The sequence below is a fragment of the Cibotium barometz genome, chromosome 15 (genome assembly GCF_041138505.1).
Source record: "Cibotium barometz isolate CiBa-2024 chromosome 15, ASM4113850v1, whole genome shotgun sequence".
NCBI lineage: Eukaryota > Viridiplantae > Streptophyta > Polypodiopsida > Cyatheales > Cibotiaceae > Cibotium > Cibotium barometz.
The window spans coordinates 1,092,679-1,236,857 of NC_141060.1; the positions used below are offsets into that span (position 1 = coordinate 1,092,679).

Genomic DNA, 144,179 nt, shown 5'->3' on the forward strand with positions numbered 1-144,179 from the left:
CACATCCATTCACATCCCATATCATTCATGTATATCCCGATTCCCATGACATCACATCTCATCACATCTATTCACATCACATCCCATCACATCTATTCACATCACATCACATCTATTCACATTACATCCCATCACATCTATTCACATCACGTCCCATCCATCCATTCATTCACATCTATCTGATTCACTTGTCATCACATCTCATCACATTTATTCACATCACATCTCATCACATCTATTCACATCACATCCCATCACATCTATTCACATCACATTCCATCACATCTATTCTGGCGTAAGACAGTCCTTTAGGGAAACAGGGTTTCTCTGCAAGTTTTCAGTTTGATTTTCTTTTGAATACAAGAAGTATTTCTTGAATCAATATTCCCAAAACTTCTTGGATCGAAATTCTGAATTTCATACCCGAATTCCCCGAATTCTATAACCTTGATCCACAGATCAATTTGAAGGGTCTCAAACTTAGTTTCAGATTTGGCGGAGTTTTGAGAGTATTTTTCTAAACTGGTCACACCTTCTTTCCTCGAAGGGGGCGAGAGAGAGGAGGTGAGAGCTGGCAAGGGAGATTAGTGAGGGGGCAAGAGAGAGGGCAGAACATGTGTGCATGATGGGAGAGAGAGAGAGAGAGAGAGAGAGAGAGAGAGAGAGAGAGAGAGAGAGAGAGAGAAAGTCAACGCTGACACAGGGAGAAGACACGGGCATGGCCAATAATGAAGGAGGAGACAAGGTGGAGACAACATGCATGGTGGGGGAGAAAATGATGAGAGGGAAGTCAAGGCAATCCAGAGGCCATCCAAAGGCTACCCAATGCACGTAGCATGGAGTGCTAATTGCACCTCCCCTTATGTGTGTGTGTGTGTGTGTGTGTGTGTGTGTGTGTAAGGGATGCTTCTCACGTAAGCAAAATTTGAGATTTTACATCATGTGAAAAGAAATTATGAAATAAAATATTTTTGGATTTAAAATAATAAAATTTTATACTTTTGAAGTAAGATAAAATGTGTAAGTAGAGTGAACACATGGGAAAACTGTCTGAGTTGAGTAAAAACTTTGAAAAATTTAACATTGAGATAAGAGCACTAATTTTTACCCTAAATGCTAATGTTCACATTGCCCTGAGAAATTATAAATGGAATATGGAGCACTTGTGCATCTGTGCACATATGCCCATGTTTGAAAGTATCTAGACCCCAACAGAATTTATAAAATCTGAGTCCATATTTAAATTTGGAGTATGAGGTTTACTTTAGGGCTATGTGCATGGTCAAAACTTAAGAGTCTATCACCATAAAAAAATTAATTGGTTAAAAGGATTTAATGTGTATAGACCATAAAATTAATTAAAAAAATTAATTGGTTAAAAGAATTTAATGTGTATACACCATAAATTTAATAAAATAGTTTAAAGATAAATGGTTAGAGCCCAAAAACCATTGCTTATTGGAAAGAAAGTGGATTTTAGGAGTGTGGTAAGTAGAAAATGGTTCGTAGATTTGCTTACATGGTACTACTGATGGTATTTGGATAGCCTTTTGTGAATCAAGATTTTGAGTGGTTACGTGGAATTTTTTCCCTATTAGGGATGCAACTTGGGAAAAAGATGAGGATCTAGCCAAATACTATCCCCATTTCATGAGACGAGGACATCTCAATGCTTAAGTGGGGGAGAATGTAGGACCCCTCTTGCCAGTATAATATTAAATAAAAGACTTTTGGCTTAAAAATGATAAAATTGTATATTTTTTAAGGTAAAATGTGTAAATAGAGTGAACACATGGGAAATTTGTTTGAGTTGAGTAAAAATCTTGTAAAAAATAACATTGAGATAAGAGCATTAATTTTGACCCTAAATGCTAAGGTTCACATGCCCTGAGAAATTACAAATGGAATATGGGACCGCTTATACATATGTGCACATGTGCCCTCCTAAAGAGAATGTGGGGAAGAGGGAGAGCTTGAGTTCCTTGCAAGAAAACACACATATATAAGAGAAAGCAAGACACAAAAGAGAGATAGATGGCTGATTTTTCTTCTATCATCTTCTCTTATCTACAACCAAGTCACATAAAGAGATAAGAGTATATACTATAAGGAAAAGTACTCTTCTACTCTAATAAAGGTCGGTCCATAGTGTGAACCTGACTACATGAGTTGGCACTATAACTATGCCATAACTCTAGTACTCGAAAGTGGCTATCACATAGCCTATTGTCCACTGGCAACATATCAACCATAATCTCGCCGACCGTGACATAAGTACAGATGCTATCACCTAGGTGGGTCATCAATGTCCGGAGCACTAGTTGAGCTCGATATCTCAACACTCCCCCTCGAGCTCAACTCCACACAATGTACTCCAAGTAAGCTCCTAAATCTATGGAACTTCTCTGTACTAAGTGCCTTCATGAAGATGTCAGCCACCTGATCCTGTGTGTTGACATAAACATTACGTGCTCGAGAACCTTCTCTCTCACAAAGTGATGATGCACCTAAATGTTCTTTGTCTTAGCATGTTATATTGGGTTATTGGCCAGTTGTATACTACTCATATTGTCACAATAAATGATAACTTTCCTCACCTATATCACCAAGTAGCTTTTTGAAACCAAGCTGCCATAGTAGCATCCCCATACTCTATCTCTACTCAATAAGGCTGTTGGAATTAAGATTGTAGAAAAGCACACAAAGCTTGGAGAGAAGAAGAAGCAAGAATGCACACAACACACCGTGTATTAGATTGTGTCAATGTACAAAGATTAGTTAGCCCTAGAATGATAGGCGTATATACAATCCAGAGGAAAAAACCTTCTAAAGAGGGAAAAAGTGCCCCGGCGGTCCTAAGTGTGTTCACACATATCACTGCCTATATATATGGCAACAAATCTCCCCTGGGAGTGATGGTGTGAACGAGAGCTGGCACTCATGTATAGGGAAGTGCCATGCCCGAAGTAGATCAGTCCACAAAGGGGAGCAAGTCCAAAGCTTTGTGGAAAGCTTCGAGCTTCTCACGAGGAAGCACCTTTGTAAAAAGATCGGCGAGGTTGTCCTGTGTTGGCACATAGGCCAAGCTGATCTCTCCTGCTGAGAGTCTCTCCCTGACATAGTGATAATGCACCTCAATGTGTTTTGTGCGAGCATGAAAAATTGGGTTTCTCGCAATTGCCAATGCACTCTGACTGTCAGTGTAGATAGAGGTGGCAGCCTTTTGTCCAACACCCAAGTCAGCCACCATAAGCCGTCTGAGCCACACACACTCAACCGTATAGCTGTGAAAGCTACCCTGTACTCATCTTCACAACTAGAAGTGGCCATAGTAGGTTGCTTCTTACTCAACCAAGATATGCATGAGCTACCGAGCATGAAACAAAAACCACTTATGGACACTCTTGTGTCATAGCAACCAGCCCAATCTGAGTCCGAAAAAGCATGTAAATCTAGCGGCAACGATCCCCCCTTGGGATAAAACAACCCAAGACGTATGGTGCCACTCAAGTAGTGAAAGATGCATTTAACTGCCTTCCAATGCTGAGACCCTGGGCTATGCATAAACCTGCTCACCTGTGAGACTGTAAATTGAATGTCCGGCCTCGTAATGTATACATAAATGAGGCAACCAACAGTTGTCTGATAGAAAGTGACATCAAAGTGATCTCCAGCATCATGAAGACTCAACTTCAAACCTGTCTCCATTGGAGTAGCAATAGGCTTGCAGTCTTCAAGGCCAAATCTCCGCAACAATGTCTCAATATACTTTGTCTGACACAAAGCAATACCTCCATCACACTGCTTAAATTGTATCCCCAAATAATAATGCAAATGCCCCAAATCTGACATCTCAAAAGAGGCATTGAAATCAGCCTTAAAATGAGCAATATGACTTTATTTGGTCCTGTGAGCAGCATGTCATCGACATAGAGAGCAATGATTAGATGTACATCATCCACATGTTTAACATACAAAGTGCTTTCTGTTGGACTATTCTGAAAACCATGTGTAGCCAAAAATGCATGTATCTTTTCATACCAAACTCGTGGAGCTTGCTTTAAACCATACAAAGCCTTTTTCAACCTGCACACTTTGTTTTCCCGCCCTCTTTGAACAAAACCACGAGGCTGTGATACATACACCTCCTCATGCAAATCTCCATTCAAGAACGCAGTCTTTATGTCCAACGGATGTACATTCCAACCATTATGAGCTGCCAATGCACAAATGCTACGAATGGTAGTCATACGACAAGTGGGAGCAAAGGTCTCATCAAAATCAATGCCCTTTTCTTGAGCATAACCCTTTGCAACAAGTCTAGCCTTATAGCGATTAACACTACCATCTAGCTTTCGTTTCAACTTAAAAACCCACTTACATCCAATGACCTTTTTACCAATAGGCAAATCACACAAAGACCATGTACCATTCTTCATTATAGCATCATATTCACTTTGCATTGCAGTCAACCAATTTTTTAATTTTTGTGCCTCATCAAATGAAAGAGGTTCTTCCTCTTCACACATACTAGACACAGCCAAAGCAAAACAATCTGATGCATAAGAGGCATGCTGAAAACCTGAATGAGTACAACTAGAAATAAGTGCATCAATTTTACTATCACGCAAGGTTTGCACCAGCCATTTAGGCATACCTCTAGCCTGCTCATTTTCAGCCCTATCCTCATAAATTACATCCTATAAATTTGCATCAGAAATAGGCTGATCTATGATGTCATTTGAAATCTGCATAGGCTGAATATTTACCTCATTAGGACTTACATTTGAATTCCCACCTGTAAACAGAGGCAACAGCGTATCAAATACATCCCGTGAGCTTACACCTATCTCTTTGGTACATGATAACAAAGGTTGCACAACATCTTCCACAAAAACAACATCTCGACTAATCAAGATACGCTTTGACTGTGGATGATACAATCTGTAACCCTTGCTCTCAGCACTGTAACCAATAAAAATACATTTGACAGTCTTATCATCCAATTTTCTACGTTGTTGCATAGGCATTAAAGCATAGGCCAAGCAACCAAAGACACGTAAGTGACCAATAGAAGGCTTCCTGCCATGCCAAGCTTCGTATGGAGTAACAGACTACAAGGCCTTAGTGGGACACCTGTTGAGTACATATACAGCACACATGACAGCCTCAAGCCAAAACGCATGTGGCAAAGCTTGGCTCTTGACCATACATCGTGCCATCTCCATAAGTGACCTATTTTTCCTCTCAGCAACACCATTTTGCTGAGGGGTATACGGCACTGTACATTGGTGTTTTATCCCACGACTAGCCAGAAATGCATCAAACTCTTTAGACATGTACTCCCCCCCTCGATCAGAATGGAGGGTGCCCACAGTACAATTAGATACATTTTCAACCATAAGCAAAACTGTTTGAAGCACAAAAACACTTCGGACTTTGCCTTCAGTGGATATACCCATGCATGCCTTGAGTAATCATTAATGAAAGTCATGAAGTACAATTGTTTGCATAGGCCCACATACATCACTATGTGGGCCTATGCAAATGACGGAGTTTGCATAGGCCCACATACATCACTATGTACAAGTTGTAATTTGCGAGTGGCCCACACAAAACCATCCTTTGGAAACGTAGAATGCTGCATTTTGTCCAAAATACAGCCTTCACAAACATGTTTCAATGGTGCCTCAAGAGTGGGCGCAATGAAGCAACCATATCAAATTTCTATAAACGTAGCCCTGCATACAAACCAGCTAGAATATCCCAAGCCTGTTTTGCTGTTTTAGCTGAACGAATATGTGGAGTAATATTACGTTTGACAGAAAATGCAATCAAGGCATGAGCCTGCGCATCTTTACCATCCCAATGAGCTTGTTCAGCAGTGGGTAAAACAACAGCACCAGTATAGCTACTAGAACCTGTAACATCCTCCAACAGATCCTACATCCACAGAACCTGGACGTACATCCATACCCTGCACAATGTTCCACACTCCTTTTGAAACCAAAACATGCTGTATCATGTATGCCCAAAGTGGGTAGTTGTTGTCTCCATCTAGTTTGTCATCAGCACACACAACATGCGAAATACATCATTGCTGTTATCAGCCATGGCCACTGACTGAAATTGATGCAAAAGCTACTTGTGATGAAGCAAAGACTGAACAGAAAATAACTTGTGCTATGTAGCACGGTCCACAATAGAATACGTATGCTTGTTTTTTGCAGAAAACTGCACTATCGAAATTTTTGCACAAAATGATGAAAACACTTGTGCAGAACTTGCAATGCAAAAACGGAGCCTAAAACGACCTTAGATGCAATTTCTGAGAACGTGAGTCGGAGGGTGGTAACGGCGTAGCCCTGGGAGCCGATGCCTGCTCTGATACCAATTGTTGGAATTAGGGCTGTAGAAAAGCACACAAAGCTTGGAGAAGAAGAAGCAAGAATGCACACAACACACCGTGTATTAGATTGTGTCAATGTTCAAAGATTAGTTAGCCCTAGAATGATAGGCATATATACAAGCCGGGGGAAAAAAACCTCCTAAAGAAGGAAAAAGTGCCCCGGCGGTGGTCCTAAGTGTGTTCACACACATCACTGCCTATATATATAGCAACAAAGGCAACTGTTGGCTCTTTCTTGGTTTCTCCCAAAAGAAAACATAAAGCCGCTAGTAGATCTCATGTCTATGACACTACCAACCCAATCAGCATATCTATGTACCCATGCATTGTATCTCTATGCTAGTCCATAATCAACTATGAAATTTATGTACCGAAGAATCTCTAGCCCACATCCAAGTGTGGCTTCCTAGGGGTTGTGTAAACTAGTACTCACAAGTCCAATAGCATAGCTCAAATCTGGCCTAGTAATGGTCATACAGATCAAGCTACCCCACTATGCACCTGTACATAGTGGGGTCCTCCAAAAGATCTCCTGTATTTGTGAAAAGCTTTGTGTTCTACTCCAATGGCACTAAAATAGGCTTACAAATTATCATTCTATACTTGGACAACCTGTCCAAGCCATGATACCTCTGTAACAATAAAATGCCACAAGATGATCTCACCACCTCTATAATGTGGCTCACCCAAATCCTTTATCTAAAACTTCTACTTCAAAAGCCTCCTAACATCATGTATGTCAGCATCACTATTACTAGTGGTAATCAAGAAATAATGTAGCGCACCCAAATCCTTTATCTGAAACTTTTGCTTCAAAAGCCTCCTGACATCATGTATGTTAGCATCACTATTACTAGTGATAATCAAGTCACCACCTCTATACTCAAGAAATAATGTAGTCCTCTACGGCATCCATATCCCTCCCATGAGTCCGCTATCTGAAACTTTTGCTTCAAAGACCTCTTAACATCATGTATGTCAAGCATCACTATTACTAGTGATAATCAAGTCATCCACATAAATGACTAAAAGCATGAGCCTACTAACATCATGTATGTGAGCATCACTACCACTATAGTGACAATCAAGTCATCCACATAAATGAATAATAGCATGATCCCTCTATCTGTCTTTTTCACCCAAATCCTTTATCTTAAACTTTTGCTTCAAAATCCTCCTAACATCATGTATCTCAACATCACTATCACTAGTGATAATAATACTAACATACTAGTGGATGACTTGATTATCACTATCACTAGTGATAATTCAATTATCCACATAAATGACTAATAGCATGATCCCTCTATCTATCTTTTTCACATAAAGTGAAAAATCTCCATTGGATATCAAAAATCGGATGGTAACAAGATACTCCCCAATCTTGTTTGACCATGTTGTAGGTGCTTGCTTCAAGCTATACAAGGCTTTACATAACTTGTACACAAAATCTGGGTGTGCATCACTCTCATAACTTGGTGGCTATATCATATATTCTTTTTCTTGTAGATCACCATGCAAGAAAATATTCTTTACATTCATCTGATGTAAATACCAACCCCACAACCATAGCAATGATAGCTCTCACGGTTGCCAACTAGTCTGAATGTCTGCACATAGTCAATGCCATAGGATTATGCATAAGCCTTGGACCAATCTTGCCTTATACCTTCTCACGAATCCATCCAAGTTATACTTGACCTTATACACCCACTTATATCCAATTGCCTTCTTTTTCTTAGGTGAAGGCACTAACTGCCATATTGCTTTTATATCTAATACTACCATCTCTTCATTCATGGCATCTTTCCATTCTTTATTTCCAAGTGCCTACTCAAAACTCCAACTCATGTATTGCTTTAACCATGTAAACATAATGATGGGCTATATATCCATCATATCTTAGCTTATTAACAAGGTTTCTAACCTTCGTAGACCTGCGTACACCTAGATCACTGGATAAGTATCCTCAAACCAACCCTAGTTCTTCTCAACACCAAGAGTAAACCACACTCACGAAATGCCAAGCTTCTCATCAAGGCCTTGCTTGGAGCCACTAGATTCACCATCCACATATAACTGACCTACTAACAGATTAGACACAAAATGTTGATCTATCTCTTCTTTCCATGTACATGATACATGTGTACCTACATCTTTCCTGAACCTCTTTGACCATGGACTAACATTGGATAAACTATTTTAGAGGACTCTCCAATTCCACTAATTATTACTCTACGTGTGGGGCATAATCATTACTTCTTACATCTGCATCTTTTATTACCTTCATTGGTGCATACCAACTACTCATCTCATCATTACTTCTTACATTTGTGTCTTTTGTTACCTTCACTAGTTTATATAAACTACTCATCTCATCAAAGACAACATCTCTGCTTACTCGCATATATCACGAGTGGTAGGGTTATAATATCTATAACCTTTCTACTCCAAAGCATAACTAATGAAGATGTGCTATTCTACCTTTAGATCCAACTTTGTTCCCACTTTTTTAGGGACATGCACATATGCAATATATCCAAACACTTTCAAATGAAACACATCTCGTTTTATGCATGTAAACATTTATTCAGGCATCATACCATGAACACTTGCAGGTGGGGTTCCTATTTATATTGTAAATAGCAGTTTGCTGCTTCTTCTGCCCAAAAATAATCTAACATATTCTTTTTAGACATCAAGTCATGTACCACTTATGTAATGTGACTATTTTTTCTTTCTACAATACCATTATATTTTGGGGAGCGTACCTATATTTGAATTGTCTCTTGATTTCTTGCTTTCTTAAGAAATCACTGAACTTATTGGAGAAATACTCTCCCCCACCATCTAATCTTGGGCATTTTATTTGTATTTGTCTACTAAGGCTTTAAATTTTTGAAAGTGAACAAACACCTCACTTTTCTCCTCCGTGAAATACACACTTTTCTAGTATGATCACATCAATAAATGTAACATAATTCTTGTAACTTGTAATTGTCGCAGTCTTGGTTGGTCCCCATATATCTAAATGTATAACATCCCATGGCCTTGCACTAACATGATTTTCATGTGGGAAAGTATGTTTAGCCTACTTACCTAGCTGATATGCTTCACATACTTTATGTATATACTATCAATATTAAACTTTGATAAATTTTATATGCACATTATGTGTACATATACTAGGAGGCTAACCCACATTAGGCTTGTGAGCATAGGAGCATGGAAACAAGCTCTAGTGGAGCATGGGTTAGGACTAAACTTAAGGGTTAAGGTTAGGGTCAGGCATCCAAGGGTCACACATGGGAAATGGAGAGTCAAGAGTCACTTGAGGGCCCTCCTATATAATAGAGACATGGGGCACACTCAAGGGAGGCTTAGAGGCTTAGGCTATGGTCTCTTGTGTAGAGGATCATATCTACTCATCTACCATTTCACACTATAACTACATGCTATTGGATTGGAGTTATACCTCTTGATGGTATGGGACATCAAGGTAAAGGTATGATGTATTTCATTATATTTCATGTGTGCATCCCTTCGGCTAGGGGTGGTCAGGTGGATGAGTTTATGCATGTTTATGCATAACAATTATCTAGAGAGATCTTAGGGTTTTAACAGTGGTATCAGAGCAATCTCTAGTTAATTTTTGTTATTTTTTCTTTCTTATTGTATTTTTGGCATTTTTTGAAGTAAATTTTAATATTTACTAAATAAAAATTATTATTTTATTGATTTGTGTTGATGATTTTCATGTGGATTGTCGATATGGCAATTGGAACGCATGTTACTACTATTCAATGGACGAGTCGACATTGTGGGAGAATTCTGTGAGTTTAATGCTTTTTTTTATGGTTTAAAATAAGCATTAATGGAAATTTTTATAAAAAGACCACATATTTTATTGTAGATATTTTTGGTAGAATGATTCCCTAAATTTTTAAAATTTTTAGAAATTTTTCCTAATTTTTTAGAAATGTTTTGAGCATTTTTATGGTTAAAAATATTTTTAAATACATTTTTGCGGGTTTTTCTGCGGATATGCGATCAAATTTCTATCGATTTTTTGCTGAAATGCAGTAGAAGGCAGCATGTTGATGCATTGAATGCTTTCTCGTGTGCGTGGGACCCTCTTCGTCTCTCAATTTTGAATTTTCCTTCTATTTTCCTCTCACATGTATAAACACCTCTTAAAAAAGAATATTTCTTAATTAATGTTAATCATAATTAACTCCTAACTATGATTAACAAGATTAATTGAAATTTACACTCTTTGATTAACAGAGAGAGAAGAGATGGGGTGGAGAGAGAGGAGATTATTTGGAGAAGAAGGAGAGAGGAGAGTGGACAGGGAGACCTCCTCTCTCTCTCCCCTCCCCTAAAATTATTTTTCAAACAAAGCTTATTAAGCTTGTTTTTTTTGTTTATTTTTTAAAAATGAGTTTTTTTATTTAAAAAAAGTTCTTGAAATTTTTTCAAAAATAAAGCTTGGAAAAAAGGCTTAAAAATAGAGGAAATTTGAATTTTGAGAAAAAAAAATCTCTGGAAATTTCTGGAATTTTTTCTGTTAAAAACTTTTGGCTTTTCATCTTCCGGGAAACCTTTTGGCTTTCCATTTTCACGAAACCTTTTGGCTTTCTGAATTCTAGAAAATCTTTTAACCTTTTGGATTCTGGAAACTTTTGACCTTTCACATTTTGATTTTTTTTGTCTTTTCATTTTCCCGAAACTTTTGGCTTTCCATATTCCGGGAAAACCATTAGGATTCTGAAATTTTTTTACCGTTCGTATTCTAAATGCGTTCGGGGTAAATTAAAATTTTTTAAAAATTCTTAAAAATTAGTGAAAAATTAGACAAAGGTTATTTTAAATTTTTGAAAAATGTGGGGTTAGTGTTTGGCATGTGGTGTGTCCATTCGGGCGCCCGTGACCATTCAAATTCCTTTAAGATATATATTTTTTGACCCAGAAAATTAGAAAATCCATTAAAATTATAAATTTTCATTGGATTTGAGAATTGTCAGGTGGAATTGGAAATTTCGTGAATGATGGGATTCTCAAGAAAAATTAGGAATTTTCTAGACTTTTGTCATTGTTTAGCCATTCTTTTTGGACATGTTCCATACTTTTGATGGCTAGATCCTGCGTTCAAAGTGTGTCTCACCTTTGATACTTTTTCATGATAATTTATTTTGCACTTATTTAAGTATGATCTATGCTTAATTTCTTAATCCTAAGACAAATTCTATCATGGGTTAGTTGATATGTTTGTTTTGGTAGATTTTATTGGATGTTTTCCAAGTTTTATATAGACTCATCAGGTTTTGCCTAGATCACTTGTGTCTAGGGGTTTTTTATTGAGTGCTACACACGTGTTTCACTTGCTTACTTTGGAGTTTTGTTTGAACGACACTACGTTCATATACTCCAGATTGATGAGTTGGCCACCAAATTTAATGCTTCTTTTGGCATGATTAAGGACCATTAGATGGTATGCATTGATTTTTATGATCAACTATGGTTTTTATGGATTTGAGAAGCTTCTATGCTTTTATCCATGGTTTTATAAGGATCTTTTGATCTTTTGGATAATTTCATGTGCTTTGAGGGTATCATTTGCCGCCGTCATTTTTTGCACATAATTTTAGAGTATATTGCTTGTACTCTTGTACATATTCCAACTTGGATACCTAGTTTCTTATGTATCTAGGTGAGTTATTTTTATACCCTAACTTTATTGAGTTTATTGGGTGGTTATCATTAGAAAGGCACCAATAATTCAAAATTATTTTCTAATGATGTACTCGGAAGGAGTTATTCCTTAATGTAGTCTCAGGTATACAGAGACAGATTTTAGTATATAAAAGTCTGGGATAAGGCCATCTTATTCCTTTTATACAGGATTTTATTCATATTTTCCTAGACGGCATTCTAGGGAGTTTCAAATTGTTAAGGTATGTATGGGTGGTATCATGGTGGTATGGGACGCAGTGATCCCTCACATATATTATCTTATGGGATAATTTGGGCTCAAGATTGTTGCTTTGCTTACATCACTTAGCATTTGACCTCAACATTCAAAGACAATCTCATTTTCTAAATTCACTAGAAGTTATTATGTGGGCATTTTTAAATAAACTTCTTTTATTTATAGCCTGCATGTATTGATGAGTGTAATCTCGTCAGTATTTTCACTTGTTGAAATATCTTTCTTTAGAGTTCAACGAGTTTAACTTGTTGTGTTCGGATTAAGAAAATTTAGATTTTTCCTTTGTTGGCATTTCTTTCTCTAGTTTTGTACTTTAGGTGATTTATACAATCAACCTAATGGTTTACGGATGGGCATATGTGACTCATCGAGACGCTGATGATTCTCTATGTTAATATGAGTAACTCGGGACGTCGATTATTTCATGTGCAGATGTGGGTACGTCGGGGCGCCGATGAATTCTTGGTTTTTCTGCTATTATAATGCCATATTTTCCTACTTTATTCCGAATAGTTTACAAAACGAGGAAATTACTTTGAGTGTGAATTCCTCTGATCATCCGTAGTCTGATGGGCAAACAGAGCGTATGAATTAGTTGTAGGGGATATGCTTCATGCATATGTCTCTGGAAAAGCGTCAAATTGGGAGAAGTATCTTCCAATGATGGAATTTGCCTATACCAGTTCTAAACATACGGCTATTGGTTTTAGTACGTGCATACTTATGCATGGGTATCAACCCAGGGCACCTATTAATGTCGGTCTTAAGGGCATCGAGCTTGATGCATCGAGGGATTTCTTGCATGATATGCAGGAAATGCTGACTGAAGCTCAGGATTCTATCAGGAGTACTCATGATAGGGCACGGTTCTATGCTGATAGAGGACGCTCAATTTGGTCTTTTGAACCAGGAGCATTGGTTTATTTAAAAGTTCCTAAAGATTTTCAGACTTTGTCAAAAGGAAAATGCTCAAATTTATCTCCTAGATATTGTGGTCCATTTCGATTTATACATCGGATTGGCACGGTTTTTGCGTATGAACTAAAACTACCTCCAATTATTAGAGTTTATCCAATCTTTCATATATCGATAGATTGAAAGGGAAATTGGGAGGTGAGGATAACACAGTTACTACTCAAGAACTCGTTGAAGTCAAAGAATTATCCTATGTTTCACATGAACCTAATAAAGTACTTGAATTTAGGGAAAGGAAACTTTGTAGTTGACTAATCCCTGAGGTTAAAATTAGGTGGAAAGATAGGGAAATAGAGGATTCGACTTGGGAGTTGGTTGATATTGTTCAGTGTAGTTCTCCTTCTTTTCATTGCAAGAGTGCAATGTTTTGAGAGAGGGGAAGTATGTTATATGCACATTATGTGTACATATACTAGGAGGCTAACCACATTAGGCTTGTGAGCATGGGAGCATGGAAACAATCTCTAGTGGAGTATGGGTTAGGACTAACTTAAGGGTTAAGGTTTGGGTCAAGCATCCAAGGGTCACACATGGGAAATGGAGAGTCAAGAGTCATTTGAGGGCCCTCCTATATAATAGGGGCATGGGGCACACTCATCAGGGAGGCTTGGAGGCTGAGGCTATAGTCTCTTGTGTAGAGGATCATATCTACTCACCTACCATTTCACACTATAGCTACATGCTATTGGATTGGAGTTATACCTCTTGATGGTATGGGACATCAAGGTAAAGGTATGATGTATTTCATTATATTTCATGTGTGCATCCCTTGGGCTCGGGGGTGGTCGGGTGGATGAGTTTATGCCGCCTAAGTTAAGCTTATTTTCTATTATCCTCTAAAAACCCTCTACAAATTGAAGAGATTGGAGCTTCTCTCTCTCTTCAATCTTCCTTGGAGACTCCAACAACAAGAAATGATATAAAAAATTCACTTTTTTGTTTTATATATGTATAAGGAAAGTTTTTTTGATGGAAAAACTCAAAAAAATAAAAATTTTAAAAAATCAAATTTTGGGTCCCCCTTATGGGCGTGGTGATACAACTTGCATTCTATTTTTGGTATAAAATATTAGAATGCACCTTGAAATCATAAGATATCATAGAAGCTAGAAAGCTATGACAAGATTGATGAGGTAGTTATGACTAAGAAATGATATAAAAAATTCACTTTTTGGGTTTATATATGTATAAGGAAAGTTTTTTTGATGGAAAAACTCAAAAATTGAAAATTTTAAAAAAGTCAATTTTTGGGCCCTCCTTATGGTGGTGGCTGAAAAGTGAAACCTTGGGAGTGGTGATGCAACTTGTATCTAAAAGTAATGGGTTAAAATATTCCAAAACTATAGACTATAAAAGTACTAAAAGCTAGTGAGAGAGTGGATAAAATGTAGATGGTAGGACTTAAAAAGTCTATAAAAAATAGGGGAATCATTTGCTTTGTCTCCCACTATGGGGTCAAAATTAGCATTTTTAATCAAAAGATTACTAAAAATTAGGATTTCTTACAGGGCCCATTTCATAGTCCAAAATGGTGCAACCTTTTCCAAGTAAATGGGGTCCAAGTAAAGGATAAGTGTGGTCTAAGGATGTAACCCACCTTGAGCACACTAAAAAGAGGGATGTGATGGTTAATTTTGCTCATGAGAAAGATGAGAAAAATGTATTGAAGGCTATTGAAGGATTTCATGTCATTTTTTGCACCTATCTTTTCTCAAAAGAAACCTATGAAGTGCACCCTTTGATGTAAGAAGGAGAACATTTCACGTAGTTTCCTCTCTCTAGCAACCTCTACAGGTTTGGCAGAGTTCTCCATCTAGACTCAATCTAATTCTCACTAGCTTTAAATAATTGCATTCACAAGAGAAACTTGTTCATGTCCACAAACTATATAAAAAGGGATCAAATGTGGGAGTGGTATTTGGTGGAGGGACAAGCAAAGCCTATTCTTCCCAAAGGTGGTTCCTAAATTTACAAAACTAAAATGTAAATTTAGATTGGACCACATGGATGTGAATCTGATCTACAATAAGATGGCATTGTGGGGGACTAGGAAAACATCCCAAAGGAGGTTCTTCTCTTGAAGGTCAAACTAAAATTTAAATTTAGGTTGGACCACATGAATGTGAATCTAATCTAGAGCAAGATGGCATTATGGGACTAGGAAAACATCCCACTTGCTCTCAGAACCACGAGCACTTTCAAATCAAAGCTCTCCCTAAAAAATGAGAGAAAATTTCTACCTACTCCCTAAATTCCATATCAAGGCCCTACTATGCACTACATCTCTATGATACCTCTTTGCCAATAATATACAACCTCGGGGTGGAGATGATATTCCCTAAGGATGCATGGGGTGCCTTGGTTAAACTATACAGCACAAGTACCAAGGATGCATGGGGTACCTTGGTTAAGCTATATAGCACAAGTACTAAGGCAAAAAAGATGCAATTAAAGCAAGAGATGCATAATTTGTAGAGGAATAATATGAGTATTAGCAATTACTCCTTGAAAGTTAAAGGGATTTACAAATGCCCTTGACTCTATTGGAGCTCATGTTGATGACGACATCAGGCAAATTAAATGTACTTGGCAAAGAGTATGATCACTCCTTAAAAGGCACAGGCCTTTAAGTTGTGCATGAGAGAGCTAACAAAGTGATGTATTATCTATTTGTTAGCATGTCAGATGATATGATTGGTCATATATAAGATGCACGACACCTAAGGATACATGGGATACCTTGGTTAAGGTGTATAGCACAAGTACCAAGGTAAGAAAGATGAAGTTAAAGAAAGACGTACATAATGTGTAGAGGAATAAGATGAGGATCAGTATTACTTATTGAAAGTTAAAGGGCTTGGAGCTCTTGCTAATGATGATGACTTGGTGGTCACATTGAATGGTCGTAGCCAAGAGCATGATCAATTTTGGATATCTAATCAAACTCAAGAAAACTTCCCAAACTATAGCCCTTCTTATCACTGTGGAGATGAATGTCTGGATTAAACCAACTTCTAGAAGAAAGCATAAGCAAGCCTTCTACACGGACATGGGTAGAGGTAGAGGTAGATCATCATCTAGAGGCCGAGGTGTAGACTATTTTGGAAACATAAATCATGGAGGATCAATAGTAGGAATCTAATGTACAAATAGGAGGAAGAGGCCACTCTAGAGATAGAGGGACACTAAAAGGAGATCAGCCTAATACTATTGTATATATCGATGATTTATATTTAGTTTTGTTTACCCAAAACTACCTACTACAATGGGCGTCAATATCATTATCGCGATGAGTATGGACCCCATTGATAGTTTTGTTTTCCCAAAACGACCCACCACGGTGTTGGTATTAGCATTAGTATTATTGTCGAGTACAGACTCATTGATATAATCTTTGGGTAGTTTTGTTTTCCCAAAACTACCCACCACGGTGTCGGTATTAGCATCAGTATCATTGTCAGGTACAAACCCATCGGTATAATCGTTGAAACACCCATCAGACACTAATGTTTTTACTAACTTAAATATCAACACTAGCTCTGATCAGAATGTCAGTATAAAAACATCAGGCACATTGATGTTTTTACCAACATAAATATCAACCCTTATACCAACCTAAATAAATGTGGACATGCTTTTGGTTTTAATTCTCTTCTTCATCATTTCGTGTTAAAATAAGATCATCCACATAAAGCATCAAAATTATAATATTACTTCCTTCTATCTTTACAAAGAGTGAAGGATCCGCATAGCTGTTATTGTTAAAGCCAATATTTGTCTAATAATTTAAGAATATATCAAATCATGCTTGTGATCTTTGCTGTAATACATATAAATCTTTCTTTAACTTTCACACATGATGGGTTTCTCCATGTAAACCTCTTCCTTCAAGTAACCATTGAGAAAGGCATTCTTCACATCCATTTGATGAAATGAATTCTTCATGTCCCTTGATGAAAGTCATTCTTCACATCCCTTGGTTTTATCCTAAATAAATGGTGGTTCTCATTGTTTCCATATTTGGAATAGGTGACAAAGTTCCTTCATAGTCTACTCCATAAGTTTATGCATATCCTTTGGAAACAGTCTTGTCTTAAACATGTTTACACTTCCATTTGAGTTATATTTGATCTTATAAACCCATTTACATCCACCAATGACCTTCATGTCATCTTTGTATGGTGTGATATCCCAAGTTTGGTTTTCTTGAAGAGCATTAATCTCTTCATCCATACCCACTTTTTCCACTCATAGCTTTGTATAGAATCCTTAAACATTTTTGGTTCTTCCAATTCTATCACAGTGGGGTTAGTAAGCATAATGTTTGACCATTAGAGAGTCATAAGTCAACCTAACCTTGTAGGCCTTCAAGGTTAAATTTCTTCAACATCTTCACTCCCTTGATTGATTTAGGGAATCACTTCTTGAGTACCACTAGTATAGGGTTCGCTCTAGTGATGGTTTGAGGACCTCCTTTCCATGGAGACATCTTCTCTTCTTTTGCTTCTTTGTGTAAAGGTTGAACATTACTTGGCTCATATCTGATGATGATCTCTTCATACTTGTCATACCATCCATGCATCTCATCATCAAAGACAACATCTCTACTAACATACATCTTCTTGTTTGTAGGATCATAGCATTTATAGACACCCTTTTGTAAATGAGTTCCAATGAACACAAGTCTCAAAGCTTTTGGCTCAAGCTTTATTCATATCTTATTTGGCACATGTGGATAACATAAGCATCCAAAGATCTTCAAGTTTTCCACATTAGGAAAAACAATTTCCTAACTACATGCCTCTACCCAATAGTATTCTTGCATGTTTTTTCTCATATAGCATGACTCTTACCATCTCTACAATGTGCCAATTCTTCCTTCTGCCGCTCCATTCCTTTATGGCATGTATCTTGGAGTTGATTGCCTTTTGATACCTTGTTGCTTTAATTATTTGTCAAATTCCCATGACACATACTCTCCTCTACTATTACTTCTCAAGATTTTGATCTTGAGACCACTTTGCATTTCTACTTCTACTTTGAACTATTAAAACTTATCAAAATCTTCACTTTTAGCTTTCAAAAAATATATCCAAACCTTCCTTCAATAGTCATCGATGAAGGAAATGTGTGTTGGAACCCCATAGATCAGTGTGTATAAGCTCCAAATGCTTTTGATGAATATATCCTTCTTTGTTGAAATGCTTTCTTGATGACTTTAAACTGAACAATGATTGTCCTTGAGAATTGGCAAACCCCTTACCAAACCTTTGTAAGCTATCTCCTTCAATTGATAGATACTTATATTACCAATTCTTTTGTGAAGCTTAACCTCTGAATAGATGAGCTTCTCGTATATGCACATGCTTATAATGTAGGCATCACATCTAAAATAAGAATCCTTTCAACTTTTTCACCTCTGAATAGATGAGCTTCTCGTATATGCACATGCTTATAATGTAGGCATCACATCTAAAATAAGAATCCTTTCAACTTTTTCACCTCTTTCTAGAACCTTGAGTGTGTAATAGTCTTGCACAACACACACATCTGGATTCATTTGTTACTTGCATATTCTACTCAATAATCTATCCAACTAACACTAGTTCTTCATAGGAACATTTATTAAATCTTGAACTCTTCCTTTGGGATATAGTCCCAATGTAGGATGTGGTGTATGATCTCTAGTGGGATACACTCGTCTTCTTAGTGACTTATTGTTTTTACGCAAGTAAGTCTTCTCTTCGAGTCATGAGATTTGTACATGTAGAATCTATGTATCATTTGTCTTTTTCCAAAGACTACACTGGCTGATGATGCATAGCAAAAACAAGTTATGTTTTTCTTCTTCTTTTCTCTCCTTCTGTTGTTTGAGGCATAATTCCCTTGGTTCAAAGTGTCATTTCTAATGTCTCCTTGCTTCAAATAGTAATCTTGAGCCGAATGTCCCATCTTGTCATAATAGTTGCAAGCATCTTCGTTTTTTTCTCTTTCGCTATTATAGCCTCCTCGCCTTCCACCTTGTCCTCTTTGAGTGTAACTTTTACTCCCCTTATCTTTGTGGAGTCCTTATGGTTGTTGGCCTCTTTTTAAGTTGCCACATTTTTGGCCTTGGAGTCCTTATGGTTGTTGGTCTCTTTTGAAGTTGCCACATTTTTTGCCTTGGAGTCCTCATGCTTTTCCTCTTCCTATGTCTTTTCCATCACGTGTATATAGAGTGCTTTCATCGCTCCAATCTGCATTTGATGAGCTTCCCCAAGTATTTGTTCTTTAAGAATCATATTTACCACAAGTTCCTCAAAGTTTGGCAAACCTATCTCAAGATAAAATAAAGGTTTTGAAGATCTTGAAGTCTCTTCCAAGGCCTCTAACACATATCTTCTACCATCTCTTCACCTTTAACTGGCTCACCAATCATGGCTAATTAATCACATATGCCTCTAATCTTTGCAACATGGTTAAACACTACCAAGTTCTTCTCAATCAAATGTAACTCTCCTCTGATCTTTGCAACATGGTTAAACACTACCAAGTTCTTCTCAATCAAATGTAACTCTCCTCTGATTTGTATCTTTTGCAAGACTTTAACACACTTTCAAACAATCTTGAGAGTGTCTCCCAATAGCCAATTCACAATGTTCGATATGTGAAATTATTGTTTGACTCACTATCGTAAGTAAATCTTCTTCTCCTTCAATTTCCACGCTTTAATATATATTTCATACTATCTACGCAAACTCTATTGAGTCTTATAAACTTCATCATCTCTTTTTTCGGCTTTTCTCCTACCACCTTCCAATAGTTTTAGAGGCATGTTTGGCATTGCATCAACTCCAATGAGTATTCCCCATAGATCATTGAAGGAATATTTTTATTTTAAAACTCCAAGCCTGATAGTTGTTCTTTTCAAGCTTTTCAATGGTGTTAATGTGTGCGTCTGCCATGATGATGAGGATAAAGTGCCGATGTAGAAGAGGTAAACAAAGTGAAAGGTTAAAGAAGAAGCTTATAGGGTAGGTGAGAGGAGTGGATCAAGGATTGATTCCTGAAAAAGCAACAAGACTTCCACAAACAAAACAAATCACTTTGTTTTGATTTTCTCCTTCTCTGTCCTTTTTTGCGAAATCACCTTTTGAGTAGCTTTTTACTTAATCCCTTGAAGTGCTCTTTTTACTTCTAACTTTTTAATGGTTGTTAAAGGTTATGAAGCCTCTTGAAGTTTCTAGAATATAAAAATACACTTTAACCACACCACCATGTGTCTAACAAAATTGCCCAAACCCAAGGTGTGTAACCACTACACACCTTGGGTTTTGTTGTTTGTAGCCACTACACACAACAAAAGCACGAGTAGCACAGCAAGCTCGAACAAACCCACGCCTATAAGCAAGAGTCTCCAAGCACTTCCACTAGCCAAGCAACCATCTCACATGTTGGGAGAGCCTATACCCAAGATCTTAAACCTCTCTTCTCCTAGTATTCTCCCTTTTCCATCAACAACCATCTCACATGTTGGGAGAGCCTATACCCAAGATCTTAAACCTCTCTTCTCCTAGTATTCTCCCTTTTCCATCAACAACAATGTTGAGGCTGATGATAATGACGACAACACCTTAGTGCTACTCTGATGATTTTTGCTTGTACGCTGGCCGCTTTATCAACGAGAGATGACAACTTGTTGCTTGACATTACTTTGCATTAAATAAAGATTACTAGCTCTAAGGATTTATAAGCCTTGATACAAATCTTTACAAAAAATCTTTGAAACTTCTTAAAGCTTTTCATAAAATGATGCAAGCCTTTTTCACACCTCGTATGATGGTGATTTTTCATGGCTTTCCTTGAGCTCTAATAACACTATTAAAAGTAAAGATGAAGACTAAATCTTGACTTGTTTATTATGCTTGGCTCAATTTCTTTATATACATGTTTACAAAAAATGTAATTATTTTTCTCGAAAAATCTAAAGCATGCTTTCCTATTTTTATTATTGCTATTAAAGAATAACTAGTTGAGGGCTTTTTTCTATGCTCTACACTACTTGAGCTTATTTTCCTTAATATCTACTCTGGATATAGTAGTAGGGACACCTACTAGGTTTGCTTGGCTTAAATCTTGACTTGTTTGTTATGCTTGGCTCAATTGCTTGTTTATTATGCTTGGCTCAATTGCCTTATATACATGTTTACAAAAAACCAAATTACCTTTCTCAAAAAATATAAAGCAAGCTTTTTTATTTTTAGCTGAGGACTTGTTTCTATGCTCTACACTACTTAATAGCTGAGGACTTGTTTCTATGCTCTACACTACTTAATCTTGTTTTAGCTTTTTTATTTTTAGCTGAGGACTTGTTTCTATGCTCTACACTACTTAATCTTGTTTTATTTAACATCTACTCTAGATATAGCAGCAGCAGGGACATCTACTAGGTTTGTTTCTTGTTGTGCATGATGCTCAGACTCCAAGTAACAGATAACAATAGGGACATCTATGAGGTTTTCTTGTGAGCCTACAATTAAGTTTGTAAAGTTTGATGTTTGTTCTGCACAGAGTAGCCATTATGTTCCCCACCTGAGAGGCCCAATGTGTCAATGTGTAACTTGAATCATATAGAGAAGAATGATGGGGAGTGGGTGAGGAACTTGAGGTCCTTTTGCAAGCTTTCTTCTTCACACACATAAGAATAGATAAGCATGAGAGAGATGGATGACTAAATTGTACACTATCTTCTTCGCTTCTTTACAACCATAACATAAAGATAAGAGTACATACTATAAGAGAAAGTAATTTACTACTAAAGTATACAAGGTCCATAATGTGAACCCAACTATATAAGATGGCACTATAACTATGCCATAACTCTAGTAAACCCTGTAAACCACAACTGGTGGCATATCAACCATAATCGCACACCAACCACATAAATGGCACGTGTAGAGATGTCATCTAAGTGTATCATCCATACCTACACTATTTAAGCAATATCTCAACACTCCTCCTGAAGGCGAAGTTCATACCTTGCACTCCAAGTAAGCTTATAAACCTATGAAGCTTCTCTGTACTACCCAATGCCTTCATGATGATGAAGCTTCTCTATACCCAATGCCTTCATGATGAAGCTTCTCTGTACCCAATGCCTTCATGATGAAGATGTCACCCACATGATCCTCTGTGCTACCATAAACTAAATCCACATCACCTACTAGAAGCCTATTTAGAACCTTCTCCCTCACCACAAATGATAATGCACCTCAATGTCCTTTATCCTAGTATGATATATTGGGTTGTTAGGCCAATTGTATGTTGCACATCTTATCAAAATAATAAATGATAAATGCCCTATCCCCACGAGCTCACCCATATTTTGCAAGTAGCTTGTGCAACCAAGCTACTTCATATGTTGTCCATATAGTAGTGCTTATATTAAGCCTCTATACTTATTGTCAAAGCAATTGTCGACCTTTTCTTGATGCTTCTAGCTCTACGAATAGTAGCACTCCCAAAGGAGAACACCAAGCTACATTGCTTCTGTGTACCCATGTACCTATACCTATATCCCAACCTCATGAAAAATCCATAATGTATTGTGGACTTTATGTACCTGAGTATCAAATAGCTGCATCTAAATGTAGCTTCCTCAAGGCCCACATAAAATGACACACCAATTCAACCGACTAGCTGAAGTCTAACCTGGTGATAGTCATGTAACTCAAACTGCACCTATTATGCACCTTAGGGTCCTCTAAGAGATCACCTATATTTGTAAACGCCCTTGTGTTATTCTGCTTTAAAATGGCATTGAGATTGGCTTAAACCCTTTCATCCCATGCTTGGATAGCATGTCCAAATCACTTTTCCTTAGCAAAATCCAAATGTGATCTAATCACCTCTATACACAAAGGAAGAATCATAGTGTTAACCCAATTCTAGGGTTAACAAGATCTGCCACCATTTTCTTACATCAAGGAGTCACGATAGATACACCAAAGGGTCATACATTAAAGATATAAAGCAATAGTGTCCAAAGCTACAACTTGGACGGGCACCTGTAATGGTGTGACGGAGTATTTACCAGATGAATCCATTAGAGACTTTATCCTACGGATAGAACTCTTGGACTCACAATGTGAGTCATGGGAAAAATTAAACGATATTCAATTGAAGAGATGTTTCATGATGGGCTTAAAGAATAACATCTTACACAACTTGATCATTGTATCCAATCCAGAAACATTCGATCAATGTTGTACGAAGCAATACGTTTAGATGACAACATGCTGGAAGATGATCATGCTATATGAGGTGTTCCTCATCTAAACCAAGTGAAGCAATGGTAGAAGAAAGATTGATCTCAAAATTGACATTCCCCGAATTCTATGCAACTTTGCTTAAAACCTTTCAATCGATATCTCTAAGAGAGGTTGAAATCCTTCAAAACCAAACATCCTTAATGCCTCAATAAGTGAGGAACGAAATGCCTTCTGTTGAGTGCAATCACTACGACCATCCCAATCCTCATTGTGCATACAAGGCACCTATTTTTTTATACTACATATATTGTAAAACCTTTGATCTCATGATACCAAAAAGTGTCCCGCTTCTTCATCCACAATTGACTCAAAACCTCCATCTCCCGTGCACCAAACAAAAACAGTCAAAAGGGTGGAAACTGCTCAGTTAATGTAACACTTTAGTGTTTCTATTATTGTGGACCTAACAAGGTGGCGAACTGTACAATTTGGAATACTTCCATGCCCATAGTAACTGACACTTTTTGACCCATGTGTGAACGATGTGGCATTGACCACATGTTCCAAGATTTCCTAAGACGAGTTGCTTCAATGCAACTTGTCTCACAAAATACAACTCTTAACATCTTAAGTGTACAAAACGGGCAATTGTCCACGGTACCCTTGAATGTGCTTACATGCTTACAAGCCAAGATATGAGAAACGATAAAAAAGAATGTAAAATACAATACCTCAACATGGGTAGAAGAACATGCTTTAAAACAGAACCCAAAAGAAAAAGTAAAACCTTTTAAACCCAAGAAAAACAAGGGACAATAAACTATTGAAAGATGCTAAAGCATCCACCTCAAAGGCCACCACACAAACCACAAAACCCATATGTGTGACACAAGATCCAAAAGCCCAAAAGAAAATTCGATCTCATCGCATGGGCAAACATAATGAAAAAACTAACGATCCAAAGAAAGTCAAAAGATAAAACAAGTTCTAGTACGTCACTTAGTGAGGACGAAACAAGTTCTGATTCATCACTCAGTGCACCTCATAGGTCAATCAAAAAACTAGAATCCACCCAACCACCCCAAATTAATAATAATGATCACATGACATATGTGGATCACAAAAAGCAAGCTCATGAGAGCATGCTTAGCTTTGTTGAATGTCTTACAGGATCACCGGTGTGATTGAGCCTCATAATGCCAATCCTAAAAAAAATAACCAAAATACAAAGCCCAGAGGAGTACTACTTTCCCTTTTACGAGGAAGACATACTTTGAGAAGAGTCATTTGAGACAAATTGCACGAATTATACACTTGAGAAAGCACGTGAGAAATTTGATAATTTCCTTACAAAATTAAAGTAGGCTCTCAAAACCTCATTTGGAGGAATGCTCTACTCTCATGCTAAAGCCAGCATCACATCAGCACTTGTACCTTTAAGGACTTAACATGAGTTATACCAAGACATAAAGAATTCCATATAACAAGAGTGAGGATTTACAAGTTTCCAAATAGACCTCATTAAGAATTATCAGAGGGCCAAGTGTGCCAGTGTACACATTGTCTTGAAAAACCTGAGAGCTAAACAGATGACAAAAGTGAATGGGAATATGAAACAAAAACAGGATCTAAAGCTGAAACAAAAACTAAAACATCCATGGTTCCTCTTGAAGATTCTATCATGATATGGTTGGATTTTCCTACAGGTAATGATGTTAAGCACAAACGCACATTGATTAGCCCTCGAGCTAGTCATAATATCATGACAATAGACACTTGGGTGTCATTGGGACAACCCAAACTCATCCCTATGGTGATACGGAATTTACATTCCATATTACCATAGATTCCCTTAAGTATGATGTCGTCTTTGGTGGAACTTGGGTAGGTGAATCGTTGTATTCAATAGATGAATCCATGCAAAGAGTCACCTTCAACACTCTTGCAGGAAATGTACAATTGCTATTACGGGAGGAAGAGACCTTGAAGGAGCTAGAACTTCCAACATATCTTACTGAAAAGATCCCTAGGATTCTGGTTAGATTGGAAATTTCAAATAAAATCACTACGGCTCAAGCACAACTTTATCCAACATGAGAACACAATGTCATGACCCTCAAGCTATGGGAATTGTTAGGTCAACCAACACTCACGGTACATCCTAAAAGAATTCACTGTACACAAGACTTGAACATGCCATGTTTGGGGTACTTTGAACATATAATGTATATTGAAACTAACCCCCTTACTTGTAAGTTTTTTGTGGTTGAGTATATGTTGAAAGGAGATTTTATCTTGGGGCATAAATGGACTATTGCTGCCCAAGCACCACTTTGCTTTGCTACTAGCGATAGAGTCATCATGATGTTCAATGATAAAAAGTTGACAATCCATATTGCAAGGAAGAGGATCCAACTTTAATGGATTTCTATCATGCTGAATGCAAAAGGTTACAAGCCTCTTCCACAGAAACCCCTCTACGCAATGACCATCTGCGTCAACAACCGACTTCGTTAGAGTATCTACTCCTTCAACTCCATCCTCACCAACGAAGTTAGATGCCAATACCTCGCAATCAACAACCATTCCTAAAGAAGTTCCCCCCATGCAACCATCTATCTCTACCAAGGAACTCAAAGGAAAAGCCCTGGAGCCTATGCATCTTCATTGACAAACCTCACCAAAGGAGACAACCATATGCTTGAAGGCCTCGTCATCGACAGCCACTCCACAAGAGACTCTATTTCAATCCAACGAGTCCGCTTTAGGCCGGTAGTAAGTTTCCCAATTCGATCTGCTCGGATGAAGAAATATCTCGGCCCACGACTCCAGAAATCTCTACCCCATTCTCTTTCAATACGAGAGAAATGAGGGAGGGACATCTTCTCTAGTATTTGCACCATGGTGTGTGCAACCTCCCTCCTTTAAAGGAGAAGGTTCAAAGGTTGAGAAGGATGCTGAAGTCTGGATTGAAGCAATGGACAACTATTTCTCTGCTGCCGGTATTGGAGTAGCAAATCAGTCTATTCTATGCTTGCACAGTTTTGCCTCATCGAAGATGCTAAACTCTGGTGGAAACAGTGGTGCCGTGACAAGGAAGTCATCGAGCATTCTCAAACGTGGGAAGACATCAAGCAGGCAGTAAAGGAAAGATATCTTTGCACCAAAGCCTCACCATCAATAACTTCCAGGAACATCTTTGGATGGGGGGGCCAGGTAAAATCCTGGTCATTGTTGGTACAACCCATCACTTGGAATTTTTCTTCAAATTACAAACCTCTCCAAATGACACTACTATCTTCACAAATCAATGATCTTCAATCCTTTGTGAATATATATATATTAGCCTCGTAAGTCAACATAATTCTTTCAATCGTCAACAACAAGTGGCTACTTCAACAACACACGGAGCAGTTCAATAAGAGTCTATATGACTCAATTCTTGTACTTCATGTATATCTTCTTCATAAGAGCACTTAAACATACATAAAAACATAAAAAGCACATGGGCAGAAGAAAGCAGGAACAGGTCCTATACTCAACAGCATTTGACAAGAATCCTGCCACATAAAGGGACATCATCGAAGGCCAATTTCTTCAAATGATGAATGTCGCTTCAATGAATCAAATGAGGAACTGAGAATCACCATCTCATTTTGATGATTAAGTCTACGTTCCTCCGGATCCTTCCCTCTCTTCTCTCCCATTATTAACATGTTTTAGCATCCCCACTAACACAAATTACATGTAACCTTGCTTATGATTGCCAAAAACAAAGTGACCAAAAAAACAGGGGCTCACACAAATATAAAAATGCAATCATTCGCAAAAAACCCCACCCCATTATTAGGAATTCCCAATAAACCACTAACATTTTCATTCACTAATAACTAGCTTTTCTTATTCCTTTCGAAGGGACAAAGACCATTGAGTGTCAATCAACATCAAAGCCATCGACAAAGCTTGTCCATTCTCCTCACACAAAGGTTTTCAACGCGATCACAAGGATGTGATCGCCATCAGGAAGGGGGGGGATGTTAACACAAGTCTAGGGTTAACAAGATCTACCACCATTATCTTACATCAAGAAGTCATGATAGATACACGAAAGGGTCATACATTCAAGATATGAAGCAATAGTGTCCAAAGTTACAACTTTTTGGCGGGTGCCCATAATGGTGTGACGGAGTATTTATGGGTGATTCCCACTTCAAGATCGTGTGGTAGTAAGTTACTATGAAGTCCTAAGTGATGTACTTCATGGATATATTATGGGAGTAGTCATTGTAATAGCATTAGGCCTCTTATGAGCCTAAAATGCCTGGCCCGGCCACCACAGTTTAAGTGAGTGTGAACACTTATGGCCATGTATATAAGTGAATCTCTCTCGTAATACAACATACTCTCCCATTGTGCAATTGAGTCTTGCTCGTGCTAATCCTCTTGCTAATCTCTCTTCCTAATGCATGCCAGTGAGTGTGTGTGAGTGAAGTGAGGTGAGAGGAGGGATGAGTACCCGTAGTGCAACGCGACGGTGTGAGTGAAGTGAGGTGAGAGGAGGGACGAGTACCCGTAGTGCAACGCGACGGTGTGACAACGCTCGTCGTCGGGAGGCATGGTGGAATTGCTTCTCAAGGAGTTGTGGAGCTTGGAGACCTCAAGGTTACGAGCTCGGCCATTGGAAAGATCCTCACGATAGTTGTGGTTCACGAGCTAATCTCTTTTTGGATGTGTTTCAATGAGGGTTAGGGTGATCCATAACACGTAGCTCACCCAAATCTTTCATTTTAGACTTCTTCATCTTCACCTCATGAATGTCATCACTATCACTTGTGATAATCAAATCATCAACATAGATGGCCACTAGCACAGTCCCCCTCTCAATCTTTCTCACATAAAGCCATAAATTAGCATTGGTTGGATATTTGAAATCCAATAGGGACACTCCTCTATCTTGTCTACCATGCTTTAGGTGCCTGCTTCAAGCCATACAAGGCTTTGTGCAACCTATAAACAAAATATGGGTATGCATGATCCTCTTATCATGATGGTTGTGCACCATGTAAACTTTCTCTTATAAGTCACCATGTAAACTTTCTCTTATAAGTCACCAAACTTTCTCTTGTAAGTCACCGTGTAAACTTCCTCTTATAAGTCACCATGTAAACTTTCTCTTATAAGTCACCAAACTTTCTCTTGTAAGTCACCATGTAAACTTCCTCTTATAAGTCACCATGTGAAACATTAGGAAATTTTGTAGGTCATTTCTAGGGCCTTGTAAGAAATTCACAAACTCGTATTTTCTCTCTCTAGATTTTTTTAAAAGATACCCTCATTAAATGTGTACTTGATAAGAAACTATCGTAAGTTATTAAAAAATGGATCTGACAAGATATTGAAATATGTGCACTAGCTACAAGTCACTCTCAACTTTTTGGGTTTGCAAAAGCACTTACGTCATCATATGGCACCTTTTCCAAAAATTTGATGCTACTCTCCTAATAGTCTACACTTACTAGCAGTTTGGTGTAGAATTTGGTGCTTTTGATATCACCATTGCATCCAGAGCAGCCAAAAACCCCCCAAAAGGACTTTTGAATCACTTAAATTCGGACACCTGGATGGAGGCCTCTATGCACGCCAAATTGCACAAGCCTCTTCTTCCCTTATTTTGGTCATTTCTGCCTCTCCAGGTGTCCGAATTTAAGTGATTCAAAAGTCCTTTTGGGGGTTTTTGGCCGCTCTAGATGCAATGGTGATGTCAAAAGCACCAAAAATGTTGGGCTATATACCCATCATATCTCAACATGCCCACTGGATATATAACTCTAGTAGACCTCTATTGTACACTTGGATCTCATTGCCAAGTGTTCTTAACACTAATTTGGCTCTTTATACATGAGGTGTAACAACAAGATCCCAAACTCCACACATGAAGGCTCTACTCTGAGCCACATCAACAAAGGAATGGCCTACTAAAATATCAAGCATTATAAAAGACTAATCCATGCTTTCTTTTTCCTTACGTAACACATGTGAACTTCCTAAATTTTTAGCACCCAGTAGTACCACCACATTATGTATCAAAATGCCTAACATATTCTGCCTCAAGTGCCTAACCAAGATCTCACAATAGACCATTTTCTAAAGGACTCTCTTGGCCGCCTAAGTTCTCAACATTTAGGGAACCCATCTCTGATGATTCTTTTCTTTGGCCTCTATAGAATCATTCACTAGCATATGCCAGCTACTCATCTCATTAAACACAACATTCATGTTGACTCACATCTCACGTGTAGTGGGACTATAGAACATGAGAAGTCATAAGCTCAATTCATATTCATAAAAATCAAACGCTTTTTTGATATGGAAAATCAAGATATCAATAAAAAGTACATATGATTTGAGTTGATAAAGATATCAATAAAAAGTACAGATGATTTGAGTTGATAAAGGGATTTCTGAGGATATGGGGAAGCCTTATATTAGATTAAAAATGAACTAAAATGAAATTATTTTGGAGTGAAAATATGGCTCTTTCATGGCCATGAAATACGTTTTTCATGAGAGAAAATATGACCTAGACTGACACATGTCATGAGCCTCTATGACTCATCCACCCCATACTTGGCACTCATATGTTATATTAAAAACCACTTTTCTTCTCTTTTTTACCTATCTTTTTTTTGAAAACTTGTTGTTTCTTCTTACTCTCCATCACCCCTCACCAATGCTTACTTCATCACTTGTTGCATGCACCAGATTTTCTTAACCACAGTAAGGTAGGGGTTCCATGCAAGGTCCTATGTGTTTAACTCTCCCTTCAACCATGCTAACATAAAGCCCAACAAACCTAACATCTTGTCTTTTTCTCACAAAACTAAAGGGGAAACCCTAAAATATAATTGCCTGATAAAACCCTTCAAATCTCTTCTTGCCATTCTTATACCCAGTAGGCATGTTTCAAACATCCTACAAATATAATCTCTATGCAAACATGTGCTGACTTTTCCATGCTGAAGTGACCAACTCCAAAAAGAGGAAAAGTGTCCCAAACTAACCAATAGTGACGCCCCAAAGCATAAATCTATGGTTCTTATCACTTAATTTTTTATGTGAAAATCTCATATTTTCACACCAACTTATCCTAGTCCAAATCTACCAAAAAAGACTTGTAACTTCTCTTACACCCCAAATAACATCATTTATAAACATATAAACTAACATTTCTTAACCATGATTTTTTCCCAAAAATCACATGTGAAAAACTAATCTAGTTTTTCACACCCTTCTAAACTTTAACTTTGCATTTGTTATTAAATGCATCATTTTAATACCCTACATCCATCCTTGAATTAAATTAACATTATTTTTTTGATTAATAACTACCATTTATTTGGTGTGAATATCTCTGGATATTTGTGATCATGAAAAACCAAACTAGTTTTTTTCACACCTACAACAACCCTAGTTCCTGAAAGCTTCAAGTAGCACTAACTTACTAACAATCTTTTAAAAAAAAATACAAGCCCTACTAGCAGCAGCTGACATAATTGATGTCTACTATTACAAGATTGCTCCTCCAACAAAAGAAGCGAAGGATTCAGATTATGCATCTTCTGACCCAGACACTTGGGCACAATCGAGTGCTACCGCCACCAAGAAGAAGGAAAAAAAGAAGGTGTCCCAAGCCCAAAAACTTACACACCTCCAGCGATACCTGTCGTAGTAGAGACCATCCTCAGTACAGAGGTAACAATGGAAAAAGAGAAAGGCGCTTTTACCAGTACCACTCTCTCTTACGAATGTTTACTTTTCCTCGAAACACCAAAGGTCAGAGGAGAAACTACTAGTAGCAATTGGCCACCTAGATTAATATGTAAAATAGCTCCCAAAGGTGATCAATGCGTCCCCCTGTATGCTGAATTCATCAAGTCTTATAATCAGAGGATGAAGATGGGAGAAGTGACACTGACAGCAAATGGGAAGAGTGATGATCTGTGAGGATGATATCAGAGAGAGGCCATGCAGCTACCCCCAACTACTCACACTCATGGAATTGGAAAGAAGGACTACCCTTTGATACCATGCTCAAGGACACCATCTTCAACAACAATGGGGTGGAGTACACCAATATACAGAACAAAGCAGATGAGCTGATAGGAAGGGTCGTGTCCATGATCATGCAAGTCAAGCCAATGGTGTGGGATAGGTACAATAGGATTGATTTACACAAGCTTCAGAAAATCCATATGAACTTGAAGGATGATTGGGCCTATTACCTCCACAAAGATCTTCATACATATCTCAACCAGCACCAAAACAAATTGGTAAATCCCCTATCTTCTAACAAAGGTACTACACCATATCACAGGTGGTGCCACTACCCTTGGAATCCACATAAGAAGGTCACTTTCTCATAACCAAAACCAAGGAAGTTATGGCAGGACTGGATGCAAAGCAAAAAAGGCAACGCCAAGGAAATTTTGGAAGGAATGGATGCAAAGAAGAAAAAGGCAACAAGGATGAAATCAACCCAAGTAAAGCCAATCCCAAGAGAAATTCACACTAGCTAAGAGGATACAAGGGAAGACCCAATAGAGCCTTCCTCTCCAATCATTGTTCTTTGGAATTGAATTTACAATGGTGATAGAGTTTATCTCTTTCTTCACAAAGCAGCCCACGTCTTCTATTGGCCTTTCATAGTGTATACGATAGTAGAAACCAACTCTAGCAGTATTTGTTGAGGAGACTCCAATAGAAATACAAGAACAGTCATCATAGCCCTAGAGTAAGAAGAAGAGAAACAAGTACCTCCCCCACCCCAAGATTCCTTTGTGGAATTACAAGTACCAGAGAAAGAAGAGAAGGTGTCAAAGGAAGAAAACAAGAAAGAAAACAAGAAGTAGGGAAACATTGGCCTATCTAGGAAGCACAAGAGAACTAAAGATGAAGAGCAACATTGCCAACAAAAATGCAAACGAGATTTCCATTGAAAGATTTTACATTACAGATATCTTTCCCACAAAGTTTCAGTACCATACAGTTTATATCTCCATGCTAAGCAGAGCAAAGTTTACTTGGACATATATGTAAGCTTTAGAACACTATTTGGGAAACAAGTATAGAGATAGAAGTTTATACACAATATAGTTATAGGAGGATAAGGAAAGTGAGAAGCTAGTGGCAGATTACCACATGCTAACAAGTTACATCCTTGCTCACAACCAAACACTCCCCACACACAGAGACTAGCATCTGAGGAAGATCTCCCAGAAAGCCAAGTTCTAGCAACTGCAAAAGGACTTCAAGGCAAGCAAAAGCCTCGTAGTAGAGGAAAGAATCTCGGAGTTTCACAAAGACGAAGAGGTTAAAAAGCAAAGGATTGACTATCTTGACAAGGAAAGGGAAGAGCTAAATAAGTTGCATGCACACGCCATCCAATGCATAACTAAAGGAGAGCAACAATAGATTGCCATGACTATTGAAAGACACCAGCAAGTGTGGTAGTCTACTTAACCACTTATCTCTAAGGCTCTAGGATAACATTATAAACCAAGGAGGAGGCGCTCAAAACACAAGTACAAATCGCTCAAAGCCATAGCTAAATATAACAAACTTCTATAGACACATGGAAGAAGCCATTATAGTGCTCATGACCGAGAAGGATCAATGGATAACTCAACTTGAACAGAAATTAAGCTAACAAATTCAAACACAGCCAATAGCGCCTAATGAACAATTAAATAACCTCGTGGAATGAGCCTCATAGTTTTCTTCACTCTATTGGTGGTTCCCCATGTCCCTCCTCAAACCTTCACATTTTTTTGCCACACTACCACTCTTGTTCTTATAGTATCATATTAGCATTAATGAGGATGTTACACGGGGTGACCTTGCATCGTTAATATAGTAAAACTCTAAGAGGGATGTCGATCCCACTATAATTATGACTATATTCCATAATGATATATATCTTACCAATTACATAGGCATGAATACATATGTTGTGCATCCTATTGTTCTTAATATATCAAGACATGGTGTAGAGTACTAATAGCTCTACACTTTTGGATGATAGGGAAGAGCTATTAGATCTCTATATGTCCCCTAACCTTCCCTCCATCCTTGCTAACTTTGAAAACCTTTCTAACTCTTTTACATGGTTCCAGGCCCAGGGGTTAAAGAGAATACGAGGGAGAGGGAGAGCTTGAGTTCCTTACAAGAAAACACACACACACACAAGAGAGTGCAAGACACAAGAGAGAGATGGATGCCTGAATTTTCTTCTATCTTCTTCTCTTCTCTACAACCATATAACTAAAAGACAAGAGTACATACACATAAAGGGAAAGTAATCTCCTACAACAACATACAATGGTCGGTCTATAGTGTGAACCTGACTATATGAGCTAGCGTTATAACTATGTCATAACTCTAGTACTCCAAAGTGATTGTCACACAGCCTGTCATCCACTGGTGGTATATCAACCATAATCTCACCAACCATATAATGGCATAAGTGAGGAAGCTATCACCCAAGCAGGTCCGCCACCATAGCACTAGTTAAGCTCAATATCTCAACACTCCCCCTCAAGCTCAACTCCACACACCGTGACTCCAAGTAAGCTCCTAAACCTATGGAGCTTCTATGTGCCCAATGCTTTCTTGAAGATGTCAGCCATCTGATCCTCTGTGCTGACATATACCCAATCTACATCACTTGCTAGAATCTTCTCCCTTACAAAGTGATAGTGCATCTCAATGTGCTTCGTTCTAGCATGGTATACTGGGTTACTAGTGGCCAACTGTATGCTACTCATGTTGTTACAATAAATGACAACTGCCCTATCCTCACAAGCTCACCCATATCACTAAGTATCTTCTGAAACCAAGCTATCTCATAAGCTCGCATAGCAGCACCCCTGTACTCTGCCTCTGTACTCGGCAAGGAAGTTGTTGGCTACTCTTACTGCTCCAACTCATAGCAACACTCTCAAATGAGAACATAAAACCACTGGTAGATCTCCTGTTTGCAACACTACCAACCCAATCAGCATCTGTGTACCCGTGTAGCTGTATTTTTATACCAGCCTCATAGAAAAGACCATAATCAATTGTGGACCTTATGTACCTGAGAATCCATCTAGCCTCATCCTAATGTGGCTTCGTAGGGGCCTGCATAAACCGATTCGCAAGCCTAACATCATAGCTCAAGTCTAGCCTAGTAATGGTCATGTAGATCAAGCTACCCGCTATACGCATATACGTAGTGGGGTCCTCCAAAATCTCACATGTATCTATGGAAAGCTTTGTGTTATGCTCCAATGGCACTGAAATAGGCTTACATCCTATCATACCATACTTGGATAACATGTCCAAGCCGCCATATTGTCTTTGTAGCAATAACAAAATGCCATGAGATGACCTCACCATCTCTATGCCCAAGAAATACTACAGCTCACCCAAATCCTTCATCTCAAACTTCTGCTTCAAAAGCCTCCTGACATCATGTATATTAACATCACTATCACCAGTGATAATTGTTAAAACCCTAAGATCTCTCTAGATAATTGTTATGCATAAACATGCATAAATCAGGCATAAACTCAACCACCCAACCACCCCCGAGCCCAAGGGATGCACACATGAATAATGAATGAAATACATCATACCTCTACCTTGATGTCCCATACCATCAAGAGGTATAACACAATCCAATAGCATGTAGCTATAGTGTGAAATGGTAGGTGAGTAGATATGGACCTCTACACAAGAGACCATAGCATAAGCCTCCAAGCCCTCACGTTTCCAAGCCCCCTTGAGTGTGCCCCATGCCCCTATTATATAGGAGGGCCCTCAAGTGACTCTTGACTTTCCATTCCTCATGTGTGACCCTTGGATGCCTTACCCTAACCTTAATCCTTAAGGTTAGTCCTAACCCATGCTCCACTAGAGCTTGTTCCCATGCTCCCATGCTCACAAGCCTAATGTGGGTTAGCCTCCTAGTATATGCACACATAATGTGTATATAACATAGCACACATAATGTACATATAACATACTTCCCCTCTCTCAAAACATTGCACTCTTGCAATGAAAAAGAAGAAGAACTGCGCTGAACAATCTCAACTGACTCCCAAGTTGAATTCTTAATTTCCCTATCTTTCCACGTTATTTTAACCTCAGGGATTAGTCAACTACAAAGTTTCCTTTCCCTGAATTCAAGTACCTTATCAGGTTCTTGTGGAACATAGGATACTTCATCGACTTCAACGAGTTCTTGAGGAGTAACTATGTCATCCTCACCTCCCAGTTTCCCTTTCAATATATCGATATGAAAGACTGGATGAACTCTAACAATTGGAGATAGTTTTAGTTCATACGCAACCGTGCCAATCCGATATATAACTCGAAATGGACCACAATATCTAGGAGATAAATTCGAGCATTTTCCCATTGACAAAGTCTGAAAATCTTTAGGAACATTAAAATAAACCAACGCTCTTGGTTCAAAAGACCGAGATGAGCGTTCTCTATCAGCATAAAACCGTGCCCTATCATGAGCACTCCTGATAGAATCCCGAGCTTCGATCAGAATTTCCTGCATATCTCGCAAGAAATCCCTCGATGCATCAAGCTCGATGTCCTTAAGACTGACATCAATAGGTGCCCTGAGTTGATACCCATACATAAGTATGCACGGACTAAAATAATAGCCGTAAATTTAGAACTGTTATAGGCAAATTCCATCATTGGAAGATATTTCCCAATATGATGATTTTCTAGAGACATGCACGAAGCATATCCTCTACAATCTGATTCATACACTCTGTTTGCCCATCAGACTATTGCGGATGATCAGAGCAATTCACATTCAAAGTAACTCTCTCATTGTAAAACATTCAGAATAAAGTAGGAAAACATGGCATTATAACAGCAGAAACCAGGGATTCATCGGCGCCCCGACATACCCACATCTGCATATGGAATAATCAACGTCTCGAGTTACCCATATCAACATAGAGAGTCATCAACGTCTCGATGAGTCACATATGTCCATCCGTAAACCTATCAGGTTGATTGTGTAAATCACCTAAAGTACGGAACTAGAGAAAGAAATGCCAACAAAGGAAGAATCCAAATTTCCTTATCCGAATACAACAAGATAAACTTGTTTGAACTCTAAAGAAAGAGATTTCAACAAGTGAAAATGCCGATGAGATTACCCTCATCAAAACATGCAGGCTATAGATAAAAGATGTTTATCTAGAGAATGCCCACAGTATAACTTCTAGTGAATTTAGAAAATAAGATTGTCTTTGAATGTTGAGGTCAACATGCTAAGTGATGTAAGCAAAGCAACAATCTTGAGCCCAAATTATCCCATAAGATAATATATGTGAGGGATCCCTAGCGTCCCATACCACCATGATACCACCCATACATACCTTAACAATTTGAAACTCCCTAGTATGCCGTCTAGGAAAATATGAATAAAATCCTGTATCAAAGGAATAAGATGGCCTTATCCAGACTTTCACATACTAAATCCTTATGAGTACATCATTAGAAAAGAAATTGAATTATTGGCGCCTTTCTAATGATAACTATCCAAAACACAATAAAGTTAGGTAGAAAAATAACTCACCTAGATATGTAGGTAACTAGGTATCTGAGTTGAAATATGCACAAGAGTACAAGAAATATACTCCAAAAATATGTGCAAAAAACGAAGGCAAATGCTACCTTCAAAGCACATGTAATTATTCAAAAGATCAAAAGATCCTTATAAAAGCATGGATAAAAGCATAGAAGCTCCTTAAATCCATAAAAACCATAGTTGATCATAAAAATCAATGCATACCATCTAATGGACATAAATCATGCCAAAAGAAGCATTAAAATTGATGGGCCAACTCATCATCAATCCAGAGTATATGAACGTTGTGTTGTTCAAATAAAACTCCAAAGTAAGAAAGTGAAACACATGTGTGTAGCACTCAATAAAAAACCCCTAGACACAAGTGATCTAGGCAGAACCTGATGAGTCCATATAAAACTTGGAAAATATCCAATAGAAGTCCACCAAAATAAACCGATCAACTAACCCATGATAGAGGCTTAAGAAATTAAGCACAAGCCACACTTAAATAAGTGCCAAATAAATTATCATGGAAAAGTGTCAAAGGTGAAACACACTTTGAACGAAAATTATAGCCATTAAAAGAAATTAAGGAACATGTCCAAAAAGAATAGCTAAAAAATGGTAAAAAATCATGAATACATCGTTTAGAATTAATCCAAACATAAATATCCATTAATACGAGATATAATCGTATTAATAATATGCGAATAACACGCATCTATCTAATGTCAGTACGAGAAAACGTACTTCAACATTAAATAACCCTCAAAAATATTAAATTCTCGAGAAAAAGAATTTATCATGATTTTTTTCTAATTTTCCCTAATTTATAGGGCCTCAAAATATAATAATTTTGAATTCCACCAAACCTATCTCATGGCATTCCAAACCTATATTTTTCCAGAAAATTTTTAGCAATTTAATTTGCCAAAATACCATTGATATTTTAAAATATCAATTTTTAAGATTTCTAAAAATAATTTCAGAATATTCCTAATTTTTCCCGAGAATCCCATCGTTCACGAAATTTCCAATTCCGCCCGACAATTCTCAAATCCAATGAAAATTTTTAATTTTAATGGATTTTTCTAATTTTTTGGTTCAAAAAAAATATTTTTAAAGGAATTTGAATGGTCACGGGTGCCCGAATGGACACACCACATGCCAAACACCAACCCCACATTTACCCGAAATTTAAAATAACCTTTGTCTAATTTTCCACTAATTTTCAGGAATTTTTTGAAATTTTTAATCAACCCCGAACGCATTTAGAATACGAACGGTCAAAAAATTTCGGAATTCCAACGGTTTTCCCGGAATACGGAAAGCCAAAAGTTTTGGGAAAATGAAAAGACAAAAAAAATCGGAATGTGAAAGGTCAAAGGTTTCCGGAATACGGAAGGTCAAAAGTTTTTCCGGAATTCGGAAAGCCAAAAGGTTTCGGGAAAACGGAAAGCCAAAGGTTTTCCGGAAGATGAAAAGCCAATATTTTTCAATAAGAAATTTTCAGGATTTTTTCTGAGATTTTTTACTCAAATCCAGTAATTTTCAGAAACTTCCAGGCTTTTTCCCAAGCTTTTTCCTTGAAATAAATTCAAAAGCCTTTTTTTTTAAATAAAAAAAACTCATTTTTTTTAAAAAAATGAATATATGTTTTATTAAGGCTTTTAATTAAAACCCTAAGATCTCTCTAGATAATTGTTATGCATAAAACATGCATAAAGCAGGCATAAACTCAACCACCCAACCACCCCCGAGCCCAAGGGATGCACACATGAATAAAGAATGAAATACATCATACCTCTACCTTGATGTCCCATACCATCAAGAGGTATAATACAAACCAATAGCATGTAGCTATAGTGTGAATGGTAGGTGAGAAGATATGGACCTCTACACAAGAGACCATAGCATGAGCCTCCAAGCCATCAAGCTCCAAGCTCCAAAGCCCACCAAGCTCCCAAGCTCCACCAAGCTCCCTTGAGTGTGCCCCATGCCCCTATTATATAGGAGGGCCCTCAAGTGACTCTTGACTTTCCATTCCTCATGTGTGACCCTTGGATGCCTTACCCTAACCTTAATCCTTAAGGTTAGTCCTAACCCATGCTCCACTAGAGCTTGTTCCCATGCTCCCATGCTCACAAGCCTAATGTGGGTTAGCCTCCTAGTATATGCACACATAATGTGTATATAACATAGCACACATAATGTACATATAACATACTGTTAAAACCCTAAGATCTCTCTAGATAATTGTTATGCATAAAACATGCATAAAGCAGGCATAAACTCAACCACCCAACCACCCCCGAGCCCAAGGGATGCACACATGAATAATGAATGAAATACATCATACCTCTACCTTGATGTCCCATACCATCAAGAGGTATAATACAAACCAATAGCATGTAGCTATAGTGTGAATGGTAGGTGAGAAGATATGGACCTCTACACAAGAGACCATAGCATGAGCCTCCAAGCCATCAAGCTCCAAGCTCCAAAGCCCACCAAGCTCCCAAGCTCCACCAAGCTCCCTTGAGTGTGCCCCATGCCCCTATTATATAGGAGGGCCCTCAAGTGACTCTTGACTTTCCATTCCTCATGTGTGACCCTTGGATGCCTTACCCTAACCTTAATCCTTAAGGTTAGTCCTAACCCATGCTCCACTAGAGCTTGTTCCCATGCTCCCATGCTCACAAGCCTAATGTGGGTTAGCCTCCTAGTATATGCACACATAATGTGTATATAACATAGCACACATAATGTACATATAACAATAATCAAGTCATCCACATAGATAACTAATAGCATAATCCCTCTATCTATCGTCTTTTTCACATAAAGTGAAAAATCTACATTGGATATCTGAAATCCAATGGTAACAAGATACTCCCCAATCTTGTTTGACCATGCTCTAGGTGCCAGCTTCAAGTCATACAAGGCTTTACGTAACCTGCACACAAAATCCAGGTGTGCATCACTCTCATAACATGGTGGCTACATAATGTATACTTCTTCTTGCAAGTCACCATGCAAGAAGGCATTCTTTACACCCATCTGATGTAAAGATAAACCCTTTGCTCCAGCCATAGCAATGACAACACACAGTTGCCATTCTTGCAACCAGATTGAATGTCCCCTCATAGTCAATGCCATAAGTCTCCACATAGCCCTTGGCAACCAATCTTTCCTTATACCTGCTCACTAAACCGTCAGTGTTATTCTTGACTTTATACACCCACTTACATCCAATTGCCTTCTTTTCCTTGGGCAAAGGCACTAACTCCCATGTTGCATTTGCGTCCAATGCTACCATCTCCTCATTCATGGAATCTTCCCATTTCTTATTTCCAAGTGCCTGCTCAAAACAAGTGGGATCCAACTCATGTATTACTTAACCATGTAAGCATAATGATGGGCTATATATCCATCATATCTTAACCTATCATCAACAATAGGATACCTAATCCTTGTAGACCTGCATACACCTGGATCACTACCAAGTGTCCTCAAAACAACCCTGGTTCTCCTTACACCAAAAGAAACAATAGACAAAATGCCAAGCTCCTCATCAAGCTTTGCTCAAAGCCACTAGAATCACCATCCACGTACGAGTGGCCTACTCACAGATCAGGCACAAAAGGTTGATCTACCTTTTCCTTCCCTTTATGTGATACGTGTATACCTACATATGTCATCAACCTGCCTAACCATGGACTAACATTCGATCCAACACTAGAGGACTCTCCAGGTCTACTAAGCACCTATGATTGCTGCTCTACATGTGGTGCAACATCAGCACTGCTTACATCTGCATCTTTTGTTCCCTTCATTGTTGCTCGTGCATACTAGCTACTCATCTCGTTAAAGACAACATCTCTGCTTACTCGCATCTCACAAGTGGTAGGGTTATAACATCTATAACCTTCCTTCTTCATAGCGTAACCAGTAAAGATGTATTTTTTCCCTTTGGATCCAACTTTGTTCTTACTTCATCAGAACATGCACATATGCAATACACCCAAACACTTTCAAGTGAGACACATCCCGTCTTATGCCTGTAAACTTATGTTCAAGTGTCATACCATGAATTACTGGTGAGTGTCCTAATCATAATGTACACACAACAGCAGTTTCTATTGCTTTTGCCCAAAAATAATGTAGCATATTCTTTTCAGCCCACATTAAGGCACGTGCCGCTTTTGCAATGTGCCTATTTTTTCTTTATAGCACCATTTTGTTTTGCGGAGTGTACCTACATGTAAACTATCTCTTGATTTCCTGATTTCTCAGGAAATCGTTGAACTCATTGGAGAAATATTCTCCCGTACCATATGATCTCAAGCATATTACTTGCATGCCTTTTTCCTTATATCGAACCAAGGCTTCAAATCTCTAAAAGTGAGCAAACGCCTCACTTTTCTCCTTCATGAATTAAACCTACACTTTCTAGTATGGTCATCAATGAATGTAAAATAATCCTTGCAACTTGCAATTGTTGCAGTCTTAGTCGATCCCTCTACATCTGAATGTATAACATCTAATGGCCTTGCACTGACATCCTTTTCATGTGGGAAAGAATGTTTGGCCTGCTTACCAAGCTGGCATGCTTCACATACTTTATGCATACCATCAATCTTAAACTTTGGCAAACCTGCAATAATATTTTGGGCCTGCATAGACTTCAGCCACTATATATTCACATGACCAATGCTCTTGTGCCATATGTCAATATCTACAATGACACCCGTTCCATGCACAAACATGGATGCCTTTACCTCATACATCTTCACATCCAAAGTAAACATCTTGTCATTTATGTTACCCTTTGTAACTAAGCGTTTGTAACTAAGCGACACATTTTTTGAAGTCTTCCGCAAAACATCCTTGAGGATTAAACCTCACTTGTAGACCTTGCTCAACCATCTGTCCAATAGAAACCAGGTTCTTTATAATATTTGGAACATGAATTACATCTGCCAAATACTTCATTTTGCCATCCTGCATAGACAATGGCACTTTACCAACATGCGCAATAATGGGATGCACAGTATCATCACCTGTTTCTACATAACTTATTTTTTCATTTTCTGCATGTCTTTAAACCACTCACCACCATGACTAGTCATGTGGTTAGAGGCACCAGAATCCACAAACCATATATCTTGAGATCATGACACGTCTCCTATTGCAGAACTGAGCATGTGCTGCATCACAAAAAGTTTGTCACTTCTTTCATCAGCACTCTTTTTACTAGATGATGCATAGTTGCCTTACTGCAACTTTCCACTTTTAATGTTATTCTACTTTTTATAGCAGTCTTTTTCCATGTTCCCTCGTTTGCCACAATAGTAGCACTCTATGCTATTTGCACTCTAATTTCTTTACCAACCACCTTGGCCTCTTTGGCTCCCCCTGCCTCTAGACTTGCCTCTTCCACCTATGTATGATCGCTGTTGCTGCTTTTGCGAATCATTGGATTGTTGTTGTCAAGAATCCTGGTTTCCTTGTCAGCCCCACCACCTTGGCCTCGACCACGACCTCTACTTATGCCTCTACCTGAATTAGAGTAGAAGGCTTGTTCTGATGTGTTCTTGCTTTGTGAAGAGACGAGTCCTCACCTAGAGACTTTCTTCGATGATCAGCATAAACACCAAGTCCCGAAAGTTGGAAGTTCTCTCTAACTGCAATGGAGGTCTTGAATGGCTTGTACTCTTTCCCAAGCCCATTCAAACAGGCACTCACCAAATCATCATCTTCCACCGACACATTGATAGACCCAAGGGATTCAACAATTCCCTTAATCTTTAAAACATACTCATTGATAGACATGCTTTTGTTTCCATAGTTTGCAACTCTTATTTTAGCTCAAGCCTACAAAGACAGATCCTTAATCGAAGATTTGTTGCTCTCGAAGCTATCGAGGAGGGGGTGTTATACCTAAACAAGAAGGGGAAGAGATGATGGTGCTCTTACCCATGTACCACTTCCTTTCTTGCTTGTTCTTACCTCTTACTTGTCTCCTTAGCTCTCACACAAACTGGAGCTCTGATGCCATCAAGAGAATGCGAAGGAGAGGGATAGCTTGAGTTCCTTGCAAGTAAACACACACACACACACACAAGAGATTGCAAGACACAAGAGAGAGAGAGATGGATGAATTCTCTTCTATCTTCTTCTCTTCTCTACAACCAAATATAAGAGTACATACATAAAGGGAAAGTACTCTCCTACAGTAACACCTGTCGAAGATGTCACATGCAGTGTTACCTCGAGCGTATGGTTGGGACCATAATAAGATAAGAGTTGAAAGGTCCCACGATATAATGGTCAATCTATAGTGTGAACCCAACTATTTGATTTGGCGCTATAACTATACCCTAACTCTAGTAGTACTCCAAAGTGGCTGTCACACAACCTGTCATCCACTGGCAGCATATCAACCATAATCTCACCAACCATGCCAATGGCATAAGTGCGGAAGCTATCACCTCGGCGGGTCATCAATGTCCACCGTAGCACTAGTTGAGCTCGATATCTCAACAGGGGTGATTAGGGGCCTACGATACCTTCTCTTCATGAAAGTATGTTATAACACCCATATAAAACTTTGTCAAAATATTTATAAACCTCTAGAATATATTTTGATATGTTAGTGGTATATGACTTTTCCCTGGAACTCATTAAACTCACATTAAATATCCCATTTTTGTTTTTCAAGAGCAACAATTAGAACTTAATACATTTATAAATATAACCAAATTCCTCCTCCCCCAAAGTCTGATGATGACAAAGAGGGGGAAGGTGTATCTATACACATGTCCTCTACATAGGTCTCTATCTTATAAACTCCTTCTTCCATCCCATGGGAAAACCCTTGGAAAACCATCTAGCCTACTTACACTTAGAGACAAACTAATATAGAATCTTCTTCTTTGTAACCTGACTTTCCCAACTGACACTCTACCTACGAAGGAGCCACCGGACCCAAAGCTTATAAGCAATGCGCTACACAGAGGTAAATCCTCAATCTGTCCAATTTTCGACTAACCATCCCACCTGATGATGTGTTATTGCAAGTGTCACATATAGATTTTGAAGATTTAAGCAGAGTTAGCAACCTAATGCTCTAGCCTAAGTTGTTCTTCAGAGTGCTCATGTAGGTGACTCCATTCAATCCAACAACACAACTATATCTTGAATCTTACAATACCACTCCCCGTCGTAGCTTGCCACATGCTCCCTATCCAATAAGAGCACCCATGCTAGAATGGGAAGAGTTAATGCCAATGGCATGGAAGGGTACTGTATGGGAAAATGTGGCAATCTGCACCAAGCTCGCCAACCCACAATTTACAAGAATTGCTCAAGTTAGTATACTATTTTGCTTGTCATTCCAAACTGCTCCTTATGCTTCTTCCACTAATTTGGCAACATGGCTTCGGCGGACACACCCTCGTTCCATCTTATTCACGGGTGTTTCCTTTATACTTGGCACTTCTCAAATCTCCTCATTAGCCGTTGACCCTTTAGTTGGCCTTTTAGACTGTGTCCCACCAGAACAACCTATAGTGGACTTTCCTCCACGTGTAAAGGCTTAATATATGCACCATATTTATTGTTTGAACCTGAGCTAAAGTAAACTCCTCTACTTGCTTTTGTTGAGATTTAGTGATGCCTTGTGACACTTAACTTTCTTTTTTCCAATGTCCTTACAATAATAACATTGAAAAGATCCTCCGGTCACACCTCCAGGAGGCCAACCCCATCCATAGGGACGATACGACAACCCCTAATCACTAGATTCATGGGAGTACTAGCATCATTGGCTAGGCTTTCTCCAGAGATCGTTTTGTGAGCGTTGAACTCAACCATTATATATAACGACAAGCCGCAGTGGTATTAGTAGTGGTTTGGTGAACTGCAGAGTAGGGGGGTAAGCTTACATTCCTCCTTGTAGTAACCTTGATTTGAGCACTTCGTACACCAGACATCTGGCCAAACTCTAGATTCAATTTCTCTTGCGATTCCCCCAATGAACTTTGTTTTAATGTTGTGATCTTCAACTTTCTTATCCGCCTTCTAACTTTTCGTCTCTTACGACTATGGTTCTTTGAGTCTAAATTCGAATCCAAATCCTAGTCCTCATCCAAAGTGTCTCCCAATTCCTAGACAAAATCCAAGGAATCACAACGTTCTTACTTTTTCTTCCCCTTCTTAAACGTCTTCCCTGTCAAACTACGTTAAGACTCATCAAAACCACTATCCGTCAAGTCCACATACCTCCTTCACGGCCTGCAATGGATCAAATTGCTGTCCTTAGTTCACTAGCAAGAAGGAGGATCTTGATACAGGTGGGGCAAGTATATAATAATGGCATGCAGCCCAATATTCTTTTTGATGGACATGCCACTAATTAGTTGGTATGCTCAATATGGTCCTAATAATTTTTTGACTTATGGATGCTTGTGGGATGCTTTTCTTCATGACTTCTGGAAGGACAAAACGTCTATCTGATATTAGCACCAGGTCCAGCGAGGAGAGGAGGTCGAAAACCAACAAATTCTATGCTGCTCCGAACCCCTACGCCTGCTGACTATCAGCATCCGCCCTCAAATGTAATCGACCAAACGACATGTGGACAAGTGAAGAAACCTCAAAATGTAAAAATATATGCATCAACACGCAAGAGAGATACACAATTACCATCTATCTATCTATTATATCTTAACCATATTCAACCAAGGCACAAGGAGAGGAGACAAAAAAGAAATCTTGGATTTCTTAAAAATAAGAGGAAATCTCTTCAATTGACTTTTTGTATTCCGATTGACCCTTTGTATTTCTGCTTCCATTCTTGCGTTTCGCTTCTTAATGTCTTTTACATACCGTAGCAACCCGCAGGTTGAGTATTAGTGAGAAACAACACGAGAACGTAGGCTAACACATGAAAAACCTAACAAGCAATAAAAAATTTGAAACTTAGTAGGTAATGGGAGGGCATTGACCATGCTAACAAAAACACTAGGATCATAGCATAATAATAGAGCAATCGAATGTAGTAAGATCACCAAAAGTGTTTGTGGATATTCCAGCACAAAGATTATGGATTATACAACAATGGTTAAGTCCACAAAATAAATAGGCAACTAAAGGGTTTGAAAGACATCACCACACAGAGTTTTAGAATTGCATGACTCCTGAGAATCATTTCTGAATCATGAATGCTTGCATTCATTCATAGGATTCTTTTACTGATCCATCAAGTATAGGTTGACAGATGAGTTTCAGGCTAACTCTACTAGGTTGCTTTCTTTTTCTTTGTCTCATTGACTTTGGTTTGGGCTGATACGTGGTATTTTAGCAACCAGTATTTGGCAAAGGAGTTAAAGTGAATTTATGTTATTGAAACTTCTTTTAACACCCATCTTTGAATAGTGAAAGTGATTCAATGTTGTTGAAACTTCTATCTTTGAATAGTGAAGACTTTAGGTGCTTGTTGTTCAAGTTTTTGCTTTTGTCAACAAGGTTTGGTACAAAGTTTTGGTTGGGGGTGGTTTTTGACTTGTCAAAGCTCGAGGATTTTTCAAGTTTAGGGATTATGAGCTTTGACATGGAAGCTTGGGTAGCTGCTAAGTAATAGGTTTTGTCATCCATCAAAGGCATAGTTATGGTGCCTACAGGAAGTTGCAAGGTAGCACTCGTCCACTCTCTTCCTAGCAAGATATATTCTTGCATTGTGCCTACAAAAATCACACAAAATTTGCAAGTGAGGGATTTAGAATTTTAGTATTCAAAACATCCGATGCTCATCATTTTTCGGCCATCCACAACATTAACACATGCAATTGTAGGTGTCAAAGGTGAATCCATGTTTCCCATGAAATAAGATTATGGTTGGCACCCTTGTGCACAATTTCCAACCAAGTTGCAATATGTTCTCTTTATGGAAATCGTAGCTCAAGGCAAGTTGGTTTGATAAGTGGTGGTGTGTCAACATCCTCCATGAGACTAGTCATGTTCATAGAAGAAAACTTCAATTCATCTAGCCTTTCAAAGCATGATCCAAGCTTTTGTGAAAGTGTGTCCATCGTGGCTAGAACGTGCATCCAATTCTTTTGAGCCGTCAAGCTCAAGAAAAGATGCATATTGTGATGCTTCTAGTTTTCCATGCAAGAGCTTCTTATAAGATTCACAAATGTTAACTGTTGTGGATCGAGCAGTTGTTTTTTTTATTCTTTGGCAAGAATACATCTTGCCAAACTGGGTGAGTTTTTCAACTCTACGAACCACTTTCAAGGTTTCCTCTCTTTTTCTAAGGTACATATAATCAATATCCCAACCATGCACCAACCTTGCCTCCCTCATGTAGAGGCATCCAAGGATCATGTTATAAGTTCCCTACCACTATAAATCCATGAAGTTTTCTCCCATTGGATTTAGAGCCTATGGAGACTCAAAACTTTTGAAGGCAAGAAGTCTGAGAGTTTGGCAACATCTTTGGGCTAATACTCGTATTCACTTTGTGTTGCACTAGTTACTACTCCATCAAGATGGGCACTTTGCCAAGGGAGCTACAAGATCATTGCCTATTTCTTGAGAAAGTGGAGTGTCTTACAACGGGATCATTGCCTATTTCTTGAGAAAGTGGAGTGTCTTACAACGGTCCATAGCATTTATCAAAGCTGTTCACCTTTTTCTTACAACTTTTCTACCCACACCTCCATTTTAGGTTCCTTTCTTCTGGGCTTAAAAGAAGGTTTAGCTCATGTGCTCATTCAAGTAGGGGTTTTGGTTCAAGCTTTAGTTTTTTGTGATCGTACTTGCTCCAAGACAAGTTCTAGCTATGATTAGCATTGATGGACCAATTCTTGAGCCTCCTTAACTCAAGAATTTTCCAATACAAGGTTGGGGAACTCTTTCCGACATTTTTGTGACTAATGTGGACTTCGCACAATCTTTCACTCAAGGAAGGGGAAAAGATGGAAGAGTTGTCTTCCTCGGATCTCCTGTGGATGTTGATTTCATCGTCATGTTTGCTCACTTGTTTAGCTTTGCATTTTTATAAGTCTTTTATTTTGGTGTTGAAGCTTCAATTGCCATTCCTCAAACAATTCCACATGAGAAATATTATTAACTCATAGGCATAGCAATCCAATGCCAAAAATCATACGATGTCACTAAGAAACTTGCCACGAAAAAAACACATTTCTTTAAGAACAGAAAAAAACTTTGAGCAATTCACCATTCTACAAAATCTTGTTCATGTAGAAAGAGCAAAACAATCCCCCATAATTGAGATTGGCATGACAAACTTTCCTAAACATATATACACCCATGCTATCACGTGATTAGGAAACTTGGTCCTCATGTGAGGTCATGATTAAGAGACTGAGTATGAGATAACTTATTTCTCATTTGTGGTCATTCTAGTTTACACTTTCTTTCTTTACATCCAACTTTCTTGCATCTATGTAGGATATCGCAAACAGCAGCTATCCAGATCTCATTAAAGAACAAAATAGACACTTTCTTGGTAATCCTTCTCCGTCTAAAAACTATGGACAGCAGTTGGCCTCTTTATAGAACCCTGGAGAGAGGGATGCATATGACAGATTGATACAATTAGGATTATAAACCTTACAAAACTCAGGACAGAGGGATGCATATGATACATTGCTACAATTAGGATTATAAATCTTACAAAACTCCGGAGTCCCATCACTTGACTCTCTACCTACTCTTTTCATAACTCCTGCCTTTCCACTCTCTTAAGTAATCCACAAACAATCCTGTGCCCGCCAAGCATCCTTGAATCAATTAATCATGTAAATCCTTAGTGTCATCTACTTTTTGAAGATTTAACTTACTATCACAGAGACCAACACAACTCAGTCTTATAAGAAAGTGGACCAACAAATACCCAGCCCCTGCCACCACCTCTGGACAAAATTTACAATCAAATTTAGTTTCTAGTACGTTGGACACCTGTGCAATAAAGTCCAGTCTTACTGCAACTTTCACAAAGGCATTTGAACACTTAGCGTCTGTCAAAACAAATATTCATCCCTATTTCCTCTGAGCTCATGGATGCCATGGGCGAACTTGCACTCATCTCCCCAATAGCAGCCTCTTTCCCAAAATTTACAGAGCCGGGTCTTATAGTAAGGGTTATTTCTGGGCGGTGATGTACTATTTATAAACCTTGCATTCAACTCATTGAAGTCCTCAGAATCCTCATAATCAGCTTCAAAGTCGTCCGAAAATTCTTCTTCTGAGCCATCCAACTCATCCTCATCAGACTCAGATAGAGGTTCGTCAAGTAAAAAGTCTTCATCCCACAGTCGGCATCTGCAAGATTGCCTCTTGTTCTTCCACGGTTCACCACACAAATAGCAAAACTCATAACCACACCTGCAAGAGAATCATTTAGCAGAATGGTCCACGAAATCAGTGCATTTTTTTGATGTCCAACTCCTAAACAGAATCATGTACTCCAAGAAAATAAATTTAGACAGCTTACCGGCAGGTCATGTGAAAACAGCCCTCGGCAAGCTCTATCATGCGACGGCACTTCTTACAGCGCTGCCAATTTTTATGTTCTGCCAGCTGATAAAGCTTCACATCCTGTGCATCCCGCAAACTCGGGGGGAGCTGCTGGTACTGTTGACAAGACATTGAGACGTGCCAAGGAACGCGGCACTCCACACAAAACATTCGAAGGCATTCCATACATCTGGTAGCTGTAACTGAAGATAAAGATGATGTGCTTGCTCCTTGATTACTGGCATCTATATCCTTTCTATTCATAAGAGCAGAACAATTCGGGAAAGGGCAGTACACTCGTTCAGACTCAGGCATGTTCACCTCTATCAAGCGCTTATTTAGCAAGTCAAACCATTTCTGAGAAAGAATAGACTGGCATTGGGCAAGGCTCAAAGTCTGACTGCAGCCAACTTGTGGACATCGAACTGGAACTTGACCTGCCTGCACTTTAACCTCTGCATGCTGAACAATGCAAGAGAGGCAAAAACCATGAGAGCATGCAGAAACACTGCACATCTCGACTTGGCTCTTCCCTTCCAAACAGATGGTACAGACTTCCTTAACCTCGGGTGTTTCAGTGGTTTCCTCTTTGTCTAATGCTGACTGGGAATTAAGAGCTTCTCTTGCTAGTCTTACAGCATGGTTGTTTTCACTTCGAGGGACCAAGTTTGCATGAAATTGCTGAAATTTGCGTGCAAGCTCCATTACTTGTGTACAAAGCCCTTGCAATCTAGGAGAACGCACCTTCCATCTTCTCGTTACCTTATCACATGAGATAAAAGTCAGCATTGTGCTCTCAAATCAAACTATATGCACAAGGCCCATATCACAAAAGGGGGCCTTAGTTTCTGGAAACTCTATTCACTAGACCCCATAAACGTTTTTGCATGAGCAAGCACATGGCTTTTGTTTACCAATGCGAAAATTCTCCCTGTTGAACTTAACATCTAGCGTACTCATGATTGCAGTGGAAAGGTCTTAATACAAGTATTACTCTCGTCGTCAATGTTTAGTACCTTGCACAAGACAATATAGAGATTCAACAGAGAACCAATGGAGAACCAATGGAGATAGAACTCATGTAACCCCAGTGTGTCAATGTGTGGTGCTAGTCTCACACACTCAACACTATGAGTGTGTGTGTGTGTGTCTATGTGTGTGACTAGGAGCCACAATCACAATCACACACTATGAACAAACTCACAATCTCACACACTATGAGTGTGTGTGTGTGTCTATGTGTGTGTGACCAGGACCCACAAACACACACACACACACATACATAGACACTCATACTTAGTGTGCGTGAGTGTGTGTGTGTGTTTTTGTGGGTCCTAGTCACACACATAGACACGCACACACCATACAGTGTGTGTTGTGAGTGTGTTTTTGTGGGTGTCCTAGTCACACACACACACACACACACACACACACACTCAGTGTGTGTGTGATTGTGAGTGTGTGTTTTTGTGGGTGTCCTAGTTACACAGACACTCACACACTCATACTAAGTGTATGTGTGAATGTGAGTGTAACTCGAAGACTTTAATACCCTCCCATGGGTGCTAGTCACACTCATACTTAGTGTATGTGTGAATGTGAGTGTAACTCGAAGACTTTAATACCCTCCCATGGGTGCTAGTCACACTCATACTTAGTGTATGTGTGAATGTGAGTGTCACTTGAAGACTTTAATACCCTCCCATCAATACCCTCCCATTGAGGGGAGTGTGTCCATGGGAGCATTGAGGGGAGGGTGCAGGTTGAGGGGAAGTGTCGATGTCAATGAGAGAGGGGTGTGTCAATGGGAGGGTTGAGAGAGGGGCAGTGTTGATGGGAGGGTTGAGAGGGGGGGAAGTTAATAAGATGATAAGAGGATTGCCCATGATCAGGAAAACTTTAATTCCACATACTATGGAGCATGTAGGGGTATCCATGGGAGGGTTGAGGGGGAGTGTGTCATGTGCACAATGTGTATCTAGCGTGTGCTACACGCACACAAGACTAGCTTCGAGCAAGGTTGTTAGAGGTGTCAGAGGCGTTTGGTACGAGGCGGGTATGGTACGCGCCTCGAAAGACTCGTATTTTTTAGAGACGTTAAGAGGCGTGTTAGAGGCGTCTGTTTTATATATATATATATATATATATATATATAGTGATAGATAGATATAATATATATAGTGAAAGTTGAGAGAGAGAGAGAGAGAGAGAGAGAGAGACTAGAGTGTGTATGTATGAGCCTTGAGGGAGGGAGAGAGAGGGTGTGTATGAGAGGGAGAGAGAGTGTGTGTGTGTGTGTGTGAGAAAGAAAGCTGTATTAAACGTCTACAAAAGGCCAAAATGACCTATGAGACGAAAATAGTCCATCATCATCATCTGGATACATCATCATCATCATCTGGATACATCATCAAGATTCAAGGGTACAACGTAAAATGAAATGAACTGAAATGAACCGGTAGAGTATAGAGAGAGCTCCAAAAGTGGGTATAAAAAACATCATCATCCTAGTGTGTTTGAAGTTTGAAGTTTGAACTTTGGGTCTTAAGAAAGGCTTAAGGGAGGGAGGGAGAGAATGAGAGAGAGAGAGTGTGTGTGTGAGAGGGGCTGCCTTGGGCCCTTAAAGCCCCCGTCTAAAAACTCAAACCAGCAAAAAATAAAAAAAATAAAATTTTTTTGTGGACGCCTCGATCAAGCAGTCGTATGCCTCGATCGCCTCTAACCGTTAGAGGCGCGCCTCGTAACAACTATGGCTTCGAGGTTTGGGGAAGCTTGGAGCTAGGCAAGCTGATTGGCGAGCTGGGCTAGGGATAGACTAACGGGCAGGCACCCAAGTATGGACGGGCGGGCGCCCAAGTGTGGACGCCCAGTGACCGGCCAAGAGCCTATAAAAGGGTGGCCAAGGTTAGTCAATAGTTCATAGAGTCTCGCGTGTCTTTGTGAGAGCTCTATGGTCAAGAGCCTGGATCTAATGCAAACGTGCACCTGCTTTTTGCAAGCGAGGCCGGCAACTGTCTCGAGGCCCGCGAGGATAGCTTCATGGCGGTATGGGACGTCACGAGGTAGAGATTGGTCGGTACGTCCATCTAGTTTAGCTCAGCTCGTGGCTCGGTGGGGATAGCCAAGACTTGTGGGCTTGCCCACGGCTGTCAAGGTTGGGAGGTGAGTCAAGCCTGCACCCCCTTCACGTTTGCTTGGTTTGTTTGCACGTTTCGAGCCTTGTACCAAGAGCGTTCTACAAGGTGATCCTTTGGGGTTTTGACACGGGTATCAGAGCAAGCCTCGAGAACAAGTAAGTCGGTAGGTAGAGAGAAAGAGGTCAAAGAAAGGTATGAGTTCGAGAAGATTGCTGTTTTTCTGTACATATTGCTGTTTTTTTCAGATTTCAGCATGTTATATTCGCGTTGTTGGAACCCATGTTGGGGGTTTTGGTCTTGTAAAGGGTCAATTAGTTGCTTGAGAAGAGCTTTTTTATTGACAAGGAGTAAAGCATGAGCTGTCGGCTGTATGAACCAGTCGACAGTGTGAACAGCAAGAGAAAGAGAGAAAGAAAGAAAGATATATTAACGTCTACGAGAGGCCAAAGTCGGCCTATGAGACAGAAAATAATACAACTGTGTTCTTCCGGTCATCGGAAGAAAAGGAAAAGAAAGAAAAGAAAAAGTGTGCATGTGTCTGGATACAACTGTGAATCATCATGGATCGGTGGAGCCCATATACAAACAATATAAAGGGGGGTGGGGATGTGGATGGAGAGGGAAGCAATTCTGTAGCAAAGCGAACAGCCGGGTGGTGCCTGCGCAGCAAGGCGATCAACTGGGCGTTATTTTTTTGCTGATAGTAGGTGACAGTGGCCATCTTCCCTTCAAGTGACGGGTGGTGACCAGTCGAGCGGAGCTTTTCCCCTTTTCGCGTGCTGTTTACAGGTGTCGACCAGCCCGCTTTCATCGTTTTTAGCCCATGTTGAGACACGCTCCTTTTCGTTTTTTTTAAAGAACTTCACAAAACAAAGCAAAAAAAAAAAACAATCGTAGCAAAGCAAACAAAAAAGCTACATTTTGTTACGTTATGTTTTGTTTTTCTTTAAAAGAAACAAAAACGAAGACAGTGTTTTTTAAAAAAATATATAATGACTGTGTGTAGCCTATGTGTTTTTTTTTTTTTGTGTTTTTTTTTCCCAAGCTTGTGTGTGGCTTTTATAAAAGCCCTCAAGCATGGTTTTTTTTTTTTTACACAAAAGCAACACAAAAAACATGCTTTTTGAGAAGGCCTATAAAATATGCCTCAAGTGGGCTTCTTACCACACTCCTCCTCATACTCTCTAGCACTCTTCCTTGTTTAAAGCCAATCTTTTCTCTCATCTTGCCCTCTTCAAGATGTCAACCCAAGAATCAGAGATGGAACCCATTCCTGAACGTCAAGAAGTGCCGGCTACGGAAGCCACTGATGGTGATCTTTTCGACGATTTTGTTTCAAAATCTGTTTTCAAGAGTTTAAAGTTGCTTTCGAAGCTTCTTTCTCGGAACGTCAAGCACAAGTCGCCACACTGATGCAGGCTTTACAAAACTCCCATCTCTTTATTGACCACTACCCTATCTACTCTTTCGGGTATAGATACCTTGGCATCTGCTTTAGGGCCCAACATTACTCCGAAACAGTTTGGGGACGAGCAAAAGCAGCGTACCAAGGAGATAGTGGACACATGGCTACCTAAGTGGCAGGTCCATTTCCAGTTTCATCCATATGACGATGGAAAAAGATTCAATTAGCAGCAGGTTTCCTCTCAGGCAAAGCTTTGCTTTGGTGAAAAGAACTCAAACCTAAACCTACAACCTGGGCACTGTCACTATTTGGGCATTCTCTGCGCTTCAGGCCTATGGACGAGTTCTGTAGGATGGACTGGCATCTTATGGTTGGGGACTTATGTCTACACCGAGAGCCAGTAGGCTGGATATATGGGTTGGGATTGTGTATCTGCGCCCAAATCCAGAGTGTGGTACCACGGACTACAAGCTAAATGAATAGGGAGACTGTTCAATGCATCCTTGCATAACATGTTTGCAAGTTAAAAAATCCTGTCTTTGCATGAACTATTTGATTGCATGCAAGATTTGTTTGTGTAGTTCACATGTAGGGGACGCCCTCTTGTGAACCGTGCGAGTGAAACTGTATTCTGACCTCGTTTGTGGGCTGTAGACAGGTGGTAAGTACACCACTTTACTCTTTTATGAGTTAAAGCAATGTATTCTTTGTTTTGCAGGTCCACACTTTAATAAGTGTGTCCGCCCAAGTTATAAGTGAGATTGGGCGTCCACACTTCATTAAAGCTTGGGCGGACAAACTATAAGTAAGAATAGACTAGAATTCCCTTCCGGTCGGCTAGGCGAGTGTCCAGGCACCCTTCCCACTAAATTTGTGTGGAAAAGGGATGGTTATGGACTGGGTGGCAGTATGAGGACCTGCCACCATGCTATTACTCTTTTTGAAAATTACCTCTCTCTACACTCTCTCTCTAGAAATAGGCGCCCCCCTTCAAGAGAGCCTATTTTTGTTATTCTCTCTAACTTTTTGCTTGGTGAGAGTGCTGATTTTCATTCCCTCTTGCTCCTAGCTCCAATGGAAAGCTTGAAGATTCTTCCTTTCACAGTTAAGCCTCCAGTTGCTCACCTTTTCACTCTATCTCTCTCTTCTAAATGAATATGGAGTCTCCTAACCATTCTACCGCCCCCAAATTCTGCTGAAACTCTAATTTTCAGAAACCCTAATTCTGCAGAAACCCTAATTTCAGAAACCCTAATTCTGGAGGAAACCATACCAAGCTGTGCCCCTTACTCATAGGCATCTAAAGAGCCCAAAATGCCCAATTTTGGACTCATATAACCTGCTTAAAACCCTAAAAATCAGAAACCCTAATTTCAGCCGGAAGTGGAAAACGGTCACATTCAAGCTGTAGTTCGTCCGCACGGAGGTGGAGCTCGACATTGATCGTACAATACTTGGTAAGAGCATTTTGCAAGCAATTTTCAATTTGAGATTCGAATGCTTTGTCAATATGGTCTCCTATGTCTCGGTCCTGGCACACACATGTGTATGTGTATGGATGCCAGTGGAGCATAGCTGCGTTTGACAAGCTTCAAGGAATCAAGGAACGAAGCTACTCTCAAGTGAAGCTATGGATTCCATCGTCTACGACAAATTTGTTTGCAATGCTGTTTTCATGATCATGGATGCACTTGAACAGTTTGGCATGTGAATGCCCGTGAGGCTTGTAACAGTTTTCCTTGATAATAAAACCTATTACAAGGGGGGTCGGCCCTTTCCGGCCCTAGTGCAGTGTGCAAAAATAAAATTCAGCTTCTTACTCTATTGTGTTGCGCCATTTAAAATTGTTTAATTATGTTAATAGCTTAAGTGTTTGCCAAGATTGTGCTCAACCCCGACCGGGGGAATCTCATTGGTATCAGAGCCTAGGATCTTCCTCCTTTCTGTGTGGAAGGCGGTCCTAATCTAGCTTACACTAGCTGTTAGCATTCTTAAGCATTATGGCGAGCCAAACAGGTACTTCACGGGATGTAAATCCAAGGAAGAGTACATATGTGAAGCCAAGAGGAGACAATGTGCATGATGATACTCAAATGCATGAACAATACACTGCTGAAAATGTTTTTCTTGGGTCACAGGATGGTATTGCACATGCCGGACAGTCATCTTATGTTAGAAGGGAAGGAAATGCAACTCATGTATATATGGGACAGCCATCCCGTGGTAAGGAGAAGGCTATACAGAGTGATGCACATGATGCTATGCAGGCTGAAATTGCAGACCTCAAAAGGCAATTATGTATGATGCAAAAACAACTCAAGGATATGCATGAAGACTCACAGTCAAGGCATGTATCTCGTGTGTCAAAGCATTCTCCTTTTGTGAATGATGCATTGGAAAATGTTGCCATGGAATTGGGGGTTCAACCAAGAGATATGGCTGTCTCTTACCTCATGGGACAAGGTGATGTAGTTACTCGAAAGGAAGGAGGGCTTAGGTTTAAAAAGCCTCCTCTTATGAATCAACATGCAGCTGAAACATCAAAGCTTAAATCTATTGTGCGACAGGAAAGAGAAGAGGCGTCTGCTACCTCTCATCATGCCTCTACCACACATGTTTCTCCTCCCCACAGGTCATCTATTAAAGCTCATGAAAGTCTTCTCAAGGAACCGACTCATAAATCAGCCCCTCCTCATGATGGAATTGAGCGATATGTTCCTACTAATGAAGCAAATAAGCAACCAATCGAGAGAGATGAAGAGGAAACGCATCAACATAAGAAGAAGAAGACTAAAGAGTTTACTGCAGGTGACAAAACAGTTAAGTTTGAGTATTTTCATGGAGAATATGATTCTACCAAAGCTCTATCTTTTATCTCCCAATTTGAAATTGCTTTTCATGAGGGAGAATTTTCAGAATCATCAAAACTCAGACATGTGGGCATGTACATGAAAGGCACTGCTGCTCATTGGTGGTTGGCCGAGAAGCTTTCCGGCAACACCATTTCTACATGGGCTGAATTCAAACAAAAGTTTTCTGATCAATTTTTGCCTCCAAATTTTACTCAGGATATATGCAGGAAGTGGGACAGGTTGGAGCAAAAAGAAGGGCAGTCCATTACCTCTTACGTCTCCAAATTTTGGGAGGTATTAATGGAAGTGTTACCCTTCATGACCGTTACTGAAGAAGAAAAGAAGAGGAAATTTGAGTCAGGATTGCAACCCATCTTCCAAAGAGGACTACAAATCTATCCAAACCAAACTCTTCGTCAACTCATAAACTCGGTCTTGGCTTCCGAAGAGCTTAATGTCAAATGGGTGCAATCTAGAATTGACCAAAGCTTGGACAAGGGTAAGGAGAAAGCTGGTTTTAATGTGCAAAAGGGTGGACAACCCTTTAGAAGAGATTTCAAAGCCATGCACAAAGCTGAAAATTCAGATTTGAAGGATGTAAAGCCCCCTCAAAGAGCTGAAAATGCAAAAGAAAAGAAACCGTGGCAGAAAAAGGGTGTTTATGGCTTGACTCCTCAACAAAGGGTACAATACATTCGTGAAGGCAAATGCTTTAGATGTGGTAGTAAAGATCACATCTCTCCACAATGCCCTAACAAGAATAAGAAGCCAGAAGAGCCTAAAGTGCATGTCAACATGGTATATGATGTACAGGGCAACACGGGACATGCAAACATGCATAGAATGGTATGCAAAGCATGGGGACAACTAAAAGACCAGCCAGCTTTATTCATGTTTGATGACTGCTCCACTGACAACTTCATCTCCACTGATATGGCTGCTGCCTTGGGGATTGAAGTAGGTGACATGGGACCCGAAATTCATGCATGTTCAGCTTTTCTGGAAAAAGATGTGAAGGTTACACCCCTTATTGGAAAGCTGCGAATGCATATCCAAGGATACCTCGACCACGAGAACTTTCTCGTTGCCCCTCTTAGTGGATGTGATGTATTACTGGGAAAACCTTGGCATGCACGCCTTGAGCCTACCAAGAATTACAAGACCAACAAAATCACTTTTATGTATAAAGGTAGAGAGCATCATTTAGATGCAGGTGTGTCGGGTGATACTATCCCCGTTGTATCTCATATACAAATCAATAAAGCAATGAAAAAGAGTGTTTCTTCGTACTTGGTTTTTGTACGTGATAATGTGGAACACAGTAATGTACATGTGGACACTCTTACTAAAGAGAGGCTCAAATTTTTAAGCGAATTCGGGGATTGTTTTGCTGACTCTTTACCTAATGTAATGCCTCCTTCACGGCCAGAAGATCACCGCATTGAATTAGTTCCAGGGAATTCACCTCCAAATAGGCCAGCATATCGTGTTAGTGCTTGCCAACAAGAAGAGATTATGAAACAAGTGGGTGAACTACTTGAGAAAGGCTTGGTGCGGCCTAGTTCTTCGCCATTTTGTTCACCCGTTCTTCTTGTACAAAAGAAAGACGGTTCATTCCGTATGTGTGTGGATTACAGGGCATTAAATAAGATTACCATCAAGAATCGGTTTCCCATACCGAGGATTGATGATATCTTGGACAAGCTGGATGGATCATCTTGTTTTAGTCGCATTGATCTTAAAAGCGGCTATCATCAAGTGCGAGTGATGCCACAGGATGTACATAAGACAGCATTTCGCACTTCTTTTGGTCTCTATGAGTATTTGGTTATGCCATTCGGTCTTACAAATGCCCCGGCTACTTTCAATCGCATGATGGACCGAATTTTCAGAAATCATAGAACTTTTACAGGTGTGTTCTTTGATGACATTCTTGTATTCTCCAAGAATGAGGAGGATCACAAAAAGCACTTAAGAGTGGTCTTTGAAGAACTAAGGCAGCATAAGCTTATGATCAACGCCAAAAAGAGTGAATTTTTCCTTTCAGAGATTCACTACTTGGGACACACAGTATCAAAGGATGGTGTACGAATGGATCCTGCAAAGATCCAAACCATCAAAGATTGGCCAGAACTTAAATCTATTCATGAAGTCCGAAGCTTTCTTGGTCTATGTTCATATTACAGGAGATTTATCTTTCACTTTGCAATGATTGCTTCGCCATTGCATGAACTCACCAAGAAACGTCCTATGTTTAAATGGACAGAGGTTGAGATTAATGCTTTCAATAAGCTCAAAAATGCCATTATCACAGGGCCAGTCTTAATCATTCCAGACTTGCAAAAGCCATTTGTGGTAGAATGTGATGCTTGTGGCAATTGCATTGGAGCCGTCTTAAATCAAGAAGGACATGCCATTGCATTTGAAAGCAGGAGATTGCAAAATGCTGAACTTACTCTTGATGTTTATCAGAAGGAATTATTGGCCGTCATTCATGCTCTCACAGTATGGAAACATTACTTATTGGGAGCTGAATTTGTTGTCAAAACTGATCACCAAAGTTTGCGGTACTTTCTTACGCAAACTAAACTCTCTGAGAAACAAATGAGAATGGCCAATTTTCTCTCAATGTTTCATTTTCAGATTTTGCATACTCCTGGCAAGAAAAATGTGGTAGCAGATGCATTGTCCAGAAAACCATATGTGGCTGCAATTTCGGTTGCTTCTCATCAAGACTTGTCTACTATGCGAGAAATGTACCATTTGGATGCTGATTTTTCAGATTTATGGGCTGATTTAATGACTGGTTATACACATGCTTCTTATGTGGTCAAAGATGGTTATATCATGAAGGATAACTGCTTATGTGTGGTTTCAAACATGAGACAAAAAGTTTTGGATGAATGTCATGCACCACCTTATGCAGGGCATAGAGGGATACTCCCTACTACTCAAATGATTGAGAGATACTTCTTTTGGCCAGGTATGAGGAAAGATATAGAAGCCTATGTACGTGCATGTGTCACCTGCCAAAAGGTAAAATTTGATAGGCAAAAGACTCCTGGTTTGCTTCAGCCTTTGCCTATTCCGGACCAGCCATGGGAAAGCATTGCAATGGATTTTATTATGGATTTGCCCCGCACCCCAAATGGCAATGATGCAATATGGACAATTGTGGACAGGTTTAGTAAACAAGCACATTTTCTACCTGTCAAAAAGACCATAAAACCAGAACATATGGTCAAAATTTTTGTGTCACAGGTATTTAAACACCATGGTATGCCCAAATCAATTGTGGGAGACAGGGATCCCCGAACAACAAGCCTCTTTTGGAGAGCTCTTTTTGATAACATGGGCACAAAGCTGAATTTTTCTTCAGCTTATCATCCTCAAACGGATGGACAAAGTGAAGCTGCAAATTCAGCTGTGTTGGATTTGCTTAAATGCTATGTGACAGATCAGAAATCTTCTTGGGAAAAGTATCTACCGCTTGTAGAATTTGCATACAATAATACGGTACATGCTTCTACAGGCAAGGCCCCATTTGAGATCATTTATGGCAAAGTGGTATTGCCACCTATCTTACGCACAAAAGATGAGATATTTGCTGCTGATGACTTTGTCAGGGACCTTGATATTGCCTTTTCACAAGTTCGGACAGCCATTGCACGCTCTCAAGCAAAGCATAAGAAAGCTGCCGACAAGCATAGAAGGCAATTGGACATTAAAGAGAATGACTTGGTATTGCTAAAATTTGAGAAAGCTAGACTCAGGAAGAGGTCTGGCAAGGAGAGAGCATGCCCAAAACTCTCTACCAGGTATTATGGACCCTTCAAGGTGATCAAGAAGATCAATGATGTGGCTTTTCGACTTGCTTTACCGGATCATTGGAAGATTCATAATGCATTCCATGTGAGCCTCTTGCGCAAATATGTGGGACCGGAACCTTTGGAACCGGTTATGGAAGATCCACCAGAGGTGGAAGAGCTGGAAGAGGTATTGCAGCCAGAGCAAATTGTGTTTCATAAGGAGCGAAAGTTTGCAGGTGGCAAACTCCAGAGGCGCTACCTTGTGAAATTCAAGAACTATTCTCCTATGGATGCAAAATGGATGGATGAAACATACTTCCAGGAGTATCCGCAGCTCCTCCAAGCATATTTGCAAGCATTTCAGTTGCGGTCAACTGTTTAGAAGCAGGGGAGGATGTCACTATTTGGGCATTCTCTGCGCTTCAGGCCTATGGACGAGTTCTGTAGGATGGACTGGCATCTTATGGTTGGGGACTTATGTCTACACCGAGAGCCAGTAGGCTGGATATATGGGTTGGGATTGTGTATCTGCGCCCAAATCCAGAGTGTGGTGCCACGGACTACAAGCTAAATGAATAGGGAGACTGTTCAATGCATCCTTGCATAACATGTTTGCAAGTTAAAAAATCCTGTCTTTGCATGAACTATTTGATTGCATGCAAGATTTGTTTGTGTAGTTCACATGTAGGGGACGCCCTCTTGTGAACCGTGCGAGTGAAACTGTATTCTGACCTCGTTTCTGGGCTGTAGACAGGTGGTAAGTACACCACTTTACTCTTTTATGAGTTAAAGCAATGTATTCTTTGTTTTGCAGGTCCACACTTTAATAAGTGTGTCCGCCCAAGTTATAAGTGAGATTGGGCGTCCACACTTCATTAAAGCTTGGGCGGACAAACTATAAGTAAGAATAGACTAGAATTCCCTTCCGGTCGGCTAGGCGAGTGTCCAGGCACCCTTCCCACTAAATTTGTGTGGAAAAGGGATGGTTATGGACTGGGTGGCAGTATGAGGACCTGCCACCATGCTATTACTCATTTTGAAAATTACCTCTCTCTACACTCTCTCTCTAGAAATAGGCGCCCCCCTTCAAGAGAGCCTATTTTTGTTATTCTCTCTAACTTTTTGCTTGGTGAGAGTGCTGATTTTCATTCCCTCTTGCTCCTAGCTCCAATGGAAAGCTTGAAGATTCTTCCTTTCACAGTTAAGCCTCCAGTTGCTCACCTTTTCACTCTATCTCTCTCTTCTAAATGAATATGGAGTCTCCTAACCATTCTACCGCCCCCAAATTCTGCTGAAACTCTAATTTTCAGAAACCCTAATTCTGCAGAAACCCTAATTTCAGAAACCCTAATTCTGGAGGAAACCATACCAAGCTGTGCCCCTTACTCATAGGCATCTAAAGAGCCCAAAATGCCCAATTTTGGACTCATATAACCTGCTTAAAACCCTAAAAATCAGAAACCCTAATTTCAGCCGGAAGTGGAAAACGGTCACATTCAAGCTGTAGTTCGTCCGCACGGAGGTGGAGCTCGACATTGATCGTACAATACTTGGTAAGAGCATTTTGCAAGCAATTTTCAATTTGAGATTCGAATGCTTTGTCAATATGGTCTCCTATGTCTCGGTCCTGGCACACACATGTGTATGTGTATGGATGCCAGTGGAGCATAGCTGCGTTTGACAAGCTTCAAGGAATCAAGGAACGAAGCTACTCTCAAGTGAAGCTATGGATTCCATCGTCTACGACAAATTTGTTTGCAATGCTGTTTTCATGATCATGGATGCACTTGAACAGTTTGGCATGTGAATGCCCGTGAGGCTTGTAACAGTTTTCCTTGATAATAAAACCTATTACAAGGGGGGTCGGCCCTTTCCGGCCCTAGTGCAGTGTGCAAAAATAAAATTCAGCTTCTTACTCTATTGTGTTGCGCCATTTAAAATTGTTTAATTATGTTAATAGCTTAAGTGTTTGCCAAGATTGTGCTCAACCCCGACCGGGGGAATCTCAGGCACAATTTGAAAAAGTCTTCAAAAAAGAATTCCTCAAGAAGGAGGATGACTACGATATCATTGCTTAGTTTGCTAGTTTGACCATGACCTCGCAAAACCTCACTTACGAGGTCTACCTCCAAAAATTTCGAGACTTGCAGATGAAAGCTACGAAGATGGATTCTACTACTCTTTTGGGTTTCTTCGTAGCCGGTTTATCCGACTCGTACCGTTTACAAGTTAAAAACAACAAATGCAAAACTTTGGACGAGGCCATTCATTCCACTCGTATCTATGATGATACAATGGTCTCTTCCAAATCTAAACCCGTGACCGAGTAGGGGAACAAGCACAAAAGGAAGTTCTCTGCACCGATGGCTAGCACGACAGAAGGAAAGTCTTCGGACCAACCTTCGAAGAATTCTACTTCGACACCAGCAAAGAAAAACCGTCTTCTCAAGGCTTTGAAGCTCAAGGAGGAGGGACGTCGTTTCATCTACGAAGAAAAAGGACATAAGCGTAACGAGGGCCCAAAGAAGAAGGGTGCCAAGACCAACACACGACCCAAGCCAAAGGCAGCTAACCAGTTGTCTTTGACAAGTACGTCAGTAAATGTACTCTCTTGCCCTAGTTCATGTTCTGATTGTTTATTCAACTCTAAAGTTTTTGGCTTGCATGATCTTCTCCGAGTTTATGGAGAGAAGTGAATGGCCATCGAATACATATTCTTTTGGACCCTGGCAGCTCACACAATTTTGTTAATTACAAACTTGTGCAGAAATTGGGTCTTGACACAACACCCAACGATCATACCTATGAGGTACGCCTATCTGCGGGTCAGCAAGTATGGGATCGAAAGGTAGAGACGCTACCGATCCGGATTCAGGACTACGAAGATACTCTGGAATGCTATATTATGCATCTAGAGCATGTAGACTTGTTATTAGGGATTGAGTGGTTTAAGACTCTTCAGGTCCAGATAGATTGGTCTAGTCATACTTTTTCTTTTTAACATAGGAACACCCAGTATAGTATCTTAGGTGATTGTATACAACCCTCTCAGGGACCTCTTGTAAATACAGTTGATTTTGGAAATATAATGGATTCTTCTTTGTATAATGCTTTCCATTGTGTCTTGATTCCACTTTCTTCATTTCTCATACCTTCTATGGATGTCAATGAATTAAGTGTGTTTGAAAGCAAAGAATTAAAGAAGATACTTGATTCGTTTCAAGATGTATTTCCTAAGGAACTACCATCGGACTTACCACCTGAAAGGGCAGTAGATCATCGTATTGACCTGGTCCCTGGTGCTCAACCTGTTAGTATTCCACCTTACAGGATGAGCAAAGCTAAGGACGATGAGTTGGCCAAACAACTCGCAAATTATTTGAGGATGGACCAGATCCGTCCAAGTAAATCACCTTGGGGTGCACCTGTGTTACTATAGATTACAAGAGATTGAACAAGCTGACAATCAAGAACCGTTATCCTCTCCCTAGATCAGATGACCTGATTGACCGGTTAGCCAGAGCAAAGTATTTCACAAAGATAGATTTACGTACTGGCTATCACCAGATACGTATTCATGAAAGGCATGTCGAAAGAACCGCCTTTCGGACTAGGTATGGCCATTACGAGTTTCTCGTATTATCTTTTGGATCAACCAATGCTCCAGCCACTTTCCAACAAATGATGAATGATCTTTTTCGTGAACATTTGAAAAAAATTGTGGTTGTGTTCCTCGACGATATTTTGATATATAGTCGTACTCTTGAGGATCACGTTAGACACCTCACGATTGTCTTAACTATTTTAAGACAGAATCGACTATATGCTAAATTAAGTAAATGTGAGTTTTTTATGACAGAAATCATTTACTTGGGACACAAGATCACTAGAGACGGGTTGAGCATTGATTATAACCGAGTTCAGAAGGTTCTGGCCTGATCTATACTGCAAACTGTGAAACAACCTCGTTCTTTTCTCGGTTTTGTTGTTTTTCTTCGGAAATCTGAGCGGGAGTACTCTCAGCTCACACTACCGATGACTGACTTGTTGAAAGGTCGTGGACGTAAGTCGAATCAGCCTATCACTTGGAATAACGATCTGGATATGACCTTCAGACTTTTGAAAGATAAAGTCAAGGAAGCACCTATCTTAGCATTACTCGATCCTAGTCGGCCTTATGTTCTTGAAACTGGTACCAGTGCCTATACAATCGAGGCTACTCTATTTCAAGATGGTAGACCTGTTACTTTCGAGAGTAAAAAGCTGGACGACACTCAATTTCGTTGGCCAACCCTTGAGAAGAAGCTTTATGTTGTCATTCACGCTCTCAAGGTTTGGAGACATTATTTATATGGCTCCAAGTTTGTGGTATTGATTGATCATCAGTCAATCAAATATGTGTGTGATGCAGATGATTTGAGAGGAAGGAAAGCTCGATGGACTTCATTAATGCAAGATTTTGATTTTGACATTCGTTATCAAAAGGGATCCATGAATAGTGTCGCAGATGCGCTTAGTCAAATTAGAGAGGTGATACTTTGTCGTTCACCGAGATTTCTACTGACTTATTTCAATCATTGAGAGGGCTTTGCAAGACTGATAGTTATTTTGGTCCATTTTGGCAGAAGATCCACGGGAGCTCATTGATTGACCAAGACTCAATGACTGAGCAGCCTACCATTCACGCTGCAGGAGGTCAATAGAGATGATTCGGAATGGTTTACTATTCCGTAATGACAAAATTTGTGTACCACAGATCCCGGACATTAGGTCCAAGATTCTTAAGAAATGTCACGACGCCCCTTCTGCTGGACACCCTGGGGTACACATGACATTAGCTTTAGTGAAACACACTTTTCATTGGCCAAAGATGAAAGGATATGTAGGAGATTATGTTCTCAAGTGTCAAGTTTGTCAAGCAAATAAAGCTGAACGCTTTAGACAGGCTGGGCTGTTGCATCCTTTGCAAATCCCAGGTAATAAATGGAAAAGTATTTCCATGGATTTTATTACCAGATTGCCAAGAACAAGTCAAGGCCACGATTCTATTTGGATTGTGATGGATCGCTTAACAAAAATGGCTAGATTTTTACCGACGCGGAAGACCATTAAAGCTACGCAATTAGCACAACAGTTTATCGAGCAATTGTTTAGACTGTACGGGTTACCGTAGGACATAGTGATAGGGACTTTAAGTTTACGAGTGACTTTTGGAGACTTGTTTTTGAGAATTTGGAAACAACTTTGAATTTGAGTTTCTCAAATCATCCTCAATCTGATGGCCAGACTGAAAGAGTGAATCAGATTTTGGAGGATATGCTTCGAGCATGTCTCCAAAAGACAGAGTTCATGGGAGGATTATCTTCCTATGTTAGAATTTACATATAATAGTACTAAGCATACGAGTACAAGTTTTAGTCCTTTTATACTTATGTATGGTTTTCAACCTAGATCACCTACAGTCGGATTTTCAGGACTTCAGCATGATGCAGCACGTAATGTTCTGCAAGATATACAAGAAATGTTACAAGTTGCGAAGGAATCTATCAGAAGTCCTCAAGACAGACACAGATTTTATTCTGATAGACATCATTCACCCAGAGAGTTCTCTGAAGGAACGATGGTGTATTTGCGAGTTCCCAAAGATTCCAAGACTTTACGGACAGGTCGATCTCCGAAATTATCTCCTAGATACTGTGGACCATTTCGTATTACACGGCGGATTGGTTCAGTCGCATATGAACTGGATTTGTCTTCTCATGTAAAAGTTCATCTCGTATCCCCCAATGTCAAGCTGATGAAGGCAAGTGGGAATTGTCCGCATAAGCCAGTGGAGAGGGACTCCATGAAGGAAACCGTCCGTGATGCCAACGGCATCTCTCCTACCGACTACACGCAAGTGTAGAATGACGACTGCCGAACGGAGAGCGAAGCTCATCCATTACATCCTTGCCTCCATCCAAAGGAGTGGAAAATCCTCCTCAAGAAAGGTTTGCCACTTCATCCTCAGAATCGTCCATCGACACTTGCTCAGAAGCACGAACCCTTACAGAATCCATATCCGGAATACTAGGTGCTCAAGGTGCCAACTCCATCCTGTCGAGACAGGCAGATATAGCCTCCATTTACCCGCTTGCATGTCCATGGATGCCTTCATGCTGAGAAGTAATTCAGTGAGTTGTGAATCCATGATAAATATCAAGCGATCAATGACCAGGTGGGATTTCAACCCTGCACGATGAGGCAAGGATTTTGTGGGACAGGGAAGCACAATATACCCCAATTAGCGCGGGTGCAATGAAGAGAACCCAAAGATTCCCTTTCCCCAAACCCGAACTTATGCATTCTTGGAATCTAAGTGCTTTACCCTACCCAAGCAGTCGATGCACATGGGTGCCAGAAAAGAAAAGAAAAAATTGCAAGTTCCTGTCACATGCGATGTCTGATTCCACCTATCAACTGCTATCAACTGCTATCTAATGTTCGGTTGTGCCGTGCATACTTCTAGGTGTGTCACAACATCAACGTTTTCCACTAGATTTCATTGTTTTCAGCCAAGGATTACCTTAGCAATTGTAATTAGGAATGAATCCACTCCGAGAACATGAGCATAGAGCTCCATTAGGATGAATTTCATGCATTGTTGAATTGGCAGCTTAGAAGCATGCAAATCCATCAAAAGCAATCAAAAAACATTTGATTACTTGCATCACAACCCTTCATTAGAATTAGGATCAGGAATCACATCCCATCGAGTCCAAAAAATCACAAAAACCAAGTCAAACCAGCTCTCGGGTAGGGGGATGTGAGCCCACGGTCCCACGTAAAAAGACGTGAGTTTGGATATGTGGGCTGGTAGACGTGAGACTGGAGATGTGAGAGCCGTGAGCCGGATGGGAAGATAGTTTCCTAAAGTAAGGAGTGTAGACCAGCGAAGTTCCTAAGGAGGAGCCAATGTCAGTGGTGGAAGAGTCAAAGCAGGAGTCAATGTAAGTACCAAATTTCATCTAAAATTACCAGCAGATTCCCAAGGAGGCAATAATGCCTACCATTCAAGTATGTCTCTCTGAATCCAGTACAGAAAAGGATGAGAACAGTGCCACAACAGTTTCCGAGGGGACAAAAGAGTCTCCCATGTCGAAAGAGCATCCATTGACAAACAAGCCAGAAGAAGAAAGAAAGAAAGAAAGTTGTATTAACGTCTACAAAAGGCCAAAATGACCTATGAGACCAAAAGGTTACATCATGTCCATGAAATACATCATCATGGGTACTAAAAATCAAAATCAAAGGAAGTAATAAGAGCTGAAATGTCAAATCTAGGCATCTCCATACATAGTGGGCCTCTGTCTCAACCTCTATGTGACAAAGCTGACATATCATGTCCTCTGGTGCAGCTTCCCTCGGCCCATATCTGGCTGTCAGTCACCATCCTTCGAGGGACAGGAGTCACACCAGAAATGGGAGTGCAACCCGGCATTTGAAAACCAACCACACAACTTGGCTAAATCTCTTCACCAAAAGGCAAAGCTCTGATACCACTATAACATGCGGAAGCTTACATATAGGATTATACTTTGATAAGGAATATTCAACACCTTGGTTCTTTGACGATTTGCACAATGTTGTGGAGATAAGGCTGCAAGAGAGAGAAGAAGAACAAAGACAAAGTACACACGATTGGGTCCCAAAAAACGCTTTGAAGGGCCCCCACCAAGGATTGGTGTATTTTCTTTATTGAATGATGAAAAACGATTGACTTTCTGTAGGTCTTCCTTCGCTATAGATCTGCAGCTTGTAAATGACCTGACTCTTGACCTTCAAGTTCACCTTGCTTGGGTTCTCCCTTTGGTTTTCCTGGCCCTCGGATAACTCAGCACTCTGTGAATAATCAGATGGGAAATACCTTTGCCAAGCCTTTGCTTTTGTAGGCACACATGGATTCTGGTCAATGTGTTGCAAATGTTGTCAGCCCGCTTAATAAGACCCATGACCTGTTTTAATCATTACCCATGTGGTGTTGCAAATGTTGTCGGCCCGTTTAATAAGACCCATGACTTGTTTTAATCATTACCCATGTGGTGTTTATTCCCACCAGGCAGTCAGGGCTGGCCGACTTGAGGGTTTGCCTGCGGAGTGGACGATGCACACCATTGTGCCGATTCACAAAACAAGGGATATGCTCGATCCGAGCAACTACAGGACGGTTATGGTTGGCCACGTGCTGGCCAAACTCTATGGTGCAGTGCTAGAGCAAGAGCTTAGCTTATATGCGGAGCGAGCAAGTTTACGCTCATCAGGGCAGGCAGGCTTCAGGAGAGCTTTCTCCACCACTGACCATGTATTCACTTTGAGATGTATGATTGATCAGGCCAGAGTGAGGAAGAGAAAGCTCTATTGCTGCTTTGTGGATTTCCGCAAGGCATTTGACACAGTACCACGAGAGAGGCTCTTTCAGCGCCTGCAGTCTCTTGGCATACCAGCAGATATGACATGGGACATCTATGCATTATATGAGCAGGTTTTTGGGCGAGTCAGATGTCCAGGAGGTATGTCCGAGACTATTGCTAGCACCATTGGTGTGAAGCAAGGATGCCCACTTTCCCCCACGCTATTTGGGTTATACATTGATGAGGTGGCTGACTTCATTACACGGGGAGGCGGAGATGGAGTTGATTTAGCAGGTACCTCAGTACATATTATGCTCTATGCTGATGATATTGTATTAGTGTCTGAGTCTCCAGGTGGTCTACAGCAGCATCTACATGCACTCCATGATTTCTGCACACATAGGGGTCTTACTGTGAACCTTGGGAAAACCAAGGTTATGGTCTTTCATACATCGAGACAGGGCAGGAGTCAGCTGACATTCAGTCTCGCAGGATGCCAGGTGGAGGTGGTGACATCATACGTGTACCTACGGGTTACCTTCTCTGCAGAGCAGCCACACGCTTCACCATGGGTTCAGCAGCCAGAGCTAGATTGACATGGGGATATGCAGCATTGGATATGCTAGAGAGACAGTGCCACCAGGCGCATTTTCAGGAGCCCCGGACGAAGGGGTGGCTATTTGACACATTAGTCACACCGGCATTGATGTATGGAGCAGCGGTATGGGCGCCAAGCCTTGCTACCCATTGGTGGACCCAGATAGAGAGACCACAGGCCCTCATGATGGCACGCATGATACGCAGCAAACCGTCAGTATCTCATGACATTATCCGAGCAGAGTTTGCTGCCTCCTATGATGGTAGAGGCCATATTTCAGACTATATGCCTGCTAGACAGATCCAGAGAGATGCCACAGGACAGATTGTCGTACAGAGCTTTTGAGGCATCTAGACATCTGGCTGAGGCAAGAGACAGAGGATCATGGTATGCACAGGTCACACATTGGTTCTCACAGCATGGCCTAGACATGGATCATCTACCACCAGTATGACAGGGATGCATCACATATCCGTCTCTCTCATAGTGAGAGGAACAGAGTATTGAGACATGATCTATCGCAGCTCTATACATGAGAGACATGGATATCGCCTACACAGCCTCTTCCACCGAAGATGCTATACTACAGAGATCACTTCATGAGTATCACTGATGATGGATTTATAGAGAGGCCTAGATACATGGAGGGCTTTTTACCACACGGCTCCCGAGTGGCTATTGGTCATCTCAGAGTTTCATCACACCGATTGGAGATTGAGACTGGCAGAGCAGCACGGATCCCCCGAGAGGAGAGAGTATGCAGATTGTACAGAGAGGAGGTGGAGAGTGAGGAGCATTATGTATGCAGATGCAGAGCATATACAGCCATCAAAGAGAGATATCCCATTTTATTCAGAGAGCCACATTCCCTACGCTAGATCTTTGAGGCAGCAGACCAGCGCATACTGGGTAGATACATTCTAGACATACAGCGCCACAGAGAGACATTATTACAGGCTCAGACAGCTCCAGAGGGGGGGCGACAGACACAGATTACTACATTTTTTCAGAGATCCATCCCCCTCCCAACCCCTACACAGCACGGAATTACTCTCCAGAGAGCAGAGACACTTAGAGCCCGCAGGAGACAGAGGACACCTGGCTTTCGGACACCACGCCTATGCCAGAGAGAGATGACAGAGATCAGAGCTCAGTTTCACAAAAAGGGTGCGGAGCGACTGGCTCGCTTCAGAGCACACCCAGGCATGTTCTTCAGGGAGCTGTGGACACCCCTTTCATTGATGTATACCATTTTATACCCCCAGTAACTAGCTAGGTTGCATATCATGATTGTATACTCCATGCATATAGCTTTGCATTCTCCTAGTAGTAGAGCTCCATCCCCTGCACACCCAGATTCAGCTTTTTTTTGTTCAGTACTTTTTCATTTTGTTGGGATGACAGAGGATACCCCATACAGGTACTCCGATTTGTCTCATAGGCCGAGTTCAGTCTTCTGGAAGACGTTAATAAAATCTTTCTTTCTTTCTTTCTTTCTGCTGGCCGCAACTGCCTATTTGCTGGCCGACTGGGCCTAGCCACCCTAATGCTGGCCGACCAAGGCCCTATATGCGCGGAAGCCTTACTGTAATAATCCGTAGCCTTAAGCCTGATTAAGAACAAGGTGCAGATTAAACATAATTAAGACAGAGCAGTGAAGAGAGAGGGAGAGTTGGTGTCAGGGTTTCATTTGTATTATGGTACAAAAAGGTGACATGAAAGTCTGTTCATCTTCTAGGCCCCTGGTCTGACCTCTGGCCTTCTACATGCTTCTACTGACTTCTAAGTTCTTCAAAAGATGATTGATGCAATGCAGAAGATTGACTTGTGCTTATATATGCTCATGGGCTGCAGGTCGGCCATATGAACAACAGTCGGCCAGCTTTGGACAAACAAAATATATGAAGTTTGTTGTATGCTTGTCAGCCTGCAAGGAAGCTGCTCCGCCAGGTCCTCAGGCCCTGATGCGCAGCCCATATGTGCACACATTGTTGTCGGGTTGCTATCACTGCTATAGTTGCCCATGCTAAGCCTTAAATGCTATCCTGAATGTTGTCCTAAACAGGGATTATGATGTTCATGCTGAGGTTTAGGCCATGGCACGGGTGTGCACGCCCATGCCATGCGGGCTAATCTCCAGCATGAACAGTCTTACTCCTTGATTAATCATCAGATAGGACAGCAGATAGATAGTATTTAGGATATCATTACCATCAGCAGTAGCATCATCAACAGCAGCAGCAGCAGCACATCATCATCATCAGCAGCAGCAGCAGCAGCACATTAACATCAGCAGCAGCACATTAACATCATCATCATCATCATCATCAGCAGCAGCAGCAGCAGCACATTAACATCATCACCAGCATCATGGGATGGCATGGGGGCCTGTCGGCAGCCAGCAAGACCCCTGTTGGCTGCCAGCAGAACCCTATGTAGCAAGCGGCCAGGTGCTCAAACAGTGCGCAGCAGGTGTGAGCAAGACAAGAAGGCAACAGTGCAGCATTTTCAGTATTTTATATGTTTTACAACAGGCCGACAGCCTTAGTAGCTGGCCGACCAGCACCCATACATATATATAAGCATAGTTTTAGTCAAACAAATCATTCATTCAGTTCGGTCATCATTCAGCATTCTCTTAAGTAAGTAGACATCGTGTAAAGGCCAAGGGTCACCTGCCCTAGGGCTCAGCTATGTACATACATTCAGCCACCTTTTTGTACAATATGAAAATACAAGAAAAACACTGACACCCATCTCTCTTCTTCTCTCTCCTCTATCTTAATCATGTTTAAATCAGCATCTTGTTCTTAATCAAGCTTAGGGTTGTGGATCAGTTCAGCAAAGGCTTCCGCGCATGCAACATTGGTATTAGAGCATGCAACATTGGTATTAGAGCATCCACTGCAGCCACATCACCAAGCACTATAGGTCCTCAGCAGGAGGGGATGTCACGTGCACACACGTGGACATGGCTGAACCTCCCATCTAATCCCACATTTGGCACCAATATTAGAGCATTAGGTTATATATCACTCGGCAGCATGTGGGCATGCCACGTCAACAGCCCACAGACCCACTGTCCAAACGCAGCATTTAATGTTGATTTATCTCAATCGTGGACAAGGAGAGATGGTTGACAACATTTCTACTGGCCAACTTGCATGTCTAGGGCCTATATAAGGCTAGGCATCATTGTACATCATTTCATCTTATTCCCTTATGGAATTTGATCATAGGAAACTTACCTTTTCCTCAATAGTAGTCAGTAGAAGACCCCTATGGGGCACATGTAAATAGCAGATACCTTTTCATGTTTATAAAGGGTATAAATTATACTGAAGTCTCTCTCTTCCTTTTCTCTCTCTCTTCCGTCTCTTTCTTGTGTTACTGCATCTATGTTCCTACAAAAGAGTGCTAAGGGTTGTGATCACCACACAAAAGGCTTCCGTGCATGCAACATTGGTATCAAAGCATTCACTAAGCATAGTCCCAAGGAAGGTGCACAGTTCCAACACAAGAATGCAACAAGATAGCAGATGGAGTGGTCTATCACCACAATCGAGCTGGTAGCACTGATGGATGGAGATGTATGGAGAGGCCCTTGGTTTCTGATTTCCAGGATGATTATGACCAAGGCCTCCGTACCACATGATATTATCCGTGCAGAGATGGCGGCCCCCCCATTGGTAGTAGAGGCACTCACTCGATCAGTCTCCTTTATACATAGCACTTGGGCTCTCCCTAGAGACATATATGCTCGCTTAGCCCTGGAGTCTTCACGACAGTTGGCATCATAGGGAGACGGATCATGTTGGTATGCACAAATGACAACATGGTTCCAGCTGCATGGCTTTAGTATGGACAGGCTACCTCCATTTCAGTACTCCCTGGATGCACCCTCCCTCTCTCTCACACGGGCAGAGATTACCAGACTTATCAAGCAAGACTTGACTCAGCTAGACACTAGGAGGACATGGATACAGCCGACACACGAGCTTGGTACGAAGATGGCTTTCTATAGAGATCATCTTCTCCAGCTCACGGAGGATGGGTTTGTGATTAGACCCAGCTACATGGATACTCATCTTTCTCATGGGGTACGATGTGCTATTGGTCAGATGCGCACATCCTCACACCAGCTAGAGATTGAGACTGGCAGATTTAGAGTACCAGCTGAGGCCAAGATTTGTCAGTTGTGCCAGATGGAGCCAGAGACAGAGTTACATTAGATATGTCACTATCCAGTATATTATGAGATACGAGGCCGTTTTCACTACCTGTTCAGAGAGGGTTTCGGACCACTTTCCAGAGTCATGAGATACCAGGATCAGAGATGCCTCGGACTATACTTGCTGGAGCTGCGTAGACATAGAGAGGGTCTCTTGAGAGGGAGGGGATCAGAGAGGGAGAGACACCTACAGAGGTAGATTACAGACTTCTTTCGACCAGAGATTGAGCAGTCAGGCCAGCAGGCATTGCAGCTAGCCCAAGAGTATAGCCGCACCAGAGGTACACTGATTGATGAGGCTATAGAGCTGGGGCGGTCCAAGCGCCCCAAGATGAGAGGCCCATCTCGACACCGGCGGAGACTACAACAGAGGATCAGGACCATACTAGCACGGCATGGGAGACCTCCAGTCAGAGTACTCACCATGGAGGACATTGAGGATATCCGCCATTGACCGATGAGAGACATCTTTGGATAGTGATGTATATGATGCTTACCTTTGTTGCTGGAGTTTTCCTTCCCAGATGTTATCCATTAGGAGCTCTTAGTACCTTACTTTTCCGCATAGTTGTTGTTTTAGTTTCAGTTAGTTGGTGCAGGTTACGCAAAGCCTTGTATGGCTTGAAGCAGGCACCCAGAGCATGGTCAAACAAGATCGGGGAGTATCTTGTTACCATTGGATTTCAAATATCCAATGTAGATTTTTCACTATATGTGAAAAAGACAGATCGAGGGATCATGCTATTAGTCATCTATATGGATGACTTGATTATCACTGGTGATAGTGATGCAGACATACATGGATGCTTTTGAAGCAGAAGTTTGAGATGAAGGATTTGGGTGAGCTGCCGTATTTCTTAGGAATAGATAGAGGTGGTGAGATCACCTCATGGCATTTTGCTATTGCAGAGGCAGTATGGCTTGGACATGTTGTCCAAGTATGGTATGACAGGCTGTAAGCCTATTTCAGTGCCATTGGAGCAGAACAAAAAGCTTTCCGCAAATACAGGTGAGCTTTTGGAGGACCCCACTACATTCAGGCGCATAGTGGGTAGTTTGATCTACATGACCATTACGAGGCCAGACTTGAGCTATGCTGTTGGACTTGTTAGTCAATTTATGCAGGCCCCTAGGAAGCCACACTTGGATGCGGCTAGACGGATCCTCAGGTACATAAAGTCCACAGTTGATTATGGACTTTTCTATGAGGATGGTATAGAGATACAATTGCATGGATACACAAATGCTGATTGGGCTGGTAGTATTCTAGACAGGAGATCTACCAGTGGTTTTATGTTCTCATTTGGGAGTGCTGCTGTGAGTTGGAGCAGTAAGAAGCAGCCAACAGTTGCCTTGTCGAGTACAGAGGCAGGGTACAGGAGTGCTGCTATGACAACGTGTGAGGTAGCTTGGTTTCAGAAACTACTTGGTGACATGGGAGAGCTCGTGGATAGGGCAGTTGTCATATATTGTGACCACATGAGCAGCATACAGTTGGCCAATAACCCAGTATATCATGCTAGAACGAAGCACATTGAGGTGCATTATCACTTTGTGAGAGAGAAGGTTCTAGCAGGAGATGTAGATTTGGTATATGTCAACACAGAGGATTAGGTGGCTGACATCTTACGAAGGCATTGGACACAGAGAAGCTCCACAGGTTTAGGAGCTTACTTGGAGTGCAGTGTGTGGAGTTAAGCTCGACGGAGAGTGTTGAGATATCGAGCTCAACTAGTGCTACAACGGACATTGATGACCCGCCTGGGTGATAGCTTCTACATCTACACCACTTGCATGGTTGGTGAGATTATGGGTGATATGCGGCCAGTGGGATGACAGGCTATGTGACAGCCATTTTGGATTACTAGAGACTGGCATAGTTATAGCGCCAGCTCATTTAGTCGAGTTCACATTATGGACCGACCCTTGTATGTTGTAGTAGTTGAGTACTAACCCATATAGTGTGTACTCTCAACTTTTTATGTTATGTTGGTTGAGTAGAGGAGAAGAAGATAGAAGAAAATTCAGCCATCCATCCCTCTCTTGTGTCTTGCTCTCTCTTGTGTGTGTGTGTTTGCTTACTAGGGTTTGAAGTTCTCTCTCCCGCACACTCTTTAGGGTGATGGCCCTCTATGGCAATACTATGTGAGGACTCCATGGCCAAGCAGGGAAGTCTCTCTGGAACCATGGCTCTGATGCGTCTGATGTAGGCTATGGTCTGAAATAGAGCCTCTACCATCATGGGGGGGCACTTCAAGCTCTGCTCTGGCGATCTCATGTGGTATTGATGGTTTGCTGCGAATCATCCTAGAGATCATGAGGATCTGCGATCTCTCCATCCAAGGCCAATCACATGTGGAGAGGTTAGGGACCCATACCGGTGCTGCATACATCATAGCTGGGATGACTATATATATATATATATATATAGAGAGAGAGAGAGAGAGAGAGATTGCAGATTCTTGGGGTGCCTTCACATATAATCTGGGGATCATTGCTTTATATGAGAGGGTGACGGGATGAGCTAGATGCCCAAGTGGTCTGTCAGAGGAGATACAGGGGTGAAGCAGGGCTGCCCACTCTTCTCAACACTCTTTGGCCTGTACATAGATGAGGTCACGGACTTCATAGACAGAGGAGAAGGGAGTGGTGCATCACTCTCAGGGGTTTTGATCACTTTATTACACTATGCGGATGACATCATTATGATATCTGACTCGCAGGAGGGACTGCAACGCCACATGGACGTCTTAGATGATTTTTGTACACAGAGAGGCCTTTCAATGAACCTTGGGAAACCCAAGGTTATGATCTTTCACACTTCCAGACGGGTTATGAAAGATACAATGATCACATATAGAGGTAGCCAGGTGGACGTGACAAAATCATATGTATACTTCACTAGTAATGGGAGCCGTTTCTCCATGAGATAGGCATCACAAGCTCACCCGAGGTTATGCTGCCCTTGCATTGATGGAGCGACAATGTCATCACGCTCACTTCCAGGAGCCTCCGCCAAAGGATGGCTATTTGACACCTTATATATATATATATATATATATATATATATATATATATATATATAGAGAGAGAGAGAGAGAGAGAGAGAGAGAGAGAGAGAGAGAATATGCTAGAGAGAGAAAGTGATCCACGAGTGTTGCACACGAACTCACATAATGCTTGATTGATATAAAATGAAAGTACATGCCCTTTTTGTAGGTGCACGACCTTATCTTTTGACTCAACACAATCACACACACATATGTGTTGCCACATAGCAGACTTACACCTCATAAGAGGTGGTTCACACGTACACACACAATAACACATATAAGGGTTGTATCACATGGATGAAGCTCCGAATATCCCAACAAACTCCCCTTCAGAGCAAAGGTGGTGAGACCTGAACGCAAAAAAAAGATACCATCTTATAACCCCATCATATGCTATGTTAGAACGAACTCACCATGAACACTTCCCGTGCTATGATAGCCCTCCAATCACATAATGCAACCGAGGTGGCAAGGCTAGCACTTCAATCACCCCCCTAGCTCCTAACTGGCATAAATGAGAAAAAGGAGCCTTTTATAGCATCAAGGCCATTGTTACACACAAGAAAGGAAAACACACACAAACATGATTGATTTATGAGGGACTATCCTAGGCAAAGAACCCTTATTGACACTCACAGATAGAAACATATAGGAAAAATGATAAATCTCCCAAGTTGGGAGATGCTCCTCTTCGCAGAGCTGTTGCACATGTGTGCACACTCCTGCTCTTCAATGATGTTATCGGTGAAGCTCTTGGCAAGAATGTCTCGGAAAATAACATTGGTGTAGCCCATGGCAACAGCTGCTTAGGGCATTAGCCCAAAATGTCAGTAGGAGGCTTTAATTAGTTAGTTTTGACCAAAAATAGAAAAACCTTAAATTTTAGGGCTTCAATGCATCAATTTTGGCCAAAAATCAAATTAAGCTTACAAGCACCTTTAATTAGAAAATTTTGGGTAAAAAAGTGAAAACCCCCAAATTGTATTGATTACAATAGCTTCAATTTGATGATTTTTGAAAACCCCCAAATTTTCCTTAAATACAAGGCCTTCGATTTTGCTACTTTTTTAAAATCGAAAATGCCCCAATTGCGCTGATGCTAATGCAAGTACTAAAGTCCGGAGCTCATGCTAATGCAAGGTCTTCGATTTTGCTACTTTTTAAAAATAAAAAATGCGCCAATTGCACTGATGCTAATGCAATGCAAGTACTAAAGTCATGAGTTGATGTATGAGCAGTAGGCATTGAAGAGGAGATGATGGCGCATGGAACGCTGAGCAACAGTATGTATAGGTGGAGTAGTTGTAACTCGCGGCGGGTGCCCGGGGGACTAGGGCCTTTGACACACTTGTTGATACCATCAATGCATATTAAAACATTTAAACATGGCCACACCCTTAACACATATCCATCATCACTTTGCATAAAACATAAAGCTGGACAAAACATCCACAAATGCTGAAAATGGATCTTGCACATGTGACACCACATAGAGGCCGAAATGGGCCGACCCCCCCCTTGGAGTATTTTATTACCCAAGGAGAATAATATCATGTACAAGCTTTGAGGGCCTTACTCTCCCCACGGGAGATGCCGGATTATCCATATACAAATGCCATAACACAGCACAATACGAGGCTACCAAGCCGGAACATAGGCTGTGGAAATGCCGAGCCAACAACATAATCCATAAACCTTCGTGTGGGTACTGATTCTTCCCCAAAAACCACGGTTCTTCATGCAATAGAGCTGGTACAGCAAGTACAACTCTCCATTCAGCTGGTACATTAGGTACAATGGTTGGTACAGCCGATACAGTGGCTGGTACAACAGATAGTGGCTGGTACAACAAGTACAAATGCTAGTACAGCATGTATAGTAACTAGTACAGTAGGTACAGTGGCTGGTACAACAAGTACAAAAGCTGGTACATCCAGTACAATGGGTGGTATAGCAAGTACAACAAGTACAAGGATTGGTACAACCAGTACAATGGCTCGTACAACAAGTACAAAGGCTGGTACAACAAGTACAATGGCTGGAAATCATAATAAATGATTAAATATCCTTGCCTTCAGTATTTCTTCGCGATGGAAGCAAGCCTTCAAAACAGTCCCCAACAGTCGGTATTCTTCATGGGCAGCCTTCAAGAGAGAGAGAAAGAGAGTAGCCATCATTAGGGAAGCCTGTAATGGTGGTAGAGGCTAATGTGTAGCAAGAGAGCCTCTATTAATGAAGAGAGAAAGAAAGAAAGAAAGAAAGAAAGATTTTATTAACGTCTTCCAAAAGACCGAACTCGGCCTATGAGACAAATCGGAGTACCTGTATGGGGTATCCTCTGTCATCCCAACAAAATGAAAAAGTACTGAATAAAAAAACTGAATCTGGGTGTGCAGGGGATGGAGCTCTATTACTAGGAGAATGCAAAGCTATATGCATGGAGTATACAATCATGATATGCAACCTAGCTAGCTCCATCCTGTACCATACTGGGGGTATAAAATGGTATACATCAGTGAAGGGGGTGTCCACAGCTCCCTGAAGAACATGCCTGGGTGTGCTCTGAAGCGAGCCAGTCGCTCCGCACCCTCTGTGAAACTGAGCTCTGATCTCTGTCATCTCTCTCTGGTATAGGCGTGGTGTCCGAAAGCCAGGTGTCCTCTGTCTCCTGCGGGCTCCAATTTATAGATTTGGGCCTCCCATGAGCTAAAATGGCAAGAGAAGGCTACAATGACAAGTGGAGAGCCACACAATAGCTGAAGTGGAGAGCCACACAATAGCTGAAGTGACAAGTGTGAGGTCACTTGTCTCACTTTGATCCACTTTCTAACAAGTAACAGGCCACTTGTCTCACTTTGGTCCACTTTCTTGCCACATGTCCCAATCTAAGAGATGGGTCCTTCCATAAACTTTATCGCTAAAAATATCCCAACTGGTAGACATTCTGTCATAGGCACTTTGTCAACTCTTGGTATCTGCTCAATTCCAGATGTAATGACGCGAACAGAATTTCCATCGGAGTCGGGCCAAAAATAGCAACTCTCCTAAACTTTAGGAGTGTGGTCCTTTGTATTCTAGGATAATCCCCCATTCCCAAAGCTTGTACTTTCCAAATATTTAGGCATCCTGGAGTCCACCAGACCCCTTTCATACTGGGAAATGTCTAGGCTAGTGACATCCTCCCCAGCTTCTTAAAAGTTGTCAACAACTTTAAGCTTCAAGCCATATATTCAAGATATAATCATGTCCCATCGAGTGGGCGTGACGAGACAGTCTCAAAATTCCAATATAACTGAAGAATCCATGTCCCAAAGAAATGGGTGAGACTAAATAAGTCTCCATAATACTAATATCAAAATCATGTCCCAAGATAAATGGGCGAGACAAAATAAGTCTCCTGCCAACAAGGCATCGGTCCACATGACCCTTGCCATAGACGTAAGTCCTCTGCCAACCAGGCATCATGTCCACTTTACCACTTGCACTCCGTGTTGATACCTGACCACACACCTTGGATGAGAGGTGGGCTCAAGTAACAAGATAAAATAATCACTCGCAAGCATAGATAACCTGGTGTTCCATAAGCATTTCTGCTACACATAGTTTATAGGCATTTCGGCCACCAATAGTTTGTAGACATTTCGGCCATTAACTCACACTACTCTCTCAAGTGCCAATGTTCCCTTCCATCTGCTCTCTATTGTTCCACCCAGATATGGTAGAAACAATCTTCAAGAGAGCACGAAGAACAAGAGAACACTACACACGGCATGTTGTGCTCAATACTACCCTCTGAAGTGCCCATGTTCCCTTCCATCTGCTCTCTATTGTTCCACCCACACATGGTAGAAACAATCTTCAAGAGAGCACGTAGGACAAGAGAACACTACACAGAGCATGTGAACAATGAGTTTCATAAGTCCAATGCATCCCAAATAAAGGGAGCCAAAAAGAATAATCCGTCCCAGCTTGAATGCTCTACTGCTGAATATGATGAATGAATGAATGAATATGATGCTGATCTATTTATTGTTGGGTAGGAGAGAAGCTAGCCTACACACACACACACACAACCTCAAGCACAGAGAAATGTGAGAGTGCTGGAAAAGATGTACTCAATAATGATATGAAATGAAAGTACAAGTGAGTACTAAAAGGCCTAGGGCAAAGTGCCCAACACACAAGTGAAACCGGCCTCTAATAGAAACCAGAGTGCGGTAGACTAGCAGTCACCCGTCCACTTGTAGTCTAGATATGAAAACAGAAAAGATTGGGACTAGAGTGCCCAAATCTGAAAACAAGGCGACACCTGTTGGCCCCAAAGCTTGGCGCCCCTTGCGGTATTTCTTTATTCAATTCCAAAAATATGAATGGCTGAGTACAACAAAAATCAACCAAGAGATTACACCTGTATGTCCAATCTGACGGCCCACAATACCTCTTAGCACAGAGGATCTATGCACACAAATCTCGGTCTCAAAATAACACACTGTGCCTCCCTCTGATCAGCCAAGACCACTAAGCAGGGCAGCCATGAGCATACATCTGGCATAACTCAAGCACATGATTCAACATCTCAGCTCATACATACATGTACTGTCCAAACTCTGTCTCAACCCTTGTCAATCTGCCATACCCCTCCTCTCACAAGGGGCCAGATAACTCAAATCTGCAACAGACATCAAGCAGTAGAAAGAGAGAGAGATGAACAGATGCGAAGCTTACCAAAATCAGCCCGTGTATTTGCACTGGAGGAAGCAACGGTACCAATCTGTACTTGCAGGCACTTGTTTCCACAACCCTGCTTCACACGCATGTACGTACTTGTCTGTACCCTCCTCCTTGCATTCAACTATATGCTGTACTTGACTGTACAGATCTGAAAAACAGCCCTGTACCGGTCTGTACTGCCTCGGGATACGTGCCAAAAGCTAACCTTGCAAACACCGCCAGCAGCCAGCACTTGTACACGCCTGTACCTGCGCAGCCAGATCTGTCCAGAACCAGTCCAGCGCCGCCTGCAGCAGTTCTGTCCAGCGCAGCCTGTGTCTGTCCTGTCCGTACACTGTACGGCAGTCGTACAGTGCTGTACGACCTGTACCAGGACCAGCAGCCACCTGATGTTAATCGCCTGCTACAGCCGATGTGCACGAAACAATTCCTGTGCGCCACTTGTACCAGAGCATGTGCCAGCAGCCTGTCCGTACAGTGCTGTACGGCTGGTTTGCACAGAGAAAACAGGAGCAGCACACCTTCTCAGTCGACTCTTCCTCTTCCTGCTTTTCCACGCTTCCCAATAACAGCACGTATGCTCCACGATTTCCAAAAGGGAAGAGAGAGAGAGAGAGGAGAGAGAAGCACACACTCCAAAAGTGGAGTGGCCCCCTCCCCATAATACTCCTAGGGGCCCCCACTTTAAAAGTTATTAAAGTCCCTAGGGGCCACTAAGGCCTAGGGGCAACTTTAATAAATCATTAAAAGTTTAATGTTCTAGTTCCCCCCTTCACACCTAGGGATGTCCACACATCATTAACTCTGTCCGGGCACCCCCCATGTGAATCATTCAATATTCTGACTCTGCAACCACCATGCCCACACTTGTGCTGTTCCATTTTCACAGGGCCATGACATACCCCCCTCTTGAAAAATGGCAAGCGTCCTCGATTGCATTCTGGTGATACAGCAAAATATCCAAAGTGAAATATACAATATGGCAAGATCAGCGTCCCAATCTCTCTAAGCCATACACATGTATCAACATTCACTGCAAACCAATGGCATAGTAATAGTCCAAGTTGTATACCACTGTGAACCATACATATCCACAAAATCTCATGTGACTAGTACACATATATCATAGAAGTCCCATAAACAGATGTACTGTCAGCCTCAGTACCTTCGGGTGAGATAAAAACTGCACCAAGCGACCTCTAGATGTCATCTGAGCCTGTCTGTATTAAGGGAGTGGAGGTGCTACCCCCCTCTTGAGCATCAGGTAATGCTCCAGACCCAGTCGGCTCTAACTCAAAGGCATCGAGATAAAGCTGCAAAACCTGAGGTGAATCTGTTAAGTCACCTTCCTCCATCCACTTCGCATCCATCGGTGAATAGTTCTTGAACTTCACAAGATAGCGACGGGAAACTTTACCTCGTACCTTCCTTTCTTTATGTGCCAGTATCTGCTCTAGAATCAGAACCTCATCAAGTTCCTCAACTTCCGACTGAGCCTCATCTGATACATCCTCAGGCACATCCCCACGGAAAGGTCTAAGGAGACTCACGTGAAAAGCATTGTGAATCCTCCAGTGATCTGGTAACTTCAAACGATAGGTTACCTCACCAATCTTTTCCAATACCTGAAAAGGCCCATAATAACGCATGCTCAACTTAGGGAATAAGCGCTCTTTACCCTTCATCTTCTTGAGTCTAGCCTTTCCAAAGCGCAAAAGAACCCAATCACCCAATGCAAACTGTAAATCACGTCTGTGACGGTCTGCGGCTTTCTTTTGCTTCTGCTGAGTTTTCTCGAGTGCCAACTTAACCCTCCGATAAGCTTCATCCAAACTCTCCACGTACTCATCAGCCTCAAAGATCTTATGCTTTGTATGCAAAATGGGTGGTACCTTCTTCCCTCCTCCTACAATCTCAAAAGGCGCCTTGCCTGTCGAGGTATGTATAGTGTTGTTATATGCAAACTCCACCAAAGGAAGATACTTTTCCCATTGTTGCTTGTGCTCTGACACATAACACTTGAGAAGATCCAATACTGTAGAGTTAGCCTCTTCTGACTGACCATCTGTCTGTGGATGAAATGACAATGAAAACTTGAGAGTTGTACCCATGTTGTCAAACAACCCTCTCCAGAACAAACTCGTCATCCGTGGATCACGGTCACTAATGATAGACGTAGACAAGCCATGATACTTAAAGATGTTCGCCATGAACAACTTCACCATATGATCCACCTTGATCGTCTTACGCACGGGAATGAAATGTGCCTGCTTAACTGAACCTGCATATGATAGTCCAGATGCCATCATTTCCCGTTTGTGTCCATGGAAGATCAAATATAAAATCCATGGCAATGCTCTCCCAAGGTCTATCTGGAATAGGTAAAGGCTGTAATAACCCTGGTGTCTTCTGACGGTCAAACTTTACCTTCTGACATTTGATGCATTGCCTCACAAAGGCATCAACATCTCTTCTCAAGGTTGGCCAATAAAAGAAAGTCTCCACTGTTATACCTCTATGACCTGCATACGGTGGAGCATGACTTTCAATCATAACCTTGAGTCGCAATGGCCTGGTAACACACTGTCTGCCATGCATCAATAAAAACCCATCTCTGAGAGTATAGTGCTCATGCCGCTGACCCTCAGACATCTGATCATACAACCTTTCAAAATCCTCATCATGGGCATATTGCTCTTTCATTTCATCAAGCTCATGATGATAAGCAAGTGAAACTGCAGAGACCTGTGGCTTGCGTGACCAAGCATCTGCCACTACATTCTTTTTGCCTTCCACATGCACAATCTGGAAGTGAAACATTGACAAAAAGTTGGCCCAACGCATATGCTTCTCTGAAAGCTTAGCGCATGAGGAAATAACGCAAGGTCTGATGATCTGTCTGTACAGTGAAATCAGCCCCAAGCAAGTAGTGTTTCCATGTAGAAAGAGTGTGAATTACAGCCAACATCTCTTTCTCATAAACCTGTAAATGCTTCTCAGCATCTTGCAAAACTCTACTCTCATAGGCTATGACATGTCCCTCTTGCATGAGAACTGCACCAATGCTACTTCCACATGCATCACACTGGACAACAAAAGCCTTTCGGAGGTCCGGTAGCACCAATACTGGGTCCGAAGTAAGCTTTTCTTTGAGCTTTTTGAATGCTGTAATTTCCCGATCAGCCCATCTAAACGGAGTTGCCTTCTTCGTCAAAGCATGAAGAGGCGAAGCAATTTCAGCAAAGTGCCGTATGTAACGCCTGTAATAGGAACACAATCCTAGAAAACTATGTACATCATGCACTGTGATATGCAGCGGAAGTCTTTGTATTGGTTGATCCTGTCACACAATATGCTCACACCGACTTCTGTATCCTAAGTTTCGTGAGTTTAGCAATCCATTTCATTTACTTCAAACTTTAAAGAGTTGAGAGAGAGATATGAACACTGTACACCAGATTGGGTCCCGAATTACCCACTGAAGGGCCCCCTATCCCGATAACGAGATAGTATTTGCTTTATTACTTTAGAGAGAATGACTTTGGACTGTAGATAAGCCAAACGCAAGATCTCGGAGGATCAGAGTAAGGCTGATCTGTACACTGCTGTAGAAACACCTCAATGACTTGATCTCGAGCCTATGCACTCCTCCCAAGGGCATGAGGAAGGGCTGCACACCTGAGGCTCAAAGAAGAAGAAGGTGGACTGTTCTACACACTGTTAGAATGCTGAAAACACATATGAATGCTGAGTTACCTTCACCAGATGACTGCTGAATGTGTTGATGATGCAGAGAAGGCTGGACACTGATGCAAACAACTGTTTCAATGCTGGAAACTGTTGTAAACTGTTGCTTCAAGGCTGGATTCTGCTGTGGACAGAAACGCTGAGGGCTGGAGAAGACTGTGGACTGAAACGCAGCAGCAACAGATGACTGTAGGGCTGGAAACTGTACGGCTGGAGCAAAACGCAGGTAGACTGCTGTGAGGCTGCACCAAAACGCAGATATGCAGGCTGTTTGCTACTGGTTTTCAGGCGTGGAACTGAGCTGAGGATGTATGCTGATTCTAGGGTATGAACTGATGCTAAGGACAAGCACCTAGGCTGGGCTGAAGCTATGGATCTCAAGGGCTGGAGAAGAAAGCTTATGGGCACTAGGGCATGGATTAGTCTTATGCTGAGAGCAAGAGAGAGAGGAGAGCTCTTAGCACAATGAAGACTGAATGAGCAAAAGAGGCTCTAGGCAAGCCTATTTATACTAACTGGGGGTTGGTCATTAAATAAAATTAATATTTATAAATGCCCAATAATGCAAATAATGATAAATAAATACTAATAAATATGGAAAAAATACCAGATAAATCCCAGTAAATTCCCTAAGGCTTTGGGGATGTTCTAAATGATGCACAGGCATATGTATGCATGTTATGCAAGATGCAGAGTGCTTTCTGATGCAAACCCTAAGGCTTCTACTGACTCTACATGCATGAATGATTCTCTCCAAGTGGGTTAAGGGACTTGACTGACTGACTGACCCACTAAGGCTGAGGAATGACCTACGTAGCTCGTGCCTGACTTATCCTGGACTGAGGATGTACAATGGGGTCACGGCGTACGACAAATATCATCCTATTGGGTTCTAAAACTGTACAACTGCTGCACTTCTGATGATGAGCCATCTTGTCACCATGCACTGAGTGCAGAGTGCATGTGACATTCCCTCCTGATTAGCTTGGCGGCAGGTTCATGGCTTCCAAGTAGTCCGCCAATAACTGGGGGTACTCCTGGAAGAACTCCTCGTCGAGCCATACGGCTTCGTGGGTACCTCGATCTCGGAACTTCGTATAGAACTGACGAATCCGTCGACCGGAACCATGCTTCCATCGATGAAGAAGGATCTGCTCAGGCTCAATAACTTCTGCCTCGTCTACCACGTCTGGCTGCTGTTCATCTGAAACATCAAACACTTCTGGACCAACATATGGTTTTAGCCAAGAAACATGGAAAACATCATGCATTGTCCAACTGGCAGGCAACTTTAATTTCATTGAGACATCACTTATCTTCTTAACTATTGGAAAAGGGCCAAAACTACGGAATGAAAGCTTGGGACAACGTTTGCCCACTTGTTTCAATCTCTGCTTCATGATACGCAAATAGACCCAATCCCCTTCCTTGAAGTGGACATCTCGTCTAGATTTATTTGCCTGTCTGCTATATGCTTCCTGAGCTTTGGTCAAGCGGTCTTTGACTGACTCAATGATCTCGGAAAATGCTTCCGTGGTTTTATTAGCCTCTAAAGATGGAGACACCATTCTCGTCAAAAGAGAAGAAAAACGGCGACCAAAGGCTGCTTCATATGGAGTCCGTCCGACACTGGATGAATGAGTGTCGTTCAAGATAGCTTGGACCAACGGAAGATAGTGCTCCCATTTGGACTGCTGGTCATGACAATATGACTTGAGGACATCAAAGGCCAATTGATTATAAATTTCTGTCTGGCCATCTGTCTGGGGATGGAATGCACTAGACAACTGCAACTTAGTTCCAAAGTTTTCAAATAATGCCCTACAGAAATGCGAGGTAAACTTGGAATCTCTGTCTGATGTTATGGTGCTAGGCAAACCACAAATTGGATACCAACGCTTGAGAAACAGACGGGCTACGTCCTCGGCTGTGGCCGTATGCTTGCATGGGATGAGCATGCAGAACTTACTAAAGCGATCCACAATGGTAAGACACTGAGTGTTACGGGATCCAGTGGATGCTGGTAGAGGCCCTACAAAGTCCATAGATATGTCGATAAAAGGTCCGTCGGGGATAGGCAAAGGTTGAAGTAAACCTGCCTTCTTTGTATGGGGAACCTTGACTTTTTGACAAATCTTACAGGCTTGTACATGTGCATAGACATCACGCCTCATCTTTGGCCAATAAAAGGACCGTTCTAATTTCTCGAGGGTACTGTTGATACCCCTATGTCCTCCAACTAAGGAGTCATGGGCATCATGGAGAAGAGCAGAACGCTTTTCTCGAGTAACACAGAGACGGTTCTTGTAGAACAACCAACCGTTTTGTACTGAATAGTGGCCAGGCTCAGAAGTGAGGGCCAAACTATACTGAGTACCAAACTCAGGGGAGTCGACATATTGGTCTTTCATACTATCCAAGTCCTTCCCCGTGATTTCGAGAATGGTAGCTTCTTGGACTGCCTGGATGCTGGACTTTCGACTGAGAGCATCTGCTACTGGGTTATGCTTACCAGGGATGTATTCAATCATACCTCCAAACTGTTGGAAGATTTGACTCCACCTGGCCTGTCGATCACTCCACTGGGCACTTGGCATAGTCTGAAGCCACTTAAGTGCTTGGTGGTCTGTTTTCACTGTGAAAGCCTGTCCATAAAGAAAAGGCTTCCAATGTTTGAGCGCTGTGATCACACCCAAAAGCTCTTTGTCATATACCGAATAATTCTTTTCGGCGACATCCAACTTTCTGCTGTAATAAGCCACGGGTCTATTGTCCTGCTGGAGGACTGCACCTATGGCTACATTGCTGGCATCGGTGATGACCTCGAAAGGTTCGTCCCATGATGCTAACTTTAATACAGGTGCTTCTGAGGCAGCTTTCTGGAGTGCACGGAATGCATCAAGTGCCTTACCTGTAACTGAGACTTTCTGCTTGCGAGTCTTCACCCCCTTGAGCAAGTCAGTAAGAGGTGCTGTAAGGTTGGAAAACTGATGGACATGTGTGCTATAGGCCTGACAAAGACCTACGAATGAACGGATTTCGTGGGCGGTCTTAGGAATATCCCAATCTAAGATCTCTTGAACCTTTGAGGGGTCCAGTCTAATCCCATCGGAACCGATGATGTAGCCCAAATACTGAACTTCCTTAACACCAAAGATAGACTTTTTGGCGTTTATGTAGAGCTGATTATCTCGCAAAAGTTTCAAGACTTTCTCCACATCTTTCTCATGCTGCTCCGCAGTGGCTGAGAAGACTAGTATGTCATCAAGGAATATGAAGACACACTTCCCAATGTGGACTGCGAAAATCCTAGACATCATCTTATTGAACGTTGCGGGTGCATTTGTAAGCCCAAAAGGCATGACTACGAACTCGTAGTGACCACGCTCTGTCCTGAAAGCTGTTTTTGGAATGTCAGCTTCAAAAATGCAGACCTGATGGTAACCACTCTTGAGGTCGATCTTAGTGAAAAACTTAGCACCGTCTAAACGCTCCAAAATGTACTCTATCCTGGGCATAGGAAACTTATTCTTGATAGTGAGTTTGTTTAATGCCCTGTAGTCTACACAAAGGCGTGCAGACTTGTCCTTCTTTTGGACAAATAGGATAGGTGCAGCAAATGGGGAGGAAGAAGGCCAAATAAATCCGGCTCGGAGAAGCTCAGATAACTGCTTTTCCAACTCGCCCTCTAAAGTCTTGGAAAGACGATAGGGAAACCTGCTAGGAGGATCTGATCCAGGGACCAAATCAATGTGATGGTCCTCAAGGCGAGAGGGTGGGAGACTGGGCGGGAGATCGTCCCTAAGCATAATGTCCTGGTGTCTGGACAGGAGGTCTGCTAACTGAGGGACTGAAGATGTAATGGATGCTACTAATGAGGGAGGGTCTGCTTGAGCACGAATATAAAGGAGTGCTCCTTCTGCTCCCTTGCGGATAGCTCGTCGGGCCTGGAGATGCGAAATCAATGGGATGCCAAGAATGCTTCTATCCCCACGAATCATGACAGGCTCAGGAAAACCTTTACAAATAGTAAAAGTGTCCTGCCCCCAATCGGGAATAGGCTCATACTGACGGAACCACTGAATTCCTAAGATCATGTCACACCCTAACAGAGGGGAGACGATGAAATCTCGTTGAAATGAGGCCTTCTGAACTTCAAAGGCAAACTGCTGTGCCTTCTGGGAAATGTGGGTGCGAAGACCAGGTGTAAACCCGTCCACATCCAAATGATATGGGACTAAAGTACAGTTCAATTTATTAGCCAACTGGGGAGAGATGGCGTCTTCAGAACTACCCATATCGAAAAGGACTACAAACTGTCGGCCCTGGGCAGAGCCATAAGCTCGGATAAGGCTCTTCTGAGCAGCATCGCTCTCACCCTCCTGCTTAGCATCAAATACCACGGATGGTATAGGATGCATGGAAGGTAAAAGTTGAACTGCATTTGAGGTAGTAGGCGGGGCTGGAGGAGCTGGGGAAGCTGTGGCAACTGTGGCAGAAGGAGCTTTGGCAGCTTGTGCCGCTTGCCATTTGTGGCAATCCTTCTTACCATGCCCTATAATATGACAGAAAAAACATCTATTTTCTGACTGATACTTCTTTTGCTCCTCTGGAGGAAGATAACCTCCAGTAATGCCTGCTTTAGCCTTTTCATCAGGGGTTTTCTTAGGTTCTTTATCCTTCTTACCCCCTGAACTGGAGCTATTACTGCTGTCCTTCTTAGCATCTTTAGAAGATGCGTTACCTTTCCCTGACTGTGCAGCTGATTGCTGCTGCTGGGGTTTGGTACTGGACTGAGATGTCTGCTTGGGCTTGCCCCCGTTGAGCTTCATTTCTTCATTCTGAGCGAGAGTCAAAGCCCGGTCATATGTACTTGGTTCAAAGTTACGAACTGTGAACCGAATGTTGGAGTCCAATCCACGAATGAATTGCTCCATCTTGGCCTGCTCAGATAACCCTAACTGCTGTGCTAAAGTAATAACCTTACCGGAAAACTAAAGCACTGGGAAACCGTTCTGTCGGAGTCCATAGAACTCGTCTTTCAGACCGGTCATGTACTGGGGCGGGAGAAATCTGGTCTTCAGGTCATGGACAAAGATGTCCCAGTCAAAGGCTGTGACACCTGTGGCCTGGTCAGTATGAATACTAGACCAATGCTGCCACCAAGTGACTGCCTCACCAGTGAGATGGGGAGCCGCTAAGTGGACTTTGTCTTGTGGGTCTGTGATCCTAGCTAATGGAAAATGAGCATTAAATTGATGAACAAATTGATTAACTGAAGAATGATCACACTTACCATCATACTTGCTGAAATTCGGTTGACTGCGAATGATGGTGGTTGCTGCTGCGGGCTGCTGGCTGGTGACACCTATGACTGGGGAGACTGAGGAGAGCTGCTGATACCTCAAGTGTATGGCCTCCTTTTCCCGTTGGTGTTCCCGAGCGGCGAGTTCAGCCTGACACCGGTCTTCTTCGATCCTGCGTTGGGCTTCCTCATAGTCCCGTCTTTCTTCTTTTTCTCTTCTCCTTCGGGCCTCATCCTCTCTCCTTTGTTGTTCCATTTGAAAGAAGAGGGAGATGTAGTCGGGTGCTGCTGGAGGTGTAGAAGGACGTGCTGTTGCTGCCTCCAAGAGTTGGAGACGCTCCATGAGTAGCTGGTTCTGAGCTCTTAGAAGAGCTATGGTGTCTGCTGTAGGCGGAAGAGCAAGGTCTCCTTCGGGGGAGACGTCTTCCGGCTGATGAGTACTCTCTCGTGTAGACATGATGCTGAAGTCGGTGGTCGTGCCGGAACGCAATCTAACCATCCGAGGATGCCCCCACGCTAGGATACGGTGTGTGTGGACTATCTGAATCTGATACCAATGTGATATGCAGTGGAAGTCTTTGTATTGGTTGATCCTGTCACACCGTCTTCTGTATCCTGAGTTTCGTGAGTTTAGCAATCCATTTCATTTACTTCAAACTTTAAAGAGTTGAGAGAGAGATATGAACACTGTACACCAGATTGGGTCCCGAATTACCCACTGAAGGGCCCCCTATCCCGATAACGAGATAGTATTTGCTTTATTACTTTAGAGAGAATGACTTTGGACTGTAGATAAGCCAAACGCAAGATCTCGGAGGATCAGAGTAAGGCTGATCTGTACACTGCTGTAGAAACACCTCAATGACTTGATCTCGAGCCTATGCACTCCTCCCAAGGGCATGAGGAAGGGCTGCACACCTGAGGCTCAAAGAAGAAGAAGGTGGACTGTTCTACACACTGTTAGAATGCTGAAAACACATATGAATGCTGAGTTACCTTCACCAGATGACTGCTGAATGTGTTGATGATGCAGAGAAGGCTGGACACTGATGCAAACAACTGTTTCAATGCTGGAAACTGTTGTAAACTGTTGCTTCAAGGCTGGATTCTGCTGTGGACAGAAACGCTGAGGGCTGGAGAAGACTGTGGACTGAAACGCAGCAGCAACAGATGACTGTAGGGCTGGAAACTGTACGGCTGGAGCAAAACGCAGGTAGACTGCTGTGAGGCTGCACCAAAACGCAGATATGCAGGCTGTTTGCTACTGGTTTTCAGGCGTGGAACTGAGCTGAGGATGTATGCTGATTCTAGGGTATGAACTGATGCTAAGGACAAGCACCTAGGCTGGGCTGAAGCTATGGATCTCAAGGGCTGGAGAAGAAAGCTTATGGGCACTAGGGCATGGATTAGTCTTATGCTGAGAGCAAGAGAGAGAGGAGAGCTCTTAGCACAATGAAGACTGAATGAGCAAAAGAGGCTCTAGGCAAGCCTATTTATACTAACTGGGGGTTGGTCATTAAATAAAATTAATATTTATAAATGCCCAATAATGCAAATAATGATAAATAAATACTAATAAATATGGAAAAAATACCAGATAAATCCCAGTAAATTCCCTAAGGCTTTGGGGATGTTCTAAATGATGCACAGGCATATGTATGCATGTTATGCAAGATGCAGAGTGCTTTCTGATGCAAACCCTAAGGCTTCTACTGACTCTACATGCATGAATGATTCTCTCCAAGTGGGTTAAGGGACTTGACTGACTGACTGACCCACTAAGGCTGAGGAATGACCTACGTAGCTCGTGCCTGACTTATCCTGGACTGAGGATGTACAATGGGGTCACGGCGTACGACAAATATCATCCTATTGGGTTCTAAAACTGTACAACTGCTGCACTTCTGATGATGAGCCATCTTGTCACCATGCACTGAGTGCAGAGTGCATGTGACATGCACGGTCCTCAAAGCTGGCCAATTAAGTATTGCTTCCACCTTTGCTGGATCCATACGGACTCCATGCGTAGACACAATATGCCCCAAGAAATGTATCTCTTGCAAAAAGAACTCACTCTTCTTGCCATTAACAACCAACCTATGGTTTCTGAGTTCTGCAAACACAATGGCCAAATGCCTTCTATGCTCTTCCTCAGTTTGTGAATGCACAATCATATCATCGAAGAATGTGCCCACAAACTCTCTATGAGGTCTGAAAATCCTGTCCATCATTCTGTTAAATGTGGCAGGCGCATTTGTCAAACCAAAGGGCATAACCAAGAACTCATACAACCCAAACGTGGTTTCGGAATGCTATCTTATGCACATCCTCTGGTCTAATGCGTATCTGATGATACCCGCTTTTCAAGTCAATACGACTAAAAACTGTGGAGCCCTGTAAGCGATCCAAGATGTCATCGATCCTCGGTATGGGGAATCGATTCTTGATGGTATTCTTGTTCAGTGCCCTTTAATCAATACACATGCGCCAAGAACCATCCTTCTTCTGTACCAAGAGTACAGGTGAGCAAAAGGGTGATGAGCTAGGCTATATCAACCCTTTATTCAAAAGCTCCTGCACCTGACTCATAATCTCTTCCTGTTGGGCTGCACTAACACGGTACGGCGGTCTATTCGGTGGAGTACTACCAGGAATCAGATCAATGGCATGATCTTCTGGCCTCTCAGGAGGAAGTTCTCTTGGCAATGACTCGGAAAAACAATCTTGAAACCCACATAAGAAATCAGTCCTGTCCTTATCTAACATAGACAAATTAGACTTAGACTCATCATCCTGTGCATCCTTTACATAAATCAAGTACGCGAAAAGATGCTTTTTCATTACTGATGAAATCGCCGAAGCGGATACAATAGAAACAGATTCCCCTTTGAGTTTTACATCCAATACATGTTCTTTCCCTCTATGAGTCAGAGTGATTTTCCTATTGTAAGTATCCACCACCGCATGTACCCTGTGGCACCATGGCATCCCCAACAAAACATCACAGCCATCAAGTGGCATGATAAAGAACTCTTCGCTGTCCACATAACCCTGCAAATGAAGCCGAAGCTTCCCAATGATAGGAGTAACGGGTTCTGCATACCCTGGACAAGCCATGTTAGCCTCATGTAACGGCCCCATCTCCTCTGCGCGAATCCCCAATCGGCCAGCCAAATCTGGTGAAATGAAGTTGGCTCTAGCACCTGTGTCAAAGAAGATCAAGGCATTCTGATCTCTCACTTTGCCCCATGCCCTGCACAACTCTGTTGCTTCACCACCTGGCTGTTCCCCCACAAGATCAGGAACTAAGCCTGCAGAAGGTTTTTGTTTCTTTGGCTTGGGCTCTCCTTTATTGTCAGAGTCCTTTTGGGACTTTCTTTTGGGACAATTGAATGACATATGCCCCTCTTCAGTACAGTAAAAACACTTATGAGCATCTCTCAAAGCCCGTCTTTCCTCAGAAGTCCTCTTGGGCATTGGCAACTTCTTATACTTCGTCTCTGAAGACCCTTTAGCATCACGAGAAGCATGCCCAAATTTTTCAGCTTTCTTGCTCAATTTCTTACTGCCTTTAAACCCAGATGATCCACCAGTGAGTAACGCATTAGCTGTCATAGCATTTTCAATCATCTGTGACATGTTCGTTACTCTTGTCTTGATACAATAATCTCGCACCTCTTTGGGCAGCCCACAGCAATACTTCTCTACCTACTCAGACAATGGCACTGCACGATAAGAAGTCACTGGGAGTAATGCTTCCCAAAACTTCTTGTTATAATCCTCCAAATTATCACACTTTGAAGCATCCAACTGGTGCCATGCGGTCATAACATCCACCTCAAATGTAGATGTGAGCCATACGGAAGAGAAAACCTGTTTAAATTGGACCCATGTGGTGGGTGCTATGCTCTGCAAAAGAAGAGTAGACCACCACTGCAAAGCATTGCCCTTGAGAAAAGTGGCAGCTTTCCTCACCTTAGAGGACTCTGTGTAATTCCCACCAGAAAAAGCAGCATCAAACTGCTGTAAAAAGGTAAGTGCTTTCAATTTATCTTTGGCCCCACTGAATGTATCAAACTTCACTGCAACTCCCCCTTCCTTGTAACCCTTCGCCTTTCCCATAGGCGTTAGATTATCATATGGAAGTGGTTTCGCAAGATTGCTGCCCCCAACATTCATACCCATCATTGGGTCAACATTTCCCATTCCCATACCAGGCATACCATACATTCCAGCCATGTTTCCAAACATTCCATTATGCATACCTGGCTGCATACCACCAAACATATTGCCTTGCATCCCAGGTTGCATGCCTCCAAACATATTTCCTTGCATACCGGACTGCATACCACCATACATATTCCCCTGCATACCAGGCTGAAAATTAGCTCCAAAAGGCCCATGCATACCCATGCCTCCCTGAGGGTAACCCCCAGTCATAGATTGGAACACCGAGCCACCACCAAAATAACCTGGATGCATATTTTGCTGAGGAATAGGTGGCTGTCCATAGAAGGAACTCTGAGAGTTTGCACCATAAGCATGCTGCATGTTCGGAAACTGGCCAAAAGATGGTTCCTGTGGGATGGCACCACTATGACCCTGTGGAAGATTCTTAGAACGAACCTTCTTCTTCTTTTTCTCGGGCTCTGTGCGGGATCTCATAAATTCAGCAAATCTCTCACTCTGTGTGAGCTGCATAAATACATCCATAACACTAGCCAAACGATCTTTGAACCGAGCATCATCATCCTCTTTACCATGTACATCTTCTGGCTGTGTTACATCCTCATAAGGCTCAGCATCTGCAGCCTGTTCTCCTGCATGAATATCCTCAGATACATCTCTCTCAGGAGAAGTCTCTTGCTCTTCTTCTTCATGATAGAAGTACTCATCCTTTGTATCAGACATGTTTGCTGAATTTTCAGCGATGGCTTTCTTCGAGGCAACCACGAGCTCACCCCCTTCAGAAAGTTGATGATTGGTCCCGGCAACGGAACCTTGAAACCGGCCTCTGATAGAAACCAGAGTGCGGTAGACTAGCAGTCACCCGTCCACTTGTAGTCTAGATATGAAAACAGAAAAGATTGGAGCTAGAGCGCCCAAATCTGAAAACAAGGCGACACCTGTTGGCCCCAAAGCTTGGCGCCCCTTGCGGTATTTCTTTATTCAATTCCAAAAATATGAATGGCTGAGTACAACAAAAATCAGCCAAGAGATTACACCTGTATGTCCAATCTGACGGCCCACGATACCTCTTAGCACAGAGGATCTATGCACACAGATCTGTGTCTCAAAATAACACACTGTGCCTCCCTCTGATCAGCCAAGACCACTAAGCAGGGCAGCCATGAGCATACATCTGGCATAACTCAAGCACATGATTCAACATCTCAGCTCATACATACATGTACTGTCCAAACTCTGTCTCAACCCTTGTCAATCTGCCATACCCCTCCTCTCACAAGCGGCCAGATAACTCAAATCTGCAACAGACATCAAGCAGTAGAAAGAGAGATAGATGAACAGATGCGGAGCTTACCAAAATCAGCCCGTGTATTTGCACTGGAGGAAGCAACGGTACCAATCTGTACTTGCAGGCACTTGTTTCCACAACCCTGCTTCACACGCATGTACGTACTTGTCTGTACCCTCCTCCTTGCATTCAACTATATGCTGTACTTGACTGTACAGATCTGAAAAACAGCCCTGTACCGGTCTGTACTGCCTCGGGATACGTGCCAAAAGCTAACCTTGCAAACACCGCCAGCAGCCAGCACTTGTACACGCCTGTACCTGCGCAGCCAGATCTGTCCAGAACCAGTCCAGCGCCGCCTGCAGCAGTTCTGTCCAGCGCAGCCTGTGTCTGTCCTGTCCGTACACTGTACGGCAGTCGTACAGTGATGTACGACCTGTACCAGGACCAGCAGCCACCTGATGTTAATCGCCTGCTACAGCCGATGTACACGAAACAATTCCTGTGCGCCGCCTGTACCAGAGCATGTGCCAGCAGCCTGTCCGTACAGTGCTGTACGGCTGGTTTGCACAGAGAAAGGAGCAGCACACCTTCTCAGTCGACTCTTCCTCTTCCTGCTTTTCCACGCTTCCCAATAACAGCACGTATGCTCCACGATTTCCAAAAGGGAAGAGAGAGAGAGAGGAGAGAGAAGCACACACTCCAAAAGTGGAGTGGCCCCCTCCCCATAATAATCCTAGGGCCCCCCACTTTAAAAGTTATTAAAGTCCCTAGGGGCCACTAAGGCCTAGGGGCAACTTTAATAAATCATTAAAAGTTTAATGTTCTAGTTCCCCCCTTCACACCTAGGGATGTCCACACATCATTAACTCTGTCCGGGCACCCCCCATGTGAATCATTCAATATTCTGACTCTGCAACCACCATGCCCACACTTGTGCTGTTCCATTTTCACAGGGCCATGACACATAAGTGTGTTCACACCGGGAAAAAAACTGTGTTCCGTCACAGGGAAAAAGTGCCCGTGAGTAAGCGGGGTTCACACTTGAACTAGCCGGGAGTGGACATGACCAATAAACCCCCCTCTTTTTTTCACTCTCAATACGCTTCCTGCATTCCTCTATGGTGTGCCCTGTTTTCCTGCAATAGTTACAGCGCTTTTTCTTTTCAGGCTTGTCCTCTGTCTTGGGAGGATTCGATGGGCTAGGTTTAGGCCCTTCCCACGAAAAGGAGCAACCATTGCTGACTCAACAGACATCATGTTGTTCCTGTTGAAACGAGATTGCTCTTCACTGAGCAAGAGAGTCACAAGGTTGTCAAAAGTGACCGCATTAGGTGCATTGCCAGCCAACAACCGCAAAGTGGTGCCAAATGTCTGATAAGAGTCAGGCAAGTTGCGCAAAACTGTCTGAACAAGATAGCTATATGTCAAAACCTCATCAATGTTAATGAGCTCCTCTCCTAGGTCCTTCACATGCGTAAGGTACTGATCGATAGAGTCACCTTCAAGCATGCGGTCAGTCTCAAGCTTGCCCCGAAGGTAAGCTACACGAGCCTCATTGCGACCTGAATACAATGCCGCCAAGGTATCCCAAGCACCCTTTGCAGTGGTGCAAGATCGAATGTGCGGAATGATATGCCTGCGGCACGAGAGAGCAATCAATGCATGGGCCTGAACATCCCTAGCATCCCAAGTACGCTGCTGCTGAGTAGGAGGAAGACGAGAAGGTGGACCTGCAGGAGGATGAGCGGGAATCACTTCACCTTCCGCTGGAGCAGGTGTAAGAGGACGCTCCTCAGTGCCATCCACATACAACCATACATTTTTGGCAACCAAAACATGACGCATCATATAAGCCCACATAGGGTAGTTGTCCCCATTGAGCTTGTCCTCTTGAGATAGCATTCCAAAGAGGTCATTATTACTGTTGGCCATGATAGGACAGCAAATCTGTCACAAGTCACCACGAGTATGCAATGTCCAGCAAAACCGTAAGAATGCAGGAGATAAATAGCAGGATAACCAATGGACTGAAAGGGAACTCCCACTAGGAGAAATACATATGCATGTCCCAAAACTGCAAGTGTGCTGCACGATGATGCAAATCTGTCAAAGTGTCCACAATGGCATACATATACTGCAACAAACCACAAATGTATACATGTGCCGTGAAAAACACAATCAACTGACACCTGTAAGAGCTGCAAGTGCTCAAATCCGGGCAGATCAAATGTAAATTGGTCGAATGCTCCAACAATGGGCTCAATGTAGAAAAGCCCTAACTTTTAGGCGACCAATTAGACCACATCTGAACCGGATCTGCACCTGTAAATCTGCTAATGCGATTGTTACCTGTACCAAGTGCTGCAATGCCCAAAAATTAGGAAAAATGCCCCAATGCCAACCAAATGTGCCTGTAATATCCAAAAATTTAGGGGAAATGCTCCAATGCCAACCAAATGTACCTACAATACCCAAAAATTTGGGGGAAATGCCCCAATGCCAACCAAATGTGCCTGCAATACCCAAAATTGCCTGCAAATAGTGTCAATTTCTGCAAAATCCCTAAATTTCTAGTGCAATGCACCAAATCTGCTGAAATCAATGCCAATGTGTGCCAATGTTGCAGTTGCAAGCTCAATGGTGAAAAGCCCCAAATTTCAACAGGCAATTTGTGCACGCAGGCGGCTGCTGTACCGTCAACGGCGATGCGGATCTGACAGGCGGCGAACTACAACGGACCTGAAGGCAGCTACAGCTCACGACAGTGGCGGCGGCTGTGAGGGCGACGGCGGCAGAGACGGCAGCAGGGCAACGGCGCACAGCAGCAGCAAGTCGTGAGCAATCGGGCAGTACAGGTCGGGAACAGCAAGTGAGAGAAGAACACGACTGTTTTATATATATATATATATATATAATAATAAGAGAGTGTGTGTGGTGTCTAAAGTGTACAATAGACTGCAGCAAGAGGCAAACCCTAACCCTAATGTTTGGGAGCAACAGGGTGTAACCCTAACACTAACCCTAACCAGGCTCTGATACCAATGTTGGGTAGGAGGGAAGCTAGCCTGCACACACACACACACACACACACACACACACACAACCTCAAGCACAGAGAAACGTGAGAGTGCTGGAAAAGATGTACTCAATAATGATATGAAATGAAAGTACAAGCGAGTACTAAAAGGCCTAGGGCAAAGTGCCCAACACACATAAGTGTGTTCACACGGGAAAAAAACTGTGTCCAATCATAGGGAAAAAGTGCCCGTGAGTAAGCGGGGTGTGAGTAAGCGGGATTCACACCTGAACTAGCCGGGAGTGGACATGACCAACATTTATATGGACCAAAAGAGCCAGTCAGCTAGCTATAGAGCTGGCCGACTACTCATGTCCACAATAAATGCATAAAAGATGTATAAAATGCTGAAAATTGTGGAAAAAATACCAAAAAATTCTTCGTAAATATTTTGATAAATCCTAGATGATATCTGAGGGTTCTGCAATGGTCTAAATGCAATGAATGAATGATGTGCAATATAAAGAATGCTTTCTAATGCAAACCGTAAGGATGTGCAATATGCATAATGAATGAATGATGTGCAATATGCATAATGCTTTCCCCAATCCGTTCCTGCCCTGACTCTGAACACTGTCTTGGTCTTCATTCTTGAGAAATGAGTCTGGCACTCTCACATCACCCCTTGGAGGATAATCCTCCCTGGGGACCGTTGCCCGAGAACCTATCTGGCTCACAGGACTGCCATCCCCTCTAGCTTTGTGGAACACCACCAGCAAGCCTCCTGGGAGCTCTTCCCGATCTTGTGTTTCTTGCCTTGGGCTTCGTACCTGTGCACTTTCCTGTACCTTGGACTTGTACACCATCATATGGGACTGAATCAGTGTTTAGCTTTGCTGAGCCTGATGCTCTGATACCAATGTTACATGCGGAAGCTCTGAGAGTCTTCTTTCAGCCCTAAACACCTCTAAGAACATGCTGATGCAAAAACGCAGACAGAAGAGTGTAGAGAGAGATGGAGCTACATTTTGATACCACTTGCTTAACTTAATGGAGATTCAAAAAAACACAAATTAAACTACAAATTAACGCAAATTTCCCTATGAAAAAGCGTGAATGAAAGCACGTGCCACGCACTAGACAACATAGATGTAGACCTAATCTACTGTCTATTACTAGCATGAATGAATATTTACAATGATTGCTAATGATGAGAACTTGGTGACACTCACCATATGTAAAGTGTGCCCTTATCTGAGAACTTGGTGATGCTCACCATATGTAAAGTGTGCACTTATCTTGCTTGCCCGCCATCGTCTCCAAGCATATGCCTGAACTCATCAATGAACCCCAACCCTAGCCCTCTATGTATAGTGTATCATGGGCTAGTTGGCTAACCTTTAGGGTTGGTTGGTTGCCAACCTTTAACTCATTAATAATAATGTTTAAATATAATAAAAGTGTCCACACTTGGCTGCTCATTGGACGCCTTGACCAAATACAGTGAAATGGTTGAAAAGTCCCAACTTTAACCGAGACTCGGCCATGAATACGCCCTCTAAAGTGGCTAAATGATTAGGCCATGTCCATGTCACACCACTATAAGGTGTGCACATGACATAGCAAGGATGAGGTCTAGATTGGCCTAGAGCCAATAAAAAGCCAAGCAGAGGCTAATAATGGCTAAAGGCTTAATAATAAAAGCAGTGGGCCAATATTATTGCTATATAATTGAGTTTGGGCTCACTTATGATTATTATGGGGTATCCACGCGGTAGAGGAGTCTACCGAGGCGTGGTAATCTCACCTCAAGCTCGGGGGTGGCTCCAAAAGGTAGCCTATGGCTAGGAGGAGAGTCGCTAGCCATGATCTATCATGGTCATCGATCTCAAATTTGATGCGGGTTATTCTAACCCTAATAGGGTTTCCAAGTATGCAGTCCTAACAAGTGGGCCATTCTAAAAGATGGTGGCTCTACCTTTATTGCATTGGAGAAATCGACCTGCTAGCAAAACATCGAGAAAGTCTACCCACTTTCTCATCATCATTTTGGCTCTTCCACTCCACGCTGCTTCCAGGAAAAACCCCCTCTTCTACAGCCATATATACACCTTCCTGTTGGCCCAAATCAAATCTCCAGCCTTAATCAGAGAATCCACTAATAACTTTCCCTGGAATCTGTCAATCTGAAGTGCTCCACCAATTTGTGAAATGCATGTCCAACCCAATCAAAGATCAAGAACAAGCCTTCATCTACTGGGAAAAGCATCCTTCCACTATCCATCACGAAAAACACCAGCTTACCGCTTCCTCGTTGGCTTCCTTCTGTTGTCAAAGGCGTTTGCACCCTTTTAAGGATAGATGTGAATAGCCTCTTAGATGCTGCTTCCATCACATGTGCATGCCTAGCCGTCACATTGTAATGCTGCTAAAATGTACCATGAGCTCCCAGAATTTACATCTCTTAAAAGATCAAGTTTTCAGTGGCAATCGAGCTGAAAAGCCATCATTATTGCAATAAACTTATGGCACTTACTTCTCTAAACGACCAAGTTTTCTTTGGCAATCTAGTTACGATCAAGCCGCAGGACACATTACCCGATTCATAAAAAAGAACTGAATTTGAAGAAAAATACCTGATTATAGACAAGGACAGAATCGGTATAAGCCTCTACATGCCGTAATCCCATGGCAGTAATTGTCTCCAAGCCTGCGATCAGCGCCATGTAATCTGCGGCTGCTTTTCCGGTCCCCAGATCCAGGGGTTTCTTGATCTCAGTCAGGACAACGCCCTGCAAATCCAGCAGGACCGCCCCAATCGTGGCCGCGACCGCCGAAGCATCACCAGAAACAACTGCAGTTACATAGAGTTTGCAGGTCGGAGGAGGCTCGTCGTCGAAGTCTGGCTCGAAAGGGTCCTCGCAGAAGTCACCATGGCTTTCCCAGTCACTGTCGTTGAGGTCATTTAGGGTTTGCGCAAATCTAACGTCATGGGCGCGCAGCCTGAGATCCTGGTGGATGCGCTCGCCTTCGAGGACTATGTGGCGGAGGTCGGAGGCCTGCTGTTGCGATCTGGAGAGCTCCATGTTCTGTAAGGCAAAGGCGAGGGATCGATCATCAGGAGAGAGAGGGAGGTCGGGAACATCATGGCCACGATGTTGGTGACGATGAAGGCCAAGGTCATCGCGGGAGGCCCGCAGAGCCTCTTCCAACTGCAGCCTGTAGGCCAAATCGAAGTCGTTCTGCGCCATAGAGGCCATGCTGAGCTCGTCTAATTGCAAGTCAAGAGGATTTTCTTCGTGGTAAGCGTTTGGATTAGCCATGGCTAGCCTGTTGCTGTTGTCGATGTGGAGGATGAAGCAAAAGACTGTTCCTTGGCATTCCCGCGTTAAAAAATGCATGTGTAGTAAGAAAGTGTGGTTGTTTGTTTTTTGATTTTTTTATTTATTTTTAATTTTTTATCTGATTTTCGATTTTCTTTATTTTTAATTTTTAATTTTTAATTCTCAATTTTAAAAAAGAGGAAAATTTTTAACTTTAGAGGAGAAAAATATAACTTTTAGTCCTTTATTTTTTATTTCTTATTTCTTTTCTTTATTTTTAATTTTTAATTTTTAATTCTCAATTTTAAAAAAGAGGAAAATTTTTAACTTTAGAGGAGAAAAATATAACTTTTAGTCCTTTATTTTTTATTTCTTATTTCTTTCCTGTAGTTAGCCTTTCGTTTCATAAAATAAAAACCAATAAATAAATATATTTATTTCTAATATAAAAAGAAAAAATAAAAACCAAAAAAATAGTTTTCCTTTTTTCTTCTTTTAAGTGCTTTCATTTTATTTAAGAAAACAAAGAGAATAGCTTTTTAGTCTTTCCTCTTTTTTTTCTTTTCTTTTTTTTGTTTAATAAATAAATTATATATGAAGTATATATATATATATATACACACAAATAGAATAAACGAAATTTGGAAAAAGAAAAAAGAAAAAACAGAGAAAAAAGATTAAGTAATCCCATAATTATTAATTTAAATAATTTAAAACAAAATAATCTTTTTTTTAGAAAAAAAAGAAACTAGCTTTTTTAGTCTTTTTCTTTTCTTTTCTCTTTTCTCACACACATCTATGTATAGTATATTCAATTAATATTAAGATATTATCTCAAACCAAAATCAAAAACCAGAAAATCTCTCTCTTCTGCACCACGAAGCGCTCTGTCCGACCCACACCCACCTGCACACCTTCAGCAGACGGACTTGAATCGCAAAGCATCTACTTGGGTCGGTCTCGGAGCAGATCTTTCAAGCTTGCCACAACAACACCTTTTAACGAGTTTGGAACCCACAAAGCAACCTTCACAAAGAGGGCAAGCTAGGGTTGTATTTACAGAATCTCCTTGTGGCTTCTCTTCCTCAATCTGTTAGTAAGCAGACTCCGCCGCCTGCGGCCGACAAAACACACACGGGCACACTCGAGCCACCTCCAGCTCATAAGGACCAAACTAGCCTGCATATGCACTGCACGCTAGATTTTGACATAAACATTCTTGCCCATGTGAACCTGACCAACGGCGTCATAATTGTATCCAATTTGAAACACGAGTTACACCACCTCCAGCTCATAAGGACCAAACTACACGCTAGATTTTGACATAAACATTCTTGCCCATGTGAACCTGACCAACGGCGTCATAATTGTATCCAATTTGAAACACGAGTTACACACACTTGTCTTCACATTGGTGACCCCGAGGTGCCTTGTTGCATTGTGTATTGTTAGCCAAGCCTTTATCGGAGAAAAACTTTGAAATTAAGCTATGTTACCACGCAAGCAAACAAAATTCCTCGATTTGGATGTACACTTCTCGAGCAACCCAATTGGACATTAGAACATCCAATTGCATTTGACTTCACTCCACAACAAGAGGACATTACAATTTGAGGGATGTTTCAACATCCTTTTCTTTGCTCACTCTCTGTATCCTCCCTCTCTATTCGTCTCTTTGCACACACAATCTCCACATCTAGCATTAAAGCTGTACTATCACTCGCCCTTGCTTTACATGACGCTTCACTAGCTATCCCAAAAGTCATATCCATGCTGAGATCCACCTGCAAAGAAAAAATCTCTCTTAATCCTAGCAAAAAATGTAAGGCCCTTATTTTGGAGCATAAAATTTTTAACTCCATACCTCACCATGATGTCCCATCTGGGCATCTGCCCCAGTGCATCATGTTGCAAGGATGAATGACTTAATTTGGTGTCCAACGATGCTCGTGAAGGTAGCCGTGAACGAGGGTATGTATCTGCACAAGAATATGAGGTGATTTTTTGTAGTAAAAAGTGATGCTCAATGGCAACCTCTATGGTTAGTGTTGCTTACCTGTTATGGCTCACCCTAACCCCCCTTGAAACACATCCAACAGAGATTACCTGGTGAACCACAACTGTCGTGAGGATCTTTCCTATGGCTGAGCTTGTAACCCTTGAGGTCTCTAAGCTCTACAACTGCTTGAGAAGCAATTCCACCGCACCTCCCGCGAGCATTGTCACACCACCGCGTTGCACTACGTGTACTCGTCCCTCCACTCACCTCACATCACACACACACACACACACACACACACACACACTCACTAGCATGCATTAAGGAGAGAGATTAGCAAGAGGATTAGCAAGCGTAAGCTTCAATTGCACAATGGGAGAGTCTATTATATTATGAGAGAAGTTCACTTATATACATGGCCATAAGTATTCACACTCACTTAAACTGTGGTGGCCAGTCGAGCACTTTAGGCTCATAAAAGGCCTAATGCTATTACAATGACTACTCTCATAATATATCCATGAAGTACATCACTTGGGACTTCATCCTACATGCTACCACATTCCTTGACGCAGGAATTGCCATAAATATTCCATTGAACCATTATGGGTGCCCACAATGAGCTAAACAAATGCCATTAGTCTAACCCTAAATGTGAAGGCAAGAGAATAGTTTAGGACCGCTAAGGGCTGAGGAACACATACAATTTGCAGTTCTCCGAAGAGTGTTTGTGAGACAATTCATGCACAAAGAAGCACTATGGGGAGTCGTTTCTTTACAACTCCAAAAAGCCGAGAGAAATGAAGGAGAGTTGGTAAGGGATTTCATAAGAGCTGACTCAAATATTTAAACTCTCGATGTGCCCCACATGAATGTTTCTCTAGCAATCAACTGATAGATTCATCCATGTTCTAAAACATGAAGCGATTTATATTAGCTTAATCAGTATAGGAATCACTACGTGGGATGAAGTCACATCAAACACCATACAACTAGAGGACAATTGAATGATCAAGGGAACAAAATTCTCCGTAGATTCTAAATTTATCGCCTCTATCACATCAGGACATGACCCCATGACTATTAAACCCATTGTGAAAGAGCAAACATAAGCAAAGATGTCTATTTATGACCTCTCTAAAGCCATTCAAGATGTGTTAAAAACCAACCGTACTCCTTAAAATGTACATATGTACCCACAGAGGGAGCAACAATCATACTCGATATGCTTCAAAGGGCATAATAGCAGTGAATGTCCTACCTTTAGGGCAAGATTTGAATGGGAACTGTAGTTTCTATGGCAAATATGGACATGAAGCTCGAGTTTGCCTCTCAAACAAACAAGACAAAAGAGTTATGAACAATAGAGCTCAAGTAACTTTGCCGGCACCACAAAAGTCGTACGAAATTGTGCTTGTGACACATAACCAACGTGTAGCTTGAGCAACCATCACAACAATTTGTTCGTGGTTGCAACTAAATTGCTTCGAATTAGCCATTACCCCCCACCAATTTTGGGACCACAACCCCCACCTAAAATCACACCGCTCAATCAAATAGGATATGGAACCCCTTGAGTATTTTGATTACAAGGTGGAGATAGATCCAACAACACAATATTTTGTTGACTCCTCGAAATATTATATAGAAGGCCATAGGGGAGGAATTAAACTGGTATACTAATTCTATACTACTATGGGAAGAGGCTGATACATCAACTCCACTGCTCAAAGAGTACCTCTTCAACGCTATCACTGTCAGGGACCACATAGCGTCTTTGAATGCCCAGTAAAATATTCAAATGCTCCCCAACCGGCTTCAAATGCCCAAACTCTATCACCTAGTACACCAATGTTCTATTTTACTTGTTGTGGGATTGATCATTTGATTAAAGTCTGCCCATACAAGTCTCCTATAATGACAAGCTCACCAAGTGCTCCAATAATAAGGGGATGGTCACCGAGGGAGCTTGGTGGAGGAGCTTTTCTTGGTTGCCCTCTCTCTCTCTACTTGAACAATCTCTCTCTCTCTCTCTCTCTCTCTCTCGTGTATCTCCTATCTCTCTCTCTCTCTATATATATATCCTCCTCTCCCTCTCTATCCTTCTCTTACCTCTTATCTCCCTTCCCTCTCTCGCTCTCTATATCCTCCTCTCTCTCTCTCTCTATCCATCTCTTTGCTCACTCTCTCTATCCTTCTCTTTACCCTCTCTCTCTATCCTTCTCTTGGCTCTCGCTCTCTCTCTCTATCCCTCTCTCTCTCTCTCTATCCTTCTCTTTGCTTTTTTAGTTCAATACTTTTTCATTTTGTTGGGATGACAGAGGATACCCCACACAGGTACATTGATTTGTCTCATAGGCCGAGTTCGGTCTTTTGGAAGACGTTAATAAAATCTTTCTCTCTCTCTCTCTCTCTCTCTCTCTCTCTCTCTCTCTCTCTCTTAATCCTTTTCTTTGCTCACTCTCTTTATCTTCCCTCTCTATTCGTCTCTTTGCTCTCTCTCTCTCTCTCTCTCTCTCTCTCTCTCTCTCTCTCTCTCTCTCTCTCTCTCTCTCTCTCTCTCACACACACACACACACACACACACACACTCTTTCACTCCCCTTTCTTTGTTCACTCTCTCTATCCTCCCTCTCTCTCTCTTCCCTTCTCTTTGCTCTCGCTTCCACTCTCTCTTTCTCTCTCACTCACTCTTTCTATCCTTCTCTTTGCTCTTTCTCTCTATATTTCTTTCTCATTTCTCAACACAGCATACTTAACTCATGTTTTGCGTATAGATCCTCAAGTCTACAAACGTTTCACTGCCTTATTCATCCACACAATATTGAAAATGTCGATTCTTTATTAGTTTGTACAACATGTTGTATATAAACATCATTGGAGAGGGGAATGATGAAAAATAAGATTATGACACAATCATAAACAATTGCTAAACCCAGTCACTTGAATATTCACAAATAAATATGTTTACTGCACTACTACAATGAAATCTTCATCATCAAGACATCCTCCACTACATCCTCTTCGAGATCAATACAAACAATTTTCATGCCTAATTTTTGTGCTCCCATACACAATCTCCATATCCAGCATTAAAGTTGTACTATCACTCGCCCTTGCTTTACATGACGCTTCACTGGCTATCCCAAAAGTCATATCCACGCTGAGATCCACCTGTAAAGAAAAAATCTCTCTTAATTCTAGCAAAGAATGTAAGGCCCTTATTTTGGAGCACAAATTTTTTAACTCCATACCTCACCATGCTGTCCCATCTGGGCGTCTGCCCCAGTGCATCATGTTGCAAGGATGAATGACATAATCTGGTGAGAAAGGTTGTGTATGCTTTTGTCCAACGATGCTCGTGAAGGTAGCCGTGAACGAGGGTATGTATCTGCACAAGAATATGAGGTGATTTTTTGTAGCAAAAAGTGATGCTCAATGGCAACCTCTATGGTTAGGGTTGCTTACCTGTTATGGCTCACCCTAACCCCCCTTGAAACACATCCAACAGAGATTACCTGGTGAACCACAACTATCGTGAGGATCTTTCCTATGGTTGAGCTTGTAACCCTTGAGGTCTCTAAGCTCTACAACTGCTTGAGAAGCAATTCCACCGCACCTCCCGCGAGCGTTGTCACACCACCGTGTTGCACTATGTGTACTCGTCCCTCCACTCACCTCACATCACACACACACACACACACACTCACTAGCATGCATTAAGGAGAGAGATTAGCAAGAGGATTAGCAAGCGTAAGCTTCAATTGCACAATGGGAGAGTCTATTATATTATGAGAGAAGTTCACTTTTATACATGGCCATAAGTATTCACACTCACTTAAACTATGGTAGCTAGTCGAGCACTTTAGGCTCATAAGAGGCCTAATGCTATTACAATGACTACTCTCATAATATATCCATGAAGTATATCACTTGGGACTTCATCCTACATGCTACCACATTCCTTGACACAGGAATTGCCATAAATATTCCATTGAACCATTATGGGTGCCCGTCTAAGTTGTAGATTTGGACACCATTTCTTCATATCTTGAATGAATGACCTTTTGGTGTATCTACCTTGACTCCTTGATGTAAGATAATAGCGGTAGCTCTTGCTAACCCTATGAATGGGTTAACATTGCCCCTTCTTGATGGTGAGCACGTCCTCATAATCGTGTTAAAAACCTTTGTGTGGGGAGAATGGACAAGCTTTGTCGATGGATTTGATATTGAGTGACGTTTAATGGTCTTTGTTCCTCCGAAAGGAATAAGAAAAGCTAGTTAGTGAATGAAAAGGTTAGTGGTTTATTGGGAATTCCTAACGGGGTGGGGGGGTTACGAATGATTGCAGTTTTATATTTGTGTGAGCATGTTTTTTTTTGGGTGTTTTTTGCTCACTTTGTTTTTGGCAATCATAAGCAAGGTTACATGTGATTTGTGTTAGTGGGGACACTAAGAGATGTTAATAATGGGAGAGAAGAGAGGGAAGGATCCAGAGGAATGTAGACATAATCATCATAACGAGACGAAGGTGATTCTCAGTTCCTCATTTCATTTATTGAAGCGACATTCATCATTTGAAGAAATGAAATCCTTTTGTGTGGCAGGATTCCTTATCAATGTTGTTGAGTAGGACTTATTCCTGCGTGCTTCTTCCCATGTGCTTTTCATGCTTTTAAGCAGATATACATGAAGTACAAGAAGTGAGTCATATAGACTCTTATTGAACTACTATGTGTTGAAGTAGCCACTGGTTGGCGAGGATTGAAAGAATTATGTCGACTTACGAGGCTAATATAGATATCTTCACTAAGGATTAGAGATCATTGATTTGTGAAGATGGTAACATCATTTGGAGAGGTTTGTAATTTGAAGAAAAATTCCAATCGATGGGTTGTACCATTGACTAGGCTTTCGCCCACCATGGTCCCCCCATCCAGAGATGTACCTTAAAGTTGTCGATGATGGTGAGGCTTTGGTGCAAATGTTCTCTAGTGCAAGAGTATGGATATGTACTCATGGAGCAGCTGCTACATTAACATAGCCAAAAGAATAGTAAGCGATAAGCTTAACAAGATATAATGGCTATTGAAGATCCTTGGAAGTTGCTTGTGATGTTCTACCACTTTTAGGTAGGCCATATGTGTGACTCCCTTGTGTTTGTGGTTTTTTTTTTTTTACTACCACCTTGAAAACAATAGGTTCTTGTGGCTACTCTCATTTTGGAGAGAATAGGTTCTTATGTCTGTCGCATAGCTTCTATACTTACGCTTCACATCCAGAGGGTTGAAAAGAGCTTTGTGAGTTTGTCTTTGATGCGCTCATAAGTCTTCGTTTGCAGACGTGGGAATTCTTGAATTTTTGGCTCAAATATTATTGAAGCGGTAGGTAAGACTGCTGGTTGGTTACTATTGCGATTGCTTAAACACACAAGCTCTTGTGTAGGTGTTGAATGCACAAGAGTGGTTGAGTGACTTGCTTGGTGTTGCTTGGGTTGTCATTCTTGTAGAACTTTAGGTGAAGCTATTGGGGTTGAAGTCGGTGGTGAGGCTTTCTTCACATTGTTTGATTTTGGCAACCATATGATGGTATTGATATCCTTATTGTTGAAGCACGTGCACAGGCACCCATCGTTGATGAACACAATAAATTGGTGCTGATGCTTTTAGTGCTGAGGCTTCTTTCTTTGTGCAAGCTTAGGGGACTTTGCGATGCACTTGGGAATCCAAGCTTCAGTATTATCTTTGTAGTATCCTTGTGCTTGCAGTAATCTTTTTGGTACCCACACTTGTTGACTTGGTGGAGTTCTTTGAGGAACTCACATAGGTTTTTGTGGACGGTGTTGTGGAGTACTTTTATTTTTCCTTGGCTTTAGAGTGTTGCATTGAGGAAGAGACTTTGATGATCGAGGCACCCAAATTGGATCGGCACCTTTTGTAGTAGCCTTGAGCTACAAGTAGCTACTTCTCCACCCACCTTTTGATACCATTAAGATACCTTGATTTCTGTTGTCTTGGTGGATTTTTCTTTTTGGTGGAAGAGGAAGGTTTTGGGCCCTCCTTCACATTAGTTGGCGTTGAGGCTGCAGGTTTGAGACTCATGGGTGTTGCTAACAATGAGGTTCAAGTCTCTTGTAGAGTGGCATTCGATGATGAGGCTTTCGAGCATGCGGTTGTCTCCTTTGGTGAGGTTCATGCGGTTGTCTCCTTTGGTGAGGTTTGTTGATGAAGAGGCATAGGCTCCGAGGCTTTTCCTTTGAGTTCCTTGTTAGAGATAGATGGTTCCACAGGGGAAACTTCTTCAGGAATAGCTGTTGATTGCGAGATTTTAGCATCAAACTTCATTTGGTGAGTGAGGATGGGGTTAAAGTAGTAGATGCTTTATCGGAGTCGATCGATGACGCAGATGGTAGTTATTGTGTAGAGGGATTTTCATGGAAGAGGCTTGTAAATTTTTGTATTCAGCATCATCATAGAAATCCATTAAGGTTGAATCCTCTTCCCTGTAGTATAGTATTGTTAACTTTGTGCCGTTGACCATCATGATGACCATATTGTTGGCAAAGCATAGTGGTGCTTGGGTAGCAATAGTCCATTTACGCCCCAAGATCAAATCTTTTTCCAACACATAATCAACCACAAAAAAACTTTCAAGTAAGGGAGTTAGTTTCAATATACATTTTATGTTCAAAGTACCCCAAACATGGCGACTTCAAGTCTTGTGTAAAGGGAATTCTTTCAGGATGAGCCATGAGTGTTGGTTGACCTAACAAATCCCATAACTTGAGGGTCTTGAGATTGTGTTTTCGTCATGTGTTGGATAAAGCTATGCTTGAGCAACAATTGTACAATGCCTGCAGGAGTGTTCAAGGTTACTGTTTGCATGGATTCATCAATTGAATACAATGAGTCACATATCCAAGTTCTACCAAGGACAACATCATACTCAAGGGAATCTAGGGTAACATGGAATGTAAATTCCATATTTCCACCAATTGTTTGAGTAGCATAGTTAAAGTAACCAGGAACTTCAATGTTTTGTCCATTGGCTCCTCTTGCAAGACCATTGTCTGTAGGGATGAGTTTAGGCTGTCCCAATGACACCCGAGTGTCTATTGTCATGATGTTATGACTAGCTCGAGGGCTAATCAATGCATGTTTACACTTAACATCATTTCCTATAGGGAAATCTGACCATACCATGATAGAATCTTCAAGAGGAACCATGGATGTTTCAGTGTGTGTTTTAGCTTCATATCTCATTTCTATTTCATATTCCCATTCACTTTTGTCCTCTTTTTGGCTCTCAAATTTTTTCAAGAGTACCCAATGTGTACACTGGCACACTTGGTCCTTTGACAATTCTAACTGAGCTTTGTTCGAAAACTCATGAACCCTCAAAGTCTCGTTCTATGGAGCTCTTTATGCCTTTGTATGACTCATGTTTAGCCTTTAATGGTGCAAGTGCTGACTCTATGTTGGCTTCACCATGAGAGAAGAGCATTCCTCCAAATGAGGTTTTGAGAGATTGCTTTAATTTCGTAAGGGATTCATCTAATTCCTCATGTGCTTTCTCAATCGCATAATTCATGCAATTTGTCTCCAATGGCTCTTCTGTAGAGAGTATGTCTTCCTCTTGAAGGGGGATGCAATACTCGTCCGGGTTTTGTGTTTTGGTTGATTTTTTAGGATTGGCATTATAAGACTCAATCACAATCGGTGATCCTGTAAGACACTCAATCATGCTAAGCATGCTCTCTTGAGCTTTCTTTTTGCATTCCGCATATGTCATATGATCATGATTTTCAATTTGGGGTGATTGGGTGAGTTCTAGTTTCTTGATTGGTCTATGCATTGTAGTTAGTGTCGAAACTTGTTTTATGTTTTGACTTTCTTTGGATAATCAGGTTTTCATTATGTTTGCCCATACGACGAGAACGAACTTTCTTTTGGGCTTTTGTATCTTGTGTGGCACATATGGGTTTTATGGTTTGTGTGGTGGCCTTTAAGATGGATGCTTCTGCATCATGTGTAGTTTTTGGCTTTTTTGGATTTATGTCCTCCAGAGGCTCCTTTTCCTTGTCCTTTAATTCAACCTTGGTTTTCGATAGTTTGTTGCCCCTTGTTTTTCTTAGGTTTAGAAGGTTTTGTTTTCTCTTTTGGTTTCTGCTTTAAGGCATGTTCTTCTACCCATTTTGAAGTGTTATATTTTGTATACTTTTTTACACTCTCTCGTGCCTTGGCTTGTAAGTGTGTAAACACATTCAAGGGTACGATGGACAATTGCTTGTTTTGTACACTTAAGATGTTTAGAGTTGTATTTTATGAGAGACAAGTTGCATTGAAGTAACTCGTCTTGGGCAATTCTCCATTTTGTACACTTAAGATGTTTAGAGTTGTATTTTGTGAGACAAGTTGCATTGAAGTAACTCGTCTTGGGCAATCTTGGAACATGTGGTCAATGCCACATCGTTCACACATGGGTTGCAAAGTGTTAGTGACTATGGGCATGGAAGTATTCCAAACTATGCAGTCTGCCACTTTGTGAGGTCCACGACAATAGAAACACTGAAGTGTTATCTTAATTGTTTCTTGAGCAATTTCTACCCTTTCGTGTTTCTGCTTGGTGCACGGGAGATGGAGGTTTTGAGTCAATTATTGATGAATTGGGACACTTTGTAGTATCATGACCAAAGGATTTATAATATATGCAGTATAGAAAAACAAATGCCTTGTACGCACAATGGGGATTGGGATGGTCGAAGTGATTGCACTGAACACAAGGCATTTCGCTTCTCACTTGTAGAGGTATTAAGGATGTTTGGTTTTGAATAACTCCATTCTCTCTTAGAGATATCGATTGAAAGCTTTTAAGTAAGGCTGCATAAAATTCAGGGAATGATAATTTCGAGATCGATTGTTCTTTTGCCATTGCTTCACTTGGTTTAGATGAGGAACATCTCGTAGCATGATCATCTTCCATCATGTTGTTATCTAAACGTATTGGTCTTTTATAACATTAATCAAATGTTTCTAGATTGGATACAATGATCAAGTTGTGTAAGCGGTTTTTCTTTAAGCCCATTATGAAGCGTCTCTTTAATTGAGAATCATTTAATTTTTCCCATCAAGAGTCCAAGAGTTTTATTCGAAGGATAAAGTCTCTAATGGTTTTGTTTAGTTTACGCTAAATTGAATAGAGTTCTTTTGCTGCACTCCACCAATTACCTTGTCTTGAAAAGCCGTGTATAAAGGTTGTTTTCAAGGTTCTGAAGTTGGTCTTGATTGTCGGCATCAATGTGATGAACCATCGATTAGCTTTTCCCTCTAAGCATAGGTTCAACATGTACCTTGGTGGGGCAGTTTGGATTTCCAAAGGCTTCACATCTATGTTTAAACATTTGAATGAATTGAACAGGATCAGTTGTTCCGTCGTATTTGCCCATAATTTTGGAGATCTGTACGGCCGTATTTTTGCATGAGTCACTGATGCTGTATGTGAGTGATCTTGATGGTAGGAACTCACTGAGTCCTTGGGCTACCCCTCTTCCTAGACTAGTCACAGTATGTCCAAGATGTGGGCATCCAGGGGTTAGAAAGGGTTGGTACCTATAGGATTTGTGGAAATGTTAGGTAAAGGACCAAAGCCCGGTGGGATTGAAGTGACAGGGGGTCTAAAACCCGATGAGACTCTTGTTGGCATGGCAAATGGTATTGGGAGGTGCATTTGGGGCATAGATCTCAATGGCTCAAAGATAGCCATTGGGTTCAGTGAGGATGTCAGTCCATGTAGTCCCTCTATCGTTGCCATGTCTGATTGCTTAATTGCTCCTTAATGAGCAAGCACACATGTGTTTTTTTAATAAATATTTTCTAACAGCCCGTTATAGTCTTAAGAGGCCTAGTGTACTCTTCGTTGGATCAAACGAGTGTTCATTTGTTCTAATTAGCTTAGACACCACGTGAACGACCTTAGGAATATTTTTTCCAGAAAAAGTGCATGCTAGTAACTTCCCAGATGGAAGAGGAGGTCCTAAAATCTATTTTCAACAATTGTCTCAAGATGAAAAAAAAAATCATAAAATTTTTCCTTATTTCACAGCACGTTTTTGAGAGTGTTCTAAAATGAATTTGGAAAAACTCTACATGAGAGAGTTGTAGAATTTTTGGAGTACTACAACTTTGTCTCTCTGAGTCATTCATGATTTTGTCATTTAGACCCTCAACAAGTAGGCCGAATATAGTTTGCAATCGTTTTCGCGTTGTTTTTTGTGATTTTGTACGCTCTAAGGACCGTTTTTTGCCTCGATTTCCAGTTCGAATTTGGAGGCTATTGGTAGGAGGCCAAAACGATCGATTTTGACTTTAGACGGTCAAGACCAAATTTGAAGAGCTCGATGTCAGCTTTCCGAGATGAGCACTAGAGCACACTCATTGGATTCATAGTTTAGGAGATACGAGTCTCTAAATAGGGATGTTTTCTAGAGTTGTGAACTAGCAGGGTGTAGTTCACGTCGTGAAGCCCGGGCTTCATAGATTTTATCAAATTTGATTTATTTATTTTTTTGCCCGACAGACTCCCTTTCACATTGTGAACTAGTAGGGTACGGTTCACGTTGTGAAGCTTCATGGATTTTATCAAATTTGATTTTTTTTTGGACTGTTTCACGTTGTGAAATGCTTAGGGTTTTATGCCGTGAACTGAACTTCACATAAAATTTAATTTTTTTTTTGGGCGTGGACCCCTAGGGCGTGAACCCTTAGGACGTGAGTGCAGAAAATGGTTTGCGTGTGAACCATTTTTTCGCTTTTTTTTTTGGGGCACGGACCGCTAGGGCGTGAACCCTTAGGGTGTGAGAGTGTAGAAAATCGTTCACGCATGAACCATTTTTTTTATATTTTTTTTTTGGGCTTGGACCCCTAAGGCGTGAATCCTTAAGGCGTGAGAGTGCAGAAAACTACATGGCATCATAATGACATACAATCTAGCTCTGATGGACACTCTTGGTTCATAAGTGCACAGCCTATCTTCAAAGGATCCATCATCTTTGTAGAATGATATCCTGCTACACCATGTTGAGTAGAGTTATACATCAATTGTCATTATAGGATATAAAAGACACACCTTTACAATCTTTTCACATGTGGTCTCACAATTGATTATTACACTTGTTAACGCCGAGGCTTCTATAACGGTAGAGGAACTAGCACTTTGATGTTTGCTCGGTGCGTCGAGGACTAATGTCGTGGTATGATGAGACACTCCTACAAAGCGTACATTTTGTAAGTGCATGCACCACACAAATTCTTTACATTGTCATTACTTATGATGAGTAAAATCATACCTAGCAAATTCATTTGGATTGGAGTCAGGTCACCTAGGCTAGGTGGATTAATAGGTCACAATGGTAAATTTGGCGCTTCACCTCTTTCCAAGATTATCGAAATCCATAATTTAATCTATGTTAGTATCCAAACAATATAACAATAATAACAATGAACTACAAGTAAAAGAGTGCCTTGCCTGTGTTGCTGCATGACCAACTTCAACTTTTGGGGTTGCCTCGATCTTACGACAAGTACTATCATCAAAATCACTTGTGTCATATTCTGATGGAGAGGTATCAGATTCTTCCTCTTCGTGTAGTGCCTTTCCTTTTCCCTTTCCCTTCGTTGCATCCTTTTTTGGCACTTTTGCCGGTTCATCATCATCATTATCCTCTTTATCTTCATCATCCCCTTCATCTTTCATAAGACTTTTGCCCTTGCCTTGAACATGTGATTTGTCACGTAGACTTCTAGGCTTCACAATAGAATTCACGATTCGAAAAGATATAAGAAAAAATATTTAAAATAAACTGAAACATCTAATTATATAGTTCATACCATGGTTGATTGGCTTCACTTTACAAGCCCGAGTATACATCTCCTTCTCGCTCTTGGGAAATTTTCCACTTGGAAAGTCAAGGAACAATGGGCATCTCTTGTATATCCCTGCATCCCAAAGGTCTCAAAGTTGCAGCTGTCTATACGTAGTGCTCTCATGTTTTGGATTGCGCCAATCTTTTAAGATTGCAGGCACATCTGCAATATATCTCTCCACATGGCACTTATAAATCCATCTACACATTATTATTTCTGTTCAGTTTACAAATATAAGAGTACAACTATGTAGTAAGTAAGCTTTGTAGAATGTTACGCACGTGAACATAGCACGCTTGGTAGCCTTGATGACAACAGGGTTTGAAGCTACCATAGCTTGTTTCTTTAGGGATCCTACCATTTCCTTGAACAGCTTCCCAAAATACAATCTCTTAAGATCGGCGAGGTCCTCCAGGAATGTATATGAAAAAATTACCTTGTACTTTTCTGATATTTTTGCAAGGACGGCTACACCTTGTGCTCCAATCTCATGCCATATGACTTCTCTTCAAAGCCAATCCCTGAATAAACTTACATTTTCTGCGTTGCCATTGAAATTGTTATTCAAACAAAATAAAGTACTTTGTAAATATCAAGATGATAGGGAAAGTAATTATTACATATTTTTAGGGATTTGTGAATCCTTCAGTCTCTGCAAATTGCCATCAATCAAGATATCCAAAATCTGTGCTTTGTGGTAATTTGGCAATGAACTAGCTGCTAAGCTGTATAGCCTATCCTCTGTCAAACAATCCGGTTTCTCGTCCCAATTAACTTGCACTAGTCGTTTGCAACACAACATTAAAATTAAACTGCAACATTAAAACCAAAAAATGTTGTTGCCTACGTGATAGTCAGAGGAAAGAGTGTAGGATTTCTTACTCAAAGAAACCTTCCCGTTGTGTAGGCTTTGCAATCACACTGCCAGCCGCCTTGTAGCATGCCTCCACTTTCTTTCATCTCTATAAAATTCCGTTCTCTATTTCTCTTCAAACACATGTGTAGGCAAACTATCTACTAGGGTGTCAATATCTTGGGTGGCTGCAAAGTAATCATCCTAGTATTCACGAATTACAATATTAGCGGATAATATGCAAATGTTAATCATATATTGCAAGTGTCTAAAGATTGAAGGTTTACCTGGAATACTATTTGGGAAAGTTTCAAAAGCTCGTAGTTATACCAAGATGGGTGGACCTTTTTTTCTGTGTCGAGGCATGCTTGTCCATCTATACCTTGTTCATCTCTCTAGTGTGCTTCATAATTGTTTCTTTGTTTGCCAGCCCAAGTACCCTATTGAGGCACACTTTGTCCACAAGGGAAGAAGAAACATATCCCACTTCATTCATCCTATGGCAACAAAATTTAAGGTTACGATGAAAGATTGAAACATAGTACATTGAATATTCCTAATTCAAAGAGACTTAAAACATATATTCTCTTACCTATTCAAGTGAGGGGGAGGTTAAGGTTACGATGAAAGATTGAAACATATTATGTCAAATATTCCTAATTCAAAGAGACTGAAGACGTATATTCTCTTACCTGTTTAAGCCAGCTATCACTGTGAGAACCTCCCCCCTCGCTATCCTCATTGAATTCAATAAGGATAGCGTCAACACAAGGATGTCTTGATGTGACATTCTTGAATGCTATAGTTAGATAGTGCAAATCTAATTAGTCCCAAAACTATTTTATAAAACAAAAGACCGCATTCAAAAAAGTAGGCAATTTAAGTAGACTCACATTTATTAATCTCCTCCATCAATGCCACAACTTGATGATTGCTGTCCCACACATACAACATCTTGTTGCTCATGAATTCCCACTCAGTGCCTTTGATCGTATTCTCAAACTCCTTGGTTTTTAATTGCCAGATAGTATCCCATACAATAACATCATCTTGAGTCACTTCTCTAACAGGATTATGGGATGAGGAGATAGAGCAAATAAACTTGCATCTATCGGCAACATAGACATTTGTATAAAATTCCCTTGCCAGCTTCTTGTACCTAAACTGCACTCTTCGTATAGAGGGGTTAGGCAGAAGTCTGCACAAGGGAATAGGTGGCAAAGGAGTGGATTTCACCACCTGCAATATGCATACACACACACACACACACACATTATACTTGGAAATCTAAAAGATATGTAAGATTTGATAAAAAGTGGTTAACAATTACCTTCACTCTGTTAGGATTGTCTTGTAGGAGTTCTAATTGTAAAGCGAGTTGCATGAGTCACCATGAAACCCTCTTTATTCTCACCTTCTTTGTCATTGGTACTTGTCACTTCTTGGCTCGCTTGTTTGGTAGGTGTGCTCTTTATGCATTTTTCATGCTTTGGATGTGGGGTTTCCTTTGATGTGTTTGCAACAATCTAAACACATTGACATACACAAGACAAATTTCTCTAAAAGAAACCACTTAAAAAAACATAATTGCAAAGGTGGAGAGAGATAAAATAAGACTTATGCAATCTTTGGTTGGCAACACAATGATGTATCCTTTGGTTTGATTTAACTTGTCGATATCACCATCTTCGAGGGAAAAAGGAAGAGGAACTCCTCCCACTTTAACATCTTCTATCGACACACCAACATGACCAAGCGGTAAACCAATTCCATGGACAATATCCATGGTGGGGTCAACATGCAAAATGGTCCCAGTAGCTACCTTGGTATTGAATATCAAGGGCACTTGTGTCCCTCTTTGAAATTGGGGAGACGCTATGAGGACGAACAAGTAGCACGAGAAGAAGGAGATTGAATAAGGAAGAAAGAGTTCTAAAAGATATAAGAAAGCAAAAGATGAAAATAGATCAAAAAAGCAATTGATATAAATAGAGGAGATATAAATAGAGGGATATATATAAATAGAGAGAAAAAAGTTTAAATTACAAAAAATTAAGAAGGAACAAATAAGAAGAGAGAAGAGGGAAGAAACAACGAAGAAAAGAGACAAGAGATGAGAGGAAAAGGAATAGAGAGAGAGGAAAAAAGAGAGTGAAGGAAGGGTGAAGAAAGGGTTGCTGAGAGAGAGAGAGAGAGAGAGAGAGAGAGAGAGAGAGAGAGAGAGAGAGAGAGAGAGAGAGAGAGAGAGAGAGAGAGAGAGAGAGAGAGAGAGGGCTATCCTTTTAGGGTTTAGGAACAGAGAGAGTCTGTGAGAGAGAGGGAGAGGGGCCTATCGTTTTATGGGGGACAGGGGAGAGTTTTGCTTTTAGGGGAGGAGGGCATTTTGCTTTTAGGAGGGGGAGGGTTACAGTGTGCATTTTGCTTTAGGGGGGGTGTCGCGTTCGCGTGTAGGGAGAGGGGAGGGGAGCCACGTTCATATGTAGGGGGGTGGTTGTCGCATTCGTGGGGGTGGGGGGGTCAAGCATTTAATGGAGGGGGGGCATGTGCACCCCCCACTAAGGGTGACGGTCACCCTTAGTGGGGGGTGTCCCACCCCCCACCAAATAAGGGCGATGGTCGCCCTTAGTTGGTTGGGGGGGAGGTCGCCAAACAACTAAAGGCGACGATTGCCCTTAGTCTGTGGGGTGTCACCAACTAAGGGTGACTGTCGCCCTTAGTAGGCGACCCCCCCATCAACTAAGGGCGACCGTTGCTCTTAGTTGGCGACCCCCTGGATGTTTTACTTTTAGGAGGGGGAGGGCTGCAGCGTGCATGTGCACGTGCATTTTGCTTTAGGGGAGGGGGCGGAGGGGGGTGCCGCATTCGCGTGTAGGGAGGGGGCCTGCGTTTGCATGTAGGGAAGGGGTCAAGCATTTAATGGAAGGGGGGAGGTGTGTGCGCCCCCTGCTAAGGGAAACAGTCACCCTTAGTGAGGGGTGGGACACCCCCCACCAACTAAGGGCGATGGTCGCCCTTAGTTGGCGATCCCCCCTCAAACTAAGGGTGACTGTCTCCCTTAGTTGGTGGGGGGGTCGTCAACTAAGGGCGACCATCCCCCCTCCCCCCCACCCTCACTAAGGGCGACGGGGTCGCCCTTAGTGAGGGTGGGGGCATGGCACACTTTAATACCTCTCTCTCTCTCTCTCTCACACACACACACACACACACACAACATGGTTTTTATTTGACATGTCCTCTAGCTTTCCCATAAACATCACATTATGTAAGAAGAAGTTAATGGTTCTCTCCGGGTCTTATTTGCCTATCTTTGAGATCTCTTATTTGCATGTCTTTGAGATCTCCGGGTCTTATTTGCCTGTCTTTGAGATCTCCGAGTCTTATTTGCCTGTCTTTGAGATCTCTTCCTCCACCCTGGGCTTCATGTTTGTGTCTAGTGCATTGTCCATTGGCAACCATAGTGCGTGATGCACTCCAAGCTCTGAGATTTTTATGGGATCCTTCTCCTCCACATGCACAGTGTTTGACTCAAGAAACTGATTGATCACCTTGCCCCCATCCTCCTTAGGGTCATGTAGGTCCTCCCACTGGAGATTCAGCAACTTTTCGAAGCCGCACTTCCCCACTCCTGATGTTCCTTCTTCCTCATGTCAGGGACCATCATCGGCATGCAGAGGCTTTTCTCTAGCCTTTTGTATGGCCTTAGAGTCTTGCTGATCTTTGGCATGGCTCTGTCTTCAGAGAGAGTGCTGTGAATTGGTGAGAAAGTTGTAAGCAAGAAAGCGGGTTGAGAGTGTGTGCATTTTGGCTCCTTGTGCTCTTTTTTTGCTATGCTTTTTCCTCTTTCCTTCCTTTCTTGGGGAATTGTCATTTTCGGCTTGCCACTTTTTGATGTGACTTGACCCTTGATTCGTATCATTCCTACCATCTTGGCTTAAAGGCATTAAACTTTGTTTGCCACCTCCCCGTCTTACCATTGCATGTGGAGTTTTAATGATGTTGTGATAGTTGACCTCCATGCAGTCACTTATGCCGACATTGTGGCCATTTGCATTGTTGACGTGGATTTGGGTGGTGTACACTTGGTTGCTTGCTTCTTTGCTGACTTAGCCTTATTTGGTTGTGGAATTGTGATCTTTTGCAGACTGGCCACCCTTGCGGAATTTCTCCGTGACTTTGTTTCTTCTTGGATTTTCCGTGTCAATCTCCACTACTGAGATCATGCCACAATAGACACTCTGGACCGGCTCGTTGTCCTCCGCTTGTTCTTCTTCTGGCATGACTACCACTGGTTGGCCCATGTACTTTATCATCCTGAAGCCGTTTACTATTTTGGAAAAAGGTATGCCATCCAAGCGTTCTAATGTAAAGGCATTTTGAGACTGAACAAGTTTTTTTTAACCACCATGAATGGCCCTATCCATTAGATCTTGAATTTTTCGGGGTGCAAACCCAACTTGGAGTTGTAGAACAATACTGTTGAAATTTGAGCATTGTGATGAGCTATGGTGGATCAAACACTAGAATCAACATCATTAACAAAGTGATTAGCAAATAATTAAGACATAATTAGTGGATAATTAGCAAATAGATTAATGTAGGCATGGATACTCAAAAACTAGCAAATTCTCATTAGGGCTATGCCTCAATTTATAGAGTTTACATCAAGCATCAAATCCCATTGATTTCTCCATGATTCACTCCCAGAATATCTCCACCTCTTGCTTGATTCTCTCCACCTCTTCTCTTTTCCCTGAATATCTCCCAGAATAACTCCACACTTCCCAGAATATCTCCACACTTCCTAAATCTTCTCATGCTACCCTTTATTCTCTCCCAGGAGATTCTTCTCACCTTTTCATAGGTTCTTTCACAATTACATCTTCTCTTTTACAACCTCTAACCAAGGGCTTGTTCTCGCACACATCCTATTCACTTGTATTTTCAACACCTCCCCTCAAGTGAATACTCCTAGTACACCTAGACCCTATACCAAGTTTGCCTCCCCTTACTTGATAGTCCGCGACTAGTGTCTACACCTCCCCTCAAGTTATCTTAGCACACCTGGACCCTGTATCAAGTTTCTTTCTTACTTGACAGCCCGCGACTAGTGTCTCAAGTCCCTAAACTCCATAGTCCTTGACACACACACACACACTCTCTCTCTCTCTCTGTGTCCAAGGCTACTATAAGTGCCCGCGACCTTGACTAAAGTGCTCACACATACATCTATCTACCACGTGGCCTACATCATCGGTGGCTCAAAGGTGGTTTTACTTTGTTGGGGCAGGTGACATTGGGTTGTGGGGTCTCTCTCTCTCTCTCTCAGAGATTTTCACATGGCTCCTCACTCTTTGGAGCCTCACATCTTCTCTTTTCTTCAGTCTTCTTGTCGTGGCAGCTTCTCTCCACGCGTCCGTCTCTTCTTTCAATCTTCTTGGGGCAGCTTCTCTTCTCGTGTCCATGTCTTCCTTCAATGCTTCCTTTAGATCTTCTTGGTGTGGATCCTCTTCTTGGAAAGAGATATTCTTCTTCTTTCATGGCTGGGGCCATGAGCTTGTCCGTCAAGTCTTTTTGCTCCATGTGAGCAACATGTTTCAATGCTTTGCTGACAGTTCCTTTGGGCTTTTGATGTTCATCTTGTGTCATTATGCAATGCAAACCCAAATTTATGCGGGAGGTCTTACCTCTTGCCTTAATCTGGACAAGGGCAGTGTCTGTTCCCATTTTTACACTGATGCAATGTGCCCAATACATAATGCGTATAGCATTCATTTTCATGCACATTCCAAATGCAACTCTAGTTGTGAATAATCTTGAATTTGAGTGAGATTTACAGGAATTAACCAAGGGTTAAATGCAAAATGATGATTATCATAATTTTATCAGCACAATTTTACTAGAAATTACATTAAATCAAGGGTAACCAATTTGTACGGAATGGTTGGAGTATCAAACCAACTCCGAATTACAATCTGAAGTTATAGGGATCTGTATCAGATACCTAATGGTTAATTTGAACCCTCAATTGCACCAAAATACAGTGATTAGCACTGATTAATCACTGATTAGTAAATTAATGCTCTATTTTGTGTGCAAAAAATAGAGTATGCGGGGAGTCCAGATCTGGTGCCTTAGACTTCAAATGAGCTCAAATTCTTTCAAAGGCATCAATAGCAATGAGTCTAGTAGAGGATTAAGCCAAGAAACACAAGATTTGACCAAATATTGAAAGCTTAATCTCTGTGTTACCAAAGTCACGTGCAGATTTGATGAAGAGCTTGGATCTCACTGTAGACTTGATGAAACTGAATTCTGTCTTCACTAGCTTGTAGAGCATGCTTGAATACACCTTGGGCTAAGAGGAATTAGAGACCTTTGATCTGTGCAAGCTGCAATGTCAATTTCACTCAGAAAAAAAAGGCGCCGGGTAAAAACGTGATTTCTCCCTCCTTCGCTGGCGGTTTGCTGCACCGTTTTGATGAGCTTGAAGAGCCTTGAAGTGGCTACCATATGCTAGAAGGGTTTGCCCTAATTGTGAGTGTGCAAGGTGAATGGACTCCTCCACTGGCTGGGGGTGAAGGGGTGAAGTGAAAAATAACTAAAATTTTGATTATTTTCTAATTATCTACTAATCTTAATTAATTAGATAATGGGCTCATAAATCTGATAGATTCTAGGCATGGCTCTGATACCATGTTGAAATTTGAGCATTGTGATGAGCTATGGTGGATCAAACACTAGAATCAATATCATTAACAAAGTGATTAGTAAATAATTAAGATGTAGTTAGTGGATAATTAACAAATAGATTAATGTAGGCATGGATACTCAAAAACCAGCAAATTCTCATTAGGGCTATGCCTCAATTTATAGAGTTTACATCAAACATAAAATCCCATTGATTTCTCCATGATTCACTCCCAGAATATCTCCACCTCTTGCTTGATTCTCTCCACCTCTTCTCTTTTCCCTGAATATCTCCCAGAATAACTCCACACTTCCCAGAATATCTCCACACTTCCTAAATCTTCTCATGCTACCCTTTATTCTCTCCCAGTAGATTCTTCTCACCTTTTCACAAGCTCTTTCACAATTACATCTTCTCTTTTACAGCCTCTAACCAAGGGCTTGTTCCCGCACACACCCTATTCACTTGTATTTTCAACAAATACCAGGTCTCCTTGCTTGAAAATTTTGTGCTTGAGATGCCTGTCAATCTGGGCTTTCCTTCTTCGTTGCACTATCTCCACCTATAGAGAGTTGTGTTGTCTTTCATCTTGTAAAGTTAGGAGCTCCTGTATTCTGTGCTCCCGGGAATCCTCCATTGGTAGCTTTTCTTGGATGGCCACTCTCAGACTAGGCACCATAAATTCCATGGGCATTACTGCCTCCATCCTATATACTAGTTTGAATGGAGCTTGCCCCGTTGAGACTTTGTAAGATGTGCAAAATGCCCATAGGGTAGCATCTAGCTTCTGGTCCCAATCATTTTTGTTGGTATTTATGACCTTCTTTAAAATTTTGGTTAGAATCTTGTTGGTAGATTCCTCTTGGACATTGTACTGTGGGTAATAGGTTGCAGACTTCTTGTGATTGTTGATGAGGTACCTTTCTGTCAACCCTTTCATTACCTTGTTCATGAAATGTGTTACCTAGTCATTGACTATTTCCATCGGCAATCCATGCCTAGCAATAATATCCTTGAAGAGGAACTTCACCACCTCTTCTGTAGAATTGCTCTTCTATTGATAGACATCACGTTGCTTTGCTTTGCTGTTGGCATCCTTCATGACCATTGGCCACCATAGGCCTCCTAGAAAAATTTTTCGGGCTGTGATTCCTCCACCCATGTGTCACTAGTTATGCCATAGTGTGCTTCCCTCAATACTGCTTGCTGCTCATGGCCCGGGACACACCTTCGTAGGATCTAGTATATGCCTCTTTTGTAAAGCTGCGCTGCTTGACAATCATTGTGAAGTTCCTGCTCCTCAAGGCAATCCTTTTCTTTCTGTCAGCAATGTAACCTTTCGGGTATGTTTCATCCTCTAGAAACTGCATCATATCATAATACCAATTCTCTCCCGCTTCTGCAAAACTGCTACTGTGAATAGGTTAGTATCCAGGAGTTAGTCATCCACTCCATCTAGAGCCGGTTCTTAGGAATCCAGTTTGGACAGAAAGCCGCACTGCATTTTCTCTTCTTGCATGTGCTAGATGGTGAATTCAAATTCTTGAAGCAGGAGCATCCACCTTACCATCTTCCCCACCATAAAAGCTTTGTTCACCAGATAAATTAGGACTTGATGGTCTACATGGAAAATAAATTTGTTTTCCAAGAGGTAGGGTCAGAACTTGTTCACAACATATATGATTGAGAGAGCTTCCCGCTTTGTTGTGCTGTAGTTCCTTACCGCCCTTGCGAGGGCTTTGCTTGCATAGTGAATAGGTTGCATATACCCCTCTTTCTTCTCCTACATCAGTGCACTACCCCCACTGCTTTGTTTGAAGCATCTACATATACATGGAATATTTGTAGTTGACACCATTCTCTTTAGCCATTGGAATGCTTTTTGACACTCCGAACTTTGCATCTTTCTTGGTAAGTGCATACAATGGGTTGGCCACATGTGCCAAATATTTAAAAAATCTTAACCTTACCAATAAGGAACCTCTCTAGTTGCTTGATGTTCTCTGGAGCAGACATGCTGAATATGCCCTCCGCTTTAGCAGAATCTATGGCCTGACATGATGTGTCCTAACAGTGTTGCTGATTTTACTGCAAATGCACACTTGGCTGGATTGAGCTTGAGCCTTGTATCTCTGCATCTCTACAGACACATCCTCAAATGATAGATGTGCTTTACCTTATCTCCAGATACACTAAAGTCATCCACAAAAGCTTTCATGAAGTCTGATAGGTAATCATAGAAAAATATATACTAATACGAGGTACAATCATATTAATAATATGCAAATAACCCGCACCTATCTAATGTCAGCAGCACGAGAAAATGTACTTCAACATTAAAGAACCCTCGAAAATATTAAATTCTCGAGAAAAAGAATTATCATGATTTTTTTTTTCAAATTTTTCCTAATTTTATAGGGCCTCAAAATACGATAATTTTGAATTCCACCAAACCTATCTTATGGCATTCCAAAACTATATTTTTCTAGAAAATTTTTAGCAATTAGATTTGCCAAAATACCATTGATATTTTAAAAATACCAATTTTTAGGATTTCTAAAAATAATTTCTAGAAAATTCCTAATTTTTCTTGAGAATCCCATTGTTCACGAAATTTCCAATTCCGCTTGACAATTCTCAAATCCTATGAAAACTTACAATTTTAATGGATTTTCTAATTTTTGGATCAAAAAATATATATTTTAAAGGAATTTGAATGGTCACGAGCGCTCGAATGGACACACCACATGCCAAACACCAACCCCACATTTTTCAAAAATTTAAAATAACCTTTGTCTAATTTTTCACTAATTTTCAAGAAATTTTTAAAATTTTTAATTAACTCTGAATGCATTTAGAATACGAACAGTTAAAAAATTTCGGAATCCCAACGGTTTTCTCGGAATACGGAAAGCCAAAAGTTTCAGGAAAATGAAAAGACAAAAAAAATCAGAATGTGAAAGGTCAAAAGTTTTTGGAATCCGAAAGAATTCGGAAAGCCAAAAGGTTTCGGGAAAGCGGAAAGCCAAAAGGTTTCTCGCAAGATGAAAAGCCAAAAGGTTTTAAGAGAAAAATTTCATAAATTTCTAGAGATTTTTTTTCCCCTCACAATTGAGGGAGACATAATCTATGATGGACCTGTAGAAGTGAAGGAGGTAGACGTGGCTAAACCTGGAGAAGATCCTAAGGTATACATTGCTAAGAACCTCATAGAATCCCAAGAGGCTAAGATCCTTGCTCTCTCAAATAATTTAAGGACTTCTTTGCTTGGATATACCATGATATGAAAGGTATTCCACCCTCTATGGTTGAGCATACCATTCCAATGATTAGAAGTGCCAAACCTGCGCAATGACCTTACCCAATGAATCCAAAAAATGTAAAAATTGTCCAAGAAGATATTGAAAATCTCATTGAATGTGGATTCATATACCTAATTGAACACTCGAAATGGTAATTGTGGTTGTACCCAAAAAGAATGGAAAACTCAGAGTGTGCGTTGATCTTAAGAAATTTCTTGCACCTAGTCCCTAAAAACTTTAAATCTTATATAATAGGGGAGCACAGGAAACTCACAAAACTGAGGGAGACATAATCTATGATGGACCTGCAAAAGTGAAGGAGGTAGACTTGGCTAAACTTGGAGAGGATCCTAAGCCTGTCTACATTGCTAAGAACCTCATAGAATCCCAAGAGGTGAGCTCCTTGTTCTCCTCAAATAATTTAAGGACTACTTTGCTTGGATATACCATGATATGCACGGTATTCCACCCTCTATGGTTGAGCATACCATTCCAATGATTGGAAGTACAAACCCGTCACTCACAAATGACCTTACCCAATGAATCCAAAATATGCAAAAATTATCCAAGAAGACATTGAAAAGCTTATTGAATGTGGATTCATATACCTAATTGAACACTCGAAATGGTTTCACGAATTGTGGTTGTACCCAAAAAGAATGGAAAACTCACAGTGTGCATTGATCTTAAGAAAGTTAATGTAGCAACATGGAGATATCATTACCCCTTGCATTATTCAGAATAGGGTATGCACATTTACTGAGCTAAAACCTCCGAGTTAAAATTACCGAGCTATAAATTTTAACATGCATTAATTCATATATTTATCCAAGAAATTGTACAACATACTAGAAAAAAGGGTTAGTGGGGATACATGTTTAGTAAATTTTTTTGAAATGGCCTCCTCTACAAGCACACATGACCTCCATATCCTCTCTATTTATTTGTAGAGAAAATACCTAGGGAAGATTCCCTAGCAAGGCTATGTTCTCCATTACATTACCATGACCTCCTTTTTCTCTCTACTTCCACCTTAGGGAAAGTACTTAAGGAAGAGTCCCTAAGATAGCAAGATCTCCTCTGCATGCACATGAACTAGGATAATTTGGTCTGAAAGAAAGCAAGCTCTAGAGAAAGTACTTGGAATAGCTTGTGAAAGAAGCCTAAGTACTTTCTCTCCTCGTGAAAGTACTTGGAACAACTTTTCAAAATTGCCATAACTCTTATATCTAATGTCCAAATATAGTCATCCAACCACTCAAATCCCAGGGAAAATGCCATTTGGGCACATTCAATGGGTTAAATCTTACAAAAAGCATGATTTACTATGAAAAAATTTAAAAATAAAGATCTAGATCTATAATTGGATAAGTTTAAAAACTATTTCTTATACTTTTTTCAGCGTCATTACTTAAGTCTATCCTACTATGTATTTAGGGATGATCTTCTCCTACAGAACAATGAACTCCTTGTACTTCCTACTTTTGATTAAGTGCATGGAGAGGAGGCTCCTTTACATGGGCATGATCTCCTTTACATATGCCTACATTCACGTGTCTTAAAATCCACCAGTCTCTCTCCATGCCACCCTCACATGTAACTCCTAATATTCAGTTAAGCTTGTTTTCTAGCTATCATGATTCTTTCTTGTATGTTTACCCATTCCTAGGGTTAAAAAGATCTACCACCATTATCTTACATTAAGGAGTCACGATAGATACACCAAAGGGTCATACATGCAAGATATGAAGCAATAGTGTCCAAAGCTACAACTTGGACGGGTGCCCATAATGGTATGACAGAGTATTTATGGCAATTACTGCTTCAAAGCATGTGGTAGCAAGTTGGGATGAAGTCCAAGTGATTTACTCCTCATCTAAACCAAGTGAAGCAATGGCAAAAGAAAGATTGATCTCAGAATTGTTATTCCCTGAATTCTATGGAGCCTTGCTTAAAAGCTTACAACAGCCAACATCTCTAAGAGAGGATGAGATCCATTAGAATCAACCATCGTTAATGCCTCTACAAGTGAGGAGCGAAATGCATTGTGTTCAGTGCAATCACTATGACCATCCCAATCCACATTGTGCATACAAGGCACCTATTATTTTGTACTATGCATATAGTGTAAATCCTTTGATCATGATACCAAAAAGTGTCCCAATTCATTAACAATTGACTCAAAACTCCCATCTCCCGTGCACCAAACAAAAACAATCCAAAGGGTAGAAACTGCTCAAGAATCGAACACTTCAATGTTTCTATTGTCATAGACCTCACAAAGTGGTAGATTGCATAGTTTAGAATACTTCCACGCCCATAGTCATTGACACTTTGCAACCCATGTGTGAACGATGTGGCATTGATCATATGTTCCAAGATTGCTTCCAAGACGAGTTGCTTCAATGCAACTGGTCTCACAAAATACAACTCTTAACATCTTAAGTGTACAAAATGGGAAATTGTCCACGGTACCCTTGAATGTGCTTACACGCTTACAAGCCAAGGCACGAGAAACGGCCAAAAAGAACATAAAAGAAAATACGTGAGTGAGGGAGTGTGTGAGGTTGAGTCATAAGGATGTGGAGCTTCGATTAGTGTGTGGTGGGACGACAATGGAGAGGAGCTCATGAGTGCTCTTTTAACAGTGCAACTTACAAGAATCCCAACTGTAGTTGGCTAGGAGGTGAGTGACATATCTTAACCACATAATTGTGTATTTGCCATGGTAGATTGGTAGTTTGGTTGAGCTTTTGTGCTCCCAATGGTGGTGGGCAACGATAGGTCCCCATGACATTTGGTTGCTCCCTACACCTTTTCCATGGTGCAAGGGCCTACCATAAATGGGACCGTTGCTAGGGAATAGCCCCACCTCCAAGTTTCCTTATGCTTTGGATGCTTCCTATTAGTGGAATTTCATTAACAAGGATTACTAACAAGAACAAAAGGAAACACAACAAATCCCCAAAAATTTCACATTTTTTATTAAGTTTTACTTTGATTTCATGGTTTGTGTTATTTTAATCCTCTTATCACCCTTATTCTCTTCAGTTTCACTTATGTTTTGTCAAATTTTGTTCATTTTGCACTCTTTTTTTAAAAGCTGAAAATTTTAGATGCTCATTTGAGCCCTCGATTGGTAGAACTGGTTGAAATTGACATTGCCATTGCATTTAGAGCATGTAAATTACCCTATTTGAAGATGTGTGCATGTGCTTTAGTGCGATTTCAGCACCTCATGGGCTTGCAAATCAAAGAGGTCTTTGTGCCTGCAAAATTGTGGTTTTTAGCAAGTGAATTAATTTTGATAAAAAATTAAGCAAGGCTAAGTGGGATAATTGGGGGAGAATCTTTGCAATAACTAGACCTTGTTTTGGTATGAAAATAGGGCCATGTGAGAGAATCCCATGTGAAGGGATGAGTTGGAAAGCATTAGTGGACGGGTCAACATGAAGACTTTATACCATTATCCTTCTTAAAGCCTTTCAAACAACAAACAAAAACAAAAGGGAAGTTTTCATGGCCAAAAGAGTAAGGGGGTCTTTCTTTTCTTTTCTTTAATTTTCTCTCTCCTCTTTTTCCTCTTTCTCTTTCTCTCACTCCTCTCTCCTCTTTCTTTATTGTCTCTCATACTAGACAAAAAAAAACCATATTCATGTATATATAATAACATCTTTCTCTCCCTTCTTGCATTTTTTCTTAATTAAAAACGAAATGGAAAATTGAGTTATTTTACCTTCTTCATTTTTATCCAAAAAACAACTAAATTAGAAAAAAACCAAAAAAATAAATTGAAAAAAAATAAATTCTTATTGTTATTATTTAATTTTTAAAGCTTAATATACATACATATAAATAAATAAACAAATAAATATATCTATATGTGTGTGTGTGTGTGTGTGTATTACTATTTAAATCTCTAGAATTATAAAAAAACTTTCTCCCACTAATATAATTCTCCAATTTAGATTTATTTATATTTTATTTGAGAAATTAACAAACTAAAAAAAACCTTGTAATCTACTTTTCATTTACTTTTTATTACTTTATTTTCATCATTGTTTTCAAAGTAAACAACAAAAAAATAAAGTAAAAACAAGAATGAAAAACAAAAAAACACAAAAAATGCGCTCTCTCTCTCTCTCTCTCTTTATCTGTCTTTTCTTTCTCTATCTCTCTCATAATTCATTCTTTTTTTCTCTATCTTTCCAACCTTTATTTGTAAAAAAATTTGAACCTATTTATTTAATTAATCTCTCTCTCTCTCTCTCTCTAGCTTGTCTTTTCTTTTTCCTCTCTCTTTTTTGTTGTGTGTGTGTGTGTGTGTGTGGCTCATGCACTTTATTGAGCTCCTGCCCCTACCCCACTAGTAGGGCCACTATAATTAATAAATCCCTTTCTCCTCACACATGTAACACATTCCCTAGTAGTGTTAGCACTCGTCATATTTTTGAGAAAGTGAATAAGAAGATGCAAAGAATGTTGGAGAACAACATTGCATTCGGGCCAAGAGCACATCTGAAGGAGCTAAAACCAATGGATGGATTGGTCATTGGAGATGGATAATGGAAGCACCGAATTAGGGCTTGTAAGTATATCCAATACCTTCTTACAACAAAAAATGATGAGATGGATAGCTCACTTGCTAGAGTTCTCTCAAAGGACATAGTAAGGTCTACACTCCAAGACAAGAAGTTTAAAGCAATGTCAGAAGATTTAACAAGAGATAAGATTCATTAAGTGACCAAGACATTCACAACTCAACGATGCCTAAGGTATATGTGATAAAGCTTGGATTGTCTCAAGAGCATAAGCTGTTATCTACAAGCAATTAGACAAAGGATTTAAGACAGTTATGAAATGAAAAAAGATTTTCCCTCTCCCAAAATCATATCATGTAGACAAGCACAAAAATCTTTGAATAGTAAAGTTTTAGAGCTCATTGGTGAGCCTATGCATCTATATAAATATAAGTCGAAGGTTATATTTTGTGTTAGATGTATGTAAGGTGCAAAGTGCAATGGTCAAGTTCTATAACATGACATTTCAAGAATGTCATGGTACACTAAAGTTTACATTAAAACTCGACGAGTGTGAGATTTTCAAAGGACAAAAGTTAAGGATTTTCTTCAACTTGTCAAGTATACCAAATGTGGTTAAACATCAGACAAGGGGAGAAGTCCTAAAAGTAGATGAATTTGGTGAATACAATGTACAATGGCATCTCGTAAGATGTTTGAAAACTTTAAAGTGCATGTTTGGTGTGTAACGTGGATTGAATACAAATTTCCATGCCTATATTGCATGAAATCTAAAAAAAAGTCAAAGGATGGAAATAAAAATTGGATTGAAAAGACAAAGGATGGAAATAAAAATTGGATTGAAAACACAAGAAAGGAGGGTTGCCCCAAGTTGTGACCAACTTATAATATGCGAGGAAAAAATAACCTACTTGGAGATCCTATTCTAAAGATACCCTTGACAAGGATTTACTTTTGCATTTTACATGCCATGGTAAGGATGCTTGAAAGGTTGATATACGAGTACGTGTGTTTTTTCTATAGGATGCAACCAAAGAGTGATGCGTAAGAGACATGCAAGAAAGTAGAAGAGGTTTTGTCTGACATTGGGTTACACAAAGGTTAAGTGGAAATTAAAAAGGATGAAAAGATGTCAGGGGTAAGTGGAAACTTACCTTGCAAGCCATGCTTTGGTGGAGTAAAGGTGAGAAAATTTCTTTCTCCACCATGTAATGAAAAGGGAGATTTATGTATTGATGAAGTAGAGAAATAAATATAATGCATGGAAATGCATATGGTTGCGCTTGACAGGAGCAATGGAGTAAAGACTTGATTGGCAAAGACAAACATGTGGGTTACACTTGACCAATTGGTAATGCTTTTATAAAAGATGACATTTATAATGGATGATTTTCTAAATTTCAAGAATGTTGTTAGAATCTTTTACAAATTAATGGTAGAAGGTTGGGGTCATAGTAGTATCACACACTACATGGTAAGAGTTTTTCCAAATTTGTATAAAACTATATCTAAAAGTGTTTTTTTAAAGTTTTAAAGTACCTATGATATGGACCTTACTTTGTAGCACATTTTGGAGGCTCATGGATTGTACTTCGCCAAAGAGAGAAGCTTAGCCATATGGTCTACTCAAGGCATGGAACAATCTCATTGGTAAGCTCGATGTGGTTTTCAAAAGGGAACATCACATGGAGGTGGAATACATGATGTCAATGAGGCATCTTGTTCATAGTGGTGGTACAAAAGAATAGAAATTAGGTATGATCAGAAGGTGTTAAAGTCTACTCTCCTGATGAATCACATGAAGATCCAAGTTAATGATCACTATTTATAAATCAATTGACAAATTTGGAGCTCATGTAGCATCTTAAAAACTCGATCTTATGAAACTTATACATCTTAAGGCAATTACATAAAGTTTACACACAAGTGTTATATTGGTAAGAAGATGATTTTTGATAGCAAGACAAAGTCCTTCATTTGTGCAATAGCAATAGTAAGGCATTAATCTTCCCTTCAAGAGAACATCATTTGTATATCTAATAGTAAGACAAATTCCTTATTCGTTGATTCTAAATGATGGTAGTAGGCATGGCAAGTTCTTCCACCGAAGATGCTATACTACAGAGATCACTTCATGAGTATCACTGATGATGGATTTATAGAGAGGCCTAGATACATGGAGGGCTTTTTACCACACGGCTCCCGAGTAGCTATTGGTTAGCTTAGAGTCTCATCACATCGATTGGAGATCGAGACTGGCAGAGCAGCACGGATCCCCCAAGAGGAGAGGGTATGCAGATTGTGCAGAGAGGAGGTGGAGAGTGAGGAGCATTATGTATGCAGCAGATGCAGAGCATATACAGCCATCAGAGAGAGATATCCCATTTTATTCAGAGAGCCACATTCTCTACGCCAGATCTTTGAGGCAGTAGACCAGTGCATATTGGGGGGGAGATTCATTCTAGACATACAGCTAGACATTCAGCGTCACAGAGAGACATCATTACAGGCTCAGACAGCTCCAGAGGGGGGATGACAGACACAGATTACTACATTTTTTCAGAAATCCACCCCTCCTAGCCCCTACACAGTAGAGAAATACTCTCCAGAGAGTAGAGACACTCAGAGCCCATAGGAGATAGAGGACACCTGGCTTTCAGACACCATGTCATATTGATGCTTCAAACTTTCTAATTGGATGTATTTTGGCTCAATCAGGAGAACATAATAAGGATTTCCCAATCTCATATGCTAGTCGACAGTTGAACAATGCTGAGAAGAATTATACCACAATAGAAAGAGAAGGTTTGTCCATGATATATGCAGTGAAAAAGTTTTGCCATTACCTTTTGGCAAACAAATTTATATTTTTTGTGGACCATCAAGCACTGCTATATTTGGTGAATAAGCCTTGTGCAACTGGAAGGATTGTGAGGTGGTTTGTCATCCTTCTTGAGTTTGATTTTGAAGTGGTAGTCCGAAAAGGAACAACTCATCTTAGGGCAGATCATTTGTCTCGAATCACCTCTGGCGAAGCTCCTGTGGGTGTGGATGATGATATGTTAGATTCAACACTTTTCCTTGTAGAGACAGCTCCTAAATGGTCTGAAACCATCTTAGAAATTTTGACAAGTGGGCAGATACAACTAGCGGGTCCTAATGTGGACCTATGGCGACCATTCAAGTTAATCTCAGGGAGATTATATCGTCAGAGTAATGATGGAGTGTTGCGGCTTATACCTAACCCTGACCAATATGAGGAGATCTTGGAATGGGCACATGAGGGTATTGGTGGAATCCATGCATCAGCTACTACTTGTATGCGACGTATAACTCAGGATGGGCAATGGTGGCCTACCATGCATGCGGATGCTGAAAAATTTGTTCGTAACTGTGCTTCATGTTAAATTCAACAACCAATTCATAATGTCACATTATTCCAAATTTCAACTACACCAGATTGGAGTAAGTATATTGTGGACTATCTTCAGCATGGTCATACTGATCGAACAATTACTAAACATCGAAAGCGTGCTATTGAAGTTGAAGCGGCCAACTATATGTTGATAGAGGGCCAACTCTACAAGAGGGGCAAGGATGGCAACTTGCGCATGTGTGTATGTGAAGCTGACTACTTGAAAATCTTGACTCATGCACATGCAGGTGTTGGGGGTGGACACTTTTTGGGCAATACCATGACGCTAAGTTGATTAGGTGGTCTGGGCTTTGGTGGCCAACTTTACAAATGGATGCCGAAGAATATGTGAAACGTTGTGACGATTGTCAAAGGACCAAACCTCCCATCACAAAGGACAATATGCCATTGCGGCCTATGTTAAGCACACGTGCATTTGCCAAATGGCGTATTGATTTTGTCGGTCCCATTAAACCTCCAGCTCGTCACATGCATGCCGAATATATTATAGTCGCAACTGACTATTTGACCAAATGGGTAGAAGCAAAGGCTACAGTTAAAAATGATGCCAGAACCACAACCAAGTTCTTGTATGAGTACATGTTTACACGCTATGGCTTACCTATTGAAATCGTTAGTGATCAAGGTGTGCACTTTGTGAATGAGGTCATAGAGTTTTTACTTCAAGAATTTTTGGTAATTCACAAGTGTTCTGCACCATATCATCCCCAGACCAATGGTTAAGCTGAGAGTACTAACAAGATTCTCTGCACAGCACTCACAAAGATTGTTGAGGGACATAGGACTGATTGGGAGCAAAAGTTGCACTCAGTTCTTTAGGCATATAGAACAGCTTATAAAACATCTGTGGGCACAACTCCATTTAAGCTTGCTTTTGGGCTAGATGCAATTCTTCCCATTGAATTTCTTGTACCTACTCTACGAGTTGCTAAACAGTTGGACTAGACTGGTCATGAGCTTTCTCAACGCATTGATGAATTGGAAAAGCTTGATGAGACCCGCTTATTGGCGGTAATGGGGATGTATGCCGAGAAGAGGAGACAAAAGCAATGGTATGATCGAAATGTAACAACTGGCCGATTCAAAAAGGGGGACCTTGTGCTCTTGTACACACTTAAGAAGCATAAGCGAAAGCTCAAGAAACGTGGCCTAGGACCTTTTGTGATTAATGAGCTTACTCCTAGTGGTGCAGTGCGTTTAGAGACACTAGAAGGTGAGCAAATGCCTAACTTCATTAATGGAAGTCGTCTCAAGAAATACAATGAACCATTAACTGAAGTTATACTTCAACAAATGCATGCTGCCCACACACGGAAAGAAGCACATGACCTACATAAACGTCAGGCTCAAGAAGAGGCTAAAGCTAGAGTTACAAAAGCCAAGGAGCATCGCAAGGCTTCTGTGTTGGCCTTACAGTTGGCTACTGATGAACAATATGTCGATCCTTTCAATATTCAAGTGTGTCTTCATCTTCATGAGACTACCTACTTTGTCTCTACCTTAATTGACTCTGGTGCAGATTATAATGTTCTCTCGTTTGACACATGGATAGCCTTGGGACAACCAACACTTGTGCATATTCCTACTGACTTACGAAGCTTCTCAGGTGAAGATAACCCTATAGAGGGAAAATGTGTCATTATGATATCCATTCAGGATCACCAGATGTCAGTTCCCTTTTATGTGGCTAGTAAGTCCAAGGCAGTGGTAGAGGTTATTCTTGGTCGATCATGGTTAAGTGCTACCAATTGTTCATTAGATTGGAAGAATAGACGATACAAATTACAAATTGATTCTGATTGCATCTTGGGATCTGCTGCTCCACGAGTTTTAACATGTCAAAAGGGTGGTAGTTCTACCTTACACAACCCACTTTCAACATCTTCTCTTCAAGCTCCAAGACAAATGATGTGGATAATCGATGAGTCCTCAAGTGAGGGCCATTGGCTGGCATGTTCCAACTACTCTAGCCACTGCTCAAAGAAGGCCAGACACGAAGGAATTGTCAATTTGGCTACCCAAAGATGCGTACAAACTTGTACCATTTAGCCTAGTTGCTAAACCTCCTAAAAAGCATATCTTTTCCAAGCCTAAACCTCAGATTGTTACTCATTGGGTCCCAAAGCATGTTCTTAAAGCACAAGGCTATTATGAGGGTGCAACAGCACTTTGGCTTCCTAAATGCCATGGTTTGTTAGAGCCAGAAGAGTGTATCAATAAGATTCCAAAAGCCACTCTTGGTTTTTCATATCAGTGGGTGCAAAGGAAATCAACTTGTGTACCTAAGACAAATCCAACTTTACATGAGTCTCCTTTGAGCATAGATTCTAGCACTTCACTGCCTAAATCCTCTTATCTTGCTCAAATTCCTCGATAATTGCTATCCTTCCCACCTCTTAAAAAGGACATACACAAAACCAAAGGTAAGGATTTAACACTACAATTGAAGCTCTTTGGTAGATCAATGTTTGAATAGCCTCACTTTTACTAATGTGGTTCCTTATGCCTTTATAGGATTGTGTTCTTTTTGAGATGATCTTATCTACATTGTTTTTGATAGGGATTGTAATGATGGATATGAGTGTATAAAGTTTGAAGTCTCTAAATTTCATTGTTCTATGCCCAGATACCTCCTGATGGATACTTGGCGAGATACATGTCCACCATGCATTGACCCTGATATAGTACTCAACCTGAACATTGTGGGGGTTATAGTGCTCCTCCTTTTCAAACTCATTCTAGGTACTTTTATGCTCCCTTAGGTGAAAATTGCTGTGGGCATCACTTTGTCACTTTATTCTATCAACATCATCATCCATTTCCACATTGTCAAGAGTGTGCACTACTCGTATTAGGAGAAGCTTCACACATTTGCTGGCTATGCCACTCTTACTTTCGACGATATGGCACGGGCTCAATGAAACAAATTGTGGGAATTACACCCCAACGCCATAACCTTCTTGATGTGAGAGTACTAGACCGAGGACCAAATCAACGTAGATTACCTGAGGAGGTTCAAGCACAACAATGGAGGGATACATGCATAAATGACTTGCAACCACCTATCTTGCAGGCCCTCCTTCCCCCAGCCTCAACATGTCAATTTTGGATCACTATGAGTACCTATATTGAGCAATTCCAAAATCAAAATTTTCTGCTTAACCTTCCCATAGAACCAATGCCATATTTTAGCGAGGAAGCACTCCTTCCTCTACTACCTTCTCCAGAGGCCGGCTTTTGTATAGGGTTGTCCTTGCATCCTGAAGTGATTGATACCATCTTTCCAGCAGAAGTGGACACGGATCCACCACCAGTGCAAGGGTAAGCACATCAACTCCACAATAAGATCAACAAGCTAGGGCACTTTTCTCCCATTGGGTTTTTTCCCTCGACTATATTTGGTGATTGGCACCAATAACAAATTTTATTCTTTTCTTTTCTTTTCTTGTTTGTTAATAAGCTATTTTGCAGAGATCTCAGCTAAACAAGAGCATACAAACATGCCCCAATAGTCCACCTACCATCATGCACACAAATTAGGAAGGGGGGAGACATGCAATGCCTACAAAGAGCAAAGAGAAGCAATCTGCACAACATCAATGAGCACTACAATAGGTGTATTCAAATCATAATCTTTTGTTCTTTATGTGCTTTTCACTTTTGCATATATTGTTTGCATGTTCACACACAGTTGGCTGGTTTAAGTTTTAAATTAGTTGCTACCATGTGGTGAGTGATTTCTAGATTTAGTAGAAGGTATTTCTATTTGAAGATGGTGTAAGATATATGCCAACGGAGTATGCCAAGTTCTTATGCTCTCGAAGTATATTAGTTATCCCTAGTGGTAGCTACCTCTTAGGTATGGGCTAGGTGCTAGGATTAATAAAAAATTTATGAAAATCATGCCCTAAAAAATATACACAAGTGAATCGAGACATGACGTGTCTACAGCCATGTGGAATGCTTGGTAGGACCTTGGGTTGTCTTAGCACCTTTGGGCCGATGCCTTGGTTTCCATGGGGTGAACACTGACGTCTAAAAGATTAAGAAGAAGACCTTCAAGGACTCTATCGCCTTGATAGATGCTGGTAGGACTCTGGGATACATTATGGGCCCTCGAGACCGATGCCCTCATCTTCATGGGGTACTCCTTATGTCAAAAAGAAAGAAAAGGGTTTGTCGCCCTTGAGATACTTAGCGGCCTTTAGATTCTCTTGGCAGAGGTCTCTTGGCCATTGCTTGGGTCTCATTGGGATGGAACCTTCCTCTTTATCATCTTTTACATACACACACACACCCAAAAAAAAGAGAGAGAAAAAAAGAAAGAAAAAAAGGTCCAATCACCATTGCTCATATTTAGGAGTAGGGTTGCCACTTAGGAATAACTTAAATACTTGTAGGACATTGAGACTGCAGTCATAACCTGTGGTGTACAAGCACACTTGCCTTTGCAACTATCTACCACTTAGTCTCACTTTGACTAGTCTTTACTCACTTCTTTTAGCACTCTTTAAAACTCTAATCGGCCTTTCACTTGCATGCTCACGTGTGAGATTGTCTTTGCTGGTTTTTTTTTCTAATAAAAGGCTTTACTTGTCTTCCATTGATTTTTGCAGCTTTTGCTTCTACCGCGCCTGAGGACGTGCGCAATTTAGGAAGGGGGAATGTTCCACGGGAACACTCACGGAACACGGATTATGGAAAGAGGCCGGAAGCAATTAACGTGAGAGAGCGGGATTGTAGCCATGGGAACATAAAGACGCACATAATTTTTTCATATTTTTGTGCCGAAGTGTAATGTAAATCGTTTTAGGCCAATGTGGGTCCTAAATGATAGTTCTAAGTGTATTAAGCAAGGCTCACTTATGGGGTTGTCCGCCCATGTGCGAAAGAGGCCTAGGGTTAGGGTTAGTGACATCTCTACAAAAGAGATGTTAGCTAAAGAAAGTGGACGTTTTTGCCATTCTCATAAGCTATTGAGTGAAGCTCTTGAGCTCTCAAGCTATGGCAGCTCTCTAACTCTCTCTCTATTGTACTCTAATGAGCATCAAGCTCCAATGAGTATAGCTCCACTTCATTCTCTTAATCTGTTTTAGCATCATTGAAGTAGATTAATCTATGATTAGTTGAATGCTTCTTTCTTTCTCTTGTGTATGCTGCATGCTTGTAGTGTGTGTGTGTGTAGTCTCCATTGATGCAAAGCTCTTGCCCACTTCATTGGCAATGAGTTATTCATGGATAGACTCTCTCTATGAGCTTGTGGGTTAGTAGATGCACGCTTATGGGTTTGCAGGCATTAGGGAAAGCTAAGATTTAATCAATGTTTGAATGAGATTAAGATATTGATATGCATTGCTTTAAGGGATTGAGAGATTGATTGAGGTGTTGAATGGTTGAATCGTCAAGTGGTGGTTTGTGTATGTAAGCTCTCCCTCATGGGATAAGCCTTCATGCACTAGTCGGGTCGAGTCCTCGGATTGACATTGTGTTTCTTAACACATTTGTTGATCGGTAGTACTCTATGAGCACTATATTGCACGGTAGAGAGAACTGCTCTACACTCTTCAATATAGATGTGGACAATTGTCCAAATCTAACTATAATTTGTAGCTCAATTCGATTGGTGGGGACTTTCATAATGCTCCTCCCACTAGAACTCACCCCTATTTGCAGACTTGCCCAAGGCTAACCCTTATTGGGGATTTGTCTAATTCTCTTATCACTAGGTTTAGCCTACCATTCAATATAGATTTGGACAACTGTCGAAATCTAACTCTAATCCATAGCTCAATTCTATTGGGGACTTCCATAATGCTCCTCCCACTAGAACTCACCCCTATTGGAGACTTGCCTAAGGCTAACCCTTATTATTGGAGATTAGGGGAATGCTCATATTGCTACATTTGGCTAACCATTCAATATAGATTTGGGAAATTTTCTAAATCTAACTACAATTAATATCTTATTGCTATTGATGGGGACTTCCATAATTCTCCTCTCACTAGACCTTAACCCTATTGGAGACCTTGATTAAGGCCAACCCTTAATATGGATTAGTCTAATGCTCTTCTCATTGGATTTAGCCACAACCATTCATTGATATATATTTGGAAAAATCTATATACATACATACACCACTCCTATTAGGGATTTGCCTAATTCTCCTCTTACTAGAACCATTCAGTAAAGATTTGAACAATTATCTAAATCTATATAAAATTCACTACACAGATTTGGACAATTGTCCAAATCTATCTATAGTTTATAGCTCAATCCTAATGGGTATTGGCCTAATGCTAACCTTGGCCATGGACATAACTAATGCTCCTCTCACCAGATTTGGCCAACCACTGAACGTAGATTTGGACAATTTCCCAAATCTATATTTAATTCATAGTTCAGTCCTATTAGGGACTTGCCTACCTAATGCTCTTCTCACCACACTTGGCTAACCAATCAATTGTAGATTTGGTGAAACATTAAATGAAGATTTTGATAGGAGAAGCAGAATCAAGATTTCTTCCAGCATAACCTTTATGAGACACCACCCCTAGATCACTTTACAGAGATTTCGCCTTTCACAGAGGCTGGACCCTCCTCCCTGAATGCATCGCTAGCAGAATACCTTACACACTCTCTGGTAGGCATGATAAAGCAACTTTTGATCCAGCCAAGCCTACACCAAAAGCATCCATTCAGCCCATGGCGACATGCCATGAAGAGTCATTCTATAAGATTAAGGAGGCCTTGATAATAGCTTTGATTCTCAAAGTGCAAAGGTGGATGTCATCTTCCACGTACACAATCATTGCAATAGCTTACACTATATGATATATATTGGCTCAACCTAGTGAAACAAACATGGAATTTCCTATTAGTTATGCCAACATACAACCCAATGATCCATAGAAGAATTATATAACCCACACAGAAGAAGGGCTCAGCAATGGTTTATGTGGTAAAGACGTTTCACCATTACCTTTTGGCAAACACGTTTATATGTTTTATAGACCATCAGGCTTTACTTTACCTTGTGAGAAAACCATCCGCCATAGGGTGAATTTTATGGTGGTTATTATTTCTTGAATTTGATTTCATGGTGTCAGTTCCAAGGAAACATCTCATGTTAGAGCTGATCACCTATCCAATGGTGGAGAGGGACCAACAGGGGTCACAGATGATTTTCCAGATGTTTCTCTATTTTAGATAAGCTTAGTGCCAAGGTTTGTTAAAAGGGTTTCAATTAATTATGAGTATTAGGCAAGTCCCCAATAGGAGTGAGCTATGAATTATAGATATATTTGAATTATCCAAATCTGTATTGAATGTTTGGCTAAATAGCATTAGGCAAGTCTCCAATAGGGGTGATAGATTTGGATAATTGTCCAAATCTACCTTTACTGGCTGGCCAAAAGTATTGAGAAGAGCATTAGGCAAGTCCCTAATAGTAGTGAGCTATGAATTGCATATAGATTTAGACAATTGTCCAAATCTATATATTGAGTTGTTGGTCAAATATAGTGAGAGGAGCATAGGCAGGTCCGTGGTAATGGTTAGCATAAGGGGTAGTGAGAGGAGCATTAGAGGCAAGTCCGTGGTAATGGTTAACATAAGGATGTAGTCATAGAAGCTATGAACTATAGATAAATTGCCCAAATCTATATTAAATGGTTGGCTGAATCTAGTGAGATAAGCATAAGTCAAGTCCCCAATTTGAGTGAGCTATAACTTATAGGTAGATTTGGATTGTCCAAATCTGTATTGAATGGTTAACCAAATGTAGTGATAGGATCAATAGGCAAGTCTCCAACAACAGAGTTGAGGTATGGATTGTAGGTAGATTAAGATAATTATTAAAATATATATTTAATGGTTGGCCAAATCTACATTTAATGGTTAGCCAAATGTGGTTAGAAGAGAATTAGGTAGGCAAGTTCATAATAGGAGTGAATTATGAATTAATTATAGATTTGGGAAATTGCCCAAATCTATAATAGGTAGGCAAGTCCATAATAGGAGTGAACTATGAATTAATTATAGATTTGGGAAATTATTAAAATCTATATTTAATGGTTAGCCAAATGTGGTTAGAAGAGAATTAGGTAGGCAAGTCCATAATAGGAGTGAACTATGAATTAATTATAGATTTGGGAAATTGCCCAAATCTACATTGAGTGGTTGGCCTAATCTAGTGAGAGGAGCATTAGTCATGTCCATGGTTACGGTTACCATTAGGCCAATCCCCATTAGGAGTGAGCTATGAACTATAAATAGATTTGGACAATTGTCCAAATCTGTATATTGAATGTTTATCCAAATCTTGTGAGAAGAGCATTAGTTAGTAATATAAGTGAGCTATGCATTGTGTATAGATTTGGACAACTGTCTAAATCTATACTTAAAGGTTCTAGTTAGAGAAGCATTAGGCAAATCCCCAATAGGAGTGGTGTATGTATGTATATAGATTTGTCTAAATCTATATCAATGAATGATTGGCTAAATCCAATGAGAAGAGCATTAGACAAATTCATATCAAGGAC

At 41.0% G+C, this 144,179-nt stretch overlaps 1 protein-coding gene across 1 annotated transcript; it reads right to left on the bottom strand.

Annotated features, from left to right (window-relative positions):
• Positions 1–48,943: 48,943 nt before the first annotated feature.
• LOC147630831 (E3 ubiquitin-protein ligase RSL1-like) lies at positions 48,944–102,952 on the bottom strand. Its single transcript, XM_086809214.1, has 3 exons — positions 102,210–102,952; positions 49,798–50,582; positions 48,944–49,688 (listed from the first exon to the last, which is right to left on the bottom strand). The coding sequence occupies exons 1-3, from the start codon at positions 102,894–102,896 to the stop codon at positions 49,325–49,327; spliced, it is 1,836 nt and encodes a 611-aa protein (XP_086665340.1). The 5' UTR covers positions 102,897–102,952; the 3' UTR covers positions 48,944–49,324.
• Positions 102,953–144,179: the final 41,227 nt, after the last annotated feature.

What these genes read in the sequence shown, in the direction of transcription:
- LOC147630831 (XM_086809214.1), bottom strand. Translation starts at nt 102,896, where the DNA reads ATGGCTAATCCAAACGCTTACCACGAAGAAAATCCTCTTGACTTGCAA. An exon ending in CTGTCCTTGTCTATAATCAG is followed by an intron (nt 50,583 to 102,209) that starts GTATTTTTCTTC and finishes TCATGTGATAAG; the next exon opens with GTAACGAGAAGATGGAAGGT. An exon ending in TGTTTTCACATGACCTGCCG is followed by an intron (nt 49,689 to 49,797) that starts GTAAGCTGTCTA and finishes ATTCTCTTGCAG; the next exon opens with GTGTGGTTATGAGTTTTGCT.